Source organism: Drechmeria coniospora, chromosome 02 (assembly GCF_001625195.1).
Source record: "Drechmeria coniospora strain ARSEF 6962 chromosome 02, whole genome shotgun sequence".
NCBI classification, from domain to species: domain Eukaryota; kingdom Fungi; phylum Ascomycota; class Sordariomycetes; order Hypocreales; family Ophiocordycipitaceae; genus Drechmeria; species Drechmeria coniospora.
Genome location: NC_054390.1, coordinates 1,467,230 through 1,608,946, shown reverse-complemented (window position 1 = coordinate 1,608,946; position 141,717 = coordinate 1,467,230). Strand labels below are relative to the sequence as shown.

General features: G+C 43.2%; 26 protein-coding genes and 2 non-coding genes across 28 annotated transcripts; 14 read left to right on the top strand and 14 right to left on the bottom strand.

The window, feature by feature from the left end:
• Positions 1–16,965: 16,965 nt before the first annotated feature.
• On the top strand, positions 16,966–17,688 carry DCS_03698 (uncharacterized protein; the record flags this gene model as incomplete). Its single annotated transcript, XM_040801015.1, has 2 exons — positions 16,966–17,121; positions 17,311–17,688. 2 exons carry the CDS (start codon positions 16,966–16,968, stop codon positions 17,686–17,688), a joined length of 534 nt encoding a protein of 177 aa, XP_040656048.1.
• A 13,645-nt stretch (positions 17,689–31,333) lies between these two features.
• Positions 31,334–32,375, bottom strand: DCS_03697 (Peptidase S54, rhomboid; the record flags this gene model as incomplete). Its single annotated transcript, XM_040801014.1, has 5 exons — positions 31,334–31,545; positions 31,599–31,786; positions 31,852–31,933; positions 31,984–32,121; positions 32,195–32,375. 5 exons carry the CDS (start codon positions 32,373–32,375, stop codon positions 31,334–31,336), a joined length of 801 nt encoding a protein of 266 aa, XP_040656047.1.
• Positions 32,376–33,450: 1,075 nt separating this feature from the next.
• DCS_03696 (N-lysine methyltransferase SEE1) lies at positions 33,451–34,350 on the top strand (the record flags this gene model as incomplete). The annotated part of the gene is made up of 2 exons (XM_040801013.1): positions 33,451–33,515; positions 33,612–34,350. 2 exons carry the CDS (start codon positions 33,451–33,453, stop codon positions 34,348–34,350), a joined length of 804 nt encoding a protein of 267 aa, XP_040656046.1.
• A 403-nt stretch (positions 34,351–34,753) lies between these two features.
• On the bottom strand, positions 34,754–37,062 carry DCS_03695 (protein phosphatase PP2A regulatory subunit A; the record flags this gene model as incomplete). The annotated part of the gene is made up of 8 exons (XM_040801012.1): positions 34,754–35,110; positions 35,167–35,504; positions 35,562–35,662; positions 35,723–35,982; positions 36,071–36,529; positions 36,588–36,739; positions 36,803–36,908; positions 36,997–37,062. The coding sequence occupies 8 exons, from the start codon at positions 37,060–37,062 to the stop codon at positions 34,754–34,756; spliced, it is 1,839 nt and encodes a 612-aa protein (XP_040656045.1).
• A 30,255-nt stretch (positions 37,063–67,317) lies between these two features.
• DCS_03694 (3' exoribonuclease) lies at positions 67,318–68,004 on the top strand (the record flags this gene model as incomplete). The annotated part of the gene is made up of 1 exon (XM_040801011.1): positions 67,318–68,004. One exon carries the CDS (start codon positions 67,318–67,320, stop codon positions 68,002–68,004), a length of 687 nt encoding a protein of 228 aa, XP_040656044.1.
• A 531-nt stretch (positions 68,005–68,535) lies between these two features.
• DCS_03693 (U4/U6 small nuclear ribonucleoprotein) lies at positions 68,536–70,057 on the bottom strand (the record flags this gene model as incomplete). The annotated part of the gene is made up of 2 exons (XM_040801010.1): positions 68,536–69,143; positions 69,214–70,057. 2 exons carry the CDS (start codon positions 70,055–70,057, stop codon positions 68,536–68,538), a joined length of 1,452 nt encoding a protein of 483 aa, XP_040656043.1.
• A 1,024-nt stretch (positions 70,058–71,081) lies between these two features.
• Positions 71,082–72,199, top strand: DCS_03692 (putative mitochondrial oxaloacetate transport protein; the record flags this gene model as incomplete). Its single annotated transcript, XM_040801009.1, has 4 exons — positions 71,082–71,098; positions 71,171–71,245; positions 71,303–71,904; positions 71,967–72,199. 4 exons carry the CDS (start codon positions 71,082–71,084, stop codon positions 72,197–72,199), a joined length of 927 nt encoding a protein of 308 aa, XP_040656042.1.
• A 234-nt stretch (positions 72,200–72,433) lies between these two features.
• DCS_03691 (uncharacterized protein) lies at positions 72,434–73,570 on the bottom strand (the record flags this gene model as incomplete). Its single annotated transcript, XM_040801008.1, has 1 exon — positions 72,434–73,570. One exon carries the CDS (start codon positions 73,568–73,570, stop codon positions 72,434–72,436), a length of 1,137 nt encoding a protein of 378 aa, XP_040656041.1.
• A 15,761-nt stretch (positions 73,571–89,331) lies between these two features.
• On the top strand, positions 89,332–92,220 carry DCS_03690 (aconitate hydratase; the record flags this gene model as incomplete). The annotated part of the gene is made up of 6 exons (XM_040801007.1): positions 89,332–89,436; positions 89,621–90,263; positions 90,316–90,384; positions 90,566–90,620; positions 90,671–91,979; positions 92,047–92,220. 6 exons carry the CDS (start codon positions 89,332–89,334, stop codon positions 92,218–92,220), a joined length of 2,355 nt encoding a protein of 784 aa, XP_040656040.1.
• A 651-nt stretch (positions 92,221–92,871) lies between these two features.
• Positions 92,872–92,945, top strand: DCS_t73. The gene has a single exon. It is a non-coding gene; the product is annotated as a tRNA-Asn (tRNA).
• A 326-nt stretch (positions 92,946–93,271) lies between these two features.
• On the bottom strand, positions 93,272–94,682 carry DCS_03689 (cell wall glucanase; the record flags this gene model as incomplete). Its single annotated transcript, XM_040801006.1, has 2 exons — positions 93,272–94,445; positions 94,516–94,682. 2 exons carry the CDS (start codon positions 94,680–94,682, stop codon positions 93,272–93,274), a joined length of 1,341 nt encoding a protein of 446 aa, XP_040656039.1.
• A 1,159-nt stretch (positions 94,683–95,841) lies between these two features.
• On the bottom strand, positions 95,842–100,353 carry DCS_03688 (serine palmitoyltransferase 1; the record flags this gene model as incomplete). Its single annotated transcript, XM_040801005.1, has 8 exons — positions 95,842–96,054; positions 96,144–97,149; positions 97,232–97,332; positions 97,399–97,774; positions 97,900–97,917; positions 98,870–99,352; positions 99,422–99,885; positions 99,952–100,353. 8 exons carry the CDS (start codon positions 100,351–100,353, stop codon positions 95,842–95,844), a joined length of 3,063 nt encoding a protein of 1,020 aa, XP_040656038.1.
• On the bottom strand, positions 98,154–98,227 carry DCS_t43. The gene has a single exon. It is a non-coding gene; the product is annotated as a tRNA-Asn (tRNA).
• Positions 100,354–103,153: 2,800 nt separating the features above from the next.
• On the top strand, positions 103,154–104,739 carry DCS_03687 (DUF803 domain membrane protein; the record flags this gene model as incomplete). The annotated part of the gene is made up of 5 exons (XM_040801004.1): positions 103,154–103,167; positions 103,225–103,268; positions 103,582–103,833; positions 103,886–104,177; positions 104,256–104,739. 5 exons carry the CDS (start codon positions 103,154–103,156, stop codon positions 104,737–104,739), a joined length of 1,086 nt encoding a protein of 361 aa, XP_040656037.1.
• Positions 104,740–105,632: 893 nt separating this feature from the next.
• DCS_03686 (40S ribosomal protein S3) lies at positions 105,633–106,421 on the bottom strand (the record flags this gene model as incomplete). The annotated part of the gene is made up of 1 exon (XM_040801003.1): positions 105,633–106,421. The coding sequence occupies one exon, from the start codon at positions 106,419–106,421 to the stop codon at positions 105,633–105,635; it is 789 nt and encodes a 262-aa protein (XP_040656036.1).
• A 1,555-nt stretch (positions 106,422–107,976) lies between these two features.
• Positions 107,977–110,445, top strand: DCS_03685 (protein phosphatase; the record flags this gene model as incomplete). The annotated part of the gene is made up of 1 exon (XM_040801002.1): positions 107,977–110,445. One exon carries the CDS (start codon positions 107,977–107,979, stop codon positions 110,443–110,445), a length of 2,469 nt encoding a protein of 822 aa, XP_040656035.1.
• Positions 110,446–111,233: 788 nt separating this feature from the next.
• DCS_03684 (phenylalanyl-tRNA synthetase, beta subunit) lies at positions 111,234–113,218 on the bottom strand (the record flags this gene model as incomplete). Its single annotated transcript, XM_040801001.1, has 3 exons — positions 111,234–111,279; positions 111,355–113,088; positions 113,166–113,218. 3 exons carry the CDS (start codon positions 113,216–113,218, stop codon positions 111,234–111,236), a joined length of 1,833 nt encoding a protein of 610 aa, XP_040656034.1.
• Positions 113,219–114,848: 1,630 nt separating this feature from the next.
• Positions 114,849–115,679, top strand: DCS_03683 (putative metallo-beta-lactamase domain protein; the record flags this gene model as incomplete). Its single annotated transcript, XM_040801000.1, has 1 exon — positions 114,849–115,679. One exon carries the CDS (start codon positions 114,849–114,851, stop codon positions 115,677–115,679), a length of 831 nt encoding a protein of 276 aa, XP_040656033.1.
• A 2,187-nt stretch (positions 115,680–117,866) lies between these two features.
• Positions 117,867–119,832, top strand: DCS_03682 (uncharacterized protein; the record flags this gene model as incomplete). Its single annotated transcript, XM_040800999.1, has 4 exons — positions 117,867–118,155; positions 118,230–119,146; positions 119,219–119,605; positions 119,659–119,832. 4 exons carry the CDS (start codon positions 117,867–117,869, stop codon positions 119,830–119,832), a joined length of 1,767 nt encoding a protein of 588 aa, XP_040656032.1.
• An 873-nt stretch (positions 119,833–120,705) lies between these two features.
• Positions 120,706–120,957, bottom strand: DCS_03681 (uncharacterized protein; the record flags this gene model as incomplete). The annotated part of the gene is made up of 1 exon (XM_040800998.1): positions 120,706–120,957. The coding sequence occupies one exon, from the start codon at positions 120,955–120,957 to the stop codon at positions 120,706–120,708; it is 252 nt and encodes an 83-aa protein (XP_040656031.1).
• Positions 120,958–122,093: 1,136 nt separating this feature from the next.
• On the bottom strand, positions 122,094–123,764 carry DCS_03680 (uncharacterized protein; the record flags this gene model as incomplete). Its single annotated transcript, XM_040800997.1, has 4 exons — positions 122,094–122,480; positions 122,536–123,183; positions 123,235–123,330; positions 123,426–123,764. 4 exons carry the CDS (start codon positions 123,762–123,764, stop codon positions 122,094–122,096), a joined length of 1,470 nt encoding a protein of 489 aa, XP_040656030.1.
• Positions 123,765–125,233: 1,469 nt separating this feature from the next.
• DCS_03679 (uncharacterized protein) lies at positions 125,234–126,358 on the top strand (the record flags this gene model as incomplete). The annotated part of the gene is made up of 2 exons (XM_040800996.1): positions 125,234–125,296; positions 125,345–126,358. 2 exons carry the CDS (start codon positions 125,234–125,236, stop codon positions 126,356–126,358), a joined length of 1,077 nt encoding a protein of 358 aa, XP_040656029.1.
• Positions 126,359–126,657: 299 nt separating this feature from the next.
• On the bottom strand, positions 126,658–127,907 carry DCS_03678 (PH domain containing protein; the record flags this gene model as incomplete). Its single annotated transcript, XM_040800995.1, has 2 exons — positions 126,658–127,659; positions 127,716–127,907. The coding sequence occupies 2 exons, from the start codon at positions 127,905–127,907 to the stop codon at positions 126,658–126,660; spliced, it is 1,194 nt and encodes a 397-aa protein (XP_040656028.1).
• Positions 127,908–129,409: 1,502 nt separating this feature from the next.
• On the top strand, positions 129,410–133,057 carry DCS_03677 (importin beta-3 subunit; the record flags this gene model as incomplete). The annotated part of the gene is made up of 6 exons (XM_040800994.1): positions 129,410–129,592; positions 129,698–129,917; positions 129,986–130,161; positions 130,218–130,649; positions 130,712–132,783; positions 132,850–133,057. 6 exons carry the CDS (start codon positions 129,410–129,412, stop codon positions 133,055–133,057), a joined length of 3,291 nt encoding a protein of 1,096 aa, XP_040656027.1.
• Positions 133,058–134,315: 1,258 nt separating this feature from the next.
• On the top strand, positions 134,316–136,243 carry DCS_03676 (CRAL/TRIO domain protein; the record flags this gene model as incomplete). The annotated part of the gene is made up of 3 exons (XM_040800993.1): positions 134,316–135,506; positions 135,574–135,715; positions 135,783–136,243. 3 exons carry the CDS (start codon positions 134,316–134,318, stop codon positions 136,241–136,243), a joined length of 1,794 nt encoding a protein of 597 aa, XP_040656026.1.
• A 167-nt stretch (positions 136,244–136,410) lies between these two features.
• On the bottom strand, positions 136,411–137,059 carry DCS_03675 (HIT family protein 1; the record flags this gene model as incomplete). The annotated part of the gene is made up of 5 exons (XM_040800992.1): positions 136,411–136,518; positions 136,581–136,595; positions 136,670–136,762; positions 136,832–136,900; positions 136,961–137,059. The coding sequence occupies 5 exons, from the start codon at positions 137,057–137,059 to the stop codon at positions 136,411–136,413; spliced, it is 384 nt and encodes a 127-aa protein (XP_040656025.1).
• Positions 137,060–138,431: 1,372 nt separating this feature from the next.
• Positions 138,432–139,174, top strand: DCS_03674 (uncharacterized protein; the record flags this gene model as incomplete). Its single annotated transcript, XM_040800991.1, has 3 exons — positions 138,432–138,508; positions 138,587–138,802; positions 138,874–139,174. 3 exons carry the CDS (start codon positions 138,432–138,434, stop codon positions 139,172–139,174), a joined length of 594 nt encoding a protein of 197 aa, XP_040656024.1.
• Positions 139,175–139,307: 133 nt separating this feature from the next.
• On the bottom strand, positions 139,308–141,017 carry DCS_03673 (uncharacterized protein; the record flags this gene model as incomplete). The annotated part of the gene is made up of 1 exon (XM_040800990.1): positions 139,308–141,017. One exon carries the CDS (start codon positions 141,015–141,017, stop codon positions 139,308–139,310), a length of 1,710 nt encoding a protein of 569 aa, XP_040656023.1.
• Between the last annotated feature and the right edge of the window lie 700 nt (positions 141,018–141,717).

Here is a 141,717-nt window from a genome sequence, read left to right as displayed (position 1 = left end):
AGAATATATCACTACGGATTAGGGGGAACACTTATTAAGGAATCCCTATATAACTCGAACCGAAAAGTATACGGCCTACTAAACTTCCAAAGGTACGGCTTCTTCCTATAACAAGAAGGTCTAGATACACCTACCTTAAATAAGTCGGACTCAGCCCACTTCTGCTACTATAGTAGCTACGGAATTATAGTAGAAATTCCTACACAATAACCTTCCTGGGCCAACGAGGCAGAAGACCATACGGTACCTAGATCGGTACCTAGGTCGGCACCTAGATCGGTGCCTAGGTCGGCACCTAGATCGGTACCTAGGTCGGCACCTAGATCGGTGCCTAGGTCGGCACCAAGATCGGTACCTAGGTCGGCACCTAGATCGGTGCCTAGGTCGGCACCTAGATTGGTGCCTAAGTCGGTACCTAGTCCTGTACCAAGACCGGGACCTAGACCAAGACCAGGTCCTAGCCCAACTACCAGTTCGGCTAGTATAAGGGATCTTACTAAGGCTACCTTATATAAAGACCCTATAGAGGACCCAGTCCCTATAGAGGCAACAGACCTACTAGTAGCCCCAACTACTAGTACTAAGGAACAGGCTATTCCGACTACCAGTACGGAATCCAGCAACCAGTCTTACCAAAGACTATTGCAACAAGCAGGCATTTGGCACATACGACTAGGATATATTAGTTTACCACTTTTAAAAAAGACTAGTAAAATTACTAGTAGGCTACCTAACTTTACATCTATTAAGGTTGCCGACTTCCAATGCATTACTTGTATACGGGCAAAATCCACAAGACGCTAGTTAAGGGAACTAATTAAGGACCCAGACTATGCACTTAACTCAATCAAAGGGGATACATTTGGGATTAAACCTATATCCTATGATCGAAAATCTATTGGATTAATACTAATTGATCGAAAATCCCAATTCCGTTAGGTACATATCCTACCCAATAAGGAAGGACTAACAATTCTCCAGGCTATAAAGAACTTCTTTTAAAGCCTAAAAACACACTATAGCCGTTACCCAAAAAGGCTATTCTATAATAGAGGACCTAAAATCAATATATTATTACAGGACTAGTTGGGTACTAAAGGAATACTAGTCGATACGTCTTGCCCGTATACCCCCGAACAAAACGGACTTACCGAACGGTCTATACGAGTTATCCTGGACCGGCTACGAGCAACTATAATTTGGACTAGCCTCCCACTTTTCCTCTGGTCTACTATACTTCCTGCTATAGTCAACCTAGTTAATTATACTGCAATTACCAATAGGGACCTAAGCCCCTACCAATTGCTTAAGCAGGAACTACAAGGGCTAAAAACACTACTAAACCTTACAGCCTATAAGGCTATTGGTGCCTACTGCGAAGTCCTAATTCTTTGCAGTTAATGCGCAAGAGGTGGGGATAGTGGAAGTGTATTGCACGGACTAGTAAATCAATTATACTATTAGTAACAGCAATAAGGGAAGTGCCAGTTAGTAACTGGGCAAGAGTACACAATTAGTAGTACCAAATTATACAAACGAATGCGATTTTTTCTTCTAGCTACAGTACAGGAAAAGAGCGGCTATTTATATCTACAGAACAATCCCCAATAACGGCTTTATCGGAGATTCTATCGTAGATCAAAGGCGCCATCGTACTATGGCTTAAATGGCTAAAACCATTATACAGTTGGATAACTGTTTCAGTCACTCGTTAGTTGACTGCTTCCGTTATAAGGTTGGATGGATTGTTTCAGTCATTAGCTTAGCTAATTCCATCACATAATGAATGGGTAGTCCGGCCCAAGTTAGTATTGTGGGCTGGCAGGCGCTAGTAGCAATTAGGAGAGTAGCAATTGTCGTTCCGATCAATTGGCTCCAGTGGTCGACTGGCTACCACATGTATGGGTCACATTGCAGTAGTGAGTTGGTCGGTAGTAGTACTGCCGTGTGTCGCTCCGAGTCATGGTTCGAAGAAGTAGTATGTTATATACTATTAGTCAACTCAATATACTTACTAATACTCGCAGTATAGTATAGCATCCGTACTAGTAGTACTAGTACTAACACTAATAGGATAGTATCCTATTTAGGTAGTCTTACTAGTATAAATACCAGTATTTTAACACTAATCCCTTATTAGAAACGGATTTAAAGTGCTAAATTAGCATAACGCACAGAACCAGCAAGGCTACTAGCAACGCTAGGTTCAAAAACATACCTTATATATATACCTTCCAGAAGGGCAGTTACAAAAACTACCTTCCTAAAAATCCTAAAAGGTATTAGCCCTATCTCCCAAGGACTTTAACGACTACTAAGTCCTAGTCCCCAAGGACTAGAGTCAGAGGGGGAAATTAAGATAGAAGATTATACCTCACAAACTACCTCTAGTCCCCAAACACCTAGGGAGACAGAGGGGACCAGTAGACCTACCAGTCCTACTAGGACCAGTAGACCTACTAGTCCTACTAGGACTAGCAGACCTACTAGGACCAGTAGACCTACTAGGACCAGTAGGCTGCAAGAAGCCAACGGACCAACTAGTCCTACTAGGACTAGTACAACAGAGGGGGTCCTGGCCCAGCCAACAGAGGATCTACTAGATACCTCCCTTCCAAATGCACTAGAACTAGAAGATAACCCTAACCTAATGGATCTTAACCTAACGTATTGGATCCAGGACCTATACTACCAAGCCAAAGCAAAGCAAATACTAGTTAGCAGCAAGCCTACTAGCTAGAAACAGGTACTTAAGTCAGACAACAAAGACCAGTAGATAAGTACTATATTCTCGGAATTCCAGTAACTTATCCAGGCAGGGGTATTCTACTTTATTCCTCTTAAAGAAATACCAACTGGTCGGAGACTTCTGAAAAGTAGACTTATACTACGAGTCAAAAAGGATTAGCAAAATAACCCCGTTAAATTTAAGGCACGACTAGTAGCTAAGGGATTTATGCAAATCGAAGGCCTCGACTATATAGAGACTTTTGCAACTACTAGTATTCTACCTACCTGAAGGATACTACTAGCCCTTACTGCCCAGAATAACTGGTACGTCGAACAAATTGACTTTATTGGTACCTTCCTAAATAGTAAGCTACCTAAAGTTAATTATCTTAAAATTCCCAAGGGCCTAGAAGCATTTATTAGTCTTAATAAGAATAATAACTTAGCTAAGCTACTAGCTAAGCTAGGCTACAACCCAGTAGTTAAACAAAGTATCCTTTTAAAAAGGGCACTCTACAGTCTAAAACAAGGACCTAAAGAGTAGCAGGAGGCACTAGCCAAACTGCTACAACAATACGGATATAGCCCTCTTATATCTAATCCGGCTATTTACTATAATAATACTACTAGTACTTATATAGTTAGCTATATCGACGATTGCCTACTTATTGGACTAGACCTTATATATATCAACTAGCTAAAACAGCAACTACACAAGGTTTACCCAATTAAAGACCGCGGGCAGGCTGCTTTCTTCCTAGGCGTACAGATTAGTCGAATAACTAAGGGAATTACTCTTAGTCAAAAAGGGTATATCGAGGAAGCCCTATTCCGATTTGGGCTAACGGAGGCCAAGGCAGTAGTAATCCCACTACAGCTAGGGGTACTTAAACAGGCTATTACTATGCCCCTTCCTCCCTTATCTGCTACCGACCAACTAGTATACCAACAAATAGTAGGGACCCTAATGTACCTTATACTATTAACCCGACCAGATATAGCCTTTGCAATACAATAGTTATCTCGGTATATGCACCAGGCTACTAGCCTATAGCTATTAGCCGGCAAGAACCTCCTCCAATATCTAAAAGGAACTATAGATCTAGTTATTTACTACTGGTCTAATTCCTTAGTACCCAATCTATCTGGATTTTCCAATAGCGATTTTGCAGGGGACTTAAATTCCTCTAAGTCAACCTACGGATACCTCTTTACCTTAGCAGGCGGACCTATCTGCTGGAAATCAAAAAGGGCTAGTACTATTACTCTTTCTACCGTAGAGGCAGAATTAAATACCCTATTGGAAGCTATTCGGGAACTTAAATAGCTAGATGGTCTATTTACTAAAATAGGCAAAGGTCTCCAAAAACCTATTCCACTATTATGTAACAATAATGGATATATCTCTAATGCCAATAACCCTAATCAGCATAACCGAACAAAGCATACATTGCTAAAGTTCCGGTATATACGGCAAGAAGCAACTAACGGACTAACCAAAATCAGCTACCTAAATACCAAGTCTATGCCTACCGATAGCCTTACTAAGGCTCTTACTGCTAATTTCTTCCAACGCTACCTTGGCCTACTAGGTCTCTAAGGAATCCCCATTTAGCAGTAGTTATACTAGCTAAATAGAGGGAGTGTTAAAATACTGGTATTTATACTAGTAAGACTACCTAAATAGGATACTATCCTATTAGTGTTAGTACTAGTACTACTAGTACGGATACTATACTATACTGTAAGTATTAGTAAGCATATTGAGTTAACTAATAGTATACAATATACTACTTCTCCGAACCATAACTCGGAGCGATATACGGTAGTACTACTACCGACTAACTTACTACTGCAATATAACCTATATATATAGTAGCCAGTCGACTACTAGAGCTAATTAATCGGAACGATAATTACTGCTCTCCTAATCGCTACTAGCGCTTGCTAGCCTACAATACTAACTTAGGCCGGACCACCCATTCATTATGTAATGGAATCAGCTAAGCTAATAACTAAAACAATCCATCCAACCTTATAACGGAAGCAGTTAACTAACGAGTAACTGAAACAATTATCTAACTGTATAATAGTTTCAGCCATTTAAGCCATAGTACGATAGCGCCTTTAATCCACAATAGAATCTCCAATAAAGCCGTTATTGGGGATTGTTCTGTAAATATAAATAGCCGCTCTTTTCCTGTACTGTAGCTAGAAGAAATAATTGCATTCGTTTGTATAATTCGGTACTACCAATTATGCACTCTTGCCCAGTTACTAACTAGCACTTCCCTTATTGCTATTATTAATAGTATAATTGATTTACTAGTCCGTGCGATACACTTCCACTATCCCCTCCTCTTACGCATTAATTGCAAAGATAAAATACTAGTATTTATACTAGTAAGACTACCTAAATAGGATACTATCCTATTGTTACTAGTAGTACTACTACTAGTAAAGATACTATACTATACTATAAGTATTAGTAAGTATACCGAGTTAACTAATAGTATATAATATACTACTTCTCCAAACTACTACTTAGAACGACTAACAGTAGTACTACTACCGGCTAACTTATTACTAGGGTTAAAATACTAGGATTTATACTAGTAAGACTACCTAAATAGGATACTATCCTATTATTGCTACTACTAGTAGCAACTGTCAGAAGTACTACTGCTGGTAGATATACTATACTATACTAAGAGTATAAGTAAGTATATAGAGCTAACTAATAGTATACAACATACTATTTCTCTAAACTATTGTTAGAGATACTTACCTAATTAGGTATAGTATAGAATGTTCTAGAACATTCTAGAATATTCTAGAATATTCTATACCCTACTTATGGAATGTACTGGAACTCCTTAGAATAAGCCGGAATATTGCTTACCCTACTTGTAAGGCGCGCTACAGGCGTGTAGGCCTTATAAGCGAATGTAAGGTGCAGTACCCGCACTAAGTGCGGATACTGGCGGATCTTTTGACAGTTTGGCCATTTGGTCGAACGGTTAACTGGTCTATTGTCCATATGGGCATACCTCCCCATATGTATTACAATTGTATCCGCACTTAGTAGGTCTTCTGGGTTACGTGCGCGTATAAGCGAGGGTTGTAGGTTCGAGCCAGAGCGCTGCTACAATACCAAAAAAAAAAAAGAATACTGCAGCAACGGGCTCTACGTTAGGCTTACAGGAACAAGGAAGGTATAGGCGCGCTGGCCGGGCCGCGGCCTATTTGCCTGAGAACCTAGGGGTTCGCATTCGTTAGACCCTTAACCTTAGCCAACTGAGGTACCTAGTAATGCGAGGGACCGCATTGTTAGGAGAGGGGATAGTTGTAAGGCGCGCTATAGGCGTGTAGGCCTTATAAGCGAATGTGAGGTGCAGTACCCGTACTAAGTGCGGATACTGGCGGATCTTTTAACAGTTTGGCCATTTAGTCGAACGGTTAACTGGTCTATTGTCCATATAGGCACACCTCCCCATATGTGTTACACTACTTATGGAATAAGCTGGAACCTTATAGAATAAGCTGGAACAGTCTTTACTATACTTCTATACCTATATAAGGTAGTAGCTATTCCCTTAGAATAGTTCTCTTTTTTGAAATATAATTGCATTTATTTATATAATTTAGTACTACTAAGTTTGTACTCTTATCTAGTTACTAACTGGTTCCCCTTATACTGTTACTAATAGCTTGATTAATTCCCTAGTCCGTGCAATATACTTCCACTACCCCTCCTCTTGCGCACCTAAATTGTAAGAGGTTATAAGCCCAGAAGGACTATAATTAATCCCCCTGGATCGATCTCTATAGCTTACTAAGCTACCTACTAGTACTACTAGTAATCTTGGATCGACCTTTGTAACTTACTAAGTTATATACTAGTACTACTAGTAACCTTCGAATCGACCTTTGCAACTTACTAAGTTATATACTAGTACTACTGGTAACTTATAGTCGAATTCTGTAACTTACTGAGTTACCTACCAGTACTACTAGCAATCTCTAGTTACCAAACGGCTCCCCCAACTACTAGTACTACTAGTACGTTATCTACCAGTACTACTGGTAATCTCTAGTTACTAAACGGCTCCCCCAACTACTAGTACTACTAGTACGTTATCTACTAGTACTACTAGTAATCCCTGGTTACTAAACGGCTCCCCCAACTACTAGTACTACTAGTACGTTGCTTACTAGTACTACTGGTAACTATTGGTTATCTAATTACAGCTTTAACTCCTACTAGTACTACTAGTAGAAGACCTATTGCTAGTACTACTAGCTAGGTAGGTAAGGCAAAATCGGAATCTAGTTACTAACTAGAAAATGGATCCTACCAATTAAGGTTAGGGAACTAACCTATCGGAAATCGAAAAACGTCTACTAGTACAGTAAATGCAAATTAATAAACTTTTACAACAATATACTCAATCTATACAATAACTTAATACTGTTGTTCTATAAATATAAGATCGACTAAATACAATTAAATTAACTCTTAGCAATCTTAGTAATAGTACTACTATTACAAAGATAGAGGATTCTAACTCTAGCTATAAGTTAAATAAAAAAGTCTACTAATTCCCGGAATACGCAAAACTTAAAGGCACTAAGAATTACAAGCTATAGGAGCAATCCCTATTAATTTAACTTTAAGCCCTGGACCTAGAAAGTTTTCTGGATAAACCTTTAATTATATTTAACTTCTTAAGCAGAAATTAGGCCCGTTTACTTATACTATTACGGGATAGCTGTACGGAAGAAACCCTAGTATCTATTGCATGGATTAAAAACCTAACTAAGGTTTTCCTGTTATTAAAAAAACAATACTCCGAAGGTTACAAAGCTAAACGCTCTAACCTATACAACGCTTACTATACCCTTACATTTAAGGGGTACAAAGGAATACTTAAGGTATTTAATGCTGAATTTAATAGTCGACTTACTAGGCTATAACTAGCCGGAGTAACAATCGATCTACTAAATTAAGCCAACCGATACCTTATAATAGTTAAGCCTATTTTTCTATAATAGGTTGCTATACAACGCAATACCATTTAGTCTTCCCGAGCCTTAGGACTTAAAATAGATACCCTAGGTCTACAATACCTTATAGTTAACCTTCTGGAAGAAAATCGAAACTCCAGTACTACTGGATCGAATACATTTAGCCATAAGGTATCCTAAGTACCTAAGAAAAAGAAGAAAGGGAAATTTAATAAATCTAACCAGTTAAGCCAAACTAATAAAAAGAAATCTAACCAATCGACTAACTAACCAAAGGATACTACTAGTTTCCTAGTTAGTAACTACAGTTTAGCCGCTAGCTGTATGGATTTATCTTATTCCTACTAGGAATCAAATACCGATTCTAACTGTACAGAAGAATTGGAAATATTACCTAACTTAGGTAATATTGGTATACTATATAACGTTACTAACGCTAATATATACTATATAGGCCTACTCTACGATACTAGCTTAACCTACTATTTGGTAAATAATCGGTCTAAGTTTATAACCTTCCGACTAATTACAAAATCCTAGGTACAACTAATTACAACTAGAGGTAGTCTAATCTACCCTAGTGGAATTGGAAATACAGAATTTACGGTATTAATTAATACCGATCCACTAACCTATAGTACTCTTATACTATAAGATGCTCTATATATTCCGAAAATAGAAGTTAATATTATTAGTAAAATCCGCTACTACGGATTAGGGGGAATACTTATTAAGGAATCCCTAAATAACTCGAACCGATAAGTATATAGTCTACTTAACTTCCAGAGGTACGGCTTCTTCTTACAACAAGAAGGCCAAGATATACCCTATCTAAGCAAATCAGACTCAGCCTACTTTAGCTACTATAGTAGCTACGGAATAATAGTGGAAATTCCTTTACAACTACCTTCCTGGGCCAACGAGGCAGAAGACTGGACGGCACCTAGATCGGTACCTAGTTCGGCACCTAGATCGGTGCCTAGTCCGGTACCTAGATCGGTGCCTAGTCCGGTGCCTAGATCTACACCTAGGTCGGTACCTAGTTAAGTACCTATACCAGGACTAGATCCTAGCCCAACTACTAGTTCGGTTGGATTAAGGGACCTTACTAAGGCTACCCTATACAAAGACCCTATAGAGGACCCAATCCCTATAGAGGCAACAGACCTACTGGTAGTCCCTACTATTAGTACCAAGGAACAGGCTATTCCGACTACTAGTTCGGAATCCAGCAACTAGTCTTACCAAAGACTATTGCAATAAGCAGGCATTTAGTATATCCGATTAGGACATATTAGTCTACTACTTTTAAAAAAGACTAGTAAAATTACTAACGGGCTGCCTAACTTCTCGTCTATTAAGGCTACCGATTTTTAATACCTTGCTTGCATACGGGTAAAATCTACTAGATAACAGTCAAAAGATCCAATTAAGGATCCAGACTGTATACTTAATTCTATCGAAGGGGATATATTTAGGATTAAACCTATATCCTACGACCGAAAATCTATTGGACTAATACTTATCGATCGAAAATCCTAATTCCGTTAGGTATATATCTTACCTAATAAGGAAGGACTAATAGTTCTCCAGGCTATAAAGAACTTCTTTAAAGCCTAAAAATACACTATAGCCGTTACCCAAAAAGGCTATTTTATAATAGAGGACCTAAAATTAATATATTGCTTTAGGACTAGTTGGGTACTACAGGAATACTATTTAATATATCTTACCTATACACCCCTAAATAAAACGGACTTACCGAACAGTCTATACGAGTTATTCTGGATCGACTACGCGCAATAATAATCTAGGCCGGCCTTTTACTTTTCCTCTAGTCTACTATACTTCCTGCTATAGTCAACCTAGTTAACTATACTGCAATTACTAACAGGGATTTAAGCCCCTACCAATTGCTTAAGCAGGAATTACAAGGGCTAAAAACACTACCAAACCTTACAGCCTATAAGGCTATTGGTGCCTACTGTAAAGTCCTAATCCCATACCAGAAACGGATTCAAAGTACTAAATTAGCACAACGCACAGAACCAGTAAGGCTACTAGCAACGCTAGGTTCAAAAATATACCTTGTATATATACCTTCTAGGAGGGCAATTACAAAAACTACTTTCCTAAAAATCCTAGAAGGTATAGGCCCTATCTCCCAAGGACTTTAACAACTACTAAGTCCTAGTCTTCAAGAACTAGAGTTAGAGGGGGAAATTGAGATAGAAGACTATATCTTGCAAAATACCTTTAGTCCCCTAATACCTAGGGAGATAGAGGGGGCCAACAGACCTGCTAGCCCTACTAGGGCTAGTAGACCTACTAGTCCTACTAGGACCAGTAGGTTGCAAGGAACTAACGGACCTACTAGCCCTACTAGGGCTAGTAGACCTATTAGTCCTACTAGGACCAGTAGGTTGCAAGGAGCCAACGGACCAACTAGTCCTACTAGGACTAGTACAACAGAGGGGGTCCTAGCCCAGCTAATAGAGGATCTACCAGATACCTCTCTTCCAGATGCACTAGAACCAGAAGACAACCCTAACCCAATGGATCTTAACCTAGCGTATTGGATCCAGGACCTATACTACTAAGCTAAGGCCAAGCAACTACTAAATAGTAGCGAGCCTACTAACTGGAAACAGGTACTTAAGTCAGACAATAAAGACCAGTAGATAAGTACTATATTCTCGGAATTCTAGCAGCTTATTTAGGCAGGGGTATTTTATTTTATCCCCCTTTAAGAAATACTAACTAGCAGACGACTTCTAAAAAGCCGACTTATACTACGAGTCAAAAAGGATTAGCAAAATAACCCTATTAAATTCAAGGTACGACTAGTAGCTAAGGGATTTATACAAATTAAAGGCCTCGATTACCTAAAGACTTTTGCAACTACTAGTATTCTACCTACCTAGAGGATACTACTAGCCCTAGCTGCCTAGAATAACTAGTATGTTGAATAAATTGACTTTATTGGTACTTTCCTAAACAGTAAGCTACCCGAAGTTAATTATCTTAAAATTCCCAAGGGACTAGAAGTATTTATTAGTCTTAATAAGACTAATAATTTAGCTAAGCTACTAGCTAAGCTAGGCTACAACCTAGCAGTTAAACAAGGTATCCTTTTAAAAAAGGCACTCTACGGCCTAAAACAAGGACCTAGAGAATAGCAGGAGGTACTTACCAAACTGCTACAACAATACGGATATAGCCCCCTTATATCCGATCCGGCTATCTACTATAATAGTACTACTAGTACTTATATAGTTAGCTATATTAACGACTGCCTACTTATTGGACTAAACCTTATATATATTAACAAGTTAAAGCAATAACTATATAAGGTTTACCCAATCGAAGACTGCGGATAGGCCGCCTTCTTCCTAGGCGTATAAATTAATCGAATAACTAAGGGTATTACCCTTAGCCAAAAAGGGTATATTAAGGAAGCCCTATTCCGATTTGGGTTAAAGGAGGCTAAGGTAGTAGCAATACTACTATAGCCAGGAGTACTTAAGCAGGCTACTGTAATGCCTCTTACTCCCTTGTCCGCAACCGACCAACTAGTATACCAACAGATAGTAGGGACTCTAATATACCTTATGCTACTAACCCGACCAGATATAGCCTTTGCAATCCAATAGCTATCTCGGTATATATATTAGGCTACTAGTCTATAACTATTAGCCGGTAAGAACCTTCTTTAATATCTAAAAGGAACTATAGACCTAGCTATATACTATTAGTCTAAGTTAATAACACCCAATCTATTAGGATATTCCAATAGCGACTTTACAGGTAACTTAGATTCTTCTAAGTCTACCTATAGGTACCTTTTTACCCTAGTAGGCGGACCAATCTACTGGAAATCAAAAAGGGCTAGTACTATTGCTCTTTCTACTGTAGAGGTAGAATCGGATACCCTACTGGAAGCGATTCGGGAACTTAAATAGCTAGACGGTCTATTTACAGAAATCAACAAAGGCCTTAAAAAACCTATCCTACTTCTATACGATAATAACGGATCTACCTCTAACGCCAACAATCCCAATCAGTATAACCGAACAAAGCATATACTGCTAAAGTTCCGGTATATTCGGCAAGAAGCAACCAATAGGCTAGCTAAAATCAGTTACCTAAACACTAAGTCTATGCCTGCCGATAGTCTTACTAAGGCCCTTACTGCTAATCTCTTCTAACGCTACCTTAGCCTACTAGGTCTCCAAGGGATTCCTATTTAGCAGTAGTTATACTAGCTAAATAGAGGGGGTATTAAAATACTAGGATTTATACTAGTAAGACTACCCAAATAGGATACTATCCTATTATTGCTACTACCAGTAGCAACTATCAGAAGTACTACTACTAGTAGATATACTATACTATACTAAGAGTATAAGTAAGTATATAGAGCTAACTAATAGTATACAATATACTATTTCTCTAAACTATTGTTAGAGATACTTACCTAATTAGGTATAGTATAGAATATTCTAGAATATTCTATACCCTACTTATAGAATGTACTAAAACTCCTTGGAATAAGCCGGAATATTGCTTACCCTACTTATAGAATAAGCTGGAACCTTATGGAATAAGCTAGAACAGTCTTTACTATACTTCTACACCTATATAAGGCAGTAGCCATTCCCTTAGAATAGTTTCTCTTTTTTAAAATATAATTGCATTCGTTTGTATAATTTAGTACTACTAAGTTTGTACTCTTATCTAGTTACTAACTGGTTCCCCTTATGCTGTTACTAACAGCTTGATTGATTCCCTGGTCCGTGCGATATACTTCTACTACCCCTCCTCTTGTGTACCTAAATTGCAAGAACTATAATATAACTTATATATATAGTAGCCAGTCGACTACAGGAGCTAATTAATCGGAATAACAATTGCCGCTCTCCTAGTTACTACTAGCTATTGCCAGCCCATAGTACTACTACAGGCAATTAAACTATTATATAACCGAAACGGTAATCAAACTATTATACAACTAAATAGGTAATTAAACTATTATACAACTAAATAGGCAATTAAACTATTATACGACCAAACGGGCAATCAAACTATAGTATAACTATATAACTACAATCTGGACCTATATAGTACTACTCTATAGGCATAAATAGCCGTACTTCCCTTGTACTTTAGGTAGAAGAATAATTACATTTATTTATATAATTTAGTACTACTAATTATATACTCTTGCCTAGTTACTAACTGGTACCCCTTATACTGTTACTAACAGCTTAATTAATTCCCTAGTCCGTACAATATACTTCTACTACCCCCTCCTCTTACGCATATAAATTGCAAGACTTATACTAAGTATTATAATATTAGGCTTTACCTAATAAAGCTATATTCTAAAATAGAGTTATATACAATAATATATAACTTATACCCTATAATTAAGTAGGTATTAAAGTATAAGTACTCTATGTTATAGTATTAGGCTTAGCCTAATATAGGAGAACAAAGGGAACCAAGGGACCTACTAAGAGGAATGCATATAACTAGAAGCCCTAGTTATTAAATAGTTTTCCCTCCTTTAAGTCTTTTAATAAATATTATTAAGAGTCCTAGAGCAGTTGCCTAGTAACTCCGTAATACTCTAATACTTTATAAAGCTAGAGTTCTATAGATTTCTTAATAACTACTTCTAACTATTAAATACTAATAGTACTAGTAACTCTATAATACTAAGTATAAATACTAATAGATCTTTTAATAATTTAGCTATTTAGTTTAATAGTTAATTAGTTTATTATTATAGTATTAGGCTTTACCTAATATATAAGAATAAAGAGAACTAAGAGACCTATTAAGTAGTATATATATAACTAAAAGCCTTAGTTATATAGTAGTTTTCCCTTTTTTAAGTCTTTTAATAAATATTATTAAAAGTCCTAAAGTAATTACTTAATAATTCTATAATATTTAAAAGACTTTACTTATATTAGTTAAGAGAAAGAAAAAGCCTAACTATTATAAGTTAAAATAAATAAAGAAAAGCCTAAAAAACTTAACCTTTAGTAAGTTATAAAGGACTTTATAGTAAAAGTCTATATAAAGTTTAGCTAAATATATATTTAAATAAAAATATATTTTACTTAAATTTTAGCTTTATAAAAGAATAAATAGTAATAAGTATAATAAGACCTAAAGTACTTATTAGCCTAACTAATAAATACCTTAATAATTAACTCTTAGTAGGAATAAACTAAGGATAAATTAAGTATATTATAGGCCTATATTAAATATAAATTAATTTTAGTTAGGGACTTATATAATAATAATAAAAGTACCTTTATAGCCTAAAAGTTCTATATAAACTATAAGCTTTAAGTAAATAAGGACTTTATTAAGTTTACCTAGGATTAATAAATCTTTATTTAGTAAAATCTTTTAGCTAAAGTTTAATAATAAGTTATAATACACTTTAAGGAAGGCTCTTATATTAATTATAATTTATTTTAATTCCTAATATACCTTAAATTAGCTTATAGTAACTCCTATTATTAGTAATTAATAGTTATTAAACTAAAGGATATTAGGTAAAAAATATTAAAGTTATTCTTAGTATTCTTTATATACTTTAAAGAAAAGCTTATACTAATAAAAGGAATATATTAATTTAATAAGGTAAAACTTATAAAGCTTTATATTAAGCTAACTAAAAAAATAAAGGACTATATCCTTTAATAAGGGACTATAATAAATAACTATAATAAGGTAGTTAGTATATATAAATAAATTATATTTAAAATAGAATTATAATATATAGAGGATAAAATTAAGAATTAAAGTAAGCCTAGCTAAGGGATAATTAAGGTAACCCCCTAACCTAATAAGAATAGTAATACTTTAATATTAAGAATAAATATAGTAGGCTTTAAAGCTATAGTTAAATCTAAAATAACTATAATTAGACTAATAATAAAAATAAATTAAGGCTAAAGTAGGCCCTAATAGTAAGTAAAATAAGTTATATAAAAAGAAAAAAATAAATATAAGGTAGTTAGTATATATATTTACTATAGGAAGGAAGATTATTATATTTAATAATACCTATAATAAGCTATAATCCTATATACTTTAGGAATAAGTATTTAAACTACTTAAAGGGAAAAATGTATTAGTAAGGAACTAAAGACTAAGGAAAAAAAAGGAAATAAAATACTTTTAAGCTAAGTCTTATATAAAAATATAAAGGGTTTATGTTACGGAGTCGCTAGGCGACTGCTCTAGGACTCTTAATGCTGTTTATTAAAAGACTTAAAGGAGGGAAAACTACCTAACAACTAGGGCTTCTAGTTGTGTGCGTTCCTCCTAGTGGGTCCCTTGGTTCCCTTCGTTCTCCTATATCGGGCTAAGCCCGATACCATAACATTCTAATTGTATGCGTTCCTCCTAGTAGGTCCCTTAGTTCCCTTCGTTCTCCTATATCGGGCTAAGCCCGATACTATAACATACCGTCTCGCTCTACCCGTTTAAAGTAAAGTCTAGCTGTAGCTATAGCTAAACCGCCCTTCCTAAGGCTGGTTTTCCCAATCCGTAGCTCCCCCGAATTTTTTTTATTTTTTTTATTTTTTTTGGGTATTCGTTAGGTACTTAGCGTATACGGTCTCCTTTCCGTATTGTCCCCTATTTAGGGTTTACTAGTTACCTAAGGCAACTAATTCTACCCCGTTCTATCCCCTCCTCGGGTATTTACTGGGTACTCGCCGGGTACCTAAGGCGCCTAGCGTTACCTTGCTTTTCCCCCTTACTACTCCCTCTATATTACCTTTTCCGTTCCCGTTTTGTTGCGCTTCTTATTCCTCTTTCCTTTAACTATTGTACCTGCTTATTTTTTAGCTTCTTGTTGTACGATTGTTATTAACTCCTTTGCTGCCTCTTATTGCGCTTGCTCCCCTATTGCTATTATTCCTCCCCCGTAAGGTAGGTTGCTGCTTCCTTGTTGGGGCCGTTCTATATGTCCTTCGGGCCGTTGGCTAATAAGCTGGTAACGATAGGAACTATTAATCCTACTCTTGCTGCTATTGCTCCTCCCTTGTAGAGGACTTATTTACCTTTTCGTTACCGCTGCTGCCGCTATTATATCTACCGCTATAGGTACTCCTCCCCCCCCTCCCGAATACGGTTTGGGCCCTCGTTATGGCCACTATACCGATAAGTCGGACTGCCGTTGCGCCCTAGGCGAATACCTAGTAGAGGGTAACTCCTCCGATAAGGAGTTTGTACCTCCGGAGGAGGTACGCGGAATGTACCTCCCCTGCGTTAATCGCCTTGTTACTAGCGGCCGTAACGACTGCGTACCGGGCCGTAGTGCTGGCTGCCGTACGTACGCGCGCGCGTATGCTAAATGCATTTAGGTACTATATTTATTTACTGCTGTTACGGAGTCGCTAGGCGACTGCTCTAGGACTCTCAATAATGTTTATTAAAAGACTTAAAGGAGGGAAAACTACCTAACAACTAGGGCTTTTAGTTGTGTGCGTTCCTCCTAGTAGGTCCCTTGGTTCCCTTCGTTCTCCTATATCGGGCTAAGCCCAATACTATAACATACCGTCTCGCTCCACCCGTTCGAAGTAAAGTCTGGCTGTAGCCGTAGCCAAACCGCCCTTCCTAAGGCTGGTTTTCCCAATCCGTAGCTCCCCCAAATTTTTTTTTTTTTTTTCGGGTATTCGTCGGGTGCTTAGCGTACGCGGTCTCCTCCCTGCATTGTCCCCCATTTGGGGTTTGCTGGTTACCCGGGGTAACCAATTCCACCCCGTTCCGTCCCCTCCTCGGGTGTTTACCGGGTGCTCGCTGGGTACCTAAGGCGCCTGGTGTTACCCTGCTTTTCCCCCTCGCTACTCCCTCTATGTTGCCTTCTCCGTTCCCGTTCTGTTGCGCTTCTTATTCCTCTTTCCTTTAACTATCGTGCCTACCCGTTTTTCAGCTTCTTGCTGCACGATTGTTATTAACTCCTTTACTGCCTCCTATTGCGCCTGCTCCCCTATTGCTATTGTTCCTCCCCCGTAAGGTGGGTTGCTGCTTCCTTGTCGGGGCCGTTCCGTATGTCCTTCGGGCCGTTAGCTAATAAGCTAGTAACGATAGGAGCTGTTGATCCTACTCTTGCTGCTGTTGCTCCTCCCTCGCGGAGGACTTGTTTACCTTTTTGTTACCGCTACTGCTGCTATTATGTCTACCGCTGCGGGTGCTCCTCCCCCCCCTCCCGGACGCGGTTCGGGCCCTCGTTATAGCCACTATACCGATAAGTCGGACCGCCGTTGCGCCCTGGGCGACTACCTGGTGGAGGGTGACTCCTTCGATAAGGAGTTCGCACCTCCGGAGGAGGTACGCGGAATATGCCTCCCCTGCGTCAATCGCCTCGTTACCAGCGGCCGTAACGACTGCATGCCGGGCCGTAGTACTGGCTGCCGTACGTATGCGCGCGCGTACGCCAAATGCGTCTAGGTACTGCATTTGTTCGCCGCGCGCCCTCAACTGCATCGCGCCCTGCGCGACCTTCGTGCTTGCGCCTAGCGTAACGTCCACATCCTGGTCGAGGCCCGCCCTAAGGTCGGGGCCGTGCCGGGCGCTCGCGCCGTCCTGTCGCCCGAGTTTCTGGCCCTGGGCCGGGTTTGGGCTTGCACCCTAGCTCTGGCCGAGATGGAGCCTGCTCCCGTGCGCCCCGCCTACACCCTCGCCCCCGTGCCGGGTGTTATCTCTCCCCCCGCCGCCGCCGACGACAACGACGACCCGAACCGTACCCTCGTCCTCGCCGCTAACGCCTTAACCCCAACTCGAGCGGGTAGCCGTTCCGGCGCTGTACCGAGCATGCAGCTTGGCGTATTTGCCCAGGGCGTGGCTCGGGCCCTGACGGGCATCCAGAGTGACGTACGCGGCCTCGCCCGCCGTTAGCAGGCGCAGGAGGGCGTTAGTGCCGAGTTGGTGGCTACTTTAGCCGAGATGCGCCGCAATATCTGCAAGTCGCGCGAGTCTTGCGCTAGCGGTTCCCCCTTAGTGCGCCGTCCCGCCCCCTTTACTCCCTGCGTTGCCCGCAATTGCAGCAGGTCGCGCTCGTCCCGCGTAGCCAATGCAACTCCGTTGCGCCGCCCCGTCGCCTCCGCCCCTTACATTGCCTAAGTCGCCCGGCGCCTTCGTTTTGTACCCCCGCCCCCGCCCCCCTCGGTTACGTCCCGCCCCCGCCCGAGTACCGCAACGGACAGTTTCGAGACCCTCCCCAAGGAGGATACCGAGGAGGACGAGAGTAAGGAGGATACGGAGACCGACGAGTTTAAGTAGTACGGCTAGCGTATATCTATAGTAGTAGTATCGGGTCGGGCCCTTATCGGGGGCGCTCCGGGGCTGATTTTTTCCTTCGGTGTAGTCGAAATTTTACGTTTCGTTTTGCGGCTTGCCCGCGCTCCGCCGTTTGTATAGGGATCTCCCTATTACTGTATAAATTCCTCTAGGGCTTCCGTTTGTACTAGAGCCTCTATCGGTTCCTAGGTTAGTTGTTCGTAACCTAGCTATTTTACAAGGGTATTGCGTTATCCCCCTCGGCCTTGGGCCCCCCTTGTAGTAAGGATGCGTTTGACCTAGTATTCCTCTTACAAGGTACCGTCCTTGTCTTGGACTAGCAGTAGGCCTAGCTCCGAATCCCGTACTACCTGACTGGGCAAGGGGTCGTTTGCTGCCCTTTCGATAAGGTCTATATAGAAGGTAGGGTGTAAGCCCCGAGGAATATCTAGTGTTACTATAAGTAGTATTAGTACTGCTAGTACCGTAAACTTGGAAGTAACCCAGTCTAGCTTCCTGTATGGCCTGTTGGTTTTAATATATCTAAGGCTAAGCTAGACCTTATTGCCTACCTGGAACTTTTCTGCTGGGCGACCTAAAGCTACTGCCGACTTGTGTAAGTATTGTTGTACAAAGGCAATAGCCGCTTATATAATTTCTATTCCTTCCCTTAGGTGTTATAGGAAAGTAATAGCCCTCCCTTTTGGTATTATTACGCTTGCCTGGTCGTCCTTTACCCTCGGTATTGTACCGATTTCGTAGCCTAATAATAGCTTGTTTGGGCTAACTCCTGTAACTGAAGACTCCCTATTGTTTAGGGCCAGCTGGTAGGCGGCTAGGTAGGCCGGCCAGTCGAATTGCTTAAACGAGATTAGGATCCTTAGGGTAGCTTGAATTTCCTAATTTACCCTCTCGGTGCCCCTATCCGTCTGGGGGTGGTGTGAAGTTAATAGGAGTTGCTCCGTACTAATAAGGGAGCATAGGGATATCCAGAACTTACTAAGCCAGTCTGATCCCCGATCCGTTATAATTTAGGCGGGAAAACCCCTAAATCGCTACTAATAGGTCTTAAACCGTTCTGCATAAGCCTTTGCGCTTATTGTAGTTATTGCCTTAAGTTGGATGAATTTGGAGAGGCGGTCTGTAATAACTATTAAGAATTGGGGGTCCTTATCGTTCTGTACTAGTAGGTTGGTTATAAAGTCGATCGATATCTGCTTCCAGTAACAGTTTGGCGGGGGGATTGGTTGTAGGAGTCCCTGCCTCTGTAGGCGGCTCTTGCGGCTCCGGTAGCAGTAGCAATTCCGAACATACCGTACTACGTCCTGTAATATACTATCCCAGTGGAAGTCCCGCTGAAGTGCGCGGAATATTCCGTTACGACTAGGGTGGCCCGATATAGGTAATTCGTATACCTGTTGTATTATTCGCGTTGTTAGTGGTTCCTAGGCAGGTACCTATAGGCGTCCCCTATAGTATGTTGCGCTGTAGGTACTAATAGTACAATTAGCCGTTTGTTCTTTTGTCTTTGCTTCTACCGGGAATTTCCGCGCGCCTGTTACTACTGCTTGTCGTTGAGCTTTGTATATTGTATCGTTTTGTAACGCTTGGTCCTATAATTCCTGTAGGTAGGGTTCCGGGAAGAGCAGTCGGCCGGCTAGCGTGTCCTGTAGAAATAGCGTCTCCCTCCCTATTGGTCCCTATACTACTAGGAGCAGTCCCTGTACTGCTAGGAGCAGTTGGGATGTATCGATAGCTCCTTGTCCTCCTTCCGTCTCTGGACGGGCCCGGTTTGCCCCCGTATTTATAGCTATTATGTCTTGGGCACTTAGTACTTTGCAGCCGGCCCGGGCCCGGTCTGTCCCCGTATTCGCCCGATCTATGCCTGTGTTTGTAATTGCTGTATCCTGGATGTCCTGGGCGTCGGGACCTTCTTGCGCAGGTTGGCCTCTAGGCGCCTCCTGTAGTATAGAGATTAATACCGGCCGAAGTATTTGTCCTAGGCGTAGTGCGTCCTCCTTGTCCTGTTCCCGATGCAAGAGCGCATCCGGCCGTTATGCTTGCAAGCCCGGTCTGTACTGTAGCGAGTAATTGAAGTTTGTAAGGACTTCCGCCTATTGTACCTGTCGTTCCGATATCTCCTGCGGTTTGGTAAAGTATTCGAGGTTCTTGTAGTCCGTTAGAATAGTAAATAGTTCCGCAACGCCTTGTAGGTCTGCCGACTATGCCTTAAGACAGCTAATAACTGCTAGGAGTTCCTTATTGTGGATTATATAGTTCCTTTCTGCTAGTGTGAGTTTGGCTGAGTGGTAGGCTACTGGTCGTAGGACCCCCTTGCTATCGATTTGCGAGAGGCATCCGCCTAGTGCCTTGCCTAAGCAATTGGTTTTAATAAGAGTCTTCCTATCTGGGTCCTATTGTACTAGGATCGGGTATAACGAAAAGGTACGCTTAAGGGATTAGAAGGCTGCGTCTTCTTTGGGTCCCTAGCGAAATAGTATACCCTTCCCTGTAAGGGCTGTAAGTAGTTCCGTAAGGCTTGCAAAATTGGGAATAAATTTACGGTAGAAGTTCGCGAAGCCTAGGAAGCTCCTAATCCCCCTTACCTTAGTAGGTGGTTGCTATTCTTGAATTGCAGCAATTTTCGCTGGGTCGGGCCTAACCTTAACGCCTGCTTGGATAATGAACCTAAGGTATTTAACTTCTGTTGTTGCGAATGCGTACTTATTGAGATTTAGGTAAAGACCGGCTGCCCGGAGCCGCTTAAGGATTTCCCTAACCTTAGTAATGTGGTTGGCTTTCGATCCGGAGGTATAGATTAGGATATCGTCTAGATAGGCTGTAACCCACTCCCCTAATTTATCCTGCAATACCCCGTTAATATATCTCTGGAATAAAGCTAGTGCTCCGGCTAGGCCGAAGGGACAGACTAACTATTCGAATAGACCAAATCGTATACGGAATGCCGTAAGCGGTTCGTCTCCAGGCGCTATACATAACTTGTGGAATGCTACTTATACGTCCAGTTTGGTAAACTAGCGTGCCCCTAAGAGTAAGCGGAGCGTTTCCTTAACCAGCGGGAGTAGGTAATAATCCTGTTGTATAATCTTGTTTAGGGCCCGGTAGTCTATATATAGCCTCTATCCTCCGTTTTCTTTCTTGGTAAGTAGTATTAGTACTACTGCTACTAATGAACTTACCCGTATCTATCCCTTGTCTAGTAGGTCTGTAATTTGCTTGCAGACTTCGAGTAGTTAGTCTCGTGGCATATTGTACAGTGGGCCCTAGGGTAGCTGTAGCGTTTCTCCCTTGTCGTTTTGTTATAGTCGGATGTAGTGGTCTTGGGAGCCCCGGTGTAGTGGTAGGCCTAAGGCCTGTTCCTTATCGAAAAGATTAGCGTAGTCCTAGAGGGCTGCCGGAAGAGTAGGTAGGGCTATTGTTGTTATATTTGTGCTTCTAGGTGCTTGTAGCGCTATTTCTCGTAGTTTCGTTACTATTTCTCGTAAGCTTATTACTACTAGTACTCCCTGTTGTTTCCGTAAAAAGGTTTGTACTGGCGTAAGGTGTGCCTCCTGGGATCCGTCGGGAGGGCGGATGTCGTTTGCTTGTACGATTTGGTTACCTACCGCCCCGATTGTAAGAGTCCGATCTGTTGCGTTTAGGGTTACCCGTCGGTATTCTATCTATGGTAGGCCTAGTATAGCGTCTCGACTTAGGCCTGGGATAACGTATAGGAGTACTGGGCTCTCCTAGCCATCCATATCGATTATCGTACGGACTATGTTGGTTATTGTAGGGTAGGCGAGGGTGTTGCCTGTATTCCGCCGAGATGTTGTAATAGTCGTTTGGAGTAGCCGTTTTGTTAGAAGAGGGATAAGCTTAAGTCGCAGGCGTTAGGCTATCCTTTCGCTAATAGCCCTATAGCAGTTGCAGCCGCTATCGATTTAAATATTAAGGAACCTTGTAGAATTTATAAGTATAGCAATAAGAAAGGGTAGTCTATCCATCCTTAGTATAATCTTTTTGAACTCGGTCTCCTAATTCCCCTAGTTCCTTATAGTCCGCTTACCTGCAAACCCTTAGTGCCTTTGAGCGAGACTTAGCTTGGAGGCGCTTTATTTCCCTCCTCTTCCTTAGTCTCTAATTCCTTACGAATATATTCTTCCCCCTAAGCGGCCTAAATGCTTGTCCCTAGGGTATATGGGATTGCGGCTCGTTGTAGGTATTGTTGGATATAGTAGCCTCCCTCCCCGTAGTGGATATATATACCGGCCGCCCTATGCCTGTCTCTCTCTTCCCGTGTGACCTATTTTGCCCGCTGTTAGGGCCCGCCTTGGCCTTGGTTCGTTTTTATTGTCGGTCTGGTTGTAGCCGCTCTGGGCCCGGCCGTAGCCCTAGAGCCTGCCGTATTAACCCCTAACATTGGGGTGTCGCCGTCCTTGTCGGGTCGGGGGGTCGCCCTGGCCGTCCCCTGGCCGGGCCCGCCTTGGTTCCTAATTTTATCCTCTATGCGTTGCGATTCCATTTCGGATGCGATTCGTTTGTATATATCGACCGCCTCGTTGTAGTCGTCTATTGTAGTCCCCCGCTAGAGGATACAGTCCCTTATTCTCTTAGTTAGCCCAATACGGAGCTTTATAAGTTTTACCTTGCTAGGCTAATGCATCCCTCCTGCTAGTATAAGCTTCTCTTCGAAGCGTATAAGGAATGCTGGGAACGACTCCGACGTCCCTTGCCTAATGTCCTCCAGTTCGACAACCGCTAGTTGCTAGCGGTAAGGGTCGCTGTAAGCCGATTTAAGGTACGTTAGGAATTAGAACGGGTCGTAACCGATACGGGAGCCTTCTTCGAAGTATGTTATAACTTGTCGCTGGACTTTGGCCGAGAGGTTTTGCTAAACGAAGATCTATTGGTCCTGGGCGGACCCGATGAAGTCCTTATCTACTCGGAGCTTACGGTCTATGCAGAACTTCCAGGCTGTAAAGGTACCCTTGTTGCCGTCATACGGGTCCCTGACCGGAATCGGTTTGCGTTTAATACGGGCCCGTAGTATACCCGACTCGTCCCCGGTCCGCTCCTGCTGGGGGTCGATTGTTAAGGTATCCATTGGCTGGGCCGACGAATGCCCTGGGTCCTACTGTACCTGTTGCTGCCTATTCTTCTGTAGAGCTAAGATTTATACAGAGTACGTTTCCATTTGGGCGTACATTCGGCCAAACTCCGTATAGACTTTTGCTATAAAGTCCTCTATAACTTGCTGGAGGTTAATTTCTTCGGGCTTCCCCTTATCTATTTTGACTTACGATAGTTAGGCTTTTCCTTCCTCCTAACCGGTATAAGTAAAGTCTTTTAAATATTACGGAGTCGCTAGGTAACTGCTCTAGGACTCTTAATAATGTTTATTAAAAGACTTAAAGGAGGGAAAACTACCTAATAACTAGGGCTTCTAGTTGTATGCGTTCCTCCTAGTGGGTCCCTTGGTTCCCTTCGTTCTCCTATATCGGGCTAAGCCCAATACTATAATAACTGCGCGCCCTTAACTGTATTGCGCCCTGCGCGACCTTCGTACTTACGCCTAGCGCAATATCTATATCCTAGTCGAGGCCCGCCCTAAGGTTGGGGCCGTACCGGGCGCTTGTGCCGTCCTATTGCTTGAGTTTTTAGCCCTAGGCCGGGTTTGGGCTTGCACCCTAGCTCTGGCCGAAATAGAGCCTGCTCCTATGCGCCCCGCCTACACCCTTGCCCCCGTACTGGGTATTATCTTTCCCCCTGCCGCCGCTAACAATAACGACGACCCGAATTGTACCCTCGTCCTTACCGCTAACGCCTTAACCCCGACTTAAGCGGGTGGCCGTTCCGGCGCTATGCTAAGCATATAGCTCGGCGTGTTTACCTAGGGTATAGCTCGGGCCCTAACGGGCATCCAGAGTAATATACGCGGCCTCGCCCGCTATTAGCAGGCGCAGGAGGGCGTTAGTACCGAGTTAGTTGTTATGGTATCGGGCTTAGCCCGATATAGGAGAACGAAGGGAACCAAGGGACCCACTAGGAGGAACGCATACAACTAGAAGCCCTAGTTGTTAGGTAGTTTTCCCTCCTTTAAGTCTTTTAATAAACATTATTGAGAGTCCTAGAGCAGTCGCCTAGCGACTCCGTAATATTAGTGGCCACTTTGGCCGAAATGCACTGCAATATCTATAAGTTGCGCGAGTCTTGCGCTAGTAGTTCCCCCTTAGTGCGCTATCCTGCCCCCTCTACTCCCCGCATTACCCGCAATTGCAGTAGGTTGCGCTCGTCCCGTATAGCTAACGTAACTCCGTTGTACCGCCCTATTGCCTCCGCCCCTTATATTACCTAAGTCGCCTAGCGCCTTTATTTTATACCCCCGCCCCCGCCCCCCTTGGTTACGTCCTGCCCCCGCCCGAGTACCGCAACGGATAGTTTTAAGACCCTCCCTAAGGAGGATACCAAGGAGGATAAGAGTAAGGAGGATACGGAGACCGATAAGTCTAAGTAGTACGACTAGCGTATATCCGTAGTAGTAGTATTGGGTTAGGCCCTTATCGGGGGCGCTCTAGGGCCGATTTTTTCCTTTAGTATAGTTAAAATTTTACGTCTCGTTTTACAGCTTACCCGCGCTCTACCGTTTGTATAGGGATCTCCCTATTACTGCGTAAATTCCTCTAGGGCTCCCGTTTGTACTAAAGCCTCTATTAGTTCCTAGGTTAGTTATTTGTAACCCAGCTATTTTATAAGGGTATTGCATTATCCCCCTTGGCCTCGGGCCCCCCTTATAGTAAGAATGTATTTAACCTAGTATTCCTCTTATAAGGTACCGTCCTCGTCTTAGACTAGCAGTAGGCCTAGCTCTAAATCCCGTACTACCTAACTGGGTAAGGGGTTGTTTGCTGCCCTTTCAATAAGGTCTATATAGAAGGTAGGGTATAAGCCCTAAGGAATATTTAGTATTACTATAAGTAGTATTAGTACTACTAGTACTGTAAACTTAAAAGCAACCTAGTCTAGCTTCCTATATAGCCTATTGGTTTTAATATATCTAAGGCTAAGCTAGACCTTATTACCTACCTAGAACTTTTCTACTAGGCGACCTAAAGCTACTACCGACTTATATAAGCATTATTATATAAAGGCAATAGCCGCTTATATAATTTCTATTCCTTCCCTTAGGTATTATAGGAAAGCAATAGCCCTCCCTTTTGGTATTATTACGCTTACCTAATTGTCCTCTACCCTCGGTATTGTACCGATTTTATAGCCTAACAATAGCTTGTTTGGGCTAACTCCTGTAACTAAAGACTCCCTATTGTTTAGGGCTAGCTAGTAGGCGGCTAGGTGGGCCGGCTAGTCGAACTACTTAAACGAGATTAGGATCCTTAGGGTAGCTTGAATTTCCTAATTTACCCTCTCGGTACCCCTATCTATCTAGGGGTAGTATAAAGTTAATAGGAGTTACTTTATACCAATAAGGGAGCATAGGGATATCTAGAACTTACTAAGCTAGTTTAATCCCCGATCTATTATAATTTAGGCGGGAAAACCCCTAAATTACTACCAATAGGTTTTAAACTATTCCGTATAAGCCTTTGCGCTTATTGTAGTTATTGCCTTAAGTTGGATAAATTTAAAGAGGCGGTTTGTAATAACTATTAAGAATTAGGGGTCCTTATCGTTCTATACTAGTAGGTTAGTTATAAAGTCGATCGATATCTACTTCCAGTAACGGTCTGGCGGGGGGATTAGCTATAGGAGTTCCTATCTCTATAGACGGCTCTTGCAGCTCTAGTAATAGTAGTAATTCCAAACATACCGTACTACGTCCTATAATATACTATTCTAGTGGAAGTCCTGCTAAAGTACGCGGAATATTCTATTACGACTAGGGTGGCCCGATATAGGTAATTTGTATACCTATTGTATTATTTGCATTATTAGTAGTTCCTAGGTAGGTACCTATAGGCGTTCCCTATAGTATATTGCGCTATAGGTACTAATAGTATAATTAGCCGTTTATTCTTTTGTTTTTGCTTCTGCTAGGAATTTCCGCGCGCTTATTGCTACTGCTTATCGTTAAGCTTTGTATATTGTATCGTTTTGTAACGCTTAGTCCTATAATTCCTATAGGTAGGGTTCCGGGAAGAGCAGTCGGTCGGCTAGCGTATCCTATAGAAATAGTATCTCCCTCCCTATTGGTCCCTATACTGCTAGGAGTAGTCCCTATACTACTAGGAGTAGTTAGGATGTATTGATAGCTCCCTATCCCCCTTCCGTCTCTGGACGGGCCCGGTCCGCCTCTGTATTTGTAGCTATTGTATCTTAGGTACTTAGTACTTTGCAGCCGGCCTAGGCCCGGTCTATCCCTATATTCGCTCGATCTGTACCCGTATTTGTAATTACTGTATCCTAGGTGTTCTGGGCGTTGGGACCTTCTTGCGCGGGTTGGCCTTTAGGCGCCTCCTGTAGTGTAGAGATTAATACCGGCCGAAGTATTTGTCCTAGGCGTAGTGCGTCCTCCTTGTCTTATTCCCGATGCAAGAGCGTATCCGGCCGTTGTACTTGCAAGCCTGGTCTATACTATAGCGAGTAATTAAAGTTTGCAAGGACTTCCGCCTATTGTACCTATTGTTCCGATATCTCCCGTAGTTTGGTAAAGTATTTAAGGTTCTTATAGTCCGTTAGAATAGTAAATAGTTCCGTAACGCCTTATAGGTCTACCGACTATGCCTTAAGATAGCTAATAACTACTAGGAGTTCCTTATTGTAGATTATATAATTCCTTTCTGCTAGTGTAAGTTTGGCTAAGTGGTAGGCTACTAGTTGTAGGACCCCCTTACTATCGATTTGCAAGAGGTATCCGCCTAGTACCTTGCCTAAGTAATTGGTCTTAATAAAAGTCTTTCTATCTAGGTCCTATTGTACTAAGATCGGGTATAACGAAAAGGTACGCTTAAGGGATTGGAAGGCTATATCTTCTTTAGGTCCCTAGTAAAATAGTATACCCCTCCCTATAAGGGCTGTAAGTAGTTCTGTAAGGCTTGCAAAATTGGGAATAAATTTGCGGTAGAAGTTTGTAAAGCCTAGGAAGCTCCTAATCCCCCTTACCTTAGTAGGTAGTTACTATTCTTAAATTGCAGCAATTTTCGCTAGGTTAGGCCTAACCTTAACGTCTGCTTGGATAATAAACCTAAGGTATTTAACTTTTATTATTGCGAATACGTACTTATTGAAATTTAGGTAAAGACCGGCTGCCCGGAGCCGCTTAAGGATTTCCCTAACCTTAGTAATATAGTTAGCCTTCGATCCGGAGGTATAGATTAGGATATTGTTTAGATAGGCTATAACTTACTCCCTTAATTTGTCCTATAATACCCCGTTAATGTATTTCTAGAATAAAGCCGGTGCTCTAGCTAGGCCGAAGGGATAGACTAACTATTCGAATAGACTAAATTATATACGGAATGCTATAAGCGGTTTGTCTCCTAGCGCTATATATAACTTATAGAATACTGCTTGTACGTTTAGTTTAGTAAACTAGCGTGCCCCTAAGAGTAAGCGGAGCGTTTCTTTAACTAGCGGGAGTAGGTAATAGTCCTATTATATAATCTTATTTAGGGCCCGGTAGTCTATATATAGCCTCTATCCTTCGTTTTCTTTCTTAGTAAGTAGTATTAGTACTACTGCTGCTAACGAACTTACTTATATCTATCCCTTGTCCAGTAGGTCTATAATCTGCTTATAGACTTCGAGTAGTTAGTCTTATAGTATATTGTATAGTGGACCCTAGGGTAGCTGTAGCGTTTCTCCCTTGTCGTTTTGTTATAGTTGGATATAGTAGTCTTAGGAGCCCTAGTATAGTAGTAGGCCCAAGGCCTGTTCCTTATCGAAAAGGTTAGCGTAATCCTAAAGGGCTACCGGAAGAGTAGGTAGGGCTATTGTTATTGTATTTATACTTCCGGGTACTTATAGCGCTATTTCTTATAGTTTTATTGCTATTTCTCGTAAGCTTATTATTACTAGTACTCCCTGTTATTTCCGTAAAAAGGTTTGTACTAGCGTAAGGTGTACCTTCTAGAATCTATTGGGAGGGCGAATGTCGTTTGCTTATATAATTTAGTTACCTACTGCCCTAATTGTAAGAGTCCGATCTATTGCGTTTAGGGTTACCTGTCGGTGTTCTATTTATAGTAGGCCTAGTATAGCGTCTCGACTTAGGCCTAGGATAACGTATAGTAGTACTAGGCTCTCCTAGCTATCTATATTAATTATTGTACGGACTATATTAGTTATTGTAGGGTAGGTAAGGGTATTGCCTGTATTCCGCCGAAATATTGTAATAGCCGTTTGGAGTAGCCGTTTTATTAGGAGAGGGATAAGCTTAAGTTATAGGCATTAGGCTATCCTTTCGCTAATAGCCCTATAGTAGTTACAGCTACTATTAATTTAAATATTAAGGAACCTTATAGAATTTACAAGTATAGCAATAAGAAAGGGTAGTCTATCTATCCTTAGTATAATCTTTTTGAACTCGGTCTCCTAATTCCCTTAGTTCCTTATAGTCCGCTTACCTATAAACCCTTAGTACCTTTAAGCGAGACTTAGCTTGGAGGTACCTTATTTCCCTCTTCTTCCTTAGTCTTTAATTCCTTGTAAATATATTCTTCCCTATAAGCGGCCTAAATACTTATCCCTAGGGTATATAGGATTACGGCTTGTTATAGGTATTGTTGGATATAGTAGCCTCCCTCCCTATAGTGGATATATATACCGGCCGCCCTATGCTTATCTCTCTCTTCTCGTATAACCTATTTCGCCTACTGTTAGGGCCCGCCTTGGCCTTAGTTTGTTTTCGTTATCGGTCTAGTCGTAGCCGCCCTAGGCCTAGCTGTAGCCCTAGAGCCTACCGTATTGACCCTTAATATTATAGTATTGCTGTCCTTATTGGGTTGGGGGGTTGCCCTAGCCGTCCCCTAGCTGGGCCCGCCCTAGTCCTTAATTTTATCCTCTATATATTGCAATTCCATTTTGGATGCAATTCGTTTGTATATATCGACTGCCTTATTATAGTCGTCTATTGTAGTCCCCTACTAAAGGATATAGTCCCTTATTCTTTTAGTTAGCCCAATACGGAGCTTTATAAGTTTTACCTTACTAGGCTAATATATCCCTCCTGCTAGTATAAGCTTCTCTTCGAAGCGTATAAGGAACGCTAGGAACGACTCTAACGTCCCTTGCCTAATATCCTTTAGTTCAATAACCGCTAGTTACTAGCGGTAAGGGTTACTATAAGCCGATTCGAGGTACGTTAGGAATTAGAACGGGTTGTAACCGATACAGGAGCCTTCTTCGAAGTACGTTATAACTTATTGCTGGACTTTGGCCGAGAGGTTTTGCTAAACGAAGATCCATTAGTCCTAGGCGGACCCGATAAAGTCCTTATCTACTTAGAGCTTACGGTCTATGCAGAACTTCCAGGCTATAAAGGTACCCTTATTACCGTCGTATGGGTCCCCGACCGGAATCGGTTTGCGTTTAATACGGGCCCGTAGTATACCCGACTTATCCCCGGTCCGCTCCTGCTAGGGGTCGATTGTTAAGGTGTCTATTGGCTAGGCCGACAAATGCCCTAGGTCCTGCTATACCTATTACTGCCTATTCTTCTGTAGAGCTAAGATTTATACAGAGTATGTTTCCATTTAGGCGTACATTTAGCTAAACTCCGTATAGACTTTTGCTATAAAGTCCTCTATAACTTACTGGAGGTTAATTTTTTCGGGCTTCCCCTTATCTATTTTAACTTACGATAGTTAGGCTTTTCCTTCCTCCTAACCGGTATAAGTAAAGTCTTTTAAATATTACGGAGTCGCTAGGCGACTGCTTTAGGACTCTTAATAATATTTATTAAAAGACTTAAAGGAGGGAAAACTACCTAACAACTAGGGCTTTTAGTTATATGCGTTCCTCCTAGTAGGTCCCTTGGTTCCCTTTGTTCTCCTATATTGGGCTAAGCCCGATACTATAACATTAGCCTTGTAATACGTTCCTTAGTGGGTCCGTTAGTCCCTCTATCTTGTATTCTATATCGGGCTCAGCCCGATACTATAACAATAATTAAGAATATATAAATAAAACTTATTCATTTTCGAATACATCTTTAATATTGCTATTATTATTTTATTGTTTTAGTTACAATATATCTATAGACTAGTTTTTTTAAAGTATTCTTTTGCCAAATAATATTATAGTATCGGGCTTAGCCCGATATAGGAGAACGGAGGGAACCAAGGGACCTACCAGGAGGAACGCATACAACTAGAAGCCCTAGTTGTTAAGTAGTTTTCCCTCCTTTAAGTCTTTTAATAAATATTATTAAGAGCTCTAGAGCAGTTGCCTAGTAACTCCGTAACAGATAAAAACAATTTAGCCTATTGTAATTCCGAATGTAATACATATAGGTATTATAGTATTAGGCTTAGCCCAATATAGAACACAAGATAAAGGGACTAACGGACCCACTAGAGGAACATACATAAACTAGAAGCCCTAACTATTAAGTAGTTTTCCCTTCTTTAAGTCTTTTAATAAATATTATTAAGAGTCCTAGAGCAGTCGCCTAGCGACTCCGTAACAATAAGGAGGTATTGTTATGGTATTAGGCTAAGCCCAACTGGATAACACAAGACGAGGGGGACAACAGACCTACCTAAAGGGTGCATACAGAAAATGAAGCGCTAACAGACAAGTAGTCTTTCTTCCCTTAAGTCCTTTAATAAACTTTATTAGGATCCTTAGATCAGCTACCTAATAACTCCTTAACAATTATTAGTATTAAGAGCTTATTATTTACTGCTAGTACAAGAAACGTATAAGGACTTAGTAAAAGACTAAAGTAAAAAAGAGAATTAATAGACTAGAGAACTATTTATTATAAGGGTTATTTCATAATAAGATAAATCTTTAGTATTATATTTAAGAATTACATAATATAATAGTATTGCGCTTAGTTTAACTAGGAGCTTATATAATTAACTGCGCCCATAAGTGCTCTGTATTATATGTAGTCAGTTGGCCCTACTTCAGTAAGTAGTAGAAGTAAAAAAAATCCTTTAATATTCTTGTATTAAAGTATTAGTTAATGCTTTTAAATTACTGCTACTTCATACAAGTTCAATAGAAATTAATTGTATAAAGACACAAATAAGACAAATAGCCAATGCATGTAGTATATACAAATAAGAACATTGATGTCTTAGGGGCCTAATCGCTGAGTGCTGCCTACTAGCTCTGTTGCCACTGTAGTCCCAGCACGAGCATTAGTCAAAGGTAGCACCCCAAATCGGCCATATGTCTTCTGGTCGACGCTCACGTAATGCGGCAGAACTGCCAGAAGGTTAAGGCGAGTCTCAATCCAACGGAGGGCCCACTCAGGAGGAGCGAGAAGCTTAAGATAGCCGAGACCAACTACAGGGTATTGCTTTAGCAGTTGCTCAACTAGGAGTTCGGATGACTCTCACAGATATATCCAACACCCAGACCGCTTAGGTGCCCGAGCAAACTTGTGTTTGGCATCAATGCAGCCACAACAATAATCAAGAGGAGTGGTGTTGTCCAAGTGGGAATGCAATATGTACCGATGACGAAGTGAGGGTTTGAACGGTAGGTTCGTATCGCCTCTGTTCCAAGGAGGAGGAAAACCCACATGCTGTCACCGAGAGTGTTAATCATATGGCAAGGCTGCACCCATTGGCTCAGCGGGTCCTTTCATACCTGGCGCCCATGACTTCGGTGTTGCCCCTCAGGACACCTCGCTCGATAATGACATACAGTACGGCCGGGATGCTCGTGAGTGCTAGGAAATTTATAAGCCGTGAAACCCAAGGGGTCGAGCGTCATGCTCACGTCCAAAAAACAAGGTGAGTGTGGTCAATGTCCCATGTTCGTTTTCGAACCGCTCCATGAGCGGTGTCAAGGCAACCGCGTTGAGAAACGCATGTATGCAGTTCAGATGCACTAGTGGAAAGGTTGAGAGACGGTAGGCTTCGCAAAGCAGCTGTTAGCAGTGATATCATGATTCGCATTATCGTGCGATGCATCCATCATCGGGACTGACCAGCAGTAATGGAGACTTGATCTGGGATCAAGGCCCCCCATTTCTTTATATCCCAGAAGTTTGGTAAACTAAGTATCCAGAAGAAGACAATAACGACTATAATTAGTCGGGTGAACAGCGGGAGTCGAAGGACGTAAGATCGAGCTCGGGCGGAGCTGAACCGCTGCGGCACGCCAGGCATTGCTCCTTGTGGAAGTGCGTGAAGCAGTGGCAACGCTGGTGGCTTTGGGGGGCCCCGCGATGCTACCAGTTTCTTTCGTTTCGTTTCTTTGCAAGGGTGAGGGATGGGGGGCGGCCGGGGGGGGGGTTGATTTTCGGACAGTCGGCCTAGGTAGTCAAGATGTCTCCGTAACATACAACGTACAGTGTTAACAGTCAAGTAGGTCCATGAAGGCAAGCAATAATATCTTATCATCACGTGATTGGATGCGGCTGAGTGCAACGGCAGGTAAGTACATTTACAAGTACTCCGTACTTACTCCGTACTGTACTTTAAGTTGTAGTTGTACTCCGTACTCCGTACTTGCAGTAAGTACTCCAGACATAACACTTGGAAGTACGGCGTACTTCCGAAATGCTCCATACTATTATCCTCACCCCACTTAACACAGCACTAGGATTTACATGCAAGCAAGGCTCAGGTTGCTTTAAAGAAAGAAAAAGAAGATATTCATACCCTTATACTTGTACATATACCAAAAAACCCTAAAAAAACCACTAGCTCATAAACACTTATATGTTTAAAACACATAATACAAAATACACTTTACTTTTTTACAATACGGAGTACTTATAATATATTGAGTATATTTATTTCTAATACCCTTAATATACTTATTTAATTCATATTTAATTCATAATAAAGTAATCTTATATATATAAAGCATGTTTTTGCATATTCGTGAATCTTGTACGGAGTACATTTGAATTTAATTAGTTCTAACCTCGATATAAAGCTGCTTATTACATTTTACAGTTTTTGCACAACCCGTTAATTCAGGTGTTTGCATCGAAACGTCAGCGCTTCCTCCTCCTGTAGTCACTTCTAGGCTTGTTGCGGCTAGTTGAGTTGGAGATATTTGTAAGTTTTCTGCCACGACATCGGTCAATTCATTGGTCACTCCAACACAACCGCACCTTAATTGCAGGATCGCTAGTCCATTCCTTTCCAAGTGCAACTAATTAGTCAGTTGGAGGCGAGATCTCTCTGCCAAACTTGGGGCAGAGTAATTTTTTCCACTTCTACCAAGACCGTGATGCCAAACACTTCAAACGAGAGGCCAGGACACCTTGAGCCCTCAAAGCTTGGCACGAAAGAATAGTGAGCATTTGATAGCTATCCACTACCATAGGTAGATAGTTGGGCTGATGGGTCAGTTCAGTTCAAATATTGGCCGGCGCTGACTTTGAAATGCAGTTGGGATACTCTCTACACAAACGAACTCCTCAACCATGCTGCCGACCCCTCTGACATTGGCACAATATGGTTCGATGATTCAGATGCCGAAGACAAAATTGTTCAGTTCTTGTCTGATCTCTCCGACCCCTCCTCTGCCTCAAGTACAATACTGTCAAGAGACACAACATCTTTCCTAGACCTTGGCTGTGGTAATGGATCACTCCTCTTCGCCTTGAGGGGCGACGGCTGGTCAGGACGTGCTCTAGGTGTCGATTTCAGCCCCCGTAGCATCGCATTCGCGAATCAGATCAGCGCCTCCAAAGCACAGGGGGGCCAATTACCTGTTCCAGTCGAATTTTGCCAGTGGGATATCATTGCTGGCCCGCTGAATATGGTTATCCTTGACGGCACCGATGCTCAAGGGTGGGATGTCGTATTGGACAAAGGCACGTTCGATGCTATCAGCCTGTCAGAAGACAAGGATAGCCTCGGTCGGCGCTTGTGTGAGGCATATCCAGAGCGTATTCTGCAGCTTGTTCGAGATGAAGGTATTTTCCTCGTTACAAGCTGCAACTGGACTGAGGAGGAGCTGGAAAAGTGGTTTACTTTGGAGAGGGTGTGTCCACCAAGCCAGAAAGGACCAGAGAAAGTATCGCGGCTTGAAGTTGTAGGGAAAATTAGGTATCGTACCTTCAACTTTGGAGGTGCACAGGGCCAGACCATCAGCACCTTGTGTTTGAAGAAGACGCGGCAGTGAAGCAGCTGGGGCATGAGCGGAAGTCAATCTTGAGAGGAAAAAATAGGAATGGACAAAGTCAATTCGGCACGCCACCAGTCACAATATCCAAGTCGAACTGAACGTCATACTTGAGTGGGCACGCACTGAACTGATAAGTTGACTGGTCCGAGCGTTCGCGCTTCACTGTCTCGCTTCCTATTGAGTCACGGCCATGCATCGTATACTGGGACGGGGCAACGACACGAGGAACCTGTGGCCTTCTCGGACATTCTTCTGTTCTTTTCTACCTCCAAGTTCCCGATGCCGCCGAATGCTGAGCCTCCAACAAACGGTGCAATAGGATGAAAGAAGACGTCATAAACGCACAAGTTTTTGCTTTTTGCATTGCAACAGAATAAACATTCTACTCATTTCTTCTCGTCTATGGTGAAGTACTCATGGGCTCTCCGATCACAGAAGAACCCGTTGCATCAACCGCTGCGGTTGTTGCATAGTAGCGAACATCAACATCATCATCCTTCTGCAGCTTCGTTAGGTTTGGGAGGACTCTTTGCTGAATCAGCTCGCCACCACGAGGAGACGGGACAACTTCCACGCCCTCTTTCTCCAGCGAGTACAGGGTACCCTCTTCAGGGAGACGACGCAAAGCATTGATCAGAACCGAGTACGTTTTGGCCACGTTGAATCGAATGTTGGGGATGTCATCATCGACCATTTTGTCCAGCATAGGCAGAATCGATGTAGCGATCACATCCATGCTGACCACAGATGCAAGGGTCTGCTTCCTGTTAACTACTTGCATTGACAGTCATGCCGTCACGACGATAAACGTACCGAAATAGCGAAACAGGTCGTCATCCGATACAGGTAGTTTGGGTGGCTACCCATGCCCATCACTTTCGGGATGATCTGCTCGTTGGCCCAAGCTACGCCAAAGACCTCGGTTAACTTCTTTAGGTTGTGTGTGGCAGCCTCTCGGATGGAGAAGACGGTATCTCCGAGCCAGCCCATGCACAAAGTACTGAGCTTCTCGTCAAAAAACTGGACACCCAACTGGCTGGCCAGGAGAGGTATATATTCGATGATCGCTAGACGGACTCGCCACTGCTTGTCTTCTGCCAGCTGAACAATGGCGGGTAGCAGAGATTGGGAGAGAAGGTCAATGCCAATCACTTGCAGGGGTTAGCCACGGCCTGATTACACCCTGACCCTGCGTGGCCAAGACTTACCTTGATTCACCAGCTCCAGTTTCGAGATGATGTGAAGCCTAACCTCAGGAAACTCATCCTTGAGCATTTGCAAAAACATCGGAAGAAGGTGGTCAATGGTCCTGTGTCGTGGCGAGTGAGCTGTAGCGCAGTACGAAGTTGCACGCAGAACGGGAACTTACTCTTGCTTGCCAAGGATGGGAGCCAGGCCGCTAATCTGGGTTCCGAGGGCTGCGCGGACATGCTGAGAAGTGTCAGAGACGAGGTCCTCAATGCTGCCCATGATATCATTGAGTAACGTGGTCCGGTCAACAAGATGACAGAATCCAGGGATTTGGCCGGCAATAGCTGTCCGAACCTCGGCCTCGTTATCCTTCAGCAACTTGACAAATGCGGGCACAAGGTCCCTCGAGACCACTTCTTCATCAACAGCCTTCGCAATCTATGAAATGGTATTAGCATCGCAGAACAGCGACTAGCTACGGGTCGGGCAATACCTTTTCGAATCTGTCTGCAATCATATAACGAACCCGCCAGCTCTTGTCTTCTATCAAATTTCGTAGCGACGTCAAGAGGACGCCGTGGCTAGACTGCTGCTCCTTGGGTACAACCTCGGCAATGGAAATAAGAATTTCAACTGTAAGAAGCCGGACGCTATCTTGGTCGTCCTGCACGAGGTGTTGAAAGAGGGGTATCATTTCTTCGATGGCAACAGCGGCAGTCATCTCTTTGACGAACTTGGCCATGTTGGTGGCAGCCTGGCGACGAACCATTGGGGTGTCATCGTGCACCAACAGGCCGAATTGCTGGCGAAGCTGTTCCTGGATGGGTGGAGAAACCTTCTTGTACGGGGCGGTGTAGAGGCCGCATCCAGAGACTTTGGAGGTGAACCAGTCGGCTTTCGAGAGTCGAATTGTGAGGGGGGTGAAGTACTCTTCAACCTGCTGGGTTGAGAGGCTTTCGCAAATCTTGTTGAGAGACTCGACCGCCTGGTTCGCGTTAGTGTGATGCGTATGTGAGCGTAGCCATAACGGGCAAAGCAATTACCTTGTCTCGGACGACTGGCTCCTCGATGGCTGCCAGATTCTCCAGAGGTGACAGCAGCACATGCCCCCATTGTGGCCCTCCAACAAATTCGATAAAGCTGCCGAGTTCTTCGCTCAAAGCGACGAGAACTTCATCCTCATCTTCGACTGACTCTGTAGGGCAGTATTAAGTACGTAACTAGGATATACGGGCGGGGGTAGTGACTGGAGACTGACCATCAAGGAATGGAATGAGTTCTTCCCTCGTACGCTCCGCACCGAGGGCGAGGGCGATAGTCGACAGACGGTGGATGGCATTGAGTCGAAGCAAAACATCATCGTGCTAGGTGATTTCGGCATCAGCACCGTGAGCCGGGCTCGAAAGAAAGAAAAAAAATGAAGACATTAACGTCGTGTGGGAGGGGTAGTACCTTGAGCTCATCGATGAGCACTGCAATGGGATATAGCTCATCGCTGGAATTGGGCGCGTCAGTCATGGTGAGGGTTGGCAAGGCAGTTGCGTCGAGGGCTGAGATAATCCACGGAGTATCAAGGGGAGGGGGTAAGGGCCTTGAGCCTGGCGGTGGGTTGAACGAGAATCGAATGACTGGCCAGGGCTTGAGAGGGAGCGACTGATGCGAGTTATGCGACCAGTGCTTTTGCAGACCGCAAAAGCTTGGCTGGCAGGCAGTATCAGCAAGTCCTCTGCAAAGCAACCGATTTATAGGCTTTTCGGTGTGCAGTACGCGCCCTGAGCGTGCGGAGTGTAATGTCGATGAAAGTGTGAGCGAGGTGGATGAGGCTGGGTTTGACGTGGAAGTTGACGGGATTGGATGCGAGGCCAAGAACGAGGAACCGTGTCTAAGCAGCTCAGCAGCTCAGAAGGTTCTGGAGCGGGGGTCGATTGGCAAGCCCAGCTACGGGTTGCAAGTACAGTTGGTGCAAGAATACAAGTAATTGCGTATGCAAGTATGTATAAGAGATACAAGCCGTACTAGCTGTTTGGGGTGGCTACTAATATTACAGTGCCTGGCTCAGGGGTCATGTATTATAACCTGCATGTAGCGATAAGTGTATTTTAAGGTTTCTTTAAACTAAATTAGTTCATTGATTATTCTTCGAGTTATTATTAAAGGCTTATAAAGTAAGTTATGAGTAAATAAATAATACATCAGTAAATAAATAACCGAAAGTTTATATTAAGTTGTTTTATTTTCTTAATTATATATATATATACGTTAACTTTATCTTATTTACTGAAGCTTTACATATATGTAATATGCTAAGGGTTTTTGTTACAACTGAATCATTATACGTACAAACCCTTATAATTAAGAACTGGAAGTAGTTGTATATGTTATGATATTAGGCTTTGCCTAATAGAGCTATGTCCTAGGACAGAGTTACGTGCGGTAGCACGTGACTTGCATCCTATGACTAAGTAGGCATTGGAGTATAAGTACTCTAATGCCTAGTACCTTGAGGTAGTGTTCCGTAGATTTCTTAAGAACTATTTCCGACCACTAGATACTGGTAGTACTAGTGACTCCAAAACAGTATATTTAGTAAGATAATAATTTATAGAATAGAACCTTATTATAGTCTTTAGTTATACTAAAGTAAGAGTAATTAAATAGGCCTAAAGTGTCCGGGCCTAATTATAATGGACTCCTATAAATGTGATTAACTAATTAAAAAGCTACTTAGTAAATATTTTCGCTGTTTATATACAGCGCACTATAGGTATAGGCCATATAAGCGAATATAAGGTACAGTAACTGTACTAAGTGCAGATACTAATAGATCTTTTGATAGTTTTGGCTACTTAGCCTAACAGTTAACTGATTTATTATTAATATAGGTACACCTCCCTATATGTATTACACAATATACTACTGTAAAGCGCGCTATAAGCGTAAGCCTGTAAGTGAATGTAAGGTGCAGTGCTTGCACTATGTAACGCGCGGATCGGTTAACGACAGTTAGGTAAGTAAGTGAGCTTTCTTTTAGAAATCGAGTAGTATTTAAGACTAAAGCTTGGCTCTTCTCGAGTTTTTAGGCTTATGTTCCTTTTGTGGCCGGGGCGTGCCTTAGGCTACCTTACCTTCCTGTCTACTCGGGCTTTGCCCGTACGCCCCTATTTACTCGGGCTTTACCCGTACGCCTAGCCTTATAATTATCCCCCCTCCTATAGGGACTGTTTTAGTACCGTTTCGGAGACTCCCCGGCTAGCGTTATTTAATTTAATTTAAGTAGACTTACTTTATACTTATTGTAATATTCCTATTGTTAGTTTGGTTATCCTTTGCCTTTAGCTTATTAATCTTATTACTGTTGCGTTTCTTATACTTAATTATTATTGCAGTATGCTTACTGGTTAGTACTGCCTTAGGCCGTTAATTAGTTACTGTAGCGCTTATTGTATTTATACTTATTACTATACTATACCTAATGCGGCCTTAGGTTTTAATACCCTAGGGATTTTGGCTTAAGGCTATTGCTTTAATATATATATCTTATTGTATTTTTGTTAACTTCCTTTTTCTTTTCTTTTTCTTCTTTAAGACTGCTACTATAATAATTTGATAGCTTTTTGGCGGTATTTAACGATAATAGCGATAGTAATAATAACGATAGTAATAACAATAATAGTAATAACAATAATAGTAATAATAATAATAGTAATAATAATATCCTCTTAATACTTTGCATAACCCCTTTTTATAAGCGTTTTGCGCTAGGCGGGACCTTAGCCTCTCCTAGGACTAATAGCCTTAGTTACTAGCGTAGGGAGGCCTAGTATTAGTTTATATAGCGGAGGGCTCTCTTGCGACTTTAGAATAGAATCCCCTTAGGTAAGTCCCCCCTTATATTTCCTTTTGCTAATAGGGCTAGGGCTAGGGCTTCCTTACGTAATAATAATAGTAATATAGGTAGTATTAATAATATTCTTAAAATGAAAAGGGGAAATACCTCTTGGAATAAAGGGGTAAAATAGGAAGGGTACGTAGTGGAAGTTTAGTTGCACGGACTATCCAAAATGGATATTAATCGATACTGTTAGTAACAGCAGGAAGTGCACCAGTTAGTAACTAGGCAGGGAATACAGATTTGAATAAGTTAAATAGTAGTGCTAAGGGATAATTCAGAAAAGAAAGACTATTGTATTTCTTATACTTACTTATACGTATACGTATGTTATATTTATAGCGTATGCATTTTGTATGTTATCCTAACTATCTAAGAGTATAGGAAAGGGAGGACTATTTTATACCTAAGAGGTAGTACCTTAATTAGTATAATGTATATATATTGGAATTCTGTCTGATTCTATATAATGCATCTCCGAACAATCTGCTTGAATTTAATGTAGCTCCAAATACTCTGGTTGAGTTATACTGTAAGTTGGTTGCAACTAGTAGGGTTAATTAGTATTAGGGTTCGGTCGCAACAGTACAGCAGTATTGCTGCAGTAGTCGAGCGGGCTAGTAGTAGTACTACTAATACGCAACTGCTAGTTGCAGTTAGGTAGGTCCTCTAGCGCAATAGTAGTACTATTAGCGGGTAACTACTAGTAGTAGTTAGGAGCGTATTAATTAACGGCCCGATTAATAATCTTGCTTAGTCGACTAAGTACTACTTTGCATGTAACGTACGATAGTAGTAAATTGGCTGGGCAGTAGTACTACTATTAATTGTACTAAGTTGGAGCGAGGAGAATTTGTATAGTAAGTGCAATTCGTTAACTTAATATACTACCTGTACGTACAGTACAGTAGTAGTATATAGGCAAGCAGTAGTACTGCTGCCTGGTGTTGTAAATAGTAATATATAGGATAGTATCCTATTTGGGTAGTCTTATTAGTATAAATACTAGTAATTTTAATACCCCCTCTATTTAGCTAGTAAGGGTACTGCTAAATAGGAACCCTTTGAAGACCTAGTAGGCCAAGGTATCGTTAGAAGAGATTAGCAGTAAGGGCCTTAGTAAGACCGTCGGTAGGTATTAACTTAGTATCCAGATAGCTAATTTTAGCCAAGCCGCTTATTGCTTCTTACCGAATGTACCGAAACTTTAGTAAGGTATATTTAGTACAAGAGTACTAATTTAGGTTATTGGCGTTAGAGATAGATCTATTGTTATTGTATAGGAGTAGAATAGGTTTTTAAAGAGTTTTACCTATTTCTGTAAACAGACCATCTAGCTATTTAAGTTCCCGAATTGCTTCTAGTAGGGTATTGGACTCTGCCTCTATAGTTAAAAGAGTAATTATACTTACCCTTTTTGACTTCTAATAGATTGGTCTACCTGCTAGGGTAAAGAGGTACCTATAGGTAGACTTAGAGGAATCTAAGTTACCTGTAAAGTCGCTATCTGAAAATCCAAATAGGCCAGGTACTAGGGACTTAGACTAATAGCAAACAGCTAGGTCTATAGTTCCTTTTAGATATCGAAGAAGGTTCTTACCGGTTAATAGTTAGAGACTAATAGCCTAATGCATATACCGAGATAGCTATTAGATTGCAAAGGCTATATCTAGTTAGGTTAATAGCATTAGGTATATTAGGGTCCTAACTATCTATTAGTATACTAATTGGTCGGTTGCAGGTAAGGGAGGAAGAGGTATTGTTGTAGCTTATTTAAGTATACCTAGCTGTAACGGTATTGCTACTGCCTTAGCCCCCTTTAGCCCAAATTGTAATAGTACTTTTTTAATATACCCCTTTTAACTAAGGGTAATACCCTTAGTCGTTTGGCTAATCTATACGCCTAAGAAGAACGCAGCCTACTTGCAATCTTTAATTAGGTAAACCTTATATAGTTTTTGTTTTAACTTGTTAATATACATAAGGTTCGGCCTAATAAGCAAACAGTTATTAATATAGCTAACTATATAGGTACTAGTAGTACTATTATAGTAGACAGCTAGATCGGATACAAGAGGTCGATATCCGTATTAATAGAGCAGTTTAGAAAGTGCATTTTACTACTCTTTAGGTCCTTATTTAAGACTATAGAGTGCTTTCTTTAAAAAAATGCCTTATTTAACTACTAGGTTGTAGCCTAGCTTGGCTAGTTGCTTACCTATATTATTAGTCTTATTAAGACTAATAAATACTTCCAGTCTATTAGGTATTTTAAGAAAATTAACTTTAGGTAGCTTACTGTTAAGGAAAGTACTAATAAAGTTAATTTGTTCAATATACTAATTATTTTGGGTAGCAAGAGCTAGTAGTATCCTCTAGGTAGGAGGAATACTTATAGCTGCAAAGGTCTCTAGGTAGTTAAGACCTTCGATTTGCATAAATCCTTTAGCTACTAAACGTACCTTGAATTTAATAGGATTGTTTTACTAGTCCTTTTTAACTTATAGGATAAGACGGCTTTTAAGGAGTCGTCTACCAGTTGGTATTTCTTAAAGTAGGATAAAATAGAATACCCCTACTAAGATAAGTTACTAAAATTCAGAGAATATAGTACTTATCTACTGGTCTTTATTGTCTGATTTAAGTACCTGCTTCCAGCTAGTAGGCTCGCTACTAACTAGTAGTTACTTTACCTTAGCTTAGTAGTATAGGTTCTTAATCCAGCATACTAGGTTAAAATCCACTGAATTAGAATTGTCTTCTAATTCAGGTTCATCTGGAAGAGAGGTATCTGGTAGATCCTCTATTAGTTGGGCTAGGACCCCCTCTGTAGTACTAGTCCTAGTAGGACTAGTCGGTCCGTTGGCCTCTTGCAACCTACTAGTCCTAGTAGGACTAGTCGGTCCGTTGGCCAGTTGCAACCTACTAGTCCTAGTAGGACTAGTCGGTCCATTGGCCAGTTGCAACCTGCTAGTCCTAGTAGGACTAGTCGGTCTATTGGCCAGTTGCAACCTACTAGTCCTAGTAGGACTAATCGGTCCGTTGGCTAGTTGTAACCTACTAGTCCTATCAGGACTAGTAGCCCCCTCTGTCTCCCTAGGTATTAGGGGACTGGAGTTGCTTTGCGAGATAGTAGTAATTAAATCTACTATCTCAATTTCCCCCTCTAACTCTAGTCCTTTAATACTAGGACTTAGTAGTCAGGGAAGCCCTTAGGAGATAGGGCCAATACCTTCTAGGATTTTTAGGAAGGTAGTTTTTGTAACCGACCTCCTAGAAGGCATATATACAAGGTATGTTTTTAAACCTAGCGTAGCTAGTAGCCTTACTGGTTCTGTTCGGGATACTAGTTTAGTACTTTAAATCCGTTTCTAATAAGGAATAAGGACTTCGTAATATATACTAATAGCCTTATAGGCCGTAAGATTTAGTAGCACTTTTAGTCCCTATAATTCCTACTTTAGTAATTAGTAGGGACTTAAATCCCGATTCGAAATTGCAGTATAGTTAATAAGATTAACTATAGCAGGAAGAACGGTAGACTAAAGGAAAAGTAGAAGGCCTGCCTAGATTATTGTTGTATATAGTCGGTCTAGGATAACTTATATAGACCGTTCGGTAAGTCCGTTCTGTTCGGGCGTATACAGGTAAGATATATTAAATAGAATTCCTTTCTTACCTAACTAAGTCTGGAGCAATATATTAATTTCTGTACCCTCGTCGAAAAATAACTGTTTTGGGTAATAGTTATACTATTGTTTAAGGCTTTTAAAGAGATTCCAAATAGCCTGGAGAATAGTTAATCCCTCCTTGTTAGGTAAGATTAATACCCAACGGAAGCGGGATTTTCAATTAATTAGTATAAGACCTATAGACTTACAATTATAGGATACTAGTTAAATTCCAAATGTATTACTTGCAATTGAATTAAGAACGTAATCTAAATCGTTAATAGGATCCCTAGACTAGCGTCTAGTGGATTTAGCCTAAATACAGGTAAGGCATTAGAAATCGGTAGCCTGAATAGACGAAAAGTTAGGCAGCCTAGTAGTAATACTACTGGTCTTTTTTAAGAGTAGGAGACTAATATGTCCTAGTCGAATATACTAAATGCCCGCTTGTTGCAATAGTCTTTAGTAAGACTAGTTATTGGATTCCGAACAAGTAGTTGGAAGAACTTGTTCCTTAGGACTAGCAGTTAGGATTACTAGTTAATCTATTGCCTCTATAGGAATTGGGTCTTCTATAGGGTCTTTAAACAGGGTAGCCTTAGTAAGGTCCCTTAGTGTAGCCGAACTAACAGTTGGGCTAGGTACCGATCTGGGTACCGACCGAGGTACTATTAAAGGTACCAACCGAGGCACCGGGGAAGGTACCGACCGAGGCACCGGGGAAGGTACCGACCGAGGTACTATTAAAGGTACCGACCAATCCTCTACTTCGGTAGCCCAAGGGGGGGGTTGGGAGGGAATTTCGACTGTAATTCCGTAGCTACTATAGTAGCTAGAGTAGGAAGTATTTAATTTCGTTAGATAGGGCGTTTGTTAACCTTACTGTTATAGGAAGAAGCCGTATTTCTGGAAGTTAAGGAGTCCGTATAACTATCGATTTAAGTTGTATAGATATTCCTTAATAAGTATTCCTCTAGACGTATAGTAGCGAATTCTACTAACAATACTAACCTCCAATTTCGGAATATATAGTGCTTCTTGTAAAATAAGAGTACCGTAGACAGATGGATTAGTGCAAATTAGTATAGTAAATTCAGTATAGCTAATACCTTTGGGATAAATTGGGCTACCTCCTGTTGTAATTGGTTTTGCTTAGGATTTCGCAATAGGTCGGAAAGTCGTAAACTTAAGCCGGTTGTTAACTAAATAACAGGTTAAGCCAGTATCGTAAAGTAGGCCCATTCGGTACGTATTGTTATTATTAATACAATATGTTATACTAATATTACCCAAATCGGGTAATAGTACTAATTCTTATTCGGAATTAGAGTCGGTATCTAATTCCTAACAGGAATTAAGTAACCCTATACAGCTAGTTAATAGGCTGTAGTTACCAATTAGAAAACTAGTAGTACCCTTATTTGGTATGTGGTTTTTGGTTCGATTGTATCGTTTGGGTCGGTTGGGTCGATTGGGTGAATTAGGTTAATTGGGTTAGTTGAGTTAGTTATCGGGTGATTTGGGTCGATTAGGTCGATTAGGTCGATTGGGTCGGTTGGGTCGATTAGGTTTAGTAAACCTATTGTCTAGTGTTTTGGGTAGTTAAGTTATCCTATAACTGAATGCTTGGAAACTAGGACTATTAGGATTTTAATGTTCTTCCAGTAAGTTAGTCTGAAGGTATTACAGGTTAAGGGATACTATATTAATCCCTAAGACAGTATTGGTTTGGAGATTATTGCATTATATTGTAGCCTATTGTAAGAAAACAGGACTAACAGTTATAAGGTATTAATTTGCCTAATCCAGTAGGTCGATACTTACTCCAGTAAGTTAAAGTCGAGTAAGGCAGCTATTAAATTCTAAATTAAACGCCTTAAGTGTTCCTTTGTACCCTTTAAGTGTAAGGTTGTAGTAGGAATTGTAGAGGTTGTATCGTTAGGCTGCCTGGCCCTTTAAGTACTATTGTTTTAGCGATAGATAGGTATCTATTAGATTATAAATCCATACAATTAATGCTTACGGGCCCTTAGAATAGCTATCCCGAAGTAGTATAAGTAGGGAGTATTAATTGTAATATAAGTAACTAATAGTAATTAATAGGTTTTTTAGAAATTCCTCTAGGTAAAGGGAACTAAGTTGGATAGAAAGTAATTATTCCTATAAGTTAAAGTTCTTAGTATCTTTAAGCTTAGCATACTCTAGGAATAAGAATACCTTCTTGGATAGCTTAATATTAGAGCTTAAATTAGTTACTTTAGTAGTAGTAGTACTACTACTATATGTTGGGATTCCTTGGATAGGCGTATATTTAGGCTCTATTTTGTTAAGGCGTTTTTGAATTAGTATAATAGTATTGTTTAATTGTTCCGTAAGTTGGTTAAACCGATTGGAAAGATTATTATACTGCAGTTATTGCCTTTAAATAATTGCCTTAAGTTCCAATATAATAGGTGTTTTAGTAGCCTGACCTTCCTTAGTGGAATCCATTTTGAAAACACAAATACAATCTAGTTAGTAATTAGATTTTCGGTTTACCTTTCTACTAGTAGTACTAATAGTTACAATAAGTAGTACTTATTGTATTGGTAGCTGGATGCTGTAGTTGAATTAATTTCCTGGAATTACCGTAAGTAGTACTTACAGTAGAAGTACTTTAGGAAGTACAATAAGTAGTACTTATTGTATTGGCAGCTGGATGCTATAGTTAAATCGATTTCCTAGAATTGCCGTAAGTAGTACTTACCGCAGAAGTGCGTTAGGAAGTATAATAAGTAGTACTTATTGTATTGGCAGCTGGGTCGATTGTTCCGGAGGGTTTTGGTATAGTCCTTCCGGGCTTATAACCTCTTAAAATAAAAAGGGGAAATACCTCTTAGAATAAAGGGGTAAAATAGGAAGGGTGCGTAGTAGAAGTTCAGTTGTACGGACTATCCAAAATGGATATTAATCGATACTGTTAGTAATAGTAGGAAGTGCACTAGTTAGTAACTAGGTAGGGAATATAGATTTAAATAAGTTAAATAGTAGTACTAAGGGACAATTCAGAAAAGAAAGACTATTGTATTTCTTGTACTTACTTACGCATATATATATATTGTGTTTATAGTATATACATCTTATATGTTATCCTAACTATCTAAGAGTATAGGAAAGGGAGGACTATTTTATACCTAAGAGGTAGTACCTTAATTAGTATAATGTATATATATTGGAATTCTATTTAATTCCATACAATATATCTCCGAACAATCTGCTTGTATTTAATACAGCTCTAAATACTCTAGTTAAGTTATACTACAAGTTAGTTGCAATTAGTAGGGTTAATTAGTATTAGGATTCGGTCGCAACAGTACAGCAGTATTACTATAGTAGTCGAGCGGGCTAGTAGTAGTACTACTAACACGCAACTACTAGTTACAGTTAGGTAGGTCCTCTAGCGCAATAGTAGTACTGTTAGCGGGTAACTACTAGTAGTAGTTAGGAGCGCGTTAATTAACGGCCCGATTAATAATCTTACTTAGTCGACTAAGTACTACTTTATACGTAACGTACGACAGTAGTAAATTGGCTAGGCAGTAGTACTGCTATTAATTATACTAAGTCGGAGCGAGGAGAATTTATATAGTAAGTACAATTCGTTAACTTAATATACTACCTATACGTACAGTACAGTAGTAGTATATAGGCAAGCAGTAGTACTACTGCCTAGTATTATAAATAGCAATACATAGGATAGTATCCTATTTAGGTAGTCTTACTAGTATAAATACTAGTAATTTTAATAAATATACTAACTCCTTAATAGGTTAATAAAGGTAAGTAGCCTATAGTAGCTTTATATTTCCTTTTACTCCCTTTTTGCCTTTCCCTTAAGTTTATTTAGTTCCCTTTTTTCCTTTTACTTTTCTTTCCCCTTTTTCCTTTCCCTCTCCCTTTGTTTAAGGAGTTAATAGGTAAAGTTAAGTCGGTAGCCTCTTACTTAAGATATAGCCTGCCTATAGGTAGTAGGAGTTCTACTATAGATAGGGCTAGTATAGTTAAGAGGGTTAGTCCTAGGGATAATACTAGTAAAGGTTAGGCTCTGCTAGATAATATAGGTAAGGTTAGAGGTATAGGATTAGTCTTTAAGGATAGCCCTCCTATAGGAGGAGCTAAGGAGTTAGTAACTCCCTATTAATACCGATCCTGCGTTTAAGCGTAACCCGTCAGTAGCATTATAGTATAGAATTCTTACCTTTAGTATATAGTATATTTTTATACTGTAATTACTACCTATAAGCGGTTTAAGCCGAAGGAGCCTTAGGTTTTTTTAACTAATTGTACTTATCCTATAGTTTAGTCCTCCTACTACTAGTAGTATAATAAGCAGTATACTACTTGCTCTTAGGTATATAGCTCTTAGCTCCTTGGAATTAGCTTATATTTACTAACTCTTTTAGGCATAGGTAGTAGCGCTTATAGCCGTAGATTATAACGATTTAGTTACAGTCTATAACTATATTTATTACCTTTACTTCCGGAGGGCGGAAGTATTCCTAAAGGTAGGTAATATATTGCTTTAGGGCGCTAATAGTAGTAATAATAATAATAATAGTAAGTACTTATTTCTTTTTTTACTTAAGGGATAGTACTAACTTATTATCTTTACTTAGTACTTAGGTAAGTCCTTTAATTCGTCCGAGGAGTAGTACCGAAGGGAGTACTATTTTACTAGTACTAAGTATATAAATAAAGTATATACTGAGTTAGAAGAAAGTCTTTATACTATCTTTTACTAATATGCTTGTTAGGCTAATTAGGCTACTTATTGCCTTATAATAGACTTACATTACGAGATACTTACTAAGCAATTACCCCCCTTACCCTTTGGATTAGTATATATTTCTATTATATTATAGGGATTATCCCTTAGGAGTTAGTTAATATTTTCCTTTTTTAGGCCGCTACTAACCTAACCGTTTAGAAGGTAATATAGCGTTTTAGTCTTTTGGTTAAGGACGCTAGGTATTTATCTTAGTAGATAGCTCTTGCAATATATAAGCGTAAGGTAACTATTGCGTTACTGGATAAGGATTTAGATAATAAGGTTACCTAAGTAATTTTATTATTCTATTTTATTTTTAGTAATACTAATAGTTATTTTGTTTTTATCCTATAAAAGTAACCCTATTATTAATAATAGGTTTATATATTTTCTTATATTTTAATTTCTTTTTTCCTTTATCTTATTGTCTTTATTTTTAACTTAAATAGTAATAGCTTTAGGTCTATAGGTAGTTTAGGGGGTCTTATTAGTATATCTGTTCCTTTTCTTACCTTAATACTCTTTTTATTCTTAAACTATTCTATAGTTTTCTTACTCCCCCTTTATATAAGTAGTAACTTATTGCTAGGTTAATTAGTTTAGTTAGGAATTAGTATAGAATTAGTAGGTTATTAGTAGGGTAACTATATCTATACCCTATATTTATTATTATACCCTTTTGTTTAGTCTTTTATATAATTCCTTCCTTAGGCCTTTTTATTAAAGGTAGGTTATTACTACTTTTAGTATATTTTCTATATTCTTTTTATATACTTATTAATTATATTTTACTAACTAGCCTTTTTATTTTACGAGATATAGTTAAGCTCCCCCTAATTACTAGTAATTATATATTTCTTTAACTTCCTATTTACCCTCCTTATCTAATAGGTTTAAAAGCAGTATATTATTTATACTATTCCCTTTTTAGTCCTACTCCTTCTAAGGTTTTAGTAAGCTAATATAAAATATATTATATAGGTATACGTATTTATTAGGGAGCGCTAAGTAGTATACCTATTAGCTGATTTTTTTTAGAATCCGAAAGGGCCTAATATACTTTATATTAGTTTTTATTTTTTCCCTTTAAGGTTAATATTCTATATAAATAGTAGTACTAAGTTACTTATATTAAGGGATAAAGGATTATACTTATAGTTATAGTATTTTACCTATAACTTTATAGCTTTTCTCTAATACTCTTTTAGTTATTTCCTAATTTCTATTAGTTTTACTACTCTTACCTTTACTTCTAGAACTACTACTATAAGCCTATTATCCTCCTCTTTAGTATAGAACTATAGGTAGTAACCTAGTAGTACTTAGTTCGGGGAGTAACCTATAGTTATATTAACTATATTATTATAGGTAAATTAGGCTACTTATAGTAGGTTAGCCTAATTAGATTAGTTCTAACTAATAAAGTATTATAGGTAGTACTTTAGTACTTAGTTTATTTTTTTAGTTTACCTATTAGTTTATAGGTAAAATACTATTAATAGCCTCTTAGTTATCTAAGAGTAATAGTATAGTTCTAACTAAAATTAGCTTATAAATACTAGCCCTCTATTACTTACTACTCCCTTAGGCGTACTAAAATAGAGCTCTATTTTATAATAGAATAGCTATACTAGCTTAGCTGTATTAACTATAGTTTAGTATAGAAGGAATATAGAATACTTAGTTATTTTATTTATTATTACTAAAATTATATTACCTTCTTCCCCTTAAATTAAGTAGTAGGTAGCCCTATAATAAAGTCTATTATTACTTTAGCCTAGGGTCTATTAGGAATTAGTAGTAACTATAACTCTCTATAAGGGTAATACCTCCTTAAGGATACCCCTTAGTAAATTAGGTATATTTATATATAGTATTTTATATTTACTAATAAGCCTTTTTAGTAAACTACTCTCTATAGTAATTATATTATTCTTTTAACTCTAAAGTAGCCCGTAAGAGGATTATTATAGTATAGCTATAAAAGCTCCTAGCGTACTATAGCTTTATTTAGAATATAAATATATTCTTAGAAATATAGTATTCCTTTTAAGTTTACTAATTAGTCCTTATTAGGTATATTATTTTAGCTATAGATCTTTATACCTTATAGCCTTTTTATCTTTAGGTTTTTGCTTTAAATCTTATAAAGGTAGTCCTTTAGTAACTTAAGGGTAGTATTATATATTATTCCCTCCTTTAGGTTCTCCTTAGCGGACTATTAGGTAATAGGCTATTTGCAACTAGCTTATTCCCTAGCCTATTAGGCTATTTAGAAGGGGTTTAGTACCTTTTTAGGTTTACCTTTACCTTAATAAGGTTAGCCTTCTTTAGCTTATAAGGATATCTTATTACCCTTATTCCTACTTAGAGCTTAGGACTTATTATCCTATAAAGGTATCTTACTATACTCCTATATATATATATTTCCTTCCCCTACTATACCTATAAACCGCTTTTATAGTAGTACTAATAGGTAGGTATTACTTAGAGTCTTACCCTTATAGGTAGTTCTTCTTAAGGGCCTATTTATTAGGTTGGATTTCCTTATTTTATATTTAATAATAAAATCGAAGGCCGTTAGGTCTATAGACTAATGTACTTAGTGCCTAATTAACCTTAGCCTATTTATAAAGGTCTATAGGTTATAGTAATTTAATAATACCTTTACTAAAACTATTACCCCCTCTATATATTATTATTAGTATTTAAATAACTTAATAATAGTAAATAATTTATAGTCTAGCGTCCTATAGTTCCGTTCCGTATCCGAGAATTTCCTTAACTAAAATACTACTAAGTACTAATACCCTTAGTTATTTAGTTAGAATAGGATACTTACTATTATAAATCTTAATATATTTATTTTAATTTTAATAGGTTTTATTAGGTTAAAATAGTATAATAGTAAAGCCTTCCTAAATATATCTTTTAGCTTTTAGAAGGCTATTAGTTCCTTTTTATCTAAATAGACTTTTCTTAGCTTTTTCCTATTCTTACTTCCTTTAAGGAGTATATATAAGGGTACTATAATTCCTAAATAGTTTTTAATAAATCTTTTATAGAAGTTATAGAACCTAAGAAATACTTAAATATTATAGAATAAGGTAGGCTCTTCCTATTAGGTTATAGCCTATACCTTAGTTAGGTTTATTATTATTTTATCTTTAGATAGGATAAATCCTAAGAACTTAACTAATTTTTAGTAAAATCTATACTTATCCGGATTAATATATAACTTAGCTAACTATAACTACCTTAGGATTTCCTTAAGATATTTAGTATATTCCTAGCGGTTTTTTAAGAAGATTAGGATATTATTTAAGTATATAATATAAATTATATTTATATACCCTTAGAGTACTTAGTAGATATAGTATTAAAAGGTAGTTAGTATATTAGTTAGCCCGAATAGTATTACTAAGTATTTAAAATACTTATAGTATATTTTAAATACTATTTTTTATTTATTATCCTTCTTAATTTAAATTTAATAGTAAGCGTCCTTAACGTTAATCTTAAAGAATACTATAGCTCCTTAGTATTAGTCTATAATCTTAAATATTAGTAGGAGGGTATATTAATTCTTTACTAAGACTTTATTAAGTCCTTAGTAATCTATATATAATTAAAGTATATTATTCTTTTTTAGTATAAATAGAATAAGTAATCCTATAGGTAACTTTAAAGGGTAGATCCTATTAGCTTATAGGTTCTTATTTAGGTATTCTTTAAGCTCCTTTAGCTTTATTTAAGAGAGTAAGTAGATTAGTTTATGTTATGGTCTTGGGCTTTGCCCAAGTACAGCGGTTAAGAAGCGCAGCAACGGCCAGTACAGTGGTTAAGAAGAGCAACAACGGCCCTTATAAGCGTGGCTAATTGACAAAGCATCGGGTTTCTTTGTCAATACGTACCCATTTGCTGGATGCAATAAGGGGGCGCCGCATGGCGCAACGGCTAGTAGCAAGGCCACTGCTTATGCCCTACTGGGGTCAGTCCGTTACAGTTTATATAATAGTAATATATTTAGTTAAAGGTTAATTATATAATTTATTTATTTATATATTAGTAGGATCTTTATACTATTTATATTTAGGATATCCTTAAACTCTTTTAGTTCCTATAGGATCCCTTAGGGCTATTCTTAATAACTCTTTAGTAGTTTAATAGGACTACCTTTTATTCCTATTACTATAAAGATCTTTACTTTATTCCTATATTTAACTTAAAACTTCTTAGGTACTAGTAGCTATACCTTTAACTAGTCCTGCTAGAACTATTAATACGCTCCTATAGGGTTTAGGTAGATCCTTAGGTCGGTTAATATTAGTATCCTTAGTATAACCTATATTTGGTTTAGAGTTGGTTTTATATTAACTTTAATATAATTGTTAAAAGTACTAGTATTTATACTAGTAAGACTACCCAAATAGGATACTATCCTATTACTACTACTACTAGTAGTAATAGCTAGGAGTACTACTACTAGTAAATATACTATACTATACTGCGAGTATTAGTAAGTATATAGAGTTGACTAATAGTATATAATATACTACTTCTCCGAACTACGACTTGGAGCGACTACCGGTAGTACTACTGTTAGTTAACCTACTACTACAACCTAACCTATATATATAGTAGTTAGTCGACTACTAGAGTCAATTGATCGGAATACTAATTGATATTCTCCTAACGACTACCAGCCGTTGCCAGCTAAGAGTACTACTCTTAGCAATTTAAACTATAGTACAGGGATAACTAAGCCGGTAACTTACTGTACGAATACGACCAAGCAGGTAACCTACTGCGCAGTATAATGGACTGGCCACCTGACTTAACAGGCTTATATATGCGTACCTTAGTACGGTAATTATGGTCTCGACTTAGGTATACTGGGTTGTTGCAGATCGTATATATATACATTAGTATAGCAGTTATAGTCTCGACCCAGGTACACTAAGTTATTACAGATCGTATATACGCATATTAGTATAGCAGTTATAGTCTCGACCCAGGAACCTAAGGTTATCGAGGTACTACCTTTAAGATATGAATAGTCCTATTTCTCCTATACTGTACTTAATAGAATAATTGTATTCGTTTGTATAACTTAGTACTACTAAGTTTGTACTCTTACCTAGTTATTAACTAGTACCTATTTTACTGTTACTAATAGCCTAATTAATTCCCTAGTCCGTACAATATACTTCTACTACCCCTCTTCTTGCGTATTTAAATTGCAAGAATAATAGTAGGTAAACTTCCTTTCTTTCCCTCTGCTGTTTATTATATGTATAGGTACTTCCTATATCTTGTAACTAGTAACTTAAAGACCCCCTATAGCCTAGAGGCTGCTTCCGTTTGTTAAGACTTAGCGAAGTCCGTACTGCCTTACTGTTTGTATATTAATAAGGTCTATACTAGTGTAACTATTTAGTCCTACCTTAACCTCTTGGGTAGTTCGTCCTAGAATTGTTATATTAGCTATATGTTAAAAATACTAGTATTTATACTAGTAAGACTACTTAAATAGGATACTATCCTATTACTACTACTACTAGTAGTAATAGCTAGGAGTACTACTATTAGTAAATATACTATACTATACTGCGAGTATTAGTAAGTATATAGAGTTAACTAATAGTATATAATATACTACTTCTCCGAACTATAACTTAGAGCGACTACCGGTAGTACTACTACTAGCTAACCTATTACTATAACCTGACCTATATATATAGTAGTTAGTCGACTACTAGAGTTAATTAATTAGAATACTAATTGATATTCTCCTAACGACTACTAGCCGTTACTAGCTAAGAGTACTACTCTTAGCAATTTGAACTATAGTATAGGGATAACTAAGCCGGTAACTTACTGTACGAATACGACTAAGTAGGTAACCTACTGTATAGTATAATAGACTGGCTACCTAACTTAATAGGCTTATATATGCGTATATTAGTATAGTAATTATAGTTTCGACTTAGGTATACTAGGTTATTGCAGATCGTATATATATATATTAGTATAGTAGTTATAGTCTTAACCTAGGTATATTAAGTTATTGCAGATTGTATATGCGTATATTAGTATAGTAGTTATAGTCTCGACCTAGGAACCTAAGGTTATTAAGGTACTACCTCTAAGATATAAATAGTCCTATTTCTTTTATACTATACTTAATAGAATAATTACATTCGTTTGTATAATTTAGTACTACTAATTGTATACTCTTGCCTAGTTACTAACTGGTACCCCTTATACTATTACTAATAGCTTAATTAATTCCCTAGTCCGTCCGATATACTTTTACTACCCCTCCTCTTGCATACCTAAATTGCAAGACTATAAACTAGAGTTACGCCCTGCATTCCGCATTACCAACTAAAGTAAGAGTAGCTACCTTAGTTGTTAGAAGTTTCCTTATTTTTAGGGTTTTAGGTATTCTCTTACTTAGTAGCCTTCCTCTTAGTAGTTAAAATAGTAGTTATTCCTACTCTGCCTTAGTAGTAGTAGGCCTTTACTACTATAGGCCCTTTCCTAGCCTAGGGTTATAGATTTTTAGGAGAATTCCCTACTATTATATTAGGGTTAGTATACTTTTATTTCCTTAGTAACTTTCCTTTAATAATTTAGGTTCTTTTCTTCTCTTATATTAGTTCTCCTTTTTAGTTAGTTTTCGGTAGAGTCCTAAAGTTATTAGGCTAGTTAGACTATCTCTTCCTATATATACCCTTTAATATTCTTATATAGATTAATTTAGCTCTATAACTCTAGTAGTAACTTACCGAAGTAGGAGAAGGCCCGGTTGGGCTTTAGTACTCTACCGAAGTAGTTTTTAATTAAGTTTAGGTAAATACTAAACTCTATTAGGGATTAGCCTTCTTATTATATTGCTTTTTATTGTTATACTACTAAGTAAGCTTAATAGTTAACTAAGTCTCTTAGGAAGGTAAGCGTTTATTCTTAAAAATAATCCTAATTATTTTTAGATATAGTTTGTTAGTCTTTTAGTAGTTTATTTAGGTACCTTTCCTAGCGTACCTAGCCCTAGGCTTATATATAGTTAAGGGCTAGTAGGATTTTCCGGTAGTCCTTCTTAAACTTCCGCTTTACTCTATTAAAGGCGCAGTTTAGGTTATAAAGCTACTCTTGCCTTTTTTGCAAAGTTATAGGTTACTTAAGTTCTAGTATAATTTTTACCTTAACTTTTTAGCTACTCTCTAAGGAAGTATCCGACTCTTTTTAGGCCTATTTCTCTACCTTCTTTAGTTAATAATTAGTATTTATTCTTAGGTAGGTGTAAATTTCTTTTTCCTTTTCCTTTAGCCTCTCTAACTCTTATAGCTAAGCTAGCTATTCTTATACTATAGCTAGCGTTTCCGGAATAAAGGGTTCCCTTTAGGTACTCCTTAGTATTATTTTAAGGGAACTTAGCGTACTTAGTATAAAGGATACTTTTAGTATTATATTTATCTTACCCCTTAGTAGGAGGTATAGTATCTCTCTTATACTATATATAGTAGGCGCTATTTTACTTAGGTAACTATAATAGAAGCTTTAGAATTATAATATATAGATTGGTTAACGATAGTTAGGTAAGTAAGTAAGCCTTTTTTTAGAAATTAAGTAGTATTTAAGACTAAAGCTTAGCCCTTTTTAAGTTTTTGGGCTTACGTTCCTTTTGTAGCTAGGGCGTACCCTAGGCTGCTCTACCTTCCTGTCTACCCGGGCTTTGCCTATACGCCCCTGTCTACCTGGGCTTTACCCGTACGCCTAGCCTTATATACTAAGCGCGGATACTAGTGGATTTTTTAATAGTTTTAGCTATTAAGCCTAACGGTTAACTAATTAATTGTCTATATAGGTATACTTCCCTAGGGATATAAGTTATAACTAAGTACTATTATACTATACTACTTATATAAGTAGTATTTAGTTAACTACTTAGGTTAATTAATTGGACTAATTGTTATAATATTAGGCTTTGCCTAATAGAACTATGTCCTAGGATAGAGTTACGTACTATTGTACGTAACTCGTACCCTATAACTTAGTAGGTATTAGAGTATAAGTACTCTAATGCCTTATACTGTTATGGAATCGGGCTTAGCCCGATATACAAGAACGGAGGGAACTAAGGGACCTACTAGGAAGTATGTATATAACTAGAAGCCCTAGTTGCTAAGTAGTTTTCCCTCCTTTAAGTCTTTTAATAAACATTATTGAGAGTCCTAGAGCAGTCGCCTAGCGACTCCGTAATATATACTTCGAGTTAGAGTTCTGTAGATTTCTTAATAACTATTTTTAACCACTAGATACTAGAGGTACTAGTAACTGTTGCGGAGTTACTAGGTAACTGCTCTAGGGCTCTTAATAATATTTATTAAAAGACTTGCAGGAGGGAAAACTACTTAATAACTAGGGCTTCTAGTTGTATGCGTTCTTCCTAGTGGGTCCTTTAGTTCCCTCCGTTCTCCTATATCGGGCTAAGCCCGATTCCATAATAGTAACTCCATAATACTAATAATTAATATTTTCCTAACTAGTACTAGCAGTTACCAGCTAGTAGTAGTACTATTAGCTATTTAGCTATTCTTATATTACTACTATTGTAATATATATAGGGAGGTGTACCTATATAGACAATAGACTAGTTAACCGTTCGACTAAATGGCCAAACTGTTATGGAGTTACTAGTACTACCAGTATTTAGTGGTTGGAAATAGTTGTTAAGAAACCTACGGAATACTAACTTAAGGTACTAGGTATTGGAGTACTTATACTCTAATACCTGCTTAGTTATAGGATACGAGTTACGTACGGTAGTACGTAGCTTTATCCTAGGACGTAGCTCTATTAGGCAAAGCCTAATATTATAATATATCCTCCTCCTTCCCTAATTCCTCCAGTAGTCCTTAATTAACCTAATAAATTTTTTTTTTTTTTTTGCCTTTATCCTATTTGCAGGTAGTTATTGGGCGCGTGTATTAACGCTTTTATAGCTAAGGTTCCGTTACGGGTAAGTTGTGTATTTCCTTTTTCCTTCTTTGTAATTGCTGCTTCCTTTAACGCTACCGTTACAATTTCTTGCTTCCTCCTGCTCTCCCGCCTTCCTTACGGTACGTACCGTACTAGGGTTCCTACTACCGCTTATCGCTAACTGCTTGTATTAGTCGATTACTTACTTTCCCGTCGCTGCGCCGCTATATCTGCTGCCGCTGCGGTACTGCCCTTAACTCCTAGCAACCCTATAGGTGCCCTAGTACTGGCCTTGCAGGCCCTAACGCTATTGCATAGCGGTAGTATATAGTAGCAGTAGCTATAGGTACTAGTATACGGTTTTGCTAGCGCCGTATAAGGCCTGCGCGACTATTAGGGCGCGCAGGACGCCCGGCTTAATAGCTTTAAGCTAGTGCAATAGTAGTAGTCGGGCCTTATAGCCGCGATCTATAAGGAGCTAGTTACTACCCGCTGTACTCGTAAGGCGGGTGCGCCTTGTTTGCTCTGCCCCCCCCGTCGGGGACTATAGTCCCCCTCCTCCCCCCGTTGTGCTACTGCCGACCGTTCCGGCCTGTTTTATCTTACTACCGCCTTGCCCTTTACCGCCCTCGGTAGAAGTTGCGCCTACTGCATTCTATTTACGGACGGCCTCCTAGCGCTAGCCCTACCCCTTTACCTTTCGTCTTTAGTCGAGGATAACTTAAGCGAGTTACCGCCTCCCCCCGGCTGTTAAGGGCCTAACGTTTATACGCTATAGCGCTAAAACTTCGTCTTGCTTATAGTACCCCGATTAGGGCTAGGAATTCTTTAGGGCCGACCTAGGTCCTTTGTTTTAAGACGTTCCGGTTTGGGACGGAGGAGTTATTTATACCCCTTTCGGGCTGGTTAAATATAAGCTGTACTAATACTATTATTGTAAGGAGACTAGTCCGTTATAAGTAAGTGCGCTACCTTATTTTTACTTATAGTCTATTAGTACTTTGGTCTTCTGTAGATTTTTTAGTAGTTCCTATATAGGTTAGTTATACCCGGCCTATTTAACTAGAATATTATAGTACTTACCTTACCCTCTTGCGTTCTTTGCGGCTAAGATTTCCTTTATAATATACTCTTCCTACCGTATGCTGTCCTTGTCCTTTACTAAGAGCGGCCCTGGCTCTATATTCGTTAAGGCTTAACTAGGTAGCGGATCCGTTACGGCTTACTCTACTAGGTCTACGTAAAAGGTAGGGTATATACCTTAGGGGATATTTAGTATAATAGTTAGGGGGGTCGGTACGGCTACGACCGTATACTTAGCTGTTACCTAGTCTAGCTTCTTGGATAGGTATAGAGACTTTATATAGCGTAGACTTAGCTATACCTTATCCCTTACCTAAAAATACTCCGCTAAGTGCCGGTAGGAGTTTAATTCTTCCTCTAAGCGTTACTATATAAATACAATTACCGCCTAGGCTAGCTTAGTACCTTTACGTAGGTACTATATAAATACTACTGCTTGCCCTTTACCCGTAGTTACGCTTAGGGTAGGAGCTTCTACCCGTTGTACTGCGTTAACTTTATATCCTAATAGGAGACTGTTTAGGCTTATACCAGTAACGGAAGAGTCCCTACTATTTAGCGCTAGCTAGTATACTACTAAATAGTCCGGCTAGTTAAATTAGTCGAATGCTATAAAGGTATATAGGATTATTTAGACTTCTTAGTTTACTCGTTCCGTACCCCCGTTTAACTATAGGTAATATACTATAGATAGCTGCTATTTAATCCCAATAATATAGTATAATATTGCCTAGAACTGGCCGACCTAGTCTAATCCTCTGTCGGATATAATATATTCCGGGAACCTACGGAAACGCTACTAGTACTCCTTAAACCGTTCGGTATATACTTCTACCGTTATAAACGTTATAGCTTCTAGCTATACGTACTTAAATAGTCTGTCTATAAGTACTATTATATACTATAGCGCTTATTCGTTTCGTACGGGTAGCTCTATTATAAAGTCTATAGAGATCTATTTCCAATATCTATCCGGCGGCTCTATTTACTATAGTAGGCCCTAGCGGTACTACCTACTCTTATAGCTATAGTAGTAGTAGTAGTTCCGTATAAATTACCCTACTACTACTAATATATAATCCTAGTAGTAATTCCTCTTTAGCGCTGTAAATATAGTATTACGTCCTAGGTACCCCAAGATAGGGGAGTTATAGACTTAGTAGATAACGCATATAGTTAGCGGTTCCTATAATAGTAGCTATAGGCGCCCTCGGAACTATAGCGTACTATATGCATTAATAGTATAGTCGGCTACTTATTCCTATATATCTACTTTATTCGGGAACTTATAGTCTCCGCAACGTATAGTATTTAGGCGTACTGTATACGTTTAGTCCTTAATAACTACCTAGTCCTATAGCTCCTGTAAGCTAGTATTATAGAATAGCTGTAATTCTAGTAGTAGGTTGCTAGACGGTTGCTTTATAGGTATACTACGGGTACTCGGCGAACTTCCAAAACTACTAATTAATATAGGTTGTAATACTTATATAGTTTAGGGTTAGTGCTCTACGTCCTACTGCCTGTATAATAGTACATCTAGCCGTTGCGCTTAAGATCCGGGCCTATACTGTAAATAAAAGTTAAACTATAAGAGCTTCTTAGCCTACTATACCTAGCGCTCTAAGATTTCCTACGGTTAGGTAAAGTATTCTAGGTTCTTATAGTCGGTTAGAACCGTAAATAGTACGGATACCCCTTATAGGTCTGCCTGCTATACCTTAAGGTAGCGTACTACTACTAAGAGCTTCTTATTATAAATTGTATAATTACGCTTTACGGCCGTTAATTTTGCTAAATAGTATGCAACTGGGCGTAGGATACCTTTCTTATCTACCTATAATAGGTATCCTCCTAAAGCCGTACTGGAATAATCTACCTTTACGAATATTAGTCTCTTTGTATCCTATTATACTAGGATTAGGTGCAATATAAATAGTTACTTTAGTTCTTTAAATGCATTATCCTTATTAGTAGTCTAGTAAAACGGCTACCCCTTGTAAGTAAGCTGGAATAGGGGCGCTATTAATTCCGCGAACTAGGGAATAAATTCCTAGTAGAAGTTAGTAAACCCTAGGAAACTGTATACCCCTTAGATAGTCCTTAGCGCCTCCTAGTTATAGATAGCAGCTATCTTTACTAGGTCGGTCTGGATTTCTACTCCTGCCTAAATAATATAGCCTAGGTACTTAACTTCCTTAACTGTAAAGGCGTACTTATTTAGGTCTAAGTATAGACCTACTTTATATAGGCGTTAAAGTACCCCTTTTACCTTCCGAATATAGTCTGCCTTAGAGCCGCTTATATATACTAAGATATTGTCTAGAAAGGCCGTTACAAAGTTACCTAAATTAGTTCTAAGTACCCCGTTAATATAACGCTAGAATATTACGGAAGTGCCTATAAGTCCGAACGGGTAGACTAGCTATTTAAATAAGCTAAAGCGGGTATAAAATACTATAAGGTACTTACTGCTAGGCGCAATATGGATCTTATAGAAGGCCGTCTGTATATTAAGTTTTGTAAACTAGCGGGATCCTAATAGGGAGCGTAATATTTCTTTTATTAGCGGTAGGGGATACCTATCCTGTATTGTAATCTTATTTAGTATACGGTAATTTATATAAAGGCGCTACCCCCCCCTTGGTTTCTTAGTTAGGAGGATTAGTACTACTACTGCTAAGGAGCTAGTATATATTTACCCTTTGTCTAATAATTCGGTAATCTACTGTTGTACCTTTAATAACTAGTCCTATGGTATATTATATAATAGTCCCTATAGTAGCTCTAGGGGTTCCCCGTTAGGCCTGGTTTGCAGCTTAATATAGTAGTCCTTTAGTCCTTAGTACAAAGGAAGGCCGGAGGCCTATGCCTTATCGAATAAGTCGGTAAACTCCTTTAGGTAGGCGGGTAGGTATCCCTCCATCCCGCTAGGCTTAGTGCTTAGTACTACTTAGCGGAGTACTACTAAGATCTCTATTAAGTTAGTAACTACCGCTTAGCTCTTCGGTTTAGCTATAATAGATAAAATAGTTACAATCTTAAGGTTATAGCTACTATACTGCAGCCGTATATCTACTGCTTGTACTACCTAGCCCCCTACCGCTCTAATTGTAAGGTAGCGTTCGGCTGCGTATAGGTCGATATTGCAGTATTCTATCTACGGTAGGCCTAGTATTGCGTTTCGGCTAAGGCCTAGTACTATATATAGTACTGCTAGAGACTCCTAGCCGTTTATATTAAGTGCGACTTATACTATATGTAAGATATATGGATATACCTCCGTTGGCCTACCCTAGCGGCGTATTACTGCTACAGCTGTCTTTAACCGGCGCCGTACCGGTAGTAGAATAAGCTTAAGGCGCAGACTTTAGGCCGTACGTTTGCTAATTGCGCTATAATAATTGCAACCGCAATTAATTTAAACGTCTAAGAAACGGGTAGAATTTATAAGCATTAGGATAAGGAACGGTAGCCTATCTAACCGTACTTTAATATCCTAAAATTGCTCCCTTTAACGCTTAGTCCTTCCGCTTTAGTCCTTATCTGTACCGTTTTACCCCTGCGTAAGACTTAGCTTAGGGGCGCTTTATTTTCCGAGAATTAGTCTAAGGATTCCTCCTGTATATTCTCCCTTTCTATATTTACTCGATAAATAGATAGATTTTGTACCGGTTGCGCTGCGGGCTGTATTTTGTAGTCCTTAATAAAGTACTGCTTAGATCTATAGCGTAAATAAGTACCCTCCTCCTTACGTGTATTAATTGTACTGCGGGGGACCTAAGTTGTATGCTAGCTTAAAGACTACCCTAGGCTAGTCCTTGTTCCTTGGGTTGCTAGGCAATAGCGCCCTATAGTTACTGCATTAATACCCGTTATCTATACGTTACCGTCCTTGTCCGTTATGGGTTTTATTGGGGCTATTGTACGGCCGTAGCGGTTCCAGTATTTCTCCTCTAAGCGGTACGATTTAATATCTACCGTAATACTACGGTAAATATTAACGGCCGCCTTATAACTGTCTCGTAGGATATTGCGCCTAATACTGCTATCCTGTATAGTCTTATTAAACGCGTAATGCAGCTTAATAAGTTTAATTTCGTTAGGCTAATTTATTCCCCTAGCTAACGCTAGCTTTTGTTCGAAGCATACGTAGAATAAGGTAAATGCCTTATTGCTTACTTACTCTAGTTATTCGAGCTTGGTTTGCGCTATTTCTATCCAATAAGGGTTAGCGAAAACGGATTTAAGGTAAGCTAAGAATTATAACAGGTTGTACTAGTATAACGGCCCTGCTTTAAAGAAGGCTATAACGCGGGACTGAATCTTAGGCGCTAAGTACTGCTAGACGAATATTTACTGGTCCTTATCGGTACCGATAAACTTACGGTTAGTAACTAGCTTATAGGCTATAAGTATCTTCCAGGCTGTAAATATAGTTTTATCTCTATCGTATAGTACTCCTATTGGTATCGGTTTACGTCGGACTTAGGGAAGTATCGCTAGGCTATTAACAGTTAAGGGGGTCCGTACTAATCCTAACGTAGTACCGGGCTGTACCTCCCGGGACGCTTGGTGCTGCATTACCGTAGCGATTTACTAGTATAACTGCTGGATTTCTGTAAACCAGTCGGGTGGTAGTTGACTAGCGGTAGTATTTTGTTCGCTAGGTAGTGCATTATTGTCCTATTAATCTATTGTTTAATAGTCTGCGGCCTACTACTTACCGTAATAAAGGGAGGTTTCTTAAATATTATAGAGTTACTAGTACTACTAGTATCTAGTGGTCGGAAATAGTTATTAAGAAACCTACGGAACACTAACTTAAGGTACTGGGCATTAGAGTACTTATACTCTAATGCCTGCTTAGTTATAGGATACGAGTTACGTATAGTAGTACGTGGCTCTATCCTAGGACGTAGCTCTATTAGGCAAAGCCTAATATCATAACACAAACTGTTAAAAGATCCGCTAGTATCCGCACTTAGTGCGGGTACTGCACCTTATATTCGCTTATAAGGCCTACGCACCTGTAGCGCGCCTTACAACTATACTATAGTATAAGGATAATATAACGGCTAACTAATTGTATTAACTAGTTAACTATTTGTATAACTCAATATATATATAACGATATTGTATATTGTACTCTTTTTCTAGCCTACCCTATACTCTTTATTACGTAATGCGCGGACTACCTATGTATATAGCCTCTTCCTTCTTATACTTACTGTTTTCTTTCTCTTTTCTTCCTCCTTAGTTCGAAAATTCTACAGTCTTTGTATATACTGCCTTCCTACTAGTTAGTATTGTAATACAAGATAGGTCTGAAGCAATAAACAAAATACACCCCTCTTAAAGGCTGAGTCCCGCTGCATTCTTTATTATATAGCCGGACCGCATTAGGCTGCATTTACTAATTGGCCCTAATAGTATTAGTACTCAGATTATAGCGTTATTAATCTACAGTAAGTTAAAGGGGGGGTTTTTGGCCCTCCTTAGTTTTTGGCCCCCTATATTTTAAACTAATTGGAAAACTTTATGTAATATTTTAGTCTTATTTGCTCTGTAGAAAACGAAGTTACTTTTTATATAGATAATATTTTACTAATTAGATTTTTAAATAGCTTTAGCTAATTAAATCTCTTCTTTATAGTATAGTGCCTTTATCTACCTTAACGCTAAATATCTTAAAACTAAGTAATATACTACTTTGCTTATATAATTATAACTAATTAGTATACTGTATTTTTTTTATTGCTCTAAAGTAAATATATTAGTCTTTTAGCTAGATATTTCTAGAGTATATATTATATAACCTAGGTACTTGTTGTAAAAGAATAGGTAAGAGTTAAATCTTAATATATTCTAATTAGCCTAAGCTGCTATTAATTCTGGGCTTAAAATACCTTGACCCTACTTAAAAATGCATTAAATTATTATTCCGGGCTTAAAGAGTTTGTCCCTTATTTTTCCGAAAAAAAGTATATTATATATAGATTCCTTTTTATATAATTGTATTGGCCAATAACTTTATGTAGTAGTATAAATTGTATATTTTTAGAGGTATGTATATTTTTGTAGTATATATTGTATTCTTACTATTAATTATATCGGCTCGATATACTAATTTAAACTAGATGTTATAATATTAGGCTTTGCCTAATAGAACTATATCCTAGGATAGAGTTACGTACTACTGCACGTGACTCGTACCCTATGACTAAGCAGGTATTGGAGTATAAGTACTCCAATGCCTAGTACTTCGAGTTAGAGTTCCGTAGATTTCTTAATAACTATTTCCGACCACTAAATACTGGTAGTACTAGTAACTCTATAATACTAGATATAGTTAGACTATTTACTATTTTGACTAGGAGCCGAAAACTAAGGGGGGGCCAAACCCCCCCCCCCCCCCCCCCTTTAACTTATAGCTATTTTACAAATCGATATTAGAGATTAAAGGAAAGGAAGTTAAAGTACTAAAAGTTCTTTAAATAAGGTCCTTGTAACACATATGGGGAGGTGTGCCCATATGGACAATAGACCAGTTAACCGTTCGACCAAATGGCCAAACTGTCAAAAGATCCGCCAGTATCCGCACTTAGTGCGGGTACTGCAGCTCACATTCGCTTATAAGGCCTACGCGCCTGTAGCGCGCCTTACAGTCCTAGGATATTATTAACTAGTTATTTGCAGTACTGAGTTAGATTAAACTATAAAGTTGATAGAAGCTACCAACGGGGGCTATTCCTCTACCTATATCTGTAAAATGTACTCCGTAGCTTGTAATATTCAACTTCTTCTTTTTAATATACATAGTCGTCGTATTGCAGCAATAGATCACTCCACTAGCGCATACTACAATGTAAGCTCGCTCTTACGTATAAATTTGTGTTGCGAGTCGATACCCTTTTAGTCTTTGCCGCAGTGGTTCGATGTGGCCTCTTATAGGTATGGCATAGACAAATTGTTAGTTTACTTAAGTGCATATATGATTGGGCATGCTGAGGTACTATTGCGACAGGCTGAATGTTCACATGCGACATAGTGGAAATAATCGACTTTACATATGCAAGGCCTCTCCTGAATGAGCTTAGAGACAGTTCAATACAAGTCTAGTTGTAGAAAGAATGTTGTCGATACTCATGCACGGCAAACTCACGGTACATTGCCGTATACTTTGAATGCATGGGCCCGTATACGCTCGTCGTGTTCAAGCAATCCGTCACAGATACGACACATCCTATCGCTGCTGCCTGACGGGCTTTCTATCTTGCTGTCATTGGAAATTGACGGACAAGTCGCAGATACTGCAGGCTCAAATAGTGAACCGAAATACCGAAATAGAGGGCCAGTCCGCCGGAATATCTATACTAGGAGTGGGGGTCGGTGCGTTTGGAGCGCGGTCGACATTATCACTCATGCCGTAGTGAGTTCTATTGTTCCGACCATTTGTCCGAATCGCGTTGTCAAACGCGGGCGACATGAGATAGTCGGGTTATAAAGTTAAAATGAATTCGCAAAGACTCGGCCTCTCATAATGAAGTAACCCACAATGTCTTGGTGATAGTACTATTCATTATGTTAGCTGAAAAGTGTACTCATAACGTGATATATTCGGTATCGCTAAACGTAATCCACTACTCCGTGCTTTCAAAGGATACATTACATCTAAACTCCAGTGCATCAAAGACATCATTAATAAAGCTTCACATTATTCCTCACCTAAATACTTCAATGGTTGTATATTAAGAATTAACATTTCTAAAATACTAGATACATAAGATACTAAGCGACATTTGACAAAAATCATACATTCAATACAGTCACATATTGCATACACGATGATGACATGGCAATTTACTATTGTAATACAGTTAGCCATGGTTCGAATCTGAAGTATGAAAGCAAGCCACGCAATTAAGAACTGTTGTTCAGACAAGCTAGTTTACTCAGTCATCCCAGCCGGCCGATTTTTCAGGGCAACCCAAAACGGGTGCACTGTCAAAAAGACACTGAAGTCAAGTTCGTGCTATGAAGCAACTCCACAACTGTTCATCGCAGAATTATCTCCTTGCTCGAGTATGGAAGCATGACCTGGCCTGAATGAAGTAGTGGAATGGATTGAACTTGTTTCATCATGTCGAGCCAATACACGCCTTGAGTCATGGTAGCAGTATTCCTTACCTTGGGTATATCTTGGATGGAGAATGCGCTGCCTGCACATATCAGCCACTGCAAAGCCGAGCACGTAACAAACCCTAGCGAGACCTTGGAAACAGTCAGCATCTGATCTCGCCAATCATGAAAAACAAGGTGTGGAAAGAATTAAGCTCTTTAAAAAAATCAGAGATCTTGGTATGGTAATTGTGAGTCATCAGAATGATTCAGCAGCAGAACTGGATTGAAATGTGTCTCATCACATTAAGCGGCGAGGGGAACAAGAAAAGCTGATAGAAAACCCAAGACTTACCATCGGAGGCATGGAGCAAGAACAACTTGAGATAGAGACATCTAGAAACAAACACGATCTAGGTCACAGCTTTCTTTATGGTCAGCGGCGCTTGCACGGAACGTCATGTACAGAATTGCCGACATGGTTTCCCCGTGAAGGTTGGTCTGGGTCAGATGGTAGTGCATGTTTGTTGAATCGCTCAGGAATTGCGAATAATGTGTTTGTGAAAAATCATCATGCTGTGGGGTTGACTTGCGAGGCACGATCTGGATTTGGGTGATGTGTTACTCACCATGATAATTAGAGCATTCCTAAGTGTATGATGTGTATTCAAGGTCGAGAGGCGAAGTTGCAACGTCACACCTTTTGGGTTGGATGGTCTGACAGGAGAGGAGGATTGGGAACAGAGCTTGGAAGTGATGAAAAGTTTAGGTCAAGGCGTTCGAGGTCGGGCGCGAAAGAGTATTTAACTGGAAAACTGGTGCGGGTGGATATCCACGTGTGGGTGGGTACCTCGCTCTTGCTAAGTATATGCGATTAACAACAACTCGAAGGCGGAGCCGTCCCTTTAGGTGCATTTGCCCCATTCTCGTGCTCGTGCGAGATGAACAAAGGTGAGGTACTGTGGAAATTGTAGCAATCTTTGAACGCAAAATCATGAGCGATCGTCGACGTGTCAATGGCCCAGGAGGCGTCACCACTCCTCCTCTTTACGATTCGGATCCAGTTTCATTTTCGAGCCATGGCAGGGAATCCAACGAACATCAGGCGGCCTGTAGGTAACGCATGATCTTGTGTGGCCGCACTGGGCTAAGCAGAGGCAACAGACCTCAAAACCGGAGTGACACCCTCCGCATCAGGATCGGCATACCTGGAAATGGAGCCGAGGCGTGGTTCTAATGGCGGTGGTATGAAACTCATTTGCACAGTTCACGGTCCCAGATCACTTCCTCGTTCCGCGCCTTTCTCGCCTCATATGGTTCTTTCTACCCATGTCAAATTTGCACCCTTTGCAACTCGTCGAAGGAGGACTTATCAACGGGACACGAGTGAGCGAGATCTGAGCACTCACCTGGAAACCGCTCTCCGTGGTGCCTTGATTGCGGACCGGTGGCCAAAGAGTGGTGTAGACGTCATCGTTACCATTGTCGAGGGCGAACTTGCACAACATGCTACCATTGATGAAAGTCTTGAGGATTGGGATTTTATGAATACCTTGAGCGGATGCATTACTGTCGCCGCCGCCGGTATTGCCGATGCGGGCATAGATTGTATTGACACGATCTCTGGTGGTGTTGCTGCCCTTGTAGCTGACAATGCGGATCAAATGGGATCAACGATAATTCGGGATCCGTCCCCTTCGGCAGCCAACAATATACTGGCAGCCTGCTGCGTGGCATACCTGCGAGGAAGGGAGGAGATAACAAATGTTTGGTTCAAAGGCGAATTGCCTCCATCAAGTGCGAATGCTTACCGAAGCCTTATCGCTGCAGCCGTTAGTTCTAGCAGAGGAGCCCACCAGGCCCTCAATGCGTCACTTCGCGAGTCACTGCCACGAGCATAACAACAACTTGCATTAAACCATTTGTACTCCTAGTATTTATCAAGGGGCTTTGGCAGCGTGGAAAACACCGAAGGAAAATGAAGCAATAGGTTTCATTGATCAGACATCAAAAGCCGTTCTTCAAATTAAATGATACTGGCAGTAATCATTAATTAAAATGCCTCTAGTTCCAGCTGCTCCATCTGATACTAGAAAGGTTATAGATCTTACCTATATTTCATGTGCTTGCATTTCTCTTATAAGATAGCTACATAAGTACTTACATACCAAGTAACGCTAGAAATCTCTCCGTATAACGCCGATACTAGTACATAGATCATGGCAAGCGTATGTAGGTGGTACTTGTTGAATTAAGAATACTTGATTTGATGAGTGTAGCAACCTATGCATACATCCAGAGACGTCTGCGTTCCTTGGGTATGAGAGGTGGTTTTTAGCAAGCCAGATATATGATACGATGCGGAACAAGACTGTTATGTGAAGGCAGATTCAAACAATACACTAATTCAATCATCCACTGGACGATTAAGGTCACCGAGGGAGACCCTTTGCAACTGACCAAAAGTTCTCCATCCGAGCCCTAGACAATGCCTCCCTCGCCTCGGCGTCCGTCTCACACACCTTGCTTCCCCACTTCCGGAAGACTCGTGCTTTTTGCTCGCCTTCAAAAACGAGCCTGCATTCATTAAGAGACATGTCCTTCAACATCCCATCCTCGTTTTCAGCCCGCAGCCAATCATGCCCAGTGTCTCGCTTCTCGTCTTGTGATTTTGAGGGCGAGTTTTCCGTCCAGTTGATACGGTTGAGCATGAGCTTTTTGAACTTGCCAATACTCCATGCTCCACCTTCAACAATAACCAAGCTGAACTTGGGATGCATAACACAGGTCCCAGAAAGCGCCAACTGTTCAGCATTGACCCCAATTTTGTATCGATGTTGACCGTTGGCCAAGTTATTGATCTTAAAGACCAATAGATAAATCCCCTTATCCGCATCTCTTTGCTGGTTCTTGGCCAGCTTGTCGTGCCTTTGTTCCTTGGTTAGGTGTCTTTCTGCGTTCAACTGGACATGCTGATCATGTCTCTCTGCGATTTCGCGATTGACCCTCGCCTCAACAGCAGTGGGATCTTTCACAGCAACTGTGCAAAAACAACAAATCGATGGCGTAAGAATATGTCACTGAAACGCGCCAAGCATAGGGGGACTCACCATCTCCAAGGACACGCATCAAATTGCCCTTTTTAATCTTGAGAGGTGGTGCTGGAACCAGACCGAGCCGGATTTTTGCTTGCATCTCCTTCAGCTCTGCCATTCGTCGCTGACGTCGAATTTTCGCCTGTTCTTTGGAGGTCAGATACATGGGTTTGGCATTGGGTAGGTGGCAGCTCTGTGCGGGCTCGAGGGCAACTGGATGTTGGATATACTCGGTTACAAGGCTGTCTGGGGTTATGATCTTGAGTTTTGTGACGTCGTGTATATCATCATAAGTAGTGCCATCAATGAGACCTTCGTCCCACCATTCAACCTCTGGAGGTGCTTCTACAACGAAGTTCTTTTCAACGTCCAAGTCCTCATCGATTCCAGCTTTTCGTGTTTGTTCCGCAATCCGCTTCTTCATAGCTTCGAGGGCAGCTTGCCGACGGAAAGAAGTAGCTTGTTGAATGTATTTGCCCTTTTGATTGAACACTAGCCGCTTGGGTTCTCGTCGCTTGCTCACGATTGTTTGTGAAGCAAGGGTCTCGTCGAAGTACGGGTTGGATTCGGCCTTTTCGTCCTGGCCATAACCGCGGGGTTGCTTGGCGTGAGAGATGTTGGTGATTCCAGTCTGTGCCTTTGGACCTTCTCGGCCCTTTTCCTGCGATTTCCATGACCCAAGTCCCTCAAGAGCCGGGTGCAAGCCAACGTTCAAGCCGCCTTTGGACTTGCTGGTGCCGATCGCATTCGCCACACGAGCCTTCAGAGCAGCCATCCTCTCGGCGGCAGATTCAGGTTTCTGGATCCTCGATGATCCACTGTGACGAGAACCCGAGCTAGATGATTTTAACGAGTCCATTTTTCCTGCCTGGCCTTGTAGCTACCCCCCCTCCTCGAGTGACTCTTTGTTTTCTGAAGACTGGATCGTTGTGGTGATACGTTTCTGTCAATGTACGGCGTCGGAAGTAGAAAAAGGCAGTAGCAATTGCAGGTGGTTGCACGGAGAGTTCGAGGACCACCTTCGTACCGTAGGTGTGCTTGTCAGGTATTGAAATACGTTAAGTACGTACTCCGTACGGAGTACTAAAGTACTTACAATGTACAGTAAGTTTGGCGACTCAGGGATCTCCCCACTATAAAATGACTGCCGACCTAGTGATGATTGGCTGGAGCAGCATGACTTCATTTTGTGTGGAGCACTTCTCGACTCTTTCATCGCGAGCAAAGAAATACAGTACATAATAATAAATACTTGTAATACACTTAAAGCTGCACTCAGGTAATAATACTGCAGTACTTGAACTTCCGATTCAATCCTTTTGCCGGACACAAACGCAAAACTCAAGGAAGAAGTATTAAACCTAATAAATAAAACTTTATACATAATTCTCTACAAGTACATAATAATGTAAATCTACATAATATTTTAAATTTCATTATTCTCTAACAATATATCCATGTATATAATATATACTTATGGAATATTTAATTCCTAACTGGCTTCTGTTGGCTTACTAATATTAGCAGTCACTTCTGCAGTCCGTGCCTTGACTCCTCATTGATTCCATGGCAGTCCCTGTTCATGTTGCTCTGAGCTAGTCAGATTGTTATGCCACTGGTGTATAATTAGTACTCCGTATCCTGCCAGTTATGGTGGCAGTCCAGTAGCGCCGACGTCGGCGACGTAACAAGGGGTGTGCATCCGTCTCAAAAAAAAAACACCGACATTGCGCTGAGCGCCTGAATATCAGATGGCGCAGGGGAAAGAATATCGATCCCCTTGACCATTCTGCTTGCCCCGGATTTGCCGACCATTTCCAATCTCAAAATCATTCAATCCCTATCTTGCAACACGCGCAACTCGCACCGAAGACTTAGGTGTCATGTCGACGACAGTTGGGTATTCCTCGCCGAACGTTGTGATGTGCAACTATTGATGGGGACTCCTGCTCACTTCTCCTACTTGTCGCAGTGCCTTTGTCGCCGGAGGTATCGCGGCTTGCGGTGCCGTCACAGCGACGCATCCTTTCGAGACTGTCAAGATTCGGTATATTGACTCTTTCCACCTTTGCTGTTGGAGCACTGCCTGACCTTTTATCAACAGTATGCAACTGCAAGGAGAGCTCCAGTCCAAGGGCCATCAACCACACCATTATCGCGGGGCACTACATGGAGTTGGCGTCATCTGCAAACACGAAGGCATTCGAGGTATATACCGTGGCTTGGGTTGTGCCTACGTCTACCAGGTATTGCTTAACGGTTGTCGTCTGGGCTTCTACGAGCCTATGCGGCAAAATTTGGCAGGCCTGTTCCTCAAGAACAGGGATGCGCAAAATCTCGCCATAAACATGTTTTGCGGTGCATCCTCTGGCATGATCGGCGCCGCTGCTGGCAGCCCCTTCTTCCTCGTTAAGACTCGTCTCCAAAGCTACTCACCCTTCCGGCCAGTCGGTACACAACACCAATATCGCAATGCGTGGGACGGCCTGTCCAAAATTTACCGTACGGAGGGTGTTCGGGGTCTCTATCGCGGCGTGGGTGCGGCCATGATCAGAACCGGTTTCGGCAGCTCTGTTCAGCTGCCGACTTATTTTCTTGCCAAGAGGCGCCTAGTTCGACATGCGGGCATGGAAGAGGGGCCAGCTCTGCATCTGGCGAGCAGCACTGCCAGCGGCTTTGTCGTGTGCTGTGTTATGCACCCACCAGGTACACGCGCCCTCGTCCCCCCGTGATTGATGAAATATACACTGACCTTGCTACTTGCTTAGACACCATCATGTCTCGAATGTACAATCAGAACGGAAACCTATACAAGGGCGTTTTCGACTGCTTGGGGAAAACAATCCGTACCGAGGGTTTCTTTGCCATTTACAAGGGCTTCCTCCCGCATCTTGCTCGGATATTACCCCACACCATCCTCACACTCTCACTCGCCGAGCAGACTAACAAGCTCATGAGAAAGTTGGAGTACCGCTTATTACCTTTAGTTCTCAAAGAGTAAGAATGAGGTATACCATCCCTGGGTTGAGGAAACACGTTGTGCCACAACACTTGGACTGCATTTACCATAGCCGCTGTCGGGAGCCTGTAGTTCAGGCTGTAATATATTAGAGCCAACTGAGTAAATTTGTGGGCGACATAGACAATGGGGAGTTTAGCATGGCCAATCTAGGCGATGATTCACATCCGAAACCAAATTTTATGCATTTACTTTCCCTGGCTCATCCTGCTCCATTTAACCTCGTACGCAACGCTTACAGCCATAGCATAGTATGTGCTGGTACACATTCGTCTCCGAATCGTGCCCGAGCGATCCAGCCCAGCGAGAGTCCCCATTGTCGTCAAGCGTAATGCCACATAGGCGACAGAAATCAGATCCTGCGACTCTGCTGAGCCTCCCAGTTGTGCGCACAACGTTGGCCACGACACCCTCATATTGACCCTCCACATTGCTAAAGTAGCGATTCATGATGTCGTCGATGCTGACGTCTTTGTGCGATACCACACTACGACTATTTCCTGCGGTGTCGGTTGAAACAAGCTCTTGAAGGGACGACACCAAGCCTAAGTACTGCGAAATTTCGGCCGCAAAGAGCTCACGCATGGGATAGTAAATATGAACCTGGGTTTCGCGGTTCATTTCTTTACAACCCTTGGAGTCTGATTTCTGGCTTTGTACGCAGAACGTGTAGGGGCCGTCGTTAATCTGCCATGGGACTGAGTAACCCCTGCCATTGGCGACCTCGGAAAGGGTCAACGCAGCCAGTGCTGTCGTGCTGTGACCCAGGAGGAGAGCGGTAGATGAAGTTTCCAGGGCCATATCTAGTAGGATATGGCGAATAAGGAGCCGCAGGATGTATGCCCTGGAAGTGGGCGAGGGTAAAGAATTGAAGAAGTTTTGTAACCGCTGACAGTTACTGCCAACTTCTGGGCTGCTTATTGTCTCGAAGCAGGGCAGAGACGACCAGTCTATGGTACCCACATTCAGGACTTTGCTCAGGTGTACACACTGGAACGAGACATTGGAGAACCGTTCTCTGTATTTGTCCAGGTTCCTCTGAGCAGCTGGCGAGACTCCGTCACGAAGAGGTTCCGTGAGATTCGTATCGACGTGGACAGCATGCAGCTCAAATGCCGCAGAAGATTTCCTGGGTGAGCAAAATTTGGCAAGAGCTTGCGTCATAGCCGTAGACGAGGTCCCAAAAGAGATACCAGCAATGTATCTCCGCCGCTCGGGTTTCGCAGTCGTTCTCGTGTCTTTCGCCAAGGCACCGAGACGCCGCCCAACCTTGGCTTCAATATAGTCGACATAGCATTTTCTGGTATTGGTCAGTGCATGCGAAAGGCATCGAATGTGTGGAAGGAATAGCATACGAGCAGGCAAAGTCGTTGCGTAAGGTGTGTGAAGCGCCCTGGGCTTCACAACGCTTGCATACCTTTAAACTTGATTCTGCCATGGCCGAAGGGACAACCATCACTCTCGCAACTTGTTGTAAAAGAAATAAAACGGAAAATCTCTCTCAATCCAGCTGCGAGAGTTCACGAGTTGGTCTAGGACTCATTGATCCATGGGCGGTAGATATTTATGTTTCTTTGCTCCTCACCGTGTTCGCTGTCCCTGTACACCAACCATTTTGGACGCTGACCGCTGACGCGGTGGCACTCGATAGAAAAATGCACCACCACTAGTGTGCGTTGGCCTGATTTGGTCCACTGTAATTAATACTCCACAATCTATATTCATACAGTAAGTAATACTCTGTACTGTACTCCGTACTGCAGAGCACTCTATAATTAGTTGTACGCTACTATAATACAGTACATATACGTACTTGTACTATATTTACTTAAATGTATAAATAACTAGCTACTTAAGTAGATATATACCTACCGTACTTGTTAATAGGGTAATACTCGAAGTATTATAAGTACTCCTCTATACTCCGTACTTACTTACAGTAGTTACAAGTGCAATAGAAACTTCTTTAGTTCTTAAATACTTACTTAAATATCTTTATTTGTACTATATACTTACTCTATAGTGTGACGATATCGTATATCGTATTCTCTTCCTAGCCTACCCTACACCTTCCATTACGTAACGCGCGGACCGTCTGGGTATATAGGCCGTTCCTTGCCGCCCTTGTTGTTTTCTGTCTCTTTTCTTCCTCCTTAGTTCGAAAATTCTACAGTCTTTGCGCATACTGCCTTCCTGCTGGTCAGCTTCGTAACATATAGAATAAATACTTTAAATATAAGTATTATTACTTTACTACTATTATAGAGTTACTAGGTAATTGCTTTAGGACTCTTAATAATATTTATTAAAAGACTTAAAGGAGGGAAAACTACTATATAACTAGGGCTTCTAGTTATATATATACTACCTAGTAGGTCCCTTAGTTCCCTTTATTCTTATATATTAAGTAAAGCCTAATACTATAATATACTATCTTACTTTACCTATTTAAAGTAAAGTCTATCTATAGCTATAACTAAACTACCCTTCCTTAGGTTAGCCTTCCTATTATTAGGGCCCCCTCTAAAAAAAAAAATTTAAATAGTTAGGTATTTACTAAGTATATAATATATATAGCCTTTTCCCTTTTTATTCTTTCCTTAGGAGCTTACTAGTTACTTAAAGTAATTAGCTTTACTTTACTTTAGCTCCTCCTTAGGTATTTACTAAGTACCTAAAGTACTTTACCTTACCTTACTTTTCCCCCTTATTAATCTTACTATATTAACCTTTTTATTTTTATTTTATTTTTATATATTATTTCTTTTTTTTGACTATTATATTTACTTATCTTTTAGCTCTTTATTATATAATTTTTATTATTAATCTTATTATTACCTTTTATTATACCTTTTTTTATTACTATTATTCCTTTACTATAAGGTAGGTTATTGCTTTCTTATTAAGGCTATTCTATATATTTTTTAGGTAGTTAACTAATAAATTATTATTAGTAGGAACTATTAATTTCTTTCTTACTATTATTATTCTTCCTTTATAAAGGGTTTATTTATCTTTCTATTACTATTACTATTATTATTTATCTTTCTATTACTATTACTATTATTATATCTACTGCTATAAGTATTCCTCCTCCCCCCCCCCCTAAATATAGTTTAGGCTTATATTATAGCTATTATACTAATAAGTTAGACTATTACTATACTTTAGGTAAATACTTAGTAAAGAGTAATTCCGTTAATAAAGAGTTTATACCTTTAGAGAAAGTATATAAAATATACTTCCCTTATATTAATTACCTTGTTATTAATAGCTATAATAACTATATACTAAGCTATAGTACTAATTACTATATATATATATATATATATACTAAATATATTTAGGTATTATATTTATTTACTATATACCCTTAGTTATATTATACCCTATATAACCTTTATACTTATACTTAGTATAATATTTATATTTTAGTTAAGGTTTACCCTAAGATTAAATCTATACTAGGTACTTATATTATTTTTTTACTTAAGTTTTTAGCCTTAGGCTAGGTTTAGGCCTATACTTTAGCTTTAGTTAAAATAAAACCTACCCTTATATACCCTACTTATACCCTTACTCTTATACTAAGTATTATCTCTCCCCTTACTACTATTAATAATAATAATAACCTAAACTATACCCTTATTCTTACTACTAATACCTTAACCCTAACTTAAGTAGGTAGCTGTTTTAGTACTATATTAAGTATATAGCTTAGTATATTTACTTAAGGTATAGCTTAGGCCTTAATAGGTATTTAGAGTAATATATATAGCTTTACCTACTATTAGTAGGTATAAAAGGGTATTAGTACTAAGTTAGTAGTTACTTTAGCTAAAATATACTATAATATCTATAAGTTATATAAGTCTTATATAGGTAGTTCCCTTTTATTATATTTTTTTACTCTTTTTACTCCCTATATTACTTATAATAATAGTAGGTTATATTTATTTTATATAAATAATATATTTTTATTATACTACCTTATTACCTTTACCCCTTAAAGACCCTCCCTAAGAAGAATACTAAAAAAAATAAAAGTAAGAATAAAAGTAAGAAGAATTTAAAAACTAATAAGTTTAAGTAGTATAGTTAGTATATATCTATAGTAGTATTAGGTTAGGTTTTTATTAAAACTACTCTATAGTTAGTTTTTTCCTCTAGTATATTTAAAATTTTATATTTTATTTTATAGCTTACTTATACTTTACTATTTATATAGGGATTTCCCTATTACTATATAAATTCCTTTAGGGCTTCTATTTATATTAAGGCCTTTATTAGTTCTTAGGTTAATTATTTATAACCTAGCTATTTTATAAAAGTATTATATTATTCCCTTTAACCTTAGGCCCCCCTTATTATTAAAATATATTTAACTTAGTATTCTTTTTATAAGGTACTATTCTTATTTTAGACTAATAGTAGGCCTAGCTTTAAATCCTATACTACTTAATTAGGTAAAGGATTATTTATTACCCTTTTAATTAGGTTAATATAAAAGGTAGGGTATAAGCCCCTAAGAATATTTAATATTACTATAAGTAGTATTAGTACTATTAGTACTATAAACTTAAAAGCTATTTTGTTTAGCTTTTTATATAGCTTATTAGTTTTAATATATTTAAGGCTAAGCTAAACCTTATTACTTATTTAAAATATTTTTACTAAATAACTTAAAGTTACTACTAACTTATATAAGTATTATTATATAAAAGTAATAACTACTTATATAATTTTTATTCCTTCCCTTAGGTATTATAAGAAAGTAACTACCCTTCCTTTTAGTATTATTATACTTACTTAGTTATTTTTTACTTTAAATATTATATTAATTTTATAGCCTAATAATAATTTATTTAGACTAACTCCTATAACTAAAGACTTCCTTTTATTTAGGATAAGCTAGTAGGTAGTTAGGTAGGTTAGTTAGTTAAATTACTTAAATAAGATTAAGATCTATAAGGTAGTTTAGATTTTTTAATTTACCCTTTTAGTACCCCTATTTATTTAGGGGTAATATAAAGTTAATAAAAGTTATTCTATACCTATAAGGAAGTATAGGGATATTTAGAACTTATTAAGTTAGTTTAATCCTTAGTTTATTATAATTTAAGTAAAAAAAACCCTTAAATTACTACTAATAGGTCTTAAATTATTTTATATAAGCCTTTATACTTATTATAGTTATTGCCTTTAGTTAAATAAACTTAAAGAGGTAGTTTATAATAATTATTAAGAATTAAAGGTCCTTATTATTTTATACTAATAGATTAGTTATAAAGTTAATTAATATTTACTTTTAATACTAATTTAGTAAAGGGATTAATTATAGGAGTCCTTATCTCTATAGATAGCTCTTATAGCTTTAATAGTAATAGTAGTTCTAAATATACTATACTATATCCTATAATATACTATTTTAATAGAAGTCCTATTAAAGTACTTAGAATATTTTATTCTAACTAAAGTAACTTAATATAGGTAATTTATATACTTATTATATTATTTATATTATAAGTAGTTCTTAGGCTAGTAATTATAGGTATCCCCTATAGTATATTATACTATAGGTACTAATAGTATAATTAACTATTTATTTTTTTAATTATACTTATACTAAGAATTTTTATATACTTATTATAACTATTTATTATTAAACTTTATATATTATATTATTTTATAATACTTAATTCTATAATTCCTATAGGTAGGGTTTTAGGAAGAATAGTTAATTAATTAGTATATTTTATAAGAATAATATCTTCCTTCTAGCCTATTCTTATATTATTAGGAGTAGTTAGAATATATTAATAGCTTTTTATTCTTTTTCTATCTTTAGATAGGCTTAGCCTATTCCTATATCTATAGCTATTATATTTTAGGTACTAAATCTTTGCAATTAATGCGCAAGAGGAGGGGATAGTGGAAGTGTATTGTACGGACTAGTAAATCAATTATACTGTTAGTAACAGCAATAAGGGAAGTACCAGTTAGTAACTAGGCAAGAGTGCACAATTGGTAGTACCGAATTATATAAACGAATGCAATTATTTCTTCTAGCTACAGTACAGGAAAAGAGCGGCTATTTATATCTACAGAACAATCCCTAATAATGGCTTTATCGGAGATTCCATCGTAAATTAAAGGCGCTATCGTACTATGGCTTAAATGGCTGAAACCATTATACAGTTGGATAATTGTTTCAGTTACTCGTTAGTTGACTGCTTCCGTTATAAGGTTGGATGGATTGTTTTAGTCATTAGCTTGGCTAATTCCATTACATAATGAATAGGTGGTCCGGCCCAAGTTAGTATTGTAGGCTGGCAAGCGCTAGTAGCGATTGGGAGAGCAGCAATTATCATACCGATCAATTAGCTCTAGTAGTCGACTGGCTACCACATGTATAGGTCACATTGCAGTAGTAAGTTAGTCGGTAGTAGTACTGCCGTACGTCGCTCCGAGTCATAGTTCGGAGAAGTAGTATGTTGTATACTATTAGTCAACTGAATATACTTACTAATACTCGCAGTATAGTATAGCATCCGTACTAGTAGTACTAGTACTAATACTAATAGGATAGTATCCTATTTAGGTAGTCTTACTAGTATAAATACCAGTATTTTAATACTAAATACTTTATAGCTAGCTTAGGCCTAATCTATTTCTATATTTATAATTACTATATCTTAAGTATTAGGACCTTTTTATATAAGTTAGCCTTTAGGTACCTCTTATAATATAGAGATTAATACTAACTTAAGTATTTATTTTAGGTATAGTATATTCTTTTTATTTTATTCTAAATATAAAAGTATATTTAATTATTATACTTATAAGCCTAATCTATATTATAGTAAGTAATTAAAGTTTATAAGGACTTCTACCTATTATACTTATTATTTTAATATCTCCTATAGTTTAGTAAAGTATTTAAGGTTCTTATAGTTTATTAAAATAATAAATAGTTCTATAATACTTTATAGATTTATTAACTATACCTTAAGGTAGCTAATAACTATTAAAAGTTCCTTATTATAAATTATATAATTTTTTTCTATTAGTATAAGTTTAGCTAAATAGTAAGCTATTAATTATAGGACCCCCTTACTATTAAATTATAAAAGGTATTTGCTTAGTACCTTACTTAAGTAATTAGTTTTTACTAAAGTCTTTCTATTTAAGTCTTATTATATTAGGATTAAGTATAATAAAAAGGTATACTTAAGGGATTAAAAGGCTATATTTTTCTTACGTTCTTAGTAAAATAATATATTCTTTCCTATAAGGGCTATAAGTAGTTCTATAAGGCTTTTAAAATTAAAAATAAACTTATAATAAAAGTTTATAAACCTTAGGAAGTTTTAAATCCTCTTTACCTTAATAAGTAATTATTACTTTTAAATTATAGTAATTTTTACTAAGTTAAGCCTAACCTTTATACCTATTTAAATAATAAACCTTAGGTATTTAACTTTTATTATTATAAATATATCCTTCTTAAGATTAAGGTATAGGCTAATTACCTAAAGCTACTTAAGGATTTCCCTAACTTTAGTAAGGTAATTAGCCTTTAATCTAAAGGTATAGATTAAGATATTATTTAAATAGGCTATAACTTATTCCTTTATTTTATTTTATAATACCTTATTAATATATCTTTAGAATTAAGCTAATACTTTAGCTAAGCTAAAAGGGTAAACTAACTATTTAAATAGGCTAAATTATATATAAAATACTATAAGTAGTTTATCCCTTAATACTATATATAATTTATAAAATACTACTTATATATTTAGTTTAATAAACTAATATACTCCTAAAAGTAAGTAAAGTATTTTTTTAACTAATAAGAGTAAGTAGTAATTTTATTATATAATTTTATTTAGGGCCTAATAGTTTATATATAGCTTTTATTTTTTATTTTCTTTTTTAATAAGTAATATTAATATTACTATAGTTAATAAGCTTACTTATATTTATTCTTTATTTAGTAAGTCTATAATTTATTTATAGACTTTAAGTAGTTAGTCTTATAGTATATTATATAGTAGGCCCTAGGGTAGCTATAGTATTTCTCCCTTATTATTTTATTATAATTAGATATAGTAGTTCTAGGAGCCTTAGTATAATACTAGGCCTAAGGCTTATTCCTTATTAAAGAGATTAATATAGTCCTAAAGGGCTACTAAGAATATAAGTAGGGCTATTACTATTATATTTATACTTCTAAGTACTTATAGTACTATTTTTTATAGGCTTATTACTATTAGTACTTTTTATTATTTTTATAAAAAGGTTTATATTAATATAAGGTATACTTCCTAAGACCTATTAAAAGGATAAATATTATTTATTTATATAATTTAATTACTTACTATTCTAATTATAAGAGTTTAATTTATTATATTTAAAGTAATTTATTAGTATTCTATTTATAGTAAACTTAATATAGTATTTTAACTTAGGCCTAAAATAATATATAGGAATACTAAGCTCTTTTAGCTATTTATATTAATTATTATATAAATTATATTAATTATTATAGGGTAAGTAAGAGTATTACCTATATTTATTAAGATATTATAATAGCTATTTAAAGTAGTTATTTTATTAAAAAAGAAATAAGCTTAAGTTATAGGTATTAGGCTATCCTTTTACTAATAGCCTTATAGTAATTATAGCTACTATTAATTTAAATATTAAGGAATTTTATAGAATTTATGAATATAGTAATAAGAAAGAGTAATTTATTTATTTTTAGTATAATCTTTTTAAATTTAGTTTTTTAATTCCTTTAGTTCCTTATAGTCTACTTATTTATAAACTGTTATGGTATCGGGCTTAGCCCGATATAGGAGAACGAAGGGAACCAAGGGACCCACTAGGAGGAACGCACACAACTAGAAGCCCTAGTTGTTAGGTAGTTTTCCCTCCTTCAAGTCTTTTAATAAACAGCATTGAGAGTCCTAGAGCAGTCGCCTAGCGACTCCGTAACATAGAAGCCCTAGTTGTTAGGTAGTTTTCCCTCCTTTAAGTCTTTTAATAAACATCATTAAGAGTCCTAGAGCAGTCGCCTAGCGACTCCGTAACAGCTAACTAGCAGGAAGGCAGTATATATAAAGACTATAGAATTTTCGAACTAAGGAGGAAGAAAAGAAAAAGAAAACAGTAAGTACAAAGAGGAAGGGCTATATACTTAGGTAGTCCGCGCATTACGTAATAAAGAGTATAAGGTAGGCTAGGAAGAGAGGACAATATATAATATCGTTACAAAACGTACATAAACTAAAAGCCCTAACTGTTAAGTGGTTTTCCCTTCTTTAAGTCTTTTAATAAATATTATTAAGAGTCCTAGAGCAGTCGCCTAGCGACTCCATAATATTTATTTCTATTATTATTTCTATTGTTATTATTCCTACTTTACATATTATTATATCCATATATACTAATTAATATAATTACTTAGTTGAATTAGAATGTATAAATATATATATAGCTATTAAAATTAAAATACTATAGTAAATTGTTATGCACTAATCTTAGTAGGGTACAAGTAGTAACTATTACTAACTGTTGCATTATTCGACGCCTATTATAATATCGGGCTTAGCTCGATATAGGAGAACGAAGGGAACCAAGGGACCTACTAAGAGGAACGCATACAACTAGAAGCCCTAGTTACTAAGTAGTTTTCCTACCCTTTAAGTCTTTTATATAATAATATTGTATATTGTACTCTTCTTCTAGCCTACCCTATACTCTTTATTATATAATATACGGACTACCTATATATATAGCTCTTTCCTCCCTATACTTACTATTTTTTTTCTTTTTTCTTTTTCCTTAGTTTAAAAATTCTATAGTCTTTATATATACTACCTTCCTATTAGTTAGTATTATAATATTATTTTTAAACTCTATTAGCCCGCCCCTAAGATAATTATTCGGCTAAACCCTAAGTTTAATAGAATATTAGGCCTTACTAATTATACTACTTACTCGGCTGTTACCTAAAGCCTTAACTTAATACTACCCTTAGAATAACTAAGTAGTTTTACCTTAAGCTCCGACCTAGCTTTACTTAAAATTATTACCTTACTCTAAGTATACTTATAATAGCTCGAAGGAATAAGTAAAGCTTCCCCTACCTCTACCCTTAAATTAATACCTCCTACTACTATAGCCCCTACCGCCCGCCTTATACTATACTTAACCTTATTTAATAGCAACTTAGTCCATTTCTCTTCCTAATTACTAAAATTTAAAGCTAAAATTAAATATAAAGGTACCTTTATTAGTAATAATAAAGCCTAATTTTACTATATTTTCGGCTAACTAGAACTAAAATCTAAAAAGATCCTAGCTACTTAATTAAAGTATAAGCAGAAAATAAGTAAATTTAACTACTAAAAGATTATTTAGTAATTAGATATAATCTATAGTAACCTAAATTAAGCCGAAAAAGCCCTTAAGAAACTATTATAGCTCTGCTAAACTATTATATTTATAAAGTTCCTTTCTATTTTTAAAAGTATATTACTTAAAGCTAGTAACCCTAACTAGCCTAAAGCCGTTAAGATTAATTACCTTAAAACCGTTCTTTCCAATAACCTTCGCTAGGTACTACTCTTTAATTTTAATCTCTTATACAATAACTTTTATTCCTTTACTTACTAAGTTAGTACTATTACTAACCGTCTTAAGTCCTTAATATATTACTTATCCTACCGCCCTACTAGCTATTATACTAAAGGGGTAAAAATAACTACTACTACTTAGTAAGCTAATCTTATTAAGCCTATCTATATTTAATAAGCTAACCTTACCGAAAGAAATAAATACCTCTATAAGTAATAAGCTAATCTTACTAAAAGTAATAAACTCCTTTATAGTAAATAAGCCTAATACGTTTTAGCTATAGAACTTAACTACTAAAGGTAAGAGGGGGTTTACTTTTATTACATAAGGAAGGGCTACTATATATAAATTTACTTACTCTTACTACCTATCCTACCGTAAAGATAAAATATAACCCCTAAGATCTAAGCGCTATAGGATATCCCTATAGGTAGTATTAAAGGATATAGTAAAAAGGATATTATCTTAAATTAAGGAAATAAATAGGCTTTAAGGAAAGTTATTCTTTAAGCCTACTAAATAAAATAAGCTTAATTTTCCTTTTTTTTTAATTCCTATAATAGTTAATTTAATTTATTATACTAAAAAGACCCTTATAAATATAGGCTTAACTATCTATATATTTATTAGTAGTACTTTTATAAAGAAAGCCTAATTAATATATATTCCTATTTCCCCCTAAGACCTATAAGGCTTCTAGAACTATTTCGTTACCTAAATATTTAAAATAGCCTATACTAAGATTAATATAAAGGGCTACTCCTAAGATATCTTCCTCTATATTATCCTATATTAATACTATAATCTTATTCTTAGCCTTAAATAAATATAATACTAATATATTATTATCTTACCCGCTAAATAATAGCTTTATATTAAGTCTTTTAATACTTAGGTTTAGAACTTTACCTATTACTACTACTAAAAACCCCTATACCCTATATAGTAAATTTAATAAATTTATAGTAACTCTTTTTCGGCCTATATTTAATACTAAAGAAAAGACCCTTTAATTTAAATCTTTACTACCTCCCTAGCTAATAATAAAAAGGCCCTTTAGCCTAAAATTACTAATAACCCTTATACTATACTCTTAGTATACTATTATAACTTTTTTTCCCTTTTTAGCTATTAGTAAGCTAATAAGCTTTTACCCCCTAAAGGCTACCTAAACTATAGTATTCCCTTAAAGAAAAATAAAGCTAGCCTTAAGAAATAACTACTTTAGGGCCCCCTTTATACTATATTATAAAAAGAACTACTTATCCTCTAAAAGATATTATATAAACTACTAAATAAAGGATTTATTTATATTAATAGTTCCTTAACTATTACTTTAGTTCTTTTTACTAAGAAACCTAAAGGTAGCTTTTGTTTTTATATTAACTATAAAGGACTTAATACTATTATAATTAAGGACTACTTCTTCCTTCCTTTTATTTAAAAGACCTTTTACTAAGTCTCTTAAGCCTAATAGCTTATAAAACTTAATATTATTTTAGTATTTTACTACCTATAGGTTAAAGAAAGCAATAAGTAAAAGACTACCTTTTATACTTAATTTAGCCTCTTTAAGTAGTTTATTACCCTATTTAGCTTAACCTTTACCCCTACTACCTTTTAGTAGTATATTAATTATATACTTTATAAATACCTTAATATCTTTTGCTCTATATATATAAATAATATACTTATTTACTCCTTAGAGTCCCTTTAGGACTACTATTATAAGGTTTAGTAGATTTTTAGTAAACTTTAAGAAGCTAGCCTTTAAGTTAATATTAATAAATATACTTTTAAAGCTATAGAAGTTAAATACCTTAGTATAATTCTTAAAGCTAGCTAAGGTATTAAGATAGATCTCAATAAAGTTAAGGTAATCTATAATTAAGCGCTACCTACTATAGTTAAGGGGGTCTATAGCTTCTTAGGCTTTATAAACTTTTACTAGTAATTTATTAATAGCTATAGCTATTTAGTAGAACCTTTTACTACCCTTATTAAGAAATTAATACTTATTTCTTTTTTTCTTTCCCCCCTAGCTCAAGAAGTATTTTATATATTTAAGAACCTTTTTACCTCCTACCCTATCCTTACTGCCTTTAATTATACCTATAAAATAATACTTAAAGTTAATACCTCTAGATATTATATTAGTAAGGTACTTTTGCAATATAATAATAATAAGGTACTATAATTAATAATATACTTTTCTACCTATATATCCCTAGCTAAAGCTAACTATACTATTTACAATAAGAAGCTCCTTACTATTATTAAATACCTCTTTAAATAAAATATTAAATTTTATAGCTTAAATAACTAATTCGAAATCCTTACTAACTACTTAAGCCTTAAGGCCTTTTGCTAAACCTACTACCTTAATAAATACTAGTTCCGTTAGGTTAATAAACTCTTTTAATATAACTTTACTATTTACTTTTACCCTAAGAGGTTAAATAGTAAATTTAATATACTCTCCTAATATAAGTAGAATATACCTTACTCCTCTAAAGACCTACAGTATTAAGGTTATAATACTATACTCCTTTTAGATTATCTCTTTACTATAACCTATACCCTTAAACCTACCTTAATCCCCTTACCGTTTACTAATATAATGCTAACTAACCTTTGGAATTTAACCCTTACTATTAATACTAATTACTAAAAGGCCTAAAAGGCTATAGCCTAAGGCTAATTAAAATAGCCCCTAACCTTACGCCTTAGAATCTAACTCTCTAAATATAATCTTAATCCAAAAGGCTACCTTTACTACTATAAATATATATAGATCCCTTATTTTAAGCCGCTTTATACTTACCTTATATAAGATATATATAATACCTCCCTTTTAGGCTACTTAGGTAAGGGTACTACTACTACTTTAATTTTAAAATAGTTCTTTTAGCTAAATTATAGTACTTTTACCTATTGCTTTATTTAAAACTACTAATTGTATAGCGGTAAGCTTATCTAAAGGGAATAATACTAAAGCCTCTTTAAGCTACTTCCTATCCCTAACTATATTTAGTCTAAAATCTCTATAGATTTTATTATAAATCTTCCCTTATCCTATAGGTTTAGTACTCTCCTTATTATTACTAATTAACTTTCTAAAGGTATTCTCCTTATTTTAATAAATTACTACTATACTAAAGATATTATATAAGTCTTCTTTACTTATTATATTCCCTACTATATACTATTAGTAGCTATTATTTTTAACTATAGCCCCTAATTTATTAATACCCTTTAGAAATACTTTTATAACCTCTTTTAAATAACTTATAGGCTCTCTATAGTATACTATCTAAAAATAAATATAGTAACTAAATAAATTAACTGGTAAGTTAAGGACTACCTTTACGCCTTTTGCTCTATTACCTAAAATAATTAAACTACCTTACTCCCTAGGGCCGCCCTAGCTATTAATAATTATTTAACCTTAGCTTTTAGGATAAGCTTATTCTTCCTCTCCTATAGGTATAACCTTAACCTTACCTAACTTATTAACTAACTCCTTACCCCCTCTACTTACTAATCCCCTATAGCTTAAGCTAAAACTATTACCTATAAGCTTTACTAGGGTATTAAATAGGCCTAAGTAGCTATAGCTACCGTATAGGATACCTAATAATACTACGCTAACTGGTCCTACCTACTAGTAGATAACTTTTAAGCTAGTAACTATATATAGCTTTCCCTTTATAATATTAAAACGATTCGGCTATATAAGAAACTTAATTAAAAGAATAACCTTTATTAAGTTATTGCCTTAGTAGGTTCTTATATATACTAACTTAATACCCCTCCTAATATATACTTTATATTCTATACCCGCCTACTTTATTAAGTAATATCGGACCCCTTCCTATCCTAACAGCTAGTCGACTTCCAACTGCCTCCTATTACTAGTAAGAATAATACTAATAAATACGCTATTAACTATATTAGTAACGTTAAACGCCGCTAAGGAGCCCTATACTGCGCCTTAGTCTACTAAATAGGCTATACTATTCTAACGTAGGAGCTAATATTAGCTATTTAAGATACAGTTACCTAAAATAATTTCTTATACAATAACCTAGTACTACTTAAGTTATAGCCTATTTCTCTATAGTAGCGAAACTTAGCTCTAGGCATAGATATAGCCTAAGCCCTTACTCCTACTACCGCCCCGGCTAGGGTTTTAGTTCCCTAGAGCAAACAAATCCGCCCTAGGAGGAGGGCTCTTTACGCTACTTTAACTATTACAGTATCTATAACGCTTAGTCTCCCCCTAATACCCTACGGTACAACCTATAGGACCTATAGGCAGGCAATAAGGAACCCCTACCGCCTACCTACCTTCCCTATTACGTGTTATGGTATCGGGCTTAGCCCGATACAGGAGAACGAAGGGAACCAAGGGACCTACTAGGAGGAACGCACACAACTAGAAGCCCTAGTTGTTAGGTAGTTTTCCCTCCTTTAAGTCTTTTAATAAACATCATTGAGAGTCCTAGAGCAGTCGCCTAGCGACTCCGTAACATTACGTTATAATACTAAAGCGTCCGATTTTATAAAGGCCGGCGCCTAAAGTAATCCCCTTATAAGTAAGACCGAAGCCTATAAGCCTATTTAAAAAGCTATATTATAAGCGCCTTAAGATATAGTATATTTACCCCTAGGTACCCTCTATTACCCCTAGGTACCCTCTATTACCCCTAGTAGTCTCTATTACCCCTAGTACCCTCTATTACCCTGGGGGTCCCTATTACCCCTAGTACCTTCTAACGCCCTCTAGTACCTTCGGATGCCCCTAGTACCCTCTATTACCCCTAGTACCTTTTATTACCCCTAGTAGTCTCTGTTACCCCTAGTACCCTCTATTACCCCAGTAGTCCCTATTACCCCTAGTACCTTCTAACGCCCTTTAGTACCTTTAGGTACCCCTAGTACCCTCTATTACCCTTAGTACCTTCTATTACCCCTAGTAGTCTCTATTACCCCCGGTGCCCTCTATTACCCTAGTGGTTTCTGTTACCCCTAGTGCCTTTTAATACCCTTTAGTGCCTTCTAGTACCCCCGGGTACCCTCTATTACCCCTAGTAGTCTCTAGGGCCTTTTGGCGCCCTCTAGTGCCTTCAGGTGCTCCCGGTACCCTCTGTTACCCCCGGTACCTTCTGTTACCCCTAGTAGTCTCTATTGCCCCTAGTACTCTCTGGCGCCGCTAGTCAATCGAACCGACCCCCTTATATACCTACCGACTCCATTAGTAGCCCGGCTATACTAAATACAGCTTGTTAGCTACTTTTAATTTTCCGCAAAATTTATTTGTATAGCAAAACAAAAAAATCGACTTACGGCTACCAAATGCCCTCCCTTAACCTACCCTATACCTACCCTATACTCTAATTATTAACCTACCTACCCTATACCTTAAGTTTAACCTACCCTATACCTACCCTATACCCCCTATTTCTCCGACCCGCCTATACCCAAAGGAGGGGGGTATTGTAACGATATTATATATCGTACTCTTCTTCTGGCCTACCCTATACTCTTTATTACGTAATACGCGGACCACCTATGTATATAGCCCCTTCCTTCCCGCACTTACTGTTTTCCTTTTCTTTTCTTCTTCCTTAGTTCGAAAATTCTATAGTCTTTGCATATACTGCCTTCCTGCTAGTTAGTATCGTAACATTTTAATAAACATTATTGAGAGTCCTAGAGCAGTCGCCTAGCGACTCCGTAACAACGCCCCTTATTATACGTAGCAAAGGGGTACATATTAACAAGGCTAACACTTTGTCAATTGGCTACGCTTATAAGGGCCGTTGCTATCTCTTAACTATTATACTTGGGTATAGCTTAGGACCATAAAAACTATTAAACGATCTGCCTTATCCTCATTTCGTATAGGAAATGCACGTTACATTCGCTTATAAGGCCCACTCTTACAGTACGCCTTATATATTATCTACCTTTATAAAATAAAACTATGTACATCTATTTAATTAGTTGGTGTTTTGATATGAATAACAGCGAATTTGGGTTGAATACGGAGTACATTTATCTTCATTGACTTTACCTGTACTTGTATCGGGTAGGTGATATTGAGACCTGACTAGCCCCAGTCCCCGCTCTACTGTACATTAAGTACAGTAAGTAGGCGCGGGCAGAGGTCCAGAATTTCCCCGCCCAGCCGACCGGCTCCGAGCCGGGGTTTCGGCGGACGGGAAACGGCTGACATGTGCCACCTTGGTCATGTTTTTTTGAGAGCCATTCATTCGCTCGTTGGTACTCCACCCGAGCACACTTCTCCCTTCCTCTTCCGTAAATACGTTCACACTCCCCGTTCACCTCTGCAACTCTCCTTCTGATGTGCTTGACTTTGGCAGATTTCTGCGAGTGGCAAAGTCGGCTTCTCTAATCAAACCAGACCCCTCCCCCCTCCCACCCTCACCTGATAGGCAATCATGCTTGGGTCCCTTCTGGCTCCTGCCCAGAGGCGCTGCCTCGGTGGTGCGGCCTCTGGTATTCGTCGTCTTGCGACGATCTCGAACTCGCCTCTCGACCGCAAGGTAAGCCATCGGCGTTGGTAGCTGCGAAAGGATATTTTTTTGCTTTATTCTTCGAGTTCTTGGCGAATTCTCACCGAATCAGTTGCAATTTGGTCATTATTTTGCACGGCTGGTGTCTGTTTGACCTTATCGTGGAGCTTGACACTCGTTATCCATCAGCACCCTAGACTGACGGGCACGACAGGTTCGTCAGAACAACTGGGAAGACAACAATTTCATCAATTACAAGAAGATGTCAGAGAACCTGGCGATTGTACGCAGCCGCCTCAACCGCCCACTTACCTACGGCGAGAAGATCCTTTACTCTCATCTGGACAACCCCCATGAGCAGGATATCGAGCGCGGTCAATCTTATCTGAAGCTTCGCCCTGACCGCGTCGCCTGCCAAGATGCCACCGCCCAAATGGCAATACTTCAGTTCATGTCTGCTGGCATGGATCAGGTTGCTAACCCTGTGACCGTCCACTGCGATCACTTGATCGAAGCACAAACCGGTGGTGCGAAGGACCTCGAACGGGCTATAAGTATCAACAAGGAAGTGTATGATTTCTTGTCTTCGGCCTGCGCCAAGTATAATATTGGATTCTGGCGCCCCGGTTCTGGTATTATCCACCAGATCATTCTTGAAAACTACGCTTTCCCCGGCGGTCTACTCATTGGCACCGACTCCCACACTCCCAATGCTGGTGGTCTCGGTATGGCAGCAATAGGTGTGGGCGGCGCCGATGCAGTAGATGTCATGGCCAACTTGCCGTGGGAACTCAAGGCCCCGAAGTACATAGGCGTGAAGCTCACGGGCCAACTTGGTGGATGGACATCGCCCAAAGGTATTCCTCAATCTCGAAACCGTCCCTTGGCTTTATCTAATGCTGTATCTAGATGTCATCCTCAAGGTTGCCGACATTTTGACCGTCAAAGGGGGGACTGGTGCTATCGTGGAGTACTTTGGTAAGCCAACTTCATTTCCTGGTTCTGCAGCAGCCTTTGAATTCCTCTTTGCTCCTGCACACTACTTGCAGACTCAATCCACCTACCACTTAATGCCAGAAGTTTTGCTTGCCGCCTGGCTGGACCAAGCTTCTGTTCATACCTCTTGGATTCGTGTACTAACACCTGCGTTGCGCTCTAGGACCTGGCGTGGACGGTCTTAGCACGAGCGGAGCTGGAACCGTCTGTAACATGGGGTGAGCCTCTCGCATGATGCAGAAGCAGAGTGTTAGCTAAGTTGCAACAGTGCTGAAATCGGGGCCACGACTTCTCTCTTCCCCTTCAACGATCGGATGTATGAGTATTTGGCGGCTACGAAGCGTCAAGATATTGGCGATTTTGCACGCTCATTCGCTGCAGAACTTCGTGCGGATGAAGGTGCCGAGTATGATCAGCTTATTGAAATCAACCTCACTGAGCTCGAACCTCACATCAACGGCCCCTTCACCCCTGATCTAGGCACACCAATTTCAAAATTCAGCAAGGCTGTTGTTGAGAATGGCTGGCCTGCCGAGCTGCGTGTTGGATTAATTGGATCTTGCACCAATTCCTCCTACGAGGATCTTTCTCGAGCTGCCTCAATTGCACGCGATGCTCTTGACCATGGCCTGAAGGCCAAGGCACTATTTACTGTCACGCCAGGCTCGGAGCAAATTCGCGCCACCATTGAGCGAGATGGTCAGCTTCAGACATTTGAGGAGTTTGGTGGCACTGTTCTCGCCAACGCATGCGGCCCCTGCATCGGTCAGTGGGACCGTCGTGATGTTGAGAAAGGCCAGGCAAATTCTATTCTCTCTAGTTATAACCGCAACTTTACAGGCCGAAACGATTCCAATCCTGCGACTCATGCTTTTGTATCGAGTCCAGAAATGGTCCTGGCACTTACGGTCGCCGGCTCTTTACACTTCAACCCACTTACCGACAAACTCAAGGACAAGGATGGAAAGGAATTCATGCTCAAGCCTCCGACCGGTGACAGCCTTCCTGTCAGAGGGTACGATCCTGGCAACGACACCTACCAGGCCCCCCCCAAGGAACGCGCAAGCGTTACTGTTCAAGTTTCACCCACCTCGGACCGTCTTCAGATTCTCCAACCATTCCAACCATGGGACACCAAAGATGCCACTAATATCCCCATCCTGATTAAGGCCCAAGGCAAAACGACAACGGACCACATTTCCATGGCAGGTCCATGGTTGAAATACCGCGGCCACCTCGACAACATTTCCAACAATATGCTTATTGGCGCCATTAACGAGGCTAATGGTGAGGCCAATAAGATCAAGAACTCTACCACTGGCGAGTGGGGTGCGGTGCCTGCCGTTGCTCGCGACTACAAGAAAAAGGGTATTAAATGGGTAGTCATCGGCGACTGGAACTATGGCGAGGGCAGCTCCCGTGAGCACGCGGCCCTAGAACCCAGACACTTGGGCGGGTTGGCTATCATCACCAGAAGTTTCGCTCGCATTCACGAGACCAACTTGAAGAAGCAGGGCATGCTGCCATTGACGTTTGCCGAACCCGCTGATTATGACAGGATCAAACCCAATGACAAGGTGCGTTCCGACCCAACGGCCACCAAAATGTTACCATGTGGATGAATAGGAGCTCACATGATACCAGGTCGATATCCTCTGCACACAACTTGCTGTTGGCAAACCCGTGACCATGATCGTTCGCCCCGAGGGCGCCAAAGCGTTTGAGGTGTCCCTGCAGCATACTTTCAACGAGGCTCAGCTTGAATGGTTCAAAAATGGAAGCGCACTTAATACCATGGCTAAGGCTGCCTCGCAATAATTGAGTGCATCGATTAAGGTGGATTCAAATAACAAGAGTGTTGAAATTGGGAGACGTTGTTTGGCCGAGGATGGGCTGCTTTTTACTATACTATGTACTGTACGAGAATAATTCCCAAACCGGGCAAGTCAAGGAATAGGTGAGCAGCGAACATTTGTGATTGAGTTGTTATTGTGGTCATTAGTACCGCCATTCGATCAATGTTGGCGATTGACTCACAGAACGGAAATTGATAGTGAATTCCAGCGGATGGTGTGTGCCGATAAAAAAACTATGGATCGCTTAGAAGTATCGTCTTGTATCGTCTTGTTCGTGTTTCTGGGAGCGAAAAACGGCTCGGAAGTCCACAGTAGCTGTGTTGCTAGGAACAATATTCGAGTCCTAGCACCGGAGTGTTGGCTGTCCAAACTTATCAAAAGGAAACCCGTATGGATAAGCTTGCGTCACATGTATCATGCACGCCTTTCGTTTGATGGGTGTGCAGGGAGAAGGAGCCTTGAACTGTGTGGCAGGCAGAGTGGTGGAGCTGTGGAAGAACTACATTATCAACACCATTGACGAAATCATTCAATACTTGTGCAAAGAGTCTGTCGCTATTCACAAGTTCATTACACCTTTGTAAGTACTAACAAGGCAGCTGAGGATAACCATTCTCCTGTAGCTCAGTTGGCTAGAGCGTCCGACTGTTAATCGGGAGGTCGAAAGTTCAAGCCTTTCCGGGAGAGTACTTTTTGATGGCTGACCTTGTCGTTCCATTCTTTTTCCAAAATCGATTAAAATCCTTATTTTAGTTTGTAGCAATAAATTAATTATTATTGGAGCACTGGCTTTTGGGTCGTGGATAATAAATAGCCTGAGAACAAAAACCGTCGATGCAGCACGTGTTGGTAAAATTGAGTTGCGATGGGATGGTACTATGTTGCCATGTTCATAAAAACTCGTCATCTCATGAATTAATGTACTGGAATTGTGCACCATTATCCATTACTTCTTGCATTGTCGCGAGTACGTCAAGGCAGCCATCGGAATCGTGGAATCGGGTGTGAATGGCTCAGAGGTCAGAGAATGCCACAGCACCATCGATGCCCCAAAACTGCTCAGCGTTGAAGGTGGCCGACTCCCGCCGCTTCCACATGTCGTTGAAAGCAGAGAATAGAATGACGCGACCCGGGGTAGCGGCAAATTCCCTCCTTATGGAATCGAGCGCGGCCTTCTGATTATCCATGCCTGGGATCGCTACGCCGTTGATGTCACCTCTGGTGGGCCAGCCGGTCTCGGTGACAATAATCTCCTTGGGCGTCGAAAGGACCGACCTGACGCTACTGACTGTCTCGCGAAGCCATTTGCCGGCCCTGGGAGCACTGGCGGTGCTGTCAAAGAAGGCATGTGCGTTGATGGCGCAGTAATCGGACTCCTCGCACAGCACAGGGTGAGCTCGGGTGGCCGCAGCCGTATCCACCGTTACGACTGGTCCCCGGTATCCGGCGGAGCGGAGGATGGAGCGTGCTGTCTTGATGGCACTCACCATCTGCTTTGCCGAGGCCTGTCCGTTGTTGACTAGTTCGTTGCCGACACTGATTGTGTGCACAATGCTCCAGTCGCCCTTCACCCCTGAAACAATCTTGCCAGCCTCCTCCCTGACGGCGGCCGGCGCCCAGATGCCTAGAAACAGCTTCATACCGTGCGCCTTGGCCAAGGGATACGCTTTTCCCACCTGTTCGCAGTCGGTTCCGTAGATGCGCACGACGGAGTACTTTCCTGCGAGGTGGCGAAAATCTTCCTGGATGTCCTTCGCTGTCTTGCATCTATGATCCGCACGATAGGGAGCGTACGAAACTCCAAACAACTTTACCGGGGCCTCCGACTGGGAAATATTAAGCAGCCCCTGTCCACCTGTGGACTTGCCAGGGCTGGGGCGGTCGGGGCGCGTTGGGTCGGATGGCTTGACGATGCCGCTGCCACTGACACGTGTTGAGAGGGCGATAGTAGCTCTCACCTTGCCACCAGCGGGCGAGGAATACGAAGCACGCGCGGCGGGAATGGCTGGTAGGCATGTCCGTGTCCGCGTCCGTGTCAATGCGGATGGTGCCTTTCGCTCTCGTCGCTTATTAGACCCGCCGTTGATAGCCAGGTTGGGTTCCAGTAGCAGAACGTCATCGGTTGTCGTGGAATCGGGTACGCCGCCATTATCGACCCAGGTCAAGGCGTGAGGGACTCGTGTTGGCCTTGGCACTGACGAGCCATAGATTATAATATTGACGTTATTGGTTATACTCTGGCGATGGCGTTGTTTACCTGTCAAGATTCACCAGATACTTGATCAGTATAGTGGATGGATGGGCAACCCGACAGCCTCTCGTCCCCGTCAGCTTAAGGTGGAACTGCCTACCGGCGGGGTGCCCGGCAGCCAGCCAACTCAGGGCCATCACAATGGCTGGAAGCAAGAGGCGCCCACCTGCCATTGACGGGAGGATGCAAAACCGATCTGCAGAGGTCTTTACTTCACATTGGTCCAGGCAGACTGTCTATCTGCCTGTCTGCTGTATGATGTATCTGAGGGCGGGTGCGGAGATACGCAATGATGAATAAAAGGTCACTGGCAGGATCGGATAGATAGCACTGCACAAGCGCTGTCATGTCATGTAGGTAGGTCTGATGATGGCCGATACACACTGACTGACTCTATTGCTGCAGGTGGCTGAGTCGATCGATGACTGGGCGAGAGCGCTCGAATGCCGAGGGCCGATGGAACAATGAGGATTATGGTGCCAGTTTTAACCAACTCAGCTGCAAAATTAGAGGGCCTGACACTCCGCACGAAGGGAGTATATTCTACTGTGGCCAAGGGATCCCGAGTCGGCTGGACGTCGGTCAGCTTTCACGTGTTGGTGTACGGAGCATGCGGCCAGCCATGATACAGATTATATGTAGCCAAAGTCCCCAGTGACTCTCGCTACAACTGGTTGGTTCTCGGGTTAGCAACTTGTCGTCTGGGTGTGTGACAAGTGCCTACATTCTTGAACGGGGCAGAGGTCATCAACCCAGCCCAGAACTGGAATGTATGTAACCGGCCTGGTCGTCCAATATGTGTCCTGCGGAATGGAGCAAATTGACTGATCTTGGCCAACGTGTACAACAATTAGAACTTGCCATGCCAGGATCCAATCCAGCCAGTCAGTCAGCAGTCTCACCGCCGTTTTCTCAACATGCGTCATGGACACCATGGAGAGGAGGGTATCCGGAGATCCGTAATATATGTGGGCACTAACTTTTCCTCGCCTTGTCCTCACTCACTCGAACTCGTGGCGTGGATTGTCCCGACTTGCCCTCACTGTACAGCGAGTGCTACCAGCCTGTCAAGTAGCAGGTAAAGATCCAAATGCGCAAAAGGGCGCAAAAGCTGCTCAAGGACAGCTCAGCCTGGCCGACACAGGGCGGGGGCGCTTGTGTCGTGTTCCGCTGTCCCATCCAAGGCCCGCCCGAGTCCCCGACGTTCCTCCCTCCATCAAGACCCCTCCGCTGAGAGCCGAGCCCCCAGTACCGATAATCCAAATAGTTTGCCATATCGTGATACTGTGTCGTCGCAAAAACCCTTTGTCCTTGTTGTGCTACAGTGTCACTTCACGCAGGCTTGATGCTAGCCTTGCGGGTCATGACCTTCGTGATGGCGTGGCGAATCGACACCCCCGCCTTTTCGATATCCTTCCTAGAAAGGGCCGACGCGATACAGACCTTGAGGGCTGGCTGTGCGTGCCAGCCACCATCCTTGGCTGCGATGGCGTGGGCATATGGCCTGGTCTTGAGTCGGGTGATCATGACTCCATTTGCCAGAGACTGGTAATCACGGTCAGCACAAAGAACAAAATGCCTGTAGGCATTGATGGGAAAGGTTCAGGGAGGCAGAAGGGTTTGTATTGACTCACCTCGTCGACACACTCCATGAGCAAACGTTCCTGGTCGTCCACACTCAGCATCCTCGATTTGATAACGTCTGGTTTCAGGACCAGCAGCATCACGGGATTCTCAGAATCACTGGTGCACATGACCCAGTCGCTTCGGGGATCTAGCTGAGCCTTCATCGCCTTGATGTTGTCTCGGCACTGAGTCAAGATGTCCGGGTTCGACTGCAGTAAATGAACGGTTTCGCTCGCCGTCATGGCCAGCATTGCTGGAAGAGCAGCTGAGTAGGTGTAAGCTGATGAGGTGATGCGCTGGTGCTCAACTACATCCTTGTTGCCGGCACAGAAGCCACCGCCAGCGCATAATGGGCCGGCCAAGGAACCAACGATCATGTCAACCTGCTGAGGGTCCACGTTCTGCGCTTCGGTAAGACCGCGGCCTGTCCGGCCGAGAACGCCAAACGACGACGTCTCGTCGAGGATGATGCGAAACTTGTACCGCTCCTTCAGCTCAACGAGCGTGGGAAGATGAGTCGAGTCGCCCGACGTCTCAAACAAGCCTTCGGTGACGATGAACCTTCGGGTCAGTCTTCCAGCCTTGGCTTGCTCCTTAACAACCGACTGCATAACCCTCTCCAAATCGGCCATACTGCCGTGATCGTACCACTTGATATTACTTCTCGAAGCCTGCAGCCCTTTCCGGATCGAATAATTGACAGCCTTGTCCGCAATGATGACATCGCCACGTTTGCAAAAGGCGGGGATCACGCTGGAAACGGTTGAGAACGACTGGGCGTAGATGATACAGCCCTCCGTGCCCAGATAGCTGGCAATGTCTGCCTCGGCCTTGACGTGCACATCCTGCGTACCATAGAACTGCGGCGGACCACAGGGACCAACACCGTAGGTGCGCAGGGTTTGTATAGCCTTTTCCCTAATCTGTTCGTTGGAGTTGAAATTGTAGAAGTTGTATGACGCGAGGTTCGTGACGGTACGGCCGTTGGAGAGTTTTACTTTCGGTCCCGTCGGACTGCCATCTCGTGTTAGCAGGAGAGAAAGGGTGAACTTGGTCAACGATGGCAGGCGCGACAAGGGCATTCTGTCTGTCTTACCCAGAAATGATAGGAAGCCTTTCGGCTTCTGCTTCCTCGAGGGCGGTCTGTTCCGCAACAAGTGGTTCAGGAACCCAGTCGTCAATCAACTCATCAATCTCCTATTGGCAGCATGAGGATCAACCTTGGTCAAGTTTCCACGTCTCTGGGACACGGGATTCACGTACGTCTTCCCTCAACGATACGAAGTTCTGCTTATGAGTTGAGTAAGAGGGCGAGAGAAGGTAGCGGATGAAGAAGAGGACAAGAACGAGTTCAATTGCCGACCGGACAGGATCATTCTGGTAACTGGACTGGATGTATCGCACGAGCACAGCCGACCCAGGGACCTTTTGGAAATTGATCCATGTTTGCTGAAGAATTTCACCCAGCCGGGCTTGAAACGCGTCGAGTTCCATATGTGCATGTACGAGTTGAAAATCTTCGACAGGGGGGACCGTTGGCAATGCCGCAAGAATTGAAAGGGGAGCGCCTACAGGACCGGCTTCCGTCCGCCTGTCCAGATATGGTGCGAAATGAGCGTCTCCAAGGAGCGAGCGGCCCCTTTACTGTCAAGTACGTAAGTACAGTGCACTCCATACAGTACTTGCACATTGTCAAATAATATCTACAGTATCTGGTACTTGACTATGTGGAGCAATAAGTACAATGTACTTTATTATACTTACTGTACTCCGTAATCCGTACTGTACTTATGTAAGTAGGTATAAGTACTCGCCATTACTGAAGCAGGAGTACGGAGTACCACTTTTATTTTTACCATGAACACTACGGAGTAGTTTACTACATTTGTGTATGTACATACCGGTACTTTGAATTGCTGAGTAATTTTTATTTACAGTATCTTGAAGGTATCAATAACAAACAAACTGTACTTATGCAAAACCCCCCAAAAAAACTAGAAATCACAGACAAAAATAAACTCTCCCGGAAAGGCTTGAACTTTCGACCTCCCGATTAACAGTCGGACGCTCTAGCCAACTGAGCTACAGGAGATTGCTGCACATTTCGATGAAAATTACATTTAAGTAGGACACTTATGACACTCAAGAACTGTAAAGTACTTCATGTTGATAGTCCAAGTACTTACAGTACGGAGTAATACCGCAAGTACAATTACAAATACTTATTTACCTCTCATGTCGTCATCTCTCCTGCCATCATTCCTGTCCTTCGCATCATCATACCCCTCTCCCACTTATGAAACAGGATCGCGGAGGTGCTCAACATGAGATCGTCAGAGGCGTGTACATGGAAGCTTGCGTGAAGCATATAGCACCCCGAATGGCTACCAATACTACAACTATCAATTACAACATTTGTGCAACCAATCCTTGTCGCAATCACTTTCCACCGTGAGGGTCAAGGGATACTCAATTTACGTCCCTGCCCGCGTGATATCAAAGTGCTGGTACCTTAAAGGATGATTTCTCCCACTGCCAGTCACCAACCAAAATGATGCAACGCGAAATAATCGGTTTCATCTATCGCCGAAAATCAAGACTGGCCCGAGATGATTGCAAGCTCGGATGCACAGAACTGCTAGAACTCCTCCTTCGTCTGGCTCTTTGCTCTCCAGGGTCTGTAGGATGAAGCCCTGTGGACCTGGCAAATACGTTTAGGATGTCAGTCAAAGACACCACGCCGCTCAGCTTGCCGGAGATGCGCGCTCCCGCCATTGCGGAGGCAGGGACCGATGCAGCTGGCATTGGTGGTTGTGATGGCAGGTTCGCACCCGCAACGCTGCTGACATGGCTTTGTGGGCCTAGCAGAGGTGTCGCTGGAGCGGATGATGACGGGGAAACCGATTCCACAACCCACATGCGGTGAGACCTGGTTGCAACTAGCTTTCCAACAGTATGTGCGAGGGTCGAGTATGGGTTGACGTAGAAAACGGGGAATGTATCCCGCCCTCTTTCCACACCTTTCTCGTTCAAAATGACGGAGATGAAGTGCATGCAGGTACCTGTGAGCAAGGGAGCGCTCGATGTGGTTGTGAGATGTCGTGCATCCTTAGAAGAGATGTTGCCGACCACATTTTGGCCATTATCGACGACGGCGATGCTTGTGAGGCCCTCATCATTCATGAGCGCCAAGGCATCTGAAACGGGCGCATCGGAGCTATTGGAGACGTCTTATCAGCAACTTTCCACAAGTCATATTGCCGTAGTAGAGTTAGGAACATCATACTTGACGGAGAATATCTGTTGCGTTCCAATACCGAGATCACGCAACAAGGTTGGGTAGAGGTGATCAATAGTTGGAAAGTTGACACCTTCATTCCAGAAAAAATCAACCATCCGCAACTGACTTAAGATGCCAATCACTTCTCCTGCGGGACCTGTGACCATGATTCGATGTATGCCGCTGCCTAGAATCTCGATGGCATGCACCAGATTGTTTGTTGACGCTACATCGACGAGCGGCTCTTGTCTGCAGATGGGTTGTATCTCCTTGAGTGTTATATGCTTTCCATGTTGGACCTTGGCCATGATGTCATTGAACATGTCGACTTGGTCAAGCCCGGGTCGAGATATGCCAACAACGAGAAGAAGGTACGCGATCAAATCACTGTAGTCAAATGTAGATATGGCTGTGTTGGCAGTGGAAGCTTCCCGGATAAGGACAACGCTCGTGTTGCTCTTAAGCAGCATCTATAGATAATAATGTCCTGACGTCAGCGCGGTTCAGTGCACACATTGTCCGGTTGGGCCATTTACCATTGTGGCTTCCTCGACGCTGCTGTTCATTTCGATCCACTTGACGTCTTCGGGGGAGACTAATTCTCCAACGGTAATATCACGCCATTCTCGACCAACAAATCTAGGGTCAGTATGCTTAATACTGGGGGAAGGGTGGTTTAGTAGTTCCTGGACTGCAGACTGGGTGAAGGAGGAATGCCGATGGCGGGGGGACGGGGGGACATTGCGCAGGTTCTCGGCAAAACTTTGTCGATGGGCCATTTTATTGATGCTGGTCGCCGAAGGTGTTCGCTGTGGCGAAGGAGACTGGTGGAGGCGAGCCGAAGAGGAGGGTGTGGCGGAAATAGCGAGGCCGGACACACTCATCCCTTGATCATGATCATGGCTATTCTTTCGGCTACTGCTATCATGTGTTTCCATTGGTGATGAGTCTAGCGCGATCAATTATCTCTCGAGGAGAGTTTCTTGAAGTCGTTGCTGATCTGGCGCTTGTGTCCAAGTCCGGTATGTGCAAGATTTCAAGATCAGGAGTGCTTCCTGACAATGAATGGTTGGCGATGGGTAATCAACAGAGCCACGAGTGAAGGCGACTGTGACTCTCACCAGGATTGTTGAGCGGTCTTTCACTTGAAAGTTGGTCCAGAGTCAGGGCTATAGATACTAAGCCACGGTGAGGGGTCGAGGAGTGAGCGGGTTGGAAGTTAAGAAGTGACGTCGGCTGTTGATGCGGCAAGTGGCGAGGAATCGGCTAAGTGCTTCTGGTTGGAGCCTCGGTATTGATTTAGCGCATAGCCTAGTGGGGAGGAGCATCCTTTCGGAACCCATCCTGCTGCTCTCCTTGAGATTTGCTATTTTTAAGCAATTCATTTAATAATTGATTCGAGCTAAAATATTCGCAATAAATGTAACCTAAGAATTAGTTGGGGATTGTTTTTATTATTTCTGAAGAGTTATAATAGGTATTTTTGATTTTGTAGGACTTGCGGCATTCTTGATAAAATCTGCCAAGCTAGGCCTCACGAACCAGGCAACCTGGCGCGACGGATCCTTCATACCATCATTAGAATCACTATACTGTAAGTGTACTCCGTATCACCACATTTCATTTACCCCGATACATCTACGCCTACTTGTACTTCATGCAAGTACATCAGATCATCACGTTCCACAAGCCCTTGCGGCCTCTTCACAACGACCACACCACTACTGAATGCTACATTGACGGACGCTACGAACGGAATCGAGGTATTACGACGATGATCAATATTACCGTTTGAAAGTATGAATGCCACATTAAGGAAGCATGTATGTAGCAATACAAGTACTTGCGCAAAATAAGTCATTCCTTGCATCTGTTTCTTCGGCATCTGCCACAGTGATGCCGGATCAAGTACTCCATTCTGAAACTGCAAAAATGGACGCCGTCGCCAAGTGAGTCAATCACGCCCTCTATCAGTTCATTCTTGATTCGCAGGTGCAGGTAAACATTCTGCCATAGCCTGCTCAGAATTGAGTGCTTCCAGTGAAATTCACCATCACATCGGCTGCAGACAATCACAAATAGAGTCGAATCATGAACCGCTGAAAAAAAAACTTTACTTCTCTTCTTTAGTTCTGAAACAGGACTACTACTGCAGTAATTGTTATGTTAAATAAGTGAATGATTTAAGATGTTACTTGAATTATTATTTAATAAATCCTTCTAATAGTGTACACCACTACTGTCCTGGTTTCAGGGTATGTCTGAACATTAGGTAAAGGCAAGATGGGAGAGGTCTCATTTTGAGAGCTCCCCTCCCCTCGTCACCGTTGAGGAGGTACTCCTCTAGTCTGTCCTCCGTCTGCGAAGTCCTTCAGTCGTTTAATAAATCTTCACCAGTTTCTTACTGCAGTATTTACAGTCAAACTTTAATAGATACAGTAATATACTGCTACTGATTAATATTAATATTAATATAATAACACATCATTCAAGCTCAATAATGGAATAGTATATTATATATAAAAATAATTTTTACTATTTTCATACCAAATCGTATTAAATATTCATAATTAAAAGAACAACGTTATAATACAAGCTACTAGACATAAGTTGATCAGGCTGAATTCTATATATTAAGCATGCAATGTTATTATTTATTGCAAGGATTGCAAAGCAAAATTGTCCCCTTATATTTAAGAACCCCATTAACTCATAATGTGAAGGGAGATCTATCAAGTCAGGAAGTCGCAGTATCTGGCAGCTCAACCTCATAGTGATTTCTTTCAAGTATCTGAAATCTCCTGAATAATCCCACCTTCTTTAGCATTCTATAAAAGTACATAATGAACCTCGCTGTACAAATATGAGGAGGCAGCGCGTAGTTGTATACACGAATGTTTTTCGTAAGCGACTTTGATGGTATTAGACTCGTTCGTACGGCAAGTACGAACGAGAGAGCAGCCATGCAAATCACGGTAGTTCCTGCCCGTATCGTGACTGCCAGCTGGCTATACTCGTTCTAGCTGCCGGGGTTCTTTTCTCTACGTTGTTGTAGTTAGTTGTTGTTCTTACAATAAGGCCCAAATGGGAACGCTGGCCTTGGGCGTTGGAGTATCTCCGTTCACTGGTCGGTATCCACGGGGTACGAGGCCGGTACTTCCGGAAACTTTGCACTCGTGTACAGTTTGTTAGCGCCGCCCCGCCCTGTACCAATGGGCGGAAGACATCCCGCTCATCACCCAATGTGCCATTCGGTTCATTGTCCTCTTTTTGCCGGTTACTGACGACCGTCACGCCTTCCACTGAACTTGCCACGATCTCCACGCCCATCCCTTCGACGTCTCCGTGAAACCTAGGCGGTGCCTTGGCTTTAAACCCTGCGCTTAAGACAGCCTCGGCGGCCACTTTCCCTCCTCGGCCCCAACGACTAAGACAGGGTGACGACGGGTTTGCGTGTCGATCCCTGGCGAGACTCGCCCTCCCTGTCGCAGTACCGAAAAGCCTCCTTCATGTTCGCCTCGTAACGACGACCTCCTGTGATCTCGTTCGGGTGCTTGGTGCGCTTGCTGCCGACGCAACGCTCGCTCAATCGTTTTCGTGTCGCCTTGTTATCGCTCGCTTCCGCCTGCCTCTTTCCCAATTGGAAAGGACACATACTCGAGTGTGCACCATAGACCATCAACACCTTGGGCCCCCCTCCGCTGCCGTCGCTGGCCTCCGCTCGCCAAACCCTCCACAATGATCGAAGACAAGTACGTTGCGTTGCCAGATGCCGTCAGATGGCCATGCTGACAGCGTTGCTCTTGCAGGTACATTGGCCTTGCGCTAGCCATGTCCTCGGCCCTTGCCATCGGTATGCCGCACCCCAGGACAGAGATTCAAATTGCTTTCCAGCCCATCTTCTGACGCATAGCTCTCCAGGCACTAGTTTTGTCATCACGAAAAAGGTTCGCTGCCTGCTGGTCAAGTCGAAACCCACAATTACCCTGTCGCAGCGCTGACAATATCGATAGGGTTTGATACAAGCAGAGGAAAGGCATGGCTTTGAAGGAGACGGCTTCGTATACTTGAGAAGCCCACTGTGGTGGGCTGGAATCGCCACTCGTTTGTCTCCCGATGGCCTATTGATTGGACTTACTTGGACTGACCTGGCCTCGCAATTCTAGTTGGTATCGGGGAAGTTTGCAACTTTGCAGCGTACGCCTTTGCTCCAGCCATTCTTGTGACCCCCCTCGGGGCTCTCAGTGTCCTGATCGGTGCTGTCCTCGGCTCTTATTTTCTCAAGGAAGAGCTGGGGATCTTGGGCAAACTGGGTAGTGCCATATGTCTCATCGGCGCTGTCGTCATAGTCCTGCATGCCCCGCCAGATGAGGAGATTCAGACTATTGATCAGATCTTGGACTATGCTATTCAGCCAGGTACGCCGCCTTCTTGTACAGCATCCATCCCCGGCTGACTCGTGCGCCTTAGGGTTTCTCCTGTACGCCATTGCCGTCGTCTCCTTCGCCGTCTTCATGATTTACCGGATTGCCCCTGTCCACGGAAAGAAAAATGCCCTCATTTATCTTTCCATCTGCTCAACTGTTGGCTCAATCTCTGTCATGTCCGTCAAGGCCTTCGGCATAGCCCTGAAACTCTCATTCAATGGGAACAATCAGTTCACCCATCCATCGACATATGTCTTCTTAATCTTGACTGCTGTCTGCATTCTAACGCAAATGAATTACTTCAACAAGGCATTGGCATCATTTCCAACAAATATGTGAGTTTTGTTGCTGTTTTTGCCGGCATGACCATTGGTTCATTTTGCTTGGATTGACCGCTGACACAACGACTGCAGTGTCAACCCTCTGTACTATGTGACGTTCACTACTGCCACGCTCTGCGCATCCTTCATCCTCTTTAGCGGATTTAACACTACCGATCCTGTCAACACGCTCTCCCTACTTTGCGGCTTTCTCGTCACGTTTACTGGGGTGTATCTGCTCAATTTGTCCCGTGGCGACCCAAATGGTCAAAAGTTGGTCGCAGGACGAGGTGGTATTGATGCAACGCCAACCGACATAGTTTCTAGCCTGCAGACTCGTCGCAGCATGCAATCACGGAGAAGTGTCGATCATGGCCGGCACAGCATCGGCAGCTTGCACAGCGACAGAGAGGGACTGATTAGGGCCTACGATGAGGAAGAGGCTGCAGGTTTCGGGCTTACTGACCTTGCCGAGGAGAGCGAAGGCGACCGCCCACCGAATGGGCGTATCGCTGGAAAGAAGGAGCAAAGCAACGACGACATCGAGTTGGAGACAAGGAAAGCTGGACAGAGGTAGACGTGGGTCGAGTTTTGTTTCCCTTGCCACGCTTTGAGCCCAAGTCTCGCCCACTGATATCCTTTCAACCGCTGCTGCGATTTTCTGTATTTTCTCTCTTGTCTGGATGAGGCATGGCTCCCTCGTGTACATTTTTGGAGGCTATATCGACGCCTTTGTTCGCCGGTCGACACTACGAAGCTACCGAGAGCATGGCTTCCTCACCCTGTGCCCTCAATACCGCCAGGGCCATCTCAGAGAGAAGGGGAGGGTCCTCCGATCGGTACATGTTATCGTCGTTGGTTGGCTAACGATGAGCATCAAAATTGCGACCAGGTGGTCGATTACTTGGAAGACTGGCTGGCGTTGAATGCTGATTTCCGCGTGCCGATCTATTATTATCAATCTCCGACGGTTTTGACGGTTATGTTTTATGAGCGAGGCAGAAGAGCAAGGCAGGTGCATGGTGTCGCCTGCTTGTATGATTACGAGGTTCTATGGTTAAGTAGAGTGCAAAGAGGCAGCGCCTAGATGTGAATAAGATACCATTTCCTCCCAACTGAATTCTGCGCAAGGAACCCTGGGTCACCGATGCGGAGTTGATGCCGCCATCTCTGGGCAACCCCGGGGGTTTGATTGTAATTATGGCAAAGTGTTCGCGATAAGGCATGTCCGGGGCACAGATGACGTTTTGGTGCTCGAAGGGTGATTTCTAGGGTTTCATTCATCCCATTTTCATGTCATGGGGTCTATTACAGACAAGATGAAGCCTTTCGATGTTCTCAAAAAGATGCAACCATGTTCAACTGACGCCTGAGTAGACTTTCCCGTATCCCTCCCCGTCGTGAATGGCCAGCAGGATTTCGCTTTTCCGTCTCGCGAGAACCAACAACCCCTCTCCAGTAGCAGTTTGCCTATTGCTCCGTAGGAGCAGCAGTCTCCTCATCCTCACCCTCCTTCTCGGCAACCCGCGCGTCTTGAGAGGCCATGGCCTGGGCGGCTTTAGCGCCGTAGTCTTGGCTGACAGGTTGGACAACAGTCTGCTCCTCCTTGGGCTCGATGATTGTGACGGCATCAGGCAGAGATTTCTGTGGGCCGGCCTTGCCCTCAGGGTCGGAGCCGCGCATGATCTTGACCTTGATGCCCAAGACACCCTGACGGAGGAGGACGTGGCGTGTGGCTGAGTCGATGAAGTCCTTGGCAGGCTGTCCGGAGTGAATCATGAAGCCGTCGGTGAACTTCATGCTCTTGGCACGGGCAGCGCGAAGCTTTCCAGAGACCACAACCTCACATCCCTTAGCGCCACTCTCCATGATGAAGCGGAGGACACCATAGCAGGCACGACGGACGGCCAGGCCATTGAGCAGCTTATAGCGAAGGGACTCGCACTGGGCGACGGCGGAGAGGCCACGGTTCTGGACCTTTGCGGCGTAGAGGGAGACCGAGTTCTCGGGGAATTTGAATCGCTTCTGGATGAGCGAGGTGAGCTCGCGGATGCGGCGGCCTTGTTCGCCGAGGACTTCCTGGGTGTGCGTGGCGCGGATGATAATGTCGGTTACGGTAGGGGTGACGCGGACCTCGACACCAGAGTAGCCCTCCTCGGCGAGCTCACGCTGGAAGAACTCGTTAAGTTCGGCGTAGAACACACCGTCGGCGACGAACTTTCTCCGCTTGGAGCTGTGTAGCGAGTACCATGTCAGCATAATTCCATGCCAGTCGCATATTATCGCCAGCGTTCTTGTCCCATCACGACAAAATAGTCATGTTGTACACAACCACCATTCGGCTCGACTCTGGTCATTGCGAAATGGTCTCGTCGATTGAGAGGCTTGATGTGTTTCGGCCAGTCACATCGGCGGCCTTGCGACGAGATGGAGCAGAACGCCCATGACGGGTGCAGTTTGGACGGGGATGATGGTGAAACACTCACATTTGAGAGCCAGGATGCGCCATTTTGGAAGAATGGAACAGTGTCGAACGTACGCTTGTTCGTTTGACTGATGACTGAGCAGTATGGTCGGAGTCGGCGCTGGAAGGTCAGTGTCGGAAGTTTCGCGAGTGATGGGCAGGCGTTGTGAACCTCGTTCGGAATCGACCGACCCAATTTTTTTTTCGACATGTGGGTTGAGCCCTAATCAAGTTGTACCGTCACCATCGCAATTTAGCCACTAAGCAGGACGCCGTACGGAGTACTCCGTACGAAGTATTAAAATGCTAATTCCGTACCAGCTAAAAGTCTATGTGTACGGATAATCTTTTCTGCGGTAGCCGGATGTACATGCCACAAGTAGCTCTGTACTCCGTCCCGCACTCGTATTAAGCACTTGTGCTCCGTACACCAAGTAAGTACATACGTACACCCCCACTGTAAGTAAGTACATGCACTGTACGGAGTACGGAGTACTTAAGTAAGTGCTCCGTACTACTCCGTACTCCGTACTCTGTTCATTATATTACATGCTCCTTGTTGCCCCGCCATGAGCGAGTAGAGGGGTCGATGCCATGTTCCTGGTCACTGTACTGTACTTAAGTACTGTAAGTAATTGTAGGTACGGAGTGCTCTGATGGTGTACTGTAATACTTGCATTCAGTCTGAGTAAGTACAGTGTACTCCGTACTCCGTACTTAAGAACAGTACTGTACTGTACTTGCACGTACTTACAGTACTGTACTTGGTACTATTACTACTGTACAAGTACTTGTACAGTGTGCAGAACTCCAAGCTCGTAGGTAAGTAGTAGTAATAATAATAATTATCTTGTCTGTTCGGAATGGATTTCTGGTATTGATATGCAACCCACACTAGCCTAATTTGTAGCTGAGCCGTCACCTGCTAGCTAAGACTAAGCTGGCGTACCAGACGGCTGTGCAGTAAACGGAGGAGTACATGTACACGTACTTCCTCGAACTTCCAACACCTCAGCATGCCGACGATTGCTGCACTTCATCCAGACCGGCAGCGCCATCCATCAAAGCACAGGAAAAAATTATAGAGCTTTGCTTGTGATTTGAAGTGCTAACCCCTCCCTTCATGTTGACTTTCAAGTCGGCTTCTTGACCTCGCAGATTGTCATCCTTCCTCTCGTTGTCATGCTCCATGTCGCTTGGCAATTCCCGCCTTCTCTCCAGCATCATAAGTATAGAGGTTTTACTTCCGCGACAAAGTCATGGCGAACATGATCTAAGCCTGGTCTTTCAGATACTCCATTCGCAGCAATCTTCCTCTACCGATAGTGTAGCCTACAAACCTGTCACTGTATGACTTGGCTGCGTGATCCTGGCTTCAATCCTCGAGCATCATTGCAACCCGTTCAACATCTGGTCGAAAACAAAGGTAACCAGACAGCCCAGCTACGATGGAGGCCAGGAAGGTATGTGCCGGAACGCCATGGAGCCTTGCGCAAGCATGTCGCTGGACGACAAAAGCATGAGCCTGACTGTGTCCAGGTTTTCCTGAGCGTCCAAGGCATTTACGGTGGCCAAGCTACTAAAGGCATCCTGCGGTTGACCGACTTCCACCTGGTATTTTGCGCCCCCGTGGATCAGGCAGTCGATGCGTCTTCAAACCTGACGCCCAAGATGCGGGAGACCTGGCTCACATATCCGATGTTATGCTATTGCGCACTTCGACCCACTCCACCAACGTCAGGGCAAGCGCCATCTATACGCATCCGTTGCCGAGACTTCACTTTTGTGACCCTCAACTTCACCGATAACGAGGTGGCGCAAAGCGCATTCGATTTTATCAAGGTGCGGGCGTCCAGACTTGGGTCAGTTGAGCGGCTCTTCGCCTTCAACCACAAGCCGTTGGAGAGCGAGAGGGCGGTGAATGGCTGGGAAATCTATGACCCAAAGGCCGAATTTCGGAGGCAAGGTATCAGCGAGAAGTTGCCAGACAAGGGCTGGAGAATCACTCACGTCAACCAAGACTATACGTTTTGCGACACATATCCCGCCGTCCTGGTTGTGCCCTCGATAATCTCGGATAATGTCCTGAAATACGCTAGAGAGTTTCGGTCTCGTAACCGAATTCCGGTCTTATCCTACATTCACCCGGTCAACAACTGCACCATAACAAGAAGCTCCCAACCGCTGGCGGGGGTCTTGAGAAAGAGCAATGTCCAAGATGAAAAGCTTGTTGCTGCCTCCTTCTCAGCTTGGGTCCCGGGGTCCTCCGAGGATTCTACTCCTCCATCAAGTCAGCCTGATAAATCAACCGACAGTTCCATATCCAAGCCTGAGGGCGCTGGAACAGTTTTGCAAGAAGCCGAGCCGGAATCGAAGCCCGTTACAGCCCACAAGGATGGATCTTGGGAGCAGAATGTATATGGGCGGCAACAGGCCAACATGATTGTCGATGCCCGTCCTACCATCAACGCCATTGTAAACCAGGTACAGGGTATGGGATCAGAAAGCATGGACAAATATCCTTTCGCAGCGAAATCCTTTCTCAGCATCGAAAACATCCATGTCATGCGCAACTCTCTAAACAAGGTCATTGAGGCATTGAAAGACGCCGACATAACCCCCCTCCCGCCTAATCGAGAATTGCTGCAACAGAGCCACTGGTTGAAGCACATCCATAGCGTTCTTAAGGGCTCGGCAAAGATCGCTCGGAGAATTGGTATCAGGCACTCTCACGTCCTCATCCATTGTTCGGACGGATGGGATCGGACCAGCCAGTTGAGCGCCTTGGCTCAGATGATGCTCGACCCCTACTATCGAACCCTGGAAGGCTTCATTGTTCTTGTGGAAAAGGACTGGTTGTCCTTTGGTCACATGTTCCGACTACGGTCCGGGCATCTAAATCACGAAGACTGGTTTGCGGTGCATAAGGATGCTTTTGCTGGCTCCAAGATCCAACCTGGCGAAAATGATGGGCGAAACGATGCATTTCAGAATGTGCTCAGCGGCGCCAAGCGTTTCTTCAACCAGAACAAGGACGACACGGATCTGGCAGCCGTTAGCGAGACTGCGTCTGGAAGAGTGGTTGATGAGGAGGCAACAACGCCAAGAATGGTCAGCCCGGTATTCCATCAATTCTTGGACTGTGTGTCCCAGCTAGTACGGCAGAATCCCAACCGGTTCGAGTTCAGTGAGAGGTTTCTTCGCCGTTTATTGTACCATCTATACTCTTGCCAGTACGGTACATTCCTGTACAACTCAGAAAAACAAAGGAAAGATGCTAGGGTGGCTGAGCGGACGTCATCCGTCTGGGACTACTTTCTCTGCAGGAAGGCAGACTTTGTGAATCCCAATTACGAACCACTCATCAACGATCGTGAGCGGGGTCGTGAGCGTATACTACTACCCAATCTCGATGACATCAGATGGTGGTATCAGTTCTTTGGGCGGACCGACGAGGAGATGAACGGAGTGCCAAGTGCAACGACGACGACCATGGCTGAAAATGATCGATTGGCCGCAGTTTCCGGTCTTACTCACGCCAGTCCATCTCACCTTTCTCGATCAGGTGCCACTAGTCCCAAGCCTCCAGACCTGACTTCTGGTGTGCCGGTCGTCGCCGCTGTCAAGACAGAACTCGAAATGCTCGCATCGATACAGCACAGTGTATCTGAAAGAGATCCTACGGGCATTTCTACCAAACAAGATGAGCCCGCTGGCTTTGCATCTGACAAGGTTGATTTGCCGAATATGGATCGGAGTGGCGAGCCCTCGCCAACTACTTCGCCCCCTAGCGATCACAAGCTACTGGAGTTGATGTAAGCACCCATGATCGTGTGTTGCGACTTGCTGAGGCCCACGCTGCCCACGCGAGCTGCAGCTCCATATAGATTCTGGGTATGCATCAACAAGCTTCGTTGAGCTAGGGTTTTGAGAGATAGTCGTTTTTCGAAGTGGATAACCGCCGTGTGCGTGCGTAGGCGCGCCAGAAGGTGTCAGTTATGAAGAATGGTGAACAAGAGAGCCAGTGCATCGCGGAGAAGAGTTGACGAGGGCACGGCTGCTTCGCAGCTTCGTGGGCTGATATCTGGCAATGCAGTTTTCCTCAGCAATGCAACTGAAGATGATCAGAGGAGGCATGCCACGCAAGGATCTATCTATAACCCCTCGTCGACAAGTTCCACCTGCAATCTGCGGGATCTCCTGACACAAGGAATAGACCCTTTTCGACCTCGCCATATCTTCGGGAGGCACTGAAGGAGTAGTGCCTGTCTTCAGTTGGCCCATGGAAGCACAGGCGTTATCATTCTTGCCGGCAATTTGATACTAGTATCCTGTCGTTCGGCGATCTGAACATGTATAGATTAATAGAATCTGTGTGTGGTTTCGACATGACAACCCTGGAAAGGAGGATAGATTACCACCCATCATGAGCTGGAGGTGGCTACAAGCGGATGCTTATTGAACAACTATCCCCCTCAAGGTGATTGAATACCTGTGGCCTTGTCGTGATGTCTCTGCCAATTCTAGTCTACATGACATACCAGCCAACCACTTGGCTTACCAATGAGCCTAGCCCGCCACCTATCTATCAATGTATCCCAGCTCTCTCATAAAAAGACATCCAGGTTGATCTCCAGAGTACTGACGGGATATCTGCAGGTAGAATTAGCACATCGCAATCAAGATCATGCAGCCATGCCCAATTTGAAAAGCGGCGGGAAAACAAACCGGAGGTCAAACTTCTCCAGCACGGCGGGGTGTAAAATTCCAAACTCGCCGATACGACGCTCCTTGCCTCCCAAGCGAAGGAAGACGGCGGCAGCGTGACCGGCAAAAAAGGTAGCTTCATCCAGCTCCTCGATCCAGTAGCCATCCGGCTTGGCGGAGTTCTTCTTTGCCTCGATGTCGATATCCTTGTTCATGGTCAACCCTTCCTCGTGCGTCACGAATGCAGTCCGAAGCATGAGCAGGATACGGTCAAGAAGACCGTGGACGACCTCGAATCCACTCGACTTGCCACCCCAGGCGGCAGCAAAGTGACGCTCGTTGCGGGCCTTGCGCTCTTCAGATTCGTCCTTAAAAGCCACATCGGCAACTTCAAAGATCTTGATGGGCATGCTGTGACCCTTATTCTCTCGGATGGTCTTGAGAAGTCCAGGCAAAAGCGAAGTCCGCACAACTTGGTACTCGAGTGTTTTCGGATTGGCGAGACGGATAGCAGTCTTACCATCGTCCTCGCGGTTTAGCCACGCAAAGTTCTCATCATGGCTGCACAGGATGAGAGGCATGACTTCACTCCAGCCCGCCATGGCGGCCTCGACACGAACAATGTCGCTGAGCTTGTTGATCATAAGTGGCGCACCAACAGTAGCACCCCGCGTGGGAGCGGTCCGAGGCAGCTTGTTGAACCCGTAGCAGACGGCAAGATCTTCCATAATGTCACACTGGTGAAGGATATCGGCACGGGTGAGCGGGATGGTGACTTCCAAGAGGTTCGAGTCCCGATCGGATGGTTGGGAGACGTAGGCCATCTTTGTCAGAAGCTTGCAGAGCGACTCTGGTGTTTCCTTTAGACCCGTACAGCTGTTGAGATAGTTTACCTCGACGTGCACGACTCTGGGTTTGAGAGCAGGAGTAACTCGGGTCAGGTTATTGTGCTCGGACACGATCTTAACAGGCTCGACGGTGAACGGTTCTGCGCAGTAGGCAGAGAACATAGTGACCAAAATATCGGTAACAATCTGAAGCTTTGTCAGATCGGTAGCGGTGATCTCGATGAAGACATTGGTAGTGTTGAGCGTAATTTTGGAGTGCTCGCCATTGATGATGGGCGGTAGCGAACACACCACTCGGTTGGCATCATATATGACGGGATATACGGGTGCGTCTCGAATGATATGAAGGAAACGGCCCAGATGCTTGTCCTTGTCATAAAAGGTCATGAGTTCCTCTCCATCCATCTCCTTTGTCTGGTTCAGAGGCTTGAATTTGATGTCTTTCGGGCGTAGGGCCTCGTATGTAAACGGCCCCTTGATGGTGTCAAGGTCATGAGTGCCCATCGATACTAACGTTCGGTTTCGGGCAAGGTTTTGGTGCAGCTTGTCCTGCAAAGCGATGAAGGAATCGTATCGATCCGGCGTGAACTTGATGTTGCGCAACACGGCGCCAGCGACAAAGGGTCTGACTTCGGTCGTCGCTGGCAGAACGGTGATGGTTTGTTGCTGCTCGTCCTGGGGCTCGACCACCCTGAAATTTGGCGGCACTACACGACCGCGGAAAATGTTGAGGTTGAGGGCAATGCCCTCGAAGCAGAGCATGTCATAGCGGTTCGCAGGGATCTCAATCTTGAGCTGTGGAGGCTCCTGAACGCCGTCAACTACCGGCCTCTCTTCCTCCTCGGTGTCCTCATCGAGTTCGATCCCGTAGTCGAAGCAGAGATCTTCAAATTCGGCCTTGGTGAACCTGAGGCCGTTAGCAGAAGCAACAGATGGGTCTTGTCTATTCCATCGCGAAGGTTTGTCTCGGGGTGGGGCACGCACTTTTGGCCAAGGGCATCGAAGAGCTTGTACTTGTCGACGGAAATGGTCGGCATGGTGAGTGATGAGCTCGATGCCTCCCGAGTATGTACGAGCCGGCGCCGGACTTGGGGGTGTCAATTGCTGTCGGCGGGAGGCTTTGACGTGTGGTGGTAATCACGGCCGAGGAGGGGGGTCCTAGGGTGGGCAATTTTTGATGGAGCCACAGATTAAAGGCAAGGGACCTTCGATCTTCCAGTAGCCTTGGTCTGGTGGTCAACGGCAGTAACAGACACTTGTACCTTGCTAACATAAGCATCAAAACTCGTTCAGGAATTACGGGGTACAAAATGTTCGTACTCCGTACTTTCTTGTACCTGCAGGCTGCAGTACAGTACATGTACTGTAATAGAGTACAACTAATATTACAGTAGGTGGGTGATCTTGTACGGAGTAATTACCGAGTATTACATGAACATGTGCTCCGAAGGTACGCCAGAGTTCCAAAGGCGGGTCGAAATTTGGTACGCTCGTTCCCACAGCCGGCGGTTCGATCTGATTCCACGCACAAGTACTATAGGTGCACACGTACGGAGTAATACTGTACATGCACTCACTAGTGAGGCGCTGACAGTAAGATAAAAGGTATAATTCATGAGCTTACTTGTAACGAAGCACTCGTAGCTTCACATGGTTAACGGTAGCCAAGCATATAAAGTGCGTCGCTGGGTCAGATGCTCGAGGCTTGTTAACATGTTACAATCTTGGTGATGGGTGCCCACTGTATGTCAGTGAGGAGCAAGTATAGCCATAGCATAAAAATGTCTTGCAGGCATGGTCAGCTGATTAAGTAGGCAGAAGGTTCGTCATTCCATCCCGTATTACTTGCAATTTATGTTGCTCACCTCAGTGGTGCGTTTGCGCACAATACGTCGGGGTTATCTCGAAACTACAGGCAGCAGCGCGGAGCAATGACATGAACTCCGTATGCAATGCATGCTTGTACAAGCAGACAGGCCTTCCTTTTCGTCGGGAGCGTCAACATGCCAGCTGATTATCCAGGCAGCAACATACAAATCCTCTCCATGGTGCTAGGATAAAGAAAAAGTTGAAAGCATAGATAGCTATGACATAAAGTTCTCTGTACTACTAGAGATAGATATTTACAATAGTTGCCGAATTAATAACGTGCTTGATAATTTTTCCTAGGTACATACTAAATATGTTGCATACCTGTACACTCTAACTGCAACGTGAAATATATAACATTCTCAAATGATGGGCTTTGCGCGTTGTAGGTTTTATGACTACGGAGTACTTACGGAGTAGAACTACAGTACGGAGTACAGTACAAGTACTTAATGTGCCGTGGCAGCTTAGTAATTATCGCCCCTCGGAAGCATTCATTGACTGTACCACTACGCTTTTAAGTATGACATGCACCGTACGCGTGCTTGTACTGGTACGGACTAGTAGTGGTAGCAAGTCGGGCACTACTAATTACAGTACTCCCCCGTGCACATGAGGCAAATACAGTACATGTCGACAAACAGATCAAGAGGGGGTTCTGCTTACTAGGTCCATCAACATGATTTGGCGACTTTGTTGAAAATGTCATGCCTCCTGTGGCGCTCTGGAAGACGACAAATTTCCATATTAACACATCTATTTCACCACCGCGGGCTGAGGGCAGCTAGCACCAGGATCATGGCGACCGTTCTCCCGCCTGTGGAGCGACTCAGCCCGGCCTGCATCCGTATTCTTGGGGGCAACCCAGGCAAGTTCACGCTGCAAGGAACCAACACGTACCTCGTCGGTACCGGCAGCCGACGCATCCTCATCGACACGGGAGAAGGGCGTCCGGCCTGGCTGGAGTCGCTTCAGGCGACGCTCGAGGAGGAGCAAGCGACGATCGAGACGGCGCTCATCTCCCACTGGCACGGTGATCACAGCGGAGGGATTGATCAGCTACGCAGCATCATGCCCGGCGCGGCCGTGTACAAGATGGATCCGAAGCCTGGACAGCTGGCGATCGAGGATGGCCAGACTTTCCGTACCGAAGGGGCCACCCTCAGGGCCTTGCACACACCCGGCCACACGGCGGACCATATGGTCTTCGTCATGGAAGAGGAGGACGCCATGTTCACGGCCGACAACGTCCTAGGCCAAGGCACCGCCGTCTTCGAGGACATGGTCGCCTACCTCGCCAGCCTCGGCAAGATGCGAAGCCAGTTCTCAGGCCGGGCCTATCCCGGACACGGACCCGTCGTCGACGACGGACCCTGCCGCATCTCCGAGTATATAGCACACAGGAGGGAGAGGGAGAGGCAAGTGCTTGAGGCCGTGGCCGCGGGAGAAAGGGCGGTGACGGCCATGGACGTGGTCCAGGTGCTGTACCGGGACGTGCCCAAAGAGCTGCACCCAGCCGCCTGCGGAGGCGTGCTGCAGATACTGAACAAACTGGAACGGGAAGGGCGGGTGCGTCAGGAGGGCGCAGAGGAGTGGCGCCTCGCCTCGGCCAAATCGGGGGTCCTCTAATATTAGCTGGCGGACAACTAGACCAAGACGCAACAGCAGTTAACAACGTCCGTGACATTGTGCCCACGAATGCCCCTTTCTCCTTGCATCTCGAAACCCAGCAGCAGATCAATTTTCGGTTGTTGCGCAGCATATTATGGTGCACGATATGGCAATACTACCAGACTCACTCATCTGTCAGCACATGCATCCCCTACATTAATTGCATGTACTTTGGTACTTGCGCACGAATACTTGGGAATACCCTGGACGAGAAGCCGCAGGCTGGCTCCTGGGTGTATGGTATGTGCTGGCCGAGTACCAGTAGGCAGGCTTCCGCACGGCGTAATCGAATCATCAATCTGTGGCAGATGACGGCCATGGCGATGACGGAGCATGACAGCGACACAGCGGGCGGAACGTTTCCTACCTGAAACCTGCGCTGATAGTGCATGTGAATACCTAATAACGTAGTACAGTAATACCGGTACTCCGTACAATGCACATGAGTGGCCTGCGCCAGCCGGTGGTCCGGCATCGTTATGGCACATTCTAGAAGCCGACATTCACAGCTACCCGTATACCTAGTGCTTATGTAAGTACTTGCAAGTAATAAATACTTCGTACGGAGTACTTGAAACCATCACTGATTTTGGTGCACACGTAATGTACCTAGTAGTAAGTACATACTTACTGTACGGAGTACTCCGTACATGTACAAGTACAAGTACAAGTACAAGACTCCGTCCTTAAGTAGTTGTAAGTACTCCGTAAGTACTGTAGTGTCTGGTGGGTTCAACAACCGGAACCGTCGGAGGCGGGCCCCGCAGCGGAAGCATCCCTTGCCATACTGTACTGCAAGTATCAAGAAGTAATATTTACGGACTAAAGTACAGTCCACCTAAGTAGTCCGTACGGAGTACTGTAGTACTTACATATTACCATTCGCGGCCTGAATGTTGCCGAATGAACGAGCGATCCACTATTTCTGCAGCACACTAAACTACTTGTATTCTACGATAAGTATAATCCGTACGCCAACGCAGTACGAGTGCATCTGCATGCATGCTTCCTTAGTATTGATTAGTACATACTTACAATGCAGTAGGACTACTAGGTGCATACTTGCAGTCCTCGTTCCAAGAAGAACGCGCTAGGTCCTACGTCTGCATCCCGCAGCCTAGTTGGGGTTTCGAGTGCCGTCTCCTGGTGGATACAGTTCGAGAACAGAGCAATACAAGTAATATAATTACATGTAGGTGTACGGAGTATACATGTGCCTGTACTTCGGTATACTTACTTACTCCGTACATGTGCTGTACATGCAAGCATTCACATGTCCATGTCCTTGGGCGTGGTTGTGCTTATGCGGAAGCAAGTATCCGCGGAGTACTCCGTACTCGTGTAAGTACTGTACATAAGTTCTACTGTACACCTACTACTTACTTACAGCTGCAGTACATGTAACTACTTGCACGCAAACGGAGCACTCGAATGCAGGGTATCCTGCTGACTCGCTGCTGGCCGACTACACTTCCAGCACAGAAGCCACTGTGACTGCGTCGCTGCTGTCCACTAATGTGCGACTACCAGCACCGAGAACATACAACAATGACGCCTTATGCCATACCGGCTTCAGGCGATCCCCCTTTGCTCAGTGCGTAGTGCCTGGGTACTGGAATACAGTACGAACACATGGAGGCGTACAGTACCTAGATACGGGGTGCCGAGTATGCTGTACAGTTAGTACGCAGTACCAGCTAAGTACTAGGTATGTATTTATAATACTGGACCACTAACCAGGTCGGTCGCCGTCAGGTCATGTCCGTTGCTGGTGTTGACGAGAACGGGAAAAGCAACGACCGCCGTTCCCGGCTGTCGCTTCGCTTCGCTTCGCTTCGCTTCAGCAAGTCCTTCCATTCACAACCACCTCCGTTCGTGCCGCGCCTTGTCCGTCTACCGTAGAAGAGGGCAGAAACGGTGGCGGGAACGTCGAGGCTCGGGCTTGAACGACCGACTTCCTGCCTCCGTCACTACCTTTTCAACCCATGCCGCACCCCAAGACGGCCGTGCACATGCCTAGTTAGCATCGTACTTGAAGACCAAAGGCCTCTCGCCTCGTCCTCCCTGCATCTCCATCCCAGAACCCTTGAACACCTTGGCACTTCAGGCTCGGTGCACTGGAGCGCCTCGCAAGACTGGCCGTTCATGGAACGACCATATCGTCACATGGGCCGACCGGCGATCATCACCCTCGCAGTCCTCCTACTCCTTGTCGGCCCGTCTCTCGCCCACCAAGCTACGGCCATCCCAGACTACGGCGGTGGCCTCCCCCCTCAACATCAACCGCACCAAGCCCATCCGCACAACGAATCGGCTGCTGTCGACCAACCCTCCAGCCATGGGCCATCCTACTTTTCCCATCCGGACCACGCCGGCCTCATCTACGCTCACATTGCGCTCATGGTCCTGTCATGGGTCGGTGTCCTCCCCGTCGGTGCGATCCCCCTTGATCCTGCATGAGCCCGTCACTATCCGCTGCTGTCGCTGATCTGACCGTCATCTCGCCAGCGGTAATGCTGTCCTTGTCCAAGTCGGAACATACCCTGGCGTTGCAGTTTGTCTTTCTCGCCACCAATGTCGCCGCAGTCCTATCGGCCGTCTTGTACAACGCCAAGACACCCGACTTATACCCCAACAATGCCCACCACAAGATCGGTTGGGTGGTCACATGCGTTGCCTTCGCCCAAGCCTTCATCAACCTGCTTAGCAAGGTCCGCCCTCGAGCGCGCGCCTGGCACTCGAAGGAAACGCTGAACTACACTCCCGTCTCATCCGTCCCCACTGATGGCGTGTACCGTCTGTCCAACGACAGCGGCCAGGGCACGGAACCCAGTACCGAGTCTCTCTGCAGCATCTCCCTGTCGACTCACGGCGGCAGCGGGGACGGCCTCCTGCTTCCTCGCCACGGACCGGTCGCCGACCATTATCGGGCCGCCGCCGGCAACACCAGGCGGGCCTTCCTGTCGTCTCTTGATGATCCCCCTTCGCTTGGCGCTAGCACCGCTCTGTGGAGGATCTGGAAGTTCCTCCGACTGCTGTCTCGAATCACCGATCGCGTAATATTGCCCTTGGGCTCTGTTGTCCTCCTTACTGGCATCGCCACCTTTGGCCGCTTCTTCGAGGGTGCTGGTATATTCAGCGGATTGGCTCATTGGATCAAGGGCGGCGTCTTCCTCTGGCTCGGCCTCTTCACTCTCGGCCGCTGGTCCGGAAGCTTTGCTGAGCTCGGCTGGGCATGGAATCTGCGTCCGCCCTCGGCGCAGCGTCGCAACCTGCCTTCGGCCGAGTTTGTCGAAAGTGCGCTCATCTTCTTCTACGGCATAACAAACATCTTTCTTGAGCATCTAGGCGGCTGGGGTGGTGAATGGACTGCGCAGGATCTGCAGCACGTGGGCATCTCTGCCTGGTTCCTCGGTGGTGGCCTGGTGAGTCATCCATCCATTCATCCATTCATTCATCCAACCCTACTTTTCGACAGAGCTGACAAGAATGGCAAGTGTGGGATGCTGGTTGAATCCACCAGCATCCGTCGCCTCCTCAACGCCCCCGTGTCCAAAGTTCTGTTGGACGACCCGTGCCCAGACGAGGAGCGGCAGCGACAGACGACGACCCCGGCCACCTATCGCTTCTCCATGAACCCTATTCCAGCTCTCGTCATTCTCTTGCTCGGCAAGATGGTGAGCTCCCACCACCAGACATCGATGGTCGCTACCATGCTTCACAAGCAGTGGGGGGGCCTCCTCATGGGTGCCTCGATTGCCCGGGGTTTGTCGTACGTCCTCCTATTCCTGAGACCGCCCCAGTCCTCTCTGCCCTCCCGCCCGCCCACGGAACTCCTCGCCTCGTTCGGGCTCATTGCTGGGGGCATCATCTTTATGACGAGTGTAAGTCGGGCCCACCAAACCCCATCTCAGACAAGTTTCTGACCAAGTCACAGAGCGCCGGTACAATCACAGCCATGGAGAACAGTGATCTTGATGCCATGTTTATGTACACCATCACTATGGGAGTCGTCGGCTTGTTGATGGCATGGGAAATCGTGGTGCTTGCCATCAAGGGGTGGGCTTCTCGAGTCGAACGGCACCCTGCGTCGCTTGCCACCACTTCCTAGCAGTCGCTAAGAGCTTGGATGCCGAGCAATGAAAAGTGCTGGCCCTCCCGGCGTAGTGCATGCCCACGCCGCCCGCGTATGACAAGCCTTTTTGGGCTTTGCCTGTCTGCCGTACTTTGTGTCACTCTCTTGCGTATGTCACATTGGCTCTACATTGCTCGTTGTTTTCTCCTCTTTCTGCTCTGTCTTTTATTTCTTTCAAATACCCATCACAGTTAAACTAGCACATGGCTCGAAGTACTTGTATGTATTCATATCTTGACAATTACCAAAAAAATGCAACAGTGATCCTGCCAACGGGGTTGGAATGGCTGATGGCTCCGAACCACTTTCCTCGGAAAAAGTGAGGAGGTTAAGTATGTGTGTGCTAGTCGAGGTGCCCTTGGAGAGAGCCCATGCATCGGTTTATAAGAGCGTCAGATCCGGGGCTATGGCCCGCGAAATCAATCTCTTGCAATTGCCACCCAGCACAAGTGCGAAAGGGATCATTTGGCGGCAAACAAATGCAACAGGCGCTGGTCCAGATGGTAATTGTGCACCACGTGCCAGCTGGTCCGGCACAATTCATTCCGGAGTCATCTCCAGGCCAGGTGGAAGGCCGCTATCGGTAGGAATATCTGCATGGTTTCAACACGACTCGTCCGATGTGTATGCGCACCAAATTAAGCTAGGCGCGGATGAAATATTATCTGGATGCCTCCAGCATTGCCACTCCACTTGGTCTCGCAATCTCCTGCGGCATTCAGTTCTGTCGACTTCCACATGGTGGGCCAAACACGCGATGGGTGCTTGCAGAGCGAACGTTGACAACGGGGGGCCTTGACAACGGGGTACCCAAGCATGTCAACAGCCGCGTTTGGAGAGCGGTGCGCTTCAGGCGCCGGCATCTCTACTCTCGGCCTTTGAGAGATCGGACACAACTCGCTTCTTGTCCTCGATCGAAAACTGACACGTGCCCTGCCGAAGTGCATGGACAAGGAATGAGATGGAGTCGCCCTTGAAATCGTCGGCGTTTCTGACATGATCGAGGTCTGCAGACAGCTCGGCTGTGGTTCGTTGGAGGTAGAAGGATGAGAACTGGGCCTCGAGCGACGACTTTCCGTCGTCAGTGGACTGGGGAGGCATAATTAATGACGTAAAACTTGGTTCGCCTTTTCGGATTACAGAATTTCCACAGTATCTACATCCGGGTGGATGTGGTGTTGAAGTAGGTATGGGTGTTGAAACCCAGGCTGTCGATGAAGAATCAGCAGTACCGCCTCAACTTGGGGTGTTTCCAAAAGTCTACGGAGTATTAATACAGTTTCTCCACTCTAAGTACATCTGGAACCGCATTATTATCCAGCCTTGCTACCTCACTCTGAACTAGCCAACCAACCAGCCAAGATGGATATGCAGGACTCAACAGAGTGGGTGCTCCATAAGTAGTAAGTACGTGTACACACTGGGGTGCCTTCGGCCTTTTGGAGGCCAGAACAACATTCCCGTCATGAGCTGTTCCCTCTCGGTCGGCCGCCTCCTGGCCCCTCCGCGCAACGGGATTTTCACGCCTTCCAAGATACTCACAACTGCGAATTCTTGCATTCAATGTGACTAGTATAACGACAGCTACACGCATCATGAGGCACGGTAAAAACCCTACATTTATGCTGATACGTCGAGTTCTGATCACTGCTATAATTATCGAACGCAGCAACCTTCGATGTATCAATGAAGCTAAGTACATTAACCAACTCCACAAACGCAACAAATATGAATGAAAACATGAAAATCATGAGAAGCGTGGGAACGCCATGACAATGTGGGACCGAAACTTCGCCAGCTGAACAATGGCTGCCATGAATGATTCATATATAATGGCAATGAAATACTGGCATCAACATCTTCTTGTGCTCTCTGTAACAGATGAAAACGAATATTGTCACCGGGGGGAAGGTATGGCAGGAATACCAATTAGCTTCCCAAAACATGACAAGGGACATCACAGCAGATTTTGCTTAAGATGGAAGAATAACTAATCCAGGCATTGGAGCATAAAGAATGGGAGGGGAGATGGGGAAAGACTTGACCCAAGTAAATCGACAGCAACATGAGAGAAACATCGCTTAGACGAATGCGTGGGGGACGGGGCTAATGAAACAAATGCGGAGCTGTTACGAGACACAGATGCAATGTACAGCGTCCCGCCCATTTGGACACTGTTCTGTCGCCAATGCTGAGCGCAGGCTATCATAAAGTCGCAGTACTGCTTTCTTCGGCCATCAAGGCTGATACCCACCAAATCCGTTATTGTAGGCCTGGCCTGCTTGGGGCTGATTCCACTGGGCGTTGGGTGTCTGCGACGCGCGGCCAAATCCACCCACAGTTGGAGATCCGCCATATCCCATGGGAGAGTCGCCGTAGCCGGCTGGCGATCCCGATTGGGGACCGCCAAAGTTGCCAGGCTGGTTCCCATATTGGGCTGACATAACTGGCATTAGACAAATAGTCTCCTTCTGCATGGAGGGTTGATACTTACCTCCATACTGTGAGTAGTAGGTGGGGGTGCCTGGATAACCCGCAGAAGTCTGCGGGCTCTGCGAGCTGTATTGTTGCGACGGGTCAAAAGTCTGCTGCTGGGCGCTGCTTGGAGTCTTGTCCTTGCCCCACTGAATAATGGTTAGCATGCCCTCCGCGTGCCATAGACTGACTGGGTCGACTTACGCTGCACTTGAGGGGCCTGCCGTTAACGTTGTACCCATTCATCTGGCAGATGGCCATAGCGGCGTTCTCATGCGAATCCATTTTGATAAAAGCGAACCCGCGGTCTGCCTGGAAACGGGATTCCACAACGAAGCCAAAATTCTGAAACAGGGGCACGACATCGTTTGCTGTCGTGTAAGGAGTCAAGTTACCCACATAGCAGGTTGTTTGCCAGCTCGGGGTTTGGCTGAGAACAACCTCGTAGCTGGCAACGCCATGGGATGGAAACTGGTGGTGGCCGTACGGTGTAGTTGGCGTCATGCCCATAGAGGACATTACCTGCTGCTGGGCCATGGATGGCTGGCCCTTCTGGTTCGCCCAATTGCAGCGAATGGCTCGCGATCCGAGCCATTCTCCGTCCATGGAGCTCAACGCCTTCTCGGCTTCAGGACGGTCGCGGAAGGCAACAAAGCCGTAGCCCCGCGTGCGGCCTGTCTTCATGTCCCACATGACGCGAGCCTCGGACACTGAGCCAAATGCTGAAAAGGCCTGTAGGAGGACCTCGTCGTTGACCTCATTAGACAAGTCGCCGACAAATATGTGGAAGTGGCCAGACGTGTCCTCCTTGCTCGTCGTGTTGGACTGGTAGGCCCAGTTGACGCGGATTTCCTATCGCAGTCAGTCAAAGCCCATGCCTGATCGAATGTCGGGTAGCAGTACGGATTGGTGAACTCGTCGTCCATTTAATGTCTGCATGGCGCGCTCGGCGGCACCAGGGTCGTCATATTCCACAAACCCATAGTTGTAGCCCTTAGCCTGTGGTTGGGTTTCGCATTAGCATCAGCATCTCAGTCGCCATACACAATCGTTCCCATTTCTCAACTTGCATTTTTGTCAGGAATAATCTTGACATTCTGGACGTGACCAGTAGTCTCAAAGATTTGACGGAGGACGTCTTCCGTAACTCGCTGGTCCAGTCCGCCGATATAGAGAGCCCGCTTGTTAGGCTCAGGGGCAGCTCGCCGGAAGCCGGCCGAACCACCGGGGGACATCATGCCACCGTTTTCGCCGCCAGACATGGGAGATGTTATGGCCGTTGGTATCGGGTTGGTGTTCTGGGGGATGTGAAGCGGAGGCGGGGGCATTTGCGATGCGTTGACCTGCCCATTCTGGGCCCCTTCATAGCAGGGGTTCGGCTGGGGTTGGGCCGTCATCTGCGGCGGATTGGAAGCAACTCCAATGTCAGCCATGGTCTTTGCTGCAAACGTTATGTTTCGGGGTTATAAATTCGCGCGAGAGAGGTTTGCTTTAATGCTAAATCCTGGTGGGCTTCCAGGAGGGGGCGGGAGGAGGGGCGCAAATTGCGCGATTGGAAATCGGTATAGCGGAGCCGACGGTGACGAACAATGCGTACCATGTATGAAACCTCGATGGGAGTGTGATCAGGTGACGAGCACCTTGAAAGGGAGCAACTAAGTAGCCAGGGGACACCTCGAGAGGCTCGTTGGGATAAGGATGATATGAATGAGCTCAACTTGGAAAAGCAGGAGACGGATGCTGGGGCAGCCAAGATGAAGCGGGACCAACAAAGACCAGAAAAGCCGCAGCAAATGGTTCCAACGCCAAATGAAAGGCAACGGTAATCAGAAATAGAATGACGAGGCAGTGAAATGGCAAGCAGTCGCTGCGGCAGCTATCACGACCAGTCGAGAACTCTTTTTTCTTCGGCGCTGAACAAGAGCAGGGTGTTGGAGGGTTGTAAGCTAGGCCAAGGGAAGGAAGAATGAGCGGACGTTGACTAACGAGCCTAGAGTGGTTTTAGTACAGGTGGGTGGGGAACGTGATCTGGACGAGTTGATGGGGGCCGAAACTTACTTAGAATAGCCAGGCCTCTGCACCTGTCCTCAGAGTTTTCGCAGCTTCGCTTAATCATTGTCTTAAATTTTGCTAGTACAACTATGCATGCATTTCATAAGTGCCTTCGTAAGGCCTTTTGGCATTAAGCAACTATTGCACCTTATATACTAGGAAATCAAATATTATGAATTAGTTGAGGAATTAAGCTCCTTTTATATTTACTAAGAAACCTCTAATATATTAGCCTGCAGTTCCTGTATTCATTCTTTATATTCCCTCTGATATCCATGATATTATTTGTAAAATTCAACTTAAATACTATATTGTAAATACAAAGAATGTATAAATATAAGTCTAGTTATTACAGAAATACAAAACTTAATATATTATTACATATTAAAGAAAATTTCCTAACTATTATAACACTAAAACTTCCGATGTACGAAGTACATAAGTAATGTATTATTATTAGATGATTCACGAGTACTTAAGTACAGTACAGTACTTAGAAGCTGAATATGCAGTCCGACAACATGGTACAAGTATAGTGGTCCCGAAATCCTAGCCCGCCTCTTCAAGATGTGCACCCGACCCTGGTTTTAGCGCCATCATGCAGAGGATTATTAGCTAATATTTCGCTTTTCTCGGTCGCTCATCTACAACGTAGGAAATGCGGGCTGCCCATTGCAATCGCCTTTCAATCCCCATCGTGCGCCACGGGTTCCATCAACTGCCACATTGTTGGTCGGAGTCAACACCCCTAGAGCGTAGTCCAAGGTCGCATCGCCTTCTCATCATATAAAATCAAGTCCATGCTATGCTGCCTGCTACATCACACTCAACTCAGCCCTTTTTCAACACAATGGCCACTCCATCGAGGACAAAGGATCCCCTTGAAGCCATCCAGCTCCTTGTTAATGATGTGGTAAGCGAAATCTATAGCCTACCACCTACTTCGCGACTGACTGCACAGCTTGTTCAAACTGGCAAAGCTCTCCGTGCATCACGTAGAGATAAACAGGGCAATACGGGCGCGGCACATGGGTCACTCCCGGCTAAGCTTCCCGAGACGGTCAAGGCTTTCCATGCCGCTCTTGATGATATTGAGAGCGATATTGTGAGCCTCCCCCGCCATTGTGCCATCCTTCACATTTCTCACCTTGGCAAGCAGATTCGTGCCAAGTCAGTGTTGCTTCGCGACCTGAACGAGTGTCGGGCGCCAAATGTCCAGAATGAGCCGATAGAGCCGGAATTGCAACCCATGGAGACACAGCCTATCAACCTAATAGGCACGGATACCGACCCGTCACCACCCGCCTTGCCGAATATGCAACTCCTCAAGAGCGAACACCCCGGCGGCAAGCCTGTAGCACCATTCCCAGACATGGGCATGAGCCTGCCAGAATCCACAGCCAGGAAAGACAGCATGCCGGTGCCATCTACTGATTTTGAGAATGGAGTCGTCAAGGTCGAAGATGATACCAATGCTGCAATTCCAAGTGGAACCCAAGCCAGCGATCCCTTCGTGGTTGACACGTTAGAAATGAATGCGGGTTTGAACTTCACCGACATGGAGTTTACTTTGGCGCCCACCAACAACTCCCAGGAGCAACCCAACGACTCCTCCATTGACCTCACTTCACTTATCCCGGCTGACGGCGTGGGCAAGACATTGGCATCGATGAGCACTACTTTGCCTGCTGGCCAGTCAGGGATGACCGAAGCGCCTAGTACGACGAACAGTCCGGGAAAGGAAGACGATGTGAAAAACAGGGGCACGTTGCAGGATTCAGACGCTGCTTTCACCGACATGTTCCCTGGTGATGGACAGGCGGATGGTATGGATTTTGACTTCAGTCTTGATGGCGGTATGGGTGGTGACACATTCGACGACCTCATGAACGACCGCGATAACACATTTGACGCTATGGAGCATGGCGACTTCGATGCTACCTTTTTCGGCCTGGACAAGACGGAAGGCACTTGAATGAATGGCTTTCTTCATTCCGATCCTGTGGCTGGCTTAGGAAAGGGCGGGAGCACCATCCGAAATATGTGACCAACGATCATGAAGAATTGATGTCCTCTTATTGCGTATTTGAACTAGAATCGGATCCCAAATAAATGGCCCAGGTTGTTGTGCAAGTGATTGAATCGAGAAGGAGATCCGGAAAAAAAGAAAAAAGATCCCACGACGTAGAAAAAAAGTTGAGCAAAGGGAACATGGAATGGGCAGAGGCCAGGAAGACCCTCTTTAACTCATATCGACAAGCATCTTGATTCCATTCATGAAACGGCCGCCGTGCGCGCCTCCTGGCCCCGTCGGCGAGCAAGCAGACTCTTGAAGGCTCCAATAAATTGCACCAAGCTCTCCTCGTCGCGGGCACAGAACCGGTAGCTCTTCTCCTCGGTGATTATCTGCAGGCAGTTCTCCTTCCTTCGGCTGACGGGATCCAGCTCCACCACTTCAACGACGGCAGAGACCTGCACGATCCATTCGGCAGTGTACTCAGAGGCATCCTTGTACAGAATGAAATTGCGCGCCCGCAATACCCCCCACAAGTTTTTCCACTGACGCACGCCTCTCTTGCTCCGGAGCATCCACAGCCGGCCTTGCCAGATGACTCGGTCCAGATCTCTCTCGACATTGCCGGCATTGTGCAATGTAGCCAGTTGGCTTGAAGAGTGGTCTCCTAGGGGTGTTCCTCTTGGTAATGAGCCCGTGTCGACCGGCGGGTACCCCGTCGGACTCTCGTTCAAGGCGTTACGTATCCGATGTGCGCCTTCATGGCCGGAACCGTCTGAGAGAAAAGGCAGCTCGTTCCCTGACATGCCGGACCAATCCATGTTGGAAGATTCTCGTCGGCTAGTACGGTTGAGGGTTGGAACAGGAGGATCGTTGTTCTCTGGTGAGCTTGAATAGATTCTGTCGCTGTCATGCCCAGCCAAACTTCGTCCGAGCAAGTCAAAAGACGGTAGCCTGTTGGATGAGAGGCTGCGCGCCAGTGAGCTGGCGATATAACTTCCCTCCTCCTCTTCAATCCTCGCATCCTTCCGTATCAGCCCGACCCACTCCTGAGCATCTTTTGAGGTTGGAGCTTGGAGATGAAAGTTCTTCGACGGCGAGAACAATCCGAAAACGTTCTCACGCTTATGCTTTGGGTCCTTGAGAAAGGCTACAGCAGTTAGGTCTGACAGGTGTATTTGATGGCGGAGCTTGTCCTCTTTGTCATTCTTATACATGGACAGTGTATTTGGCCGAAGGACGATATAGATTGTCTTCCATTTCTGTAGCTGGAGTTAGCAAGCTGGTGTGCTTTTCGAGAAGTAATATCGCAACCGACCTTTGTCTTCGCTGTTCGCTTCTCGACATAACCGCTCTTGATAATGCGGTCGTTGTCAAAGCAGCCGTTCTTGTTGACGCTCGACGACTTGAGCTCACCATCGTTTTGGCGGCACCTGAGCACTGTATCACGCACCCCACGATCCATCGTGCCCTGCTGTGAAGTGACAGCAGTTGCCTCGGCTTCAGCCATAACTTGGAAATGGCGATGGTGGGTAGTAGTCCGTGTCACACCCACAGCACCGGGTGGCGTATGTCTGGCATGAAGACACCGCGTGGCCGTCACAGATAGGAGTGGTCCCTAAGCAATGCGAAGGGAGCAATGGCTTCGAGCCGTCGTTCCCTTGTCTCAAGTACTGAATCTGCGAGCTGGAGGCGTCAATATTAATGTCCACAGCAATAAATGTGTTGCGGAGTAGTGTTTGTCTCTGCGCTGCTACTTGGATACTGCCTGCGGGCACCTGGAGTATGGTGAAGTGAGGTGATGCTGACGGGGCCAACGCCAGACGCAGTCCGGTCGTCGCATAGCTCAGCCTGTACGGGTTACCTCCGAGAGAGAGAACATACGAGGCGTTCTTAGCAGGTTTTGGCAGTTACTTCTCGGGTGTTGATTGAACACGTGCTGCGCTGGCTGCAGCAGCACGCGGACGTTCGAGAAGTCAAATCTGGGTTCCTCTGCCAATCCTTACTTGCGAATGTTGGAGGTGCTCTCAAGGGTGAATCAGCATCGACTGTGAGCTATCTTGGGCAGGGATGATTATCTGACTTTGATTAGCGCAAGGAATGTCACTGTCGAATACCCACCTGTTATGGAGGGGTACTCTACTGCGTTCCACATGGTTAAACAATCCATAAAGAACTAATACATTTTATCTATCATAAATAGAGCGGGTTTATATGGGCGGCAACAGGTCGGGTAGGGTGAGGACAACCAGCAGTATGTATTAAATATACGACAAATCATAAGGAAGTGTATGTATTTAAATAAAAAATACAATGTAATATCTTCCCTGTAATATAGGCTACTAAGTTGAGGCTGCTCTGATTGAATACAGCACATATTTAGTACGCAATTCAGAACTAAAGTGAAATATGCAAAAATATAAGCCATTTCTCTACCAAGAGGATAATACCTATGTAAAACCATTCTCTTTAGCATACTAGCTGTAGCAGATATTAAATATTGAGTTAGCATATATATACATATATATATATTTGAGTGTCTACTTAGTGTGGCTGGATGGGCCAAGGAGATTGATTGACTGAGTGTCACGGGCTAGCCACCCTGAAGTCGCAACAGTTATGGTAGATAGCATAAGTACTTACTGTACTTTGCCTTGGAACTTAACTTACCCACCATATTTGCATGCATGTACTTACACCGATGTGTCCCACCAACTCCAACCCGCATGCAACAAAAACCACGCCGGGCAAAACTTCCCCTCCCCCACTTCCTACCGCCCGCCAAAACTCGGATCAGGTCCTGTGGGTCCATCACCTAACTCGTGTTTACAGTATTACTTGCCCAATACCCATCCCACCTACTCCTCTTGCCCTACTTACGTACCGCCGACAACTTGTCGTGAATTTCTTGCAGACTACGACGCGCCCCAGAGCAAAGCACCATTCGCTAGCTACACGGTCGACGATCAGACATAGATTGGACGGCGCCGACGCCATCGAGCCGTCGCGATCATGTCTCTTCTCTCCCCCGACATTCACGCCGAGATCACTCAACTGCTTCAGGCCCTCCAGTCCGCAGACAATGGAATTCGCTCCCAGGCCGAGGAACACCTCCAGAACAGCTGGACCAGCGCCAGGCCAGAGGTATTGTTGATGGGCCTCGCTGAACAGATTCAAGGAGCGGGAGATAACGCTGTGCGTCCCCCCTCCGCCCCAACTCGTCTTTCGCACATGATCTGCATGTCGTCGGCTGCCGTTCTAGTTGTTCCCCAGCTCCAAACTAATCACCACAATAATCAGATCCGCTCATTTGCGGCTGTTATATTCCGACGAATTGCATCCAAGACCAGAAAAACGGAAACTGGCGACAACATGGACATGTTTTACTCCTTGTCCAAGGATCACGCCGCAGTCATTCGCCAGAAGCTTCTTGAAACACTTGCCGCAGAAGCCGACCGCATGGTTCGCAACAAAATCAGCGACGCTGTTGCCGAGCTTGCACGCCAATACTCAGACAACAGTCCGTCACCTTTTTGTTTGCGGCATTTTGCTTAGATTCCCAACATGCTAACAGTCATGAGCTCACAGATGATACTTGGCCGGAGCTTCTCGGCGTTCTTTTCCAACTGAGCCAAGCCCCGGAAGCTGAGAAACGAGAAAACGCGTTTCGTGTCTTCACGACAACCCCAAGCGTGATCCAAAGACAGCATGAGGAGACAGTCCTTCAAGCCTTCCAAAAGGGGCTGAAGGACGAGGCCATCATGGTACATTTCGGTTGTTTCGCGTGTTGTCAGTTTGTTGCGCTAACCGACTGTCATAGGTTCGCTTGGCCGCCATGGAAGCATTTGCAGCCTTTTTCCGAATCCTGCCCAAAAAGACACAGATGAAATACTTCTCGTTGATTGCAGACGTCCTCAACGTCCTCCCCCCAATCAAAGAATCCAAAGATTCGGAAGACCTCAGCAAAGCCCTCCTGTCTCTCATCGATCTAGCCGAGTCAGCACCCAAAATGTTCAAGCAACTTTTTCACAGCCTCGTCCAGTTCAACATATCCGCCATCCAGGATAAAGAGCTTGACAACATCTGCAGGCAGAACGCCCTCGAGCTCATGGCTACCTTTGCGGATTACGCACCCTCAATGTGCAGGAAGGACGCTTCATACACGACGGATATGATCACTCAATGCCTGAGCCTGATGACTGACTTGGGAGAGGACGATGATGATGCTGCTGAATGGCTTGCTTCTGATGATGTGAGTACCGTCTGACTATGTTGACCATCCGAAAGAAAAAAAATCTCACACTTTTCTTGCAGCTGGAACAAGACGAGAGCGATCAGAATCATGTTGCCGGAGAGCAGACCATGGACCGACTTGCCAATAAGCTCGGTGGACAGACCATCCTGGCGCCTACTTTCAACTGGCTACCCCGCATGATGACTTCAATGGCGTGGCGAGACCGCCATGCTGCACTGATGGCCATCTCGGCAATATCGGAGGGATGCAGAGAGTTGATGATCGGAGAGCTTAGTCAAGTGCTCGACTTGGTTCTTCCGGCCTTACAGAATCCTCATCCTCGTGTGCGTTGGGCTGGTTGCAATGCTATTGGCCAGATGAGTACCGATTTTGCACCCAAGATGCAGACCGATTTCTACGACCGGGTACTCAAGGCTATAATTCCGGTCCTCAACTCACCCGAAGCCCGCGTCAAGTCTCACGCGGCAGCGGCATTAGTCAACTTTTGCGAGGAGGCCGAAAAGACGGTCCTCGAGCCGTATCTGGACGAGCTCCTGTCCCATCTCTTCCAGCTGCTTCAAAGCGACAAGCGATATGTCCAGGAGCAAGCTTTGTCCACTATTGCGACCATTGCCGACGCTGCCGAGGCAGCTTTTTCAAAGTATTACGACACCTTGATGCCCCTTCTCGTGGAAGTCCTGCAAAAGCAAAACGAGAAGGAGTACCGTCTCCTTCGTGCCAAGGCCATGGAGTGTGCCACCCTCATTGCTCTGGCTGTCGGGCGTGAAAGGCTCGGCCCTGATGCCATGACACTAGTCGACCTTCTTGCCAACGTTCAGACCGGCATTACTGATGCCGATGACCCGCAGGCGCAGTATCTGATGCACTGCTGGGGTCGAATGTGTCGTGTGCTGGAACTGGACTTTCTCCCGTTTTTGGACAGTGTCATGCCCCCGCTGCTCGAACTTGCCATGGCCAAGGCTGACATACAGTTGTTGGACGATGACGAGCAGGCCGAACAGATGAACGGCGAGGATGGCTGGGAGTTTGTTCCGCTCAAAGGCAAGATGATCGGCATCCGGACAAGCACAATGGACGACAAGCACATGGCCATTGAGCTTCTAGTTGTCTACGCCCAGGTACTGGAGGGCGCGTTTGCTCCGTATGTTGCCAACATCATGGAGAAGATTGCACTGCCTGGCCTTGCCTTCTTCTTCCACGATCCGGTCAGGTACATCTCGTCGAAACTAGTCCCTCAACTTCTGAGCTCGTACAAGAAGGCATACGGCTGTCCGTCAAACGAGCTAGCAGGACTTTGGACTGCGACGGTAGACAAGTTGCTAGAAGTCCTTTCTGCCGAGCCATCGATCGAAACCTTGGCCGAGATGTACCAATGCTTCTACGAGTCTGTTCAGGTGGTCGGCAAGGATTGCATGACAGCCGAGCACATGAACCGCTTCATTGACTCGGTTCACTCTACGTTGGAGGACTACAACGATAGGGTTGCCAAGCGAGCCGAAGATCGGGAGGGTGCCACAGCCGACGACGTTGAGGACGAAGCTGAGGAGATGCTTCTTGCGATTGAAGATGACCAAACTCTTTTATCGGACATGAACAAGGCCTTTCATTCCATGTTCAAAAACCATGGCGCTGCGTTTCTACCAGCCTGGGAACGACTGATGCCGACGTATAAAAATTTCCTTGTCTCTTCGGATCCGACCCAGAGACAGTGGGGCCTGTGCATTGTCGACGACGTCCTCGAGTATTGCGGGCCAGACAGCAGCCGATATGCTAACTACATCACTCAGCCTCTCATTGATGGCTGCCGCGATCAATCGCCAGCTATCCGACAAGCCGCTGCCTATGGCATCGGTGTGGCAGCGCATCGCGGCGGAGCGGCCTGGACCCAATTCCTGGGGAACGCGGTCCCTTTCCTGTTCCAAATGACGCAGATGCCTGATGCACGAAGCGAAGACAACGTTTACGCCACCGAGAACGCCTGTGCCGCCATCGCCAAGATCTTGCACTACAACGCTGGCAGCATTGGTGATGCACAGGCTGCCATGTCACAGTGGGTAGACACGCTACCAATTACAAACGACGAAGAAGCAGCGCCATATGCATATGCGTACCTGGCTGAGCTTATTGACCAGTGAGTTGGCCAACGCCCGTGAATCGCTTGCGAAGGATGATAAGTGACTGACAGGTTAATACACAGGCGGCACCCAGTGGTTATGAATCAGCCGGCGAAGATATTTGTCTTCATCGCGCAGGCTCTTGAAGCAGAGTCGCTTCAGGGTCAGACAGCTAGCCGAGTGGCGGCGGCGACGAAGACTCTGCTAGCGACAGCCAACGTGGACCCGATGCCTCTTCTCCAGCAGTTCTCACCGGACGCGCAGCGAACGATTATGGGACATTTCGGCTAGGAGCTGAGTTGACGTTTACTTACAATATAGGTAAAACTTTGACATCGAGTGTCCGTTTTGTAACGCTGCACGTTGCGAGGATTCAGCAAGACCTCGGAGATGTATGCCGATGATACCAAATGCGCTTAGGGTCAACTCGTCGACTGGCTGCTCTACGTCACAAGCGTGAGAGAGCTGCAGCTCGAGTATTGACGAACGAACAGAGGTTAGCGGTAAAGTCGATTTGATGACTGAGGGCTGCTAGCAGTTGGAGGCGTGGCATGGAAGTGTTGCAGTAATGCATCATCTACAAACTTGTGACTTGTCACAGAGCCGAGTTATTTCAATGAAGGAAATGAAATCCAATATTTATCTCGTAGCTTCCAAATCAATACCTTGTGACAGTAGTTTTAGAGGTTTTACTCAGCCTTGTTAAAAAAGGTGGAAATCACCTCATAAATGCAGTTACAAACTACTACTCTGGCTTCTGAATTGCGTTATATACAACTCTATATTCTAATGCAATGTTATTGTCTCGGGCGACGCCCGAGTAGGAGTTATTTGTCAAGCCCGAACTTTTGGGGCCTGACTGTCAATAGACTCTTGTACTGTGGTCAATTGAACACAAGTACACGCTTCTTGGGCAATGCGTTCCCTGCTGCCTACGAAGTACGAGGAAACAACAGGGCAGCACCTGCTGACGCAATGAAAAGTAACATGACCACCACTGCTTCGCCCCGTACAAAGTTGCTATAGAATACCCTACATGATGTTTAATATTTACCCATTGACCACATCTGTACTCGTCAGTTACGGAGCACACGTGTGTGGACACAACCCTGGCTATGGTCTTCCCGACTCAGAGCTACCCCACCTCTACTCTACCCTCTGGTTAATAAACCCCCTGTTATAGGGGAGCAAGTTGAGTTGCCATTACAGTAGGGGGGTTGGGTTCTCCAGATACCTGTACATCAGAAGGCATCTTGATTCGAGTATTAAAGACAACGACTAAACCTGTACATGCGTTTCGTATGAAGATTATTGCTGTACAGGTGACACCGGCGTCCGGGGGGCCTACATTGCTACTTGCATTCCGTAGTACTTACCACTTACTTCCACATCCATATGTGCTAGTTAGTTATCCGAAAGCTCATCCTTCGTCGGCGACCCCTTGGTTAGCCTATTAAACCGAGCGACTAGGGCTAAACAGATCACTCTCCCCACCGACTTGGTCTACCATGCCCAATTGCCCATCTCCAGCTAACATTGTTGTCCCTTCATGAAGCAAAGCATCACGGTCATCATCGAGGTTCGAGCAAGAAGCTTGATTCCGTTTTCGACCGTTGTTCCCGAGTTAAAGAGACGATTGCAGCGACGCTGCGTTGCAACTGTCGTCCGCTCCTTCGGCAGTCCGAGTCTTTCGGTCGATTCTCGAGCACTGAATCCCACCAAGTTCCTCCAGCTCCAGTTTCCCAAGGCCTTCCCGCATCTTCCCAAAGATCGAATTCTGAGTAGGCGGTCCTGCTACACGAAGCAGCGAATTTCGTCTAGTCATTGCACGACCGCTGTCCGGTCCCACCACCCAAACCACCCCAGCCTTGGAAGCACCCTCGCCCTTTACCCTGCAGCTGTCACAGCCATCGTAGCCTTTACGCTCATTTCCTGCATCGTGGTGGCACTTAACGTCACAACCACGCAGCCTGGCGACCCACCAGACGCCTCCTCCTCCGTTGTCGCCATGTCCCTTGATGCCGCAGCACCTGGCCATGTTGGCAACCTGACGCCAGAGCAGGAAGAGAAACTACGCCAACTATGGAGTGCGATATTCAAGGTCTGCGGCGTAACAGAAACATCCGCTTCGGACGAAACGCCAACCATGCCTCTACCGAGGGCCGAAACTGAGTTTTCGCAGAAAAAAAAGCATGGAATATTTCGATGGAAGAGCGAGAACCCCGAGAGCACAACAGAGACGCGCCCCGCGGACGACAATGACAGATACGGACAGACGAAACAGTTCCAAAACACACTGGCCAGCCAGACACCCGAGTCTATCCGTCAGGCTCTCTGGTCCATGGTCAAGCACGACAACCCAGACGCTCTTGTACTGCGATTCTTGCGGGCTCGAAAGTGGGACGTTGACAAGGCGATTGTAATGCTCATTTCCGCCCTTAGTTGGAGGAACTCCCAGATGAAAGTCGACTCTGACATCATGATGAATGGCGAAGGCGGTGCCGCTTTGGATGAGAGGAATGGCGCTGCTGACGCCAAGAAACTGGCAAGCGATTTTATGACGCAATGCCGGACGGGGATGAGTTTCCTGCATGGCACTGACAAGGAAGGCCGTCCCATCTGCATCATCAAGGTTCGCCTGCACAAGCCGGGTGCCCAATCTGCAGAGAGTCTGGAGAGGTATACCGTCTTTGTCATTGAGACAGCTCGCATGGCCCTCAAGGCACCTGTCGATACCGCCGTGAGTACCTATCCTGAGATGCCGGCTTTGGCCCACTGGAACAAGAAACTTACAATGTACCCCAAAGACCGTCGTTTTCGACATGACTGGGTTCACATTGGCCAACATGGATTACCACCCGGTCAAGTTCATGATTCAATGCTTCGAGGCAAACTATCCCGAATCTCTTGGAGCCGTCCTGGTCCACAATTCCCCGTGGGTGTTTCAAGGTCAGTCAATCTCAATCCACCCATGTAATCCGAGTGATGAACGCGAGCTCACACAAATCATGGTCAGGAATCTGGAGAATCATTCGCGGCTGGCTCGACCCTGTTGTGGCTGCCAAGGTTCATTTCACCAACAACCGCGCTGGACTGGAGAAGTTCATCGCCGCCAACCAGATTATCAAAGACCTAGGAGGTGACGAGGATTGGGAGTTCACGTACGTGGAGCCCCGTGAAGGGGAGAATGACGCCATGATGGATACGAACACGAGAGATCGGTTGCTTAAAGGTAGAGCGGAGTTGTACAAGGAATTTGAGGCGGCAACTCAGAAATGGATCCAAGCGCCCGATTCACAAGAAGGAAAGGAAGCCGCTGCCGAGCGGCCGAAGCTTGCGGAGAAGCTTAGAGTAGACTACTGGACCTTGGACCCGTATGTGCGTTCGCGGTCTCTATACGACCGTATCGGCAACATCCTGCCTGGCGGCGGTGTCAACTGGTATAACAAGGACAAGAATGCGACGGCCACGAGCTAACGACGACGGAAGCCAAACACCCAGTACAGAGGGAGATACCCATTTGGACGGATCGCCGTGTTGGGACGAAGATGGACGTCGGGGCGCCTGGAGAGAGCTTGGAGAGTGAAAGTCCCGCGACGAGCATTTACGCTGGCCAGCTGCATTGGGATCACCTGCAAAGCTTGTTACATCTTGGACTTGATATCCTCGCAGAGCTTCTTGAGTTTATCCATGTCGCCGGTTGTGGCGGGCCATACTATTCCCAGACCCTCGGTTTCGTTTGGCTTTGGAATCTAAGGAGCAGGCGACACGTCAGTCGACGGCAATGGCGTACACAGGTTACCAATGTACTGACCATGTGGAAGTGAACCTACACGTCGCCATCATAATAGGCAACATCAGCACGGGCTCACGTAGACTAAAGCTCTTCTCGCCGTCACTCACATGATTGACCTGCTGATGGGCCATGATGCCGTTGTTTTGGAGGATATTGTATTCAGTGGCGCCAGTGGCGGCAACAAGCTTCTTGAGGGTGGGCTGCCGAGACGTTGTAAGTCACGGCATTGTCACTTATCGCAGCTGGCGGGGTCAGGGGAGCAAGCTCACCAGAATCTCAGTTAGCTGTTCATCAGGGATGTCGGCGAGCTTCGCCCCATGGTATTTAGGAATGACAAGCTAAACGATGGCGATGTTGGTGTTAGCGAGGCGGTAGTGGAATGGAGGCGAGCAACGCACAGCGTGACCCTTGCTGAGGGGTCCAATGTCGAGGAAGGCGAGAGTCTTGTCGCTCTCAAAGATTTTCATACAGGGTATCTCGCCTGCGATGGAAAACATGATTGTGTTAATTAGCTTCGATGCGCCACCACGTCCTCCATCCTCGACGAGACGCAGGGTTTGCTTGAAGCTTAATTACCCTTGATGATCCGGCAGAAGAGGCAAGAGGCCATGTTCACTAGGTTCTGGCTTCCGGACGAGTTGGGTGGGTTGAGGATACAGTAGCAAGTAGGAAGAGGTGAAAGATGAGGTAAGGATCATTCCAGGAACTGAGGGGAATGTGAGTATGGCACAGTACATGCACGGGGTAGGGGTAGTAAGCCTTGTGAACCGACTGATGTAATACCAGTAATAATAATTAATGGGTGTCACTGAGAAGAGTAGGTAAGCAAAGCAAGTCCACATCCCAATGCTTGCACTTGCTGTTGTACATACACAGACAAGTATATTCACAGCTCCTTGTATCCAAATATCTGTAGTTGTATTTAATATGCATTGCTTGCTTCATGCATTGCTTTTATTGCTCGTTGTATTCCACCGTGCGCGCTGCGAAATATATTCCTGCCACAGTTGGACTTTGCACCAAGGAAAATCCTGTTATAGGGATAACTACGGCTACCTACCTAGGTACAGTAGTTCTGTCCTGTACTCACTGAACCCTCACTGAACAGTGGTACCTGTCAACTATTAGCAGCTGTGTCTAAATCTACAGTAGATAGTCCTAGCGCACAATATAAGTACGGGCTGCTACCTAAGGTAGTACTTACGCCGCTGTTCATAGCATACTTACTGTATTTGCACAGTGTTATAGGGGATGAGCATGACAAGCTGTACGTTGGTGCAAGTACGTGTACATGCTGCTTGTAAGTATTACTAGGTACTTACAAGTAAGTGCATCCATGAAATTGGAAGTATTGTTACCGAAAGAATGCTGGCACCACCATGAGAGCAACTCGCAAGGACAAGGTCCTACAGTAATACTTACAAGCCTGAAACGAAATTTCACGTATCAATTACTCTGTACTCCGTAAGTACAGTACAAGTAAGTATACAGTACTATGTAATTATTGAGTGAGCAGCACAATGTATTCCGAATGTACGGAGTAAGTACCCAGATGTACCTACTATACTGACTTGCTGTACTCCGTACTTCATGCATAAATACTTAACAGTATCGATATTGTTTGCATATTAATATGGATACAAATTGGTCCGAACGAACCGCCCAGCTGCAACGGTACCTGATTGGTTGGGCGGCGTTGCTGGTTGCGTCGTACCCATATGATGTAAATAAGTAGTAGCCCCTCCACCGTCACCTTGTCCGAATTGCATGTTGGTTTGCGCAAGATGATGATGACCTGCGGGCTGTACGGCGCATACTCGTACAGTACTCGTAGTGCGCAGCAACACATTCGACATTCGCACGAGAAACATGTCTGGTTATATCGGAACTCCACTCTACGGCGGCGCAATCGTCTGCGACCTTCCTGCGAAGTTTGCTGATGTCAGGTTTGCATGCATCCATTCCAATCCCGGGACAGCACAGGCAACGGATGACGGCTGACGACTCCACCTTGCTTGGAATAGCAAGCTGCGCCAGGTCCCTGACAACCAGGAGGTATGGATCGACAAGAACGGCTATACTAGTATCATATTTGACATCACCGAGCGAGTTGGCGGCCCTGGTTCCGGCCTGGAGATCGATGGCCAGGCCCTGACGACCCATCTCGAAGACATGGTTGGCTCTGACATTGATACCGTCAAGATCTGGAACACGGCCGAGACGGAATTTACTCGCCTGGAGTACGTTGTTCACTTACCCAGCGTGCACAGCCCCGTCCGTACCTTGGGATCTAACGCCCATGCCGTTATAGATCCAAACCGCCAGCGTACACGCTCATAGCTACCCAAACGCGAAAAATCAGCCAGGCGCAAGGGCAACCCTCTACGCCCGACTTTACCGCGATTATTATGACCCTCCTACGCCTTGAGGAGTATCAGACGGATATACTCATCACCACAAACGTTCCTCACATCAGGGGCGAGTACGACGAGGATGATGTTGACCTCGAACTCGGCAAGCAGGGCAAGCTCATTGGTGACGCTGTTGAATATTCAGCTCGCATTTGGGAGACGTTCAAGATCAAGGACCATGGTCTGTTTGGAGAGCACTGAGGCAGGCAGAAACAGACCGATGTCAAGGTGACGGGGTTATGTGGCTTGTGTACCCGATAATATATACGGCAATGCTTATCATCAGCGCCGACTCATGTGTGTTCCCTCCCTGTGCGCCAAAGGCTTTGCACTCTTAAACACCTACATGACGAGAGTCGGGCCCTGGCTTGTTCTCGATTTTACCCACTTCAATCTTGCTCGCCGCTGGAAGGTGCTCCTTCGTGTCAGCCCACCGCTTCGCGACGATCCGCAGCACCTCCTTCTGCGGGCTACCTGGGTTCTCGCCCCTCACTATCCTCATCTGCTCCTTGACGAATATCTGGTAGGCACTCGGCTTCCCACTGGCTGCACCACCGCCTCTGGGCACTGGCTTCGTCTGCTTGAGGGTGCAGCCGCAACTCCCGCATCGATGGCGATGAGGCTCGATGCTCTTGGAGTGGCGTTTGTACTCGGAACTGCACCCCGTGCACTCCCACACGTACTTGAAATCGATGTCGTACGTGTGCTTCGTCGTCACCTTGATACCCCTCGAGTTCCCGAATGCGAGGGAGCACTTGGCCGCCCACTTTTTGAACTCCTTGCCGTGTGGGTTGTCTGTGACGCCAGTGACCATGAAATTGGCCAAGTGACAAAACTCATGAGCCAGCACATTGAGCAGCCGGTTCTCGTCGTCAATAACCTTCTCCGCAAGCTCGATGGACGCGTGGTGCTTGTACGATACAGCCACGACCATGCCGTCGGCCTGTTTGCTTCGAATCATCTCTCGTTTCCAGTTTGCCCTTCCAGCTGTCGTGTTCAAGGTCTTTGACCACACCAGTTTCACACCTCCGGTCAGCTTGGTCATTTTGAGTATTTCGCCGTGAGTGATCTCTGTATCGAGCTCGAGAAGAAATTGCTCTGCGATGGAATGTTTCTCCGCATCAAACGCCTTCTTTGCTGTCTTTTTCGCCTTTCCTTTGGTCGGTGCCTTAACCTTCAGGGGCGCTTCTTTGCGTGGCGAAAGCGGCTTGACACAGTTTCCCTCATCTTTCGTTTGCGAGTTTTCGGACTGTGTGCCGAAGGCCTTACGTTTGCCGCGCCCTCCCTCTTGTTCTGCATCATCGTGTGAAAAATCACGAAGACTGATGCGGAGCCTTTCAAGGTCGATCTCCAAATCCGATTCCTGGCCCGGGTGGTGGGGGTGGAATGACTCATCCTCTTGGTCCTGTCTAGTCTGCGAGGACTCACTCGTCTGCATGCGCCCTTTGTTTGAGACATGGGCAACCTGTTGTCTTCCTGGGTTATCAGCGTTGAGCGGTCTCAAGGCTTCAAGTGCCCCCCTCGACCCACCAGGGTGCTGCCGAACCCTGTTTTTGCATCTCAGCGCCATTGGGGATGTGTTCAGAGAGTCTTGGTTGAAAGAGCTATTCAATTCAAACTCAGACTCGGCGCCATCGCCTTGACTGAAAGACTCTTCTACGGCAGTATGGTAGATGCTAGATGTTTCGTGATCCGAAGCATCGTGCGTGATTTGGGTGACTGCATCCGATAAGAAAGCCCGTTCCCGAGTTGACATCCTTCCGAAATTCTCTTTCTCATCTGCCTCGTTGTGTACAACAGTCCGCCCGAGACTTCGATTGACGGTGATTGACCTATTACCTCGTGTCTCGTGGTTTGACTTTTGCGGTATCGTGTGTTGAATTCTGGCAACTTTGCCCGGGTCGTTGTTGAGAAATGCATTGGCAATATGTCGTCTGGAGTGGGGATGCACCCTTTCGCCGTCATCATTCCATGGAAGGAAGAGAGGATTGGAGTCGACCTGATCTCTGTCTCTCAGACGACGGACCTTGCGCGTCGAAGACATAGACTTGGATTGAGAAGCAAATCCTTTATGTTGGACAGCTGACTTTTGGTCGATGGGCAGTGGTTGTAGAGACGGTATCGCCGATTGCGGAGGAGGGGGACGAAGAATGAAAGATAGAGACAGAGGTGCTAGAATCTGACAGAAACGAGTGCGTATACACTGTACTCGTACTTGACACGAATGAGGCCTGCGAGCTCGACCAAGGGAACTGTAGGTACTGTAAATGTAGTGTCATGTATGCAGTGAATGCATGTAGCATCCTCGCCGATGGTGCATAGAGGCTCCGGTTTCCACGGCAACAATCACGTGCACCTCTAGGCTCTGCAGTACTAAGGTCTGGAAGGAGGACGAAAGGGTACTGCAAAGTGACGAAGAAGTTTGACGAAATATAACTTGATTGAGAAGAATCTGCGAATATGCACATATATTGCTGGCTGATGTCTAATATCCGTTGCTTTACTTGTCTAATGAAGTACATGGAGCGAACGAAGCAGGAAATCCAGCGCCAGATCTGAACCTTTTTGCATGGACGCCAAGTAATAGCACGTACAGCACAACCTGATCATAATGTTAACGTCGACAACGTGCCTGCCCAAATCCCAAGCAGCATGAAAGTAAACATGGTATCCAGATTCTGCAAGCCGCTCTAGCCAACGGCGAGCGCCAAAAGTCACTTGCTTGTTGTTTTCGCTCTGTGTTG